We start from the raw sequence: 144179 nt of genomic DNA on the forward strand, positions 1-144179 counted from the left end.
AGCCCAAAAGGTTATAAGATAATAAAATGTGAGGCTGGATGAACACAGCAGGCCAAGCAGCATCTCAGGAGCACAAAAGCTGATGTTTCGGGCCTGGACCCTTCATCAGAGAGGGGGATGGGGAGAGGGAACTGGAATAAATAGGGAGAGAGGGGGAGGCGGACCGAAGATGGAGAGTAAAGAAGATAGGTGGAGAGAGTATAGGTGGGGAGGTAGGGAGGGGATAGGTCAGTCCAGGGAAGACAGACAGGTCAAGGAGGTGGGATGAGGTTAGTAGGTAGATGGGGGTGCGGCTTGGGATGGGAGGAAGGGATGGGTGAGAGGAAGAACCGGTTAGGGAGGCAGAGACAGGTTGGACTGGTTTTGGGATGCAGTGGGTAGGGGGGAAGAGCTGGGCTGGTTGTGTGGTGCAGTGGGGGGAGGGGACGAACTGGGCTGGTTTAGGGATGCAGTAGGGGAAGGGGAGATTTTGAAACTGGTGAAGTCCACATTTATATCATTAGGCTGCAGGGTTCCCAGGCAGAATATGAGTTGCTGTTCCTGCAACCTTCGGGTGGCATCATTGTGGCAGTGCAGGAGGCCCATGATGGACATGTCATCTAGAGAATGGGAGGGGGAGTGGAAATGGTTTGCGACTGGGAGGTGCAGTTGTTTGTTGCGAACTGAGCGGAGGTGTTCTGCAAAGCAGTCTCCAAGCCTCCGCTTGTTTTCCCCAATGTAGAGGAAGCCGCACCGGGTACAGTGGATGCAGTATACCACATTGGCAGATGTGCAGGTGAACCTCTGCTTAATATGGAATGTCATCTTGTGGCCTGGGATAGGGGTGAGGGAGGAGGTGTGGGGGCAAGTGTAGCATTTCCTGCGGTTGCAGGGGAAGGTGCCGGGTGTGGTGGGGTTGGAGGTCAGTGTGGAGCGAACAAGGGAGTCATGGAGAGAGTGGTCTCTCCGGAAAGCAGACAGGGGTGGGGATGGAAAAATGTCTTGGGTGGTGGGGTCGGATTGTAAATGGCGAAAATGTTGGAGGATGATGCGTTGTATCTGGAGGTTGGTAGGGTGGTGTGTGAGAACGAGGGGGATCCTCTTAGGGCGGTTGTGGTGGGGGCGGGGTGTGAGGGATGTGTTGCGGGAAATACGGGAGACGCGGTCAAGGGCGTTCTCGATCACTGTGGGGGGAAAGTTGCGGTCCTTAAAGAACTTGGACATCTGGGATGTGCGGGAGTGGAATGTCTTATCGTGGGAGCAGATGCAGCGGAGGCGGTGGAATTGGGATTAGGGGATGGAATTTTTGCAGGAGGTTGGGTGGGAGGAGGTGCATTCTAGGTAGCTGTGGGAGTTGGTGGGCTTGAAATGGACATCAGTTACAAGCTGGTTGCCTGAGATGGAGACTGAGAGGTTCAGGAATGTGAGGGGTGTACTGGAGATGGCCCAGGTGAACTGAAAGTTGGGGTGGAAGGTGTTGGTGAAGTGGATGAACTGTTCGAGCTCCTCTGGGGAGCAAGAGGCGGCGCCGATACAGTCATCAATGTACCAGAGGAAGAAGTGGGGTTTGGGGCCTGTGTAGGTGCGGAAGAGGGACTGTTCCACGTAACCTACAAAGAGGCAGGCATAGCTGGGGCCCATTCGGGTGCCCATGGCCACCCCCTTAGTCTGTAGGAAGTGGGAGGAGTGAAAAGAGAAGTTGTTGAGGATAAGGACGAGTTCAGCTAGGCGGATGAGAGTGTCGGTGGAGGGGGACTGGTCGGGCCTGTGGGACAGGAAGAAGCGGAGGGCCTTGAGGCCATCTGCATGCGGAATGCAGGTGTATAGGGACCACCTCTAGACCAAAAGGTTGTTTGTTTGCAGCCCAACTCAGTCTCCACTGGCTGAGCTTCACTTGCCAAGTATGGTGTGACCACAAACTCAGGGAAAATTCCAGACAGTTTCTCCTGTTCGGTCTTCCTGATCACACAGGGCTTCCTGAAGATCACTCAGGATGCTATTGTTTTTGATCTGGCGGATCATTGCCAAGGAGCAGTGCGACTCAGTCCACATGCAAATCAGAGATGTCTCCCACAGTCATTGGTCTCAGTACAAAATCACACTCCAGATACACTCAGTGAAGGAGAATGGGCATGCACCCCCTTCAATCTCTTTTACCAGTGCCTTGGTACTTACTTCACTCTCTGGTGTGAAGTTTGTGTCTCTTCCCAGCAGTACGGTCTGGTTGGCCCTGATATGCACTCAGTATCCCTACAGGTTTACCTGTCTTTCTCTGGGGAAATGGGGATGTAAGTGCTCAGTTTCCCATCACTTTGCCCATCTCTATCCTTTGACTAAGGAAGGGTATTTTTTCTTGAACAGTGGTTCGTGGATTAGCCCATTACCGTAAATACTATTGCAGTTTGCCTGGTCCCAGTTTTTCTCTGTTCCTCTAGCTATATTCTTGTGGTTAAGGTGACAGAATTTTGAAACTCCTCAAGGAGAATTATTTCACAAAAGTTTCCAGAAGTGGCGGTGGACAAAGGGAAGCTGTGGAAGCCTTCAAAATTTCAAGTATATTTCATCAGGCAATGTCCTGAAGGTATGGAATTTTTGATGTTACACATCCAACGCTGACTGCTGTGCACTTTTGTGCAACAGCCTTTTGTACTGACTTATAGTCAATGATATTTTCCTCATGGAAGAGGGAGTAAACTTCCTAAGCTTTCCCTGAAAGCTTACTCAGCAGTAATAAAGGCTATTGTTAGACTGGCTACTTTAACTGCAATGTTACTCACTCGAAGGAGATAAAGAAGGTTTCCAAGTCTACCTTAATGAACATAGGAAGTAAGTGAGCAGACTGAGTTTCCTTCTCCCTTTAGCTGTTGGAATCTTCAGGGGACATGATAAGATTCCAGCCCCACAGTTGGAGTTGTCTCCATTCAAACTAACTTTCTTGTTAGTTTTCCTGAACTTCTTTCATTTCTCCCCTTGATCGTTCCTCACTTTCCCAACACTCTTTTCTCTCCTTCTCCAGCTCTTTTCTTGAAATTTGATCTCTGTACTGTTACTCTATACATTTCATTGTCCTCAGTTTCCACCTCCACGTCATTGGCCATTCCTTTGTAAATTTTGGATTTTATGGCTTTTGGGTGAAATTCAAATCCAAGTCCGTCACTAAATTTTTTTTAACAGCTTGAGAAAAAGAACTTTTAAATCTTAAATATAACTTCCCCACAGTCTCCTGGAACCACATTGGAATTGAGTATGAATATTTCAATTCTGTATTCATACAAACCTAAAAGAAGCTTTTTGCAGAATTTTTAAAGATTGGTCTCAATGATAAAACATAACCACTCTAATTCTTGTGTTTGTGTGTTCAAATCACGGATGTGAAACCCTTATTTGTGCTGACCAGTTTCGGGGTGAGGTTCCTAAATTTATTGCAGCTTCTGATGGTATCTGCCAAACTGTCAAATTCCCAGGCAAGGAGGGGTGAACTGATTTCATTCTTTATTCACCTGTCCCCTCCATTGGTACCAACGAGGTTCATTTATATGGGATCCCTTCCCTTCCTCCCAGACCAAATGTTTTAAAAGGACCCAATTTAACCAGACTTTCTTGAGTTGGCAAAAGAATGCATTTATTAGCTACTACACAATGAAGAAATAATGATGCAATGTGCATTTGAAATAAGAGGTGAGCCCAAAAAAATATGCAAGTTAAAAAAAAGGCATACAGACCAATGTCTGAGTTCCTTGAAGAGTGAGTGATAATGTTGTGGAAGTACATTGCATCGTAATGGTAGCACTGATGTTGGTACTTACAGGTTAATTTTGAGATGATCAGTTTAGCAGGACCGCTGAAAGGCCTTTGACCTGTTTCCATTATTCTGCATTTTTGCTTGCTTTCCTGGTTTCAGCAGAGAGAAAGAATGTGAAAGACACTTTCCTTTTTACCTGTTTTCTCATCTGTGAGCCTGACAGCACACACCTTTGTCCACAAGCACACAAACACCAGAGTTGCAATTGCCTTTTAACCACTGTTCTTGTTTATTCTTGAAAAGGGAAAACATAAACAAGTCTCTTTTCTCCCATCGTATCCACAGCCTGACAAAATTCATAGGCGATTACAATTCAGTTTGCAGTGCATTTCTGCTTTTGAAGTCCTTCTCTTTCACATTTCTTGGCCCCAGTCAAGTATGACTATCCATGATTTTCATTAAGGCTGGGTGTAATCCATTTAGTTCTTCCAGATGCTCACTGAATCATATTGCTCAGAATTTACATATATATATATATATATTTATATATGACTATATATGCAGTCATATTTTGGCTGCATGCCCTTTTTTTTCTAAAAAAAGAATTTCTTGGAATTAAAATTTCAATATGTCCAGAGGTGATCCAGGGTTTTGATCTGTCTTCAAGACAATAAATATTATATTGTCCAATTAATATTTTAATTGATTATGGGGCTTAGAGAATCCTGTTATGCCTTACATCCCCGTTCCATCTCTCTCTCATTAAATCTCTTGGAACTTGAGTATAATCTTTTGAATTTCAAGTGTTGAACTGTCAGCATACCTCCAGATGAATTATGGACAGCCGAACAAAAATAATGTATCTTGTTTCATTCACAGGACTGAGTTCTACACAAAATGCACAGCATTTTCACAATTAAAGTTAGAGTCCAAAGAGCTGTAGTTCAAAATTGTGATGCCTATCTAAAGGATAACGGGTGCTTTTGTGATGAAAAACATGGCAGCAGGGACAAAATTCAATAAGTTAATTCAGGATCTATTGGATGTCTCTCTGGAAAGCAGCTAATCATGTAACAGCTCAAAGAGATATATTGGGGAATGATCTTTTCACAGATGCGACAGAACCTCAAAGTAAAGTTATTAGCTCAGGTTTCAGGCAGAGGAATGCCCATCTGATGTTTACAGTTTGGCATTTTCCCAGTGTCAATAGTCATGTGGAAAGAAATATCCAAAAACACTTCATACCTTTTGTATAAATTTTGTCCATTAGTTGCAACTGTGCTTCAAAAATCCCAACAGTCTAGCCTTCAGCCCTTTGCTTGCCACAACACTCCTGCAGCAGTTGATTCGGTAATGGTACACACGCTTCCACCATTGATCCCAGAGTTCCCAATAAAACCATCATTCTCTGCCACTTTGTCCACCCTTGCTTGTTTAAGCACAAGCAATGCAGAAATCTGAAAAGAAAAGATGGAAGCAACACAACAGTGTAACAATGCAGGTAAGTAGGACAGGAAGGAGCAGAAGATTTAACTGTAATTGGTCATCAGTGACTAAGGTCCATGTAAGGACTAATAGTAAAGATAATAATTTAAAGGTTCTTTATCTGACCACATTAGAATGTAAATGATTTAGTCATACAATAGAGCTAGATTGTTTGGGTTATAATAACAGAGGAAACAGTGCTGAATCCACTCCCCTTTTTGAACTCCCTTGGTCAGCTGCAGCAAAGATTTCAAATACTTTTCAGACAACAATCATATCACACTTGAATTAAATGTAGTTTGCTAGATCAAAACTAAGTAGCCAAATATCAGATCTTCTTGAGTGAATGAGAAAGAGATTTCATCACTTAAAATCCTCAAGAAAAATAGTAAGATGTGACGTCAAACACACAAAAACACAGGAGTAGAGTTTGACAAAGGGAGATAGTATCTCATTCAAAATAGAAAGTCAAGAATGGGCACTTTAGAAGCTCTCAGAGTGTTCGATATGTTAGATTTTAACCTGAAACCGTGATTGTTTACTTCCATCCTAAGCAGGAATGCAATGTATAGATACCTTTGAGTTCTCAGAGAGCGATTATTTCTCCAATTTGCTTTTCACTAGGTATTGTCTTCTCAGAGGCTGAGTGGACAGGGAGAGAAAGGCTTCCAATTCTGCTTTTATCAATCCATTTTCCTCCTATCTCTACGCAAAAGCTGTTTACCTAAAACACAGTTCACTTGTGTACTCCCGTGTCTGTTCTTTTATTCAACATTGATAATGATATAAGACTTCCATCTCAATACGTGAAACTTTCAGAAAGGTGTGAATTAACCCAGAGATACAGGTGGCAGTATCAATGCCTTCTGATACTGATGTTATTTTTTGGCTCAAGCTGATTCGTGTTTACTATTGCCTCCATGAGCTTCACTCAACTTGGTCAGGTGACCAGTATAACCATCTTAAGTTTGTGTTTCTCCTTACTTAGGTCCATGTAAGGTCTCAGGTATGAAAATCAGACAACAGAAGTCAAATATTGACAATCCATTTTTAATGTTGTCATAATAAGATATAATTGCCATTGCAGAGAAAAGGTCATATGGTGATAAAAGTTGGGAAATAAATGTAACAGGATATAAAATATTTTGAAAAGAAAGACAGATTAGCAAAGGAGAAGTGATAGCCCTGACAACAAAGGATGATGAAAGGACATTATTAAAGAAGGAGAGATAATAGGAACTGCAGATGCTGGAGAATCCGAGGTAACAAAGTGTGGAGCTTCTTAAGAGCTGCTTGGCCTGCTGTGTTCATCCAGCTACACACTTTGCTTACTAAGGAAGGGTCTTGATTTCCAAGATTATGAAGTGTAAAAATTATGAATGACGTTGTGGAATAGCAAGCATTAGTGAGAACCATTTATTGGATCATTAACAGTTGTTGTAGATATTTTCTTACCAACTTTTGCAGAGATATGATTACATAACTCTCAAGCAAGTGTGACTTGAAAACAGGCCAGCAGGACCGGAGGTTGGGGCACTACCACTGCACAACTGCCCCACATGGTAGTTCTGCCCAGTTTTGAACAGAGGACCTTTTGTGTGTGTGTTAGGTGAATGTGACGATCACTATGCTGCAGAAACATATCATAACAGTTGTTAAACCATTAAACTGAGAATTAAACAAGAAATCTTTGTATCATACACTGAATGCAATGTAATAATTTGTGTGAGTCTTTAGTTTTCATATAGACTGGACCAACCAAATTGGCAAGGGTGTTCTAGAGAATAGGTTTGTAGAATGTTCTTGTTACAATTTCATGAAACAATGTTGTGGAGGCAACTATAGCAAAACAATTTTATGACTTTTACTGTGCCATGAAACAGGGTTATTTAATGACTTCAGAATAAAAGATCCAATGGGAACTAATAATCATTATACATCGAATTCCACGCTTGATTTGATAGTGGGATACTTCAATTACAAACAAAAATCTGAAACAGAAACAAAATCATTTCACAGGTATTAGAGAGTTGACAAAAGTTAAATGAATTAATAGACGGGGTATCTCAGTAAATAAACAGTGGAAATCATTCAAAGAAACAGTTCAAAATGTTCAACAAAAACACATGCCATAGAAAACAAAAGAAAACTGGCAAGGAAGATCTTCTGTGGTTTACTCAGGAAGTGAAGGACAGCATTTAATTAAAAGGAAAAGCTTCTAATGTAAAACTTACAAGCAAGCCTGGGAATTGAGATGTTTCATTAACCAGCAAAGGGTAATCAAAAAGTTGATGAAAGAGAAAATAATATAGAATGAGAGTAAACTAGCTAGGAATATAAAAACAGATTGCAAAGCCTTTTACAAGTGTATAATGTTTAACAGACTGACATCTATATTTTGAATTAAGCAGTGGATGGCTGTCAGAGATTACAAGAGATTTTTTTGAAAATCTATGGTTTAGCACAAAGACCAAATCTGACCTTTCCCTTTAAGATGCCATGGCCAGAAATTAATTGCCTACTGGGAAAGAATCCAGTGCTCTTTTTCTTTGAAAAGCCACACCAAACCACCTAAGTAAACAGATCACCAGGACTGCCAACTGGGGTAGTGAGACTGTAACAAAAATGAAGGAAGAGGTAAAGGAAGATATATGGGTATAATAAGAGGGAGGGGCCTAATTAAAATGAGGCTGGAAGGGACAAAGAATCTAGGTATAGTTTTTAATAGATCAAGCCACTCACATAATCAGTTGGACAATAAAATGAACAAATGCTGCCCATCAGGTGCAATGGAACAGTAGTGCAAAGTAGGGGCGGGCAGGAAGAAATGGAGGTGATTGAACTAAAAAGGGAGTTGGAGGGGAGAATAATGCATGCCAGTCCCAACAGTGCCATAGGATCCAGATTTATTTTATTACGCCACTACCATTTCACCCATGTCTCTCATTAAATATTTAGAAATTGCCAGCATTTCCCATCGGGGTAGTGCAACAAGAAAAAAAAAGGGGAGAAGAAGGAGATTAAATTAAAATGGAGTTGGAAGGCGATAAAATGCACTTCAGCTGTTGCAGCGTATACCTCCCTCTAAATAGAATCTTAAAACATCTACCACCAAATTACCTATTTGACAATTGAGACAATTAAAAATTAACCAGCATAGCCACCAGGGACAGTGTAGCAAGAGCACAAAATGGGGGAGGGTGGGAAGAGAGGGGGGGGACTAAATTAAAATGGAGTTGGAGGGGGATATAATGCATACTCATCTCTACAGTTCCGTAGAAAATAGGTCCTTTTCTATAATTAAACACCACCAAGAGACCTGTGTCACTAACTAAATTAATGGATTACAAACACTGCCTATCAGTGACAGTGAAACAATAACAAAAGGGAAGGGGAGGGAAACGGGGAGAACATTAAATTAAAATGGAGTTGGAGGGAGAAAAGAAGATCTCCAAACCCCACTTTAGAACCCAGGTCCTTTTTAAAAATAAAAAGCATCAATTGACCTGCATTTCTAGCACTGACACATAAAAGGGTAGACAGCAGCTAAAATAAACTTTTCTATCTTTAAAGTAGAAGGCAGCAAATATCATACCAAGAACAGAGGGTAATCTAAGGTTTAAAAATTGTAAGAAAATTATAAGAAAATGTCGAGAGAAAACATACTGGAGGATTTAAATCGTGCAGATATCGATGATTTGATGGACTGTATCTTTGAGTTCTAAAAGAGACAGCTAAAGAGTTAGTGGGTGCACTTTTATGATATTATCCCAGAATTTCCTAGGTTCCCTAGTAAATTAGAAGTTAACAAATGTTCCACCTATGTTCAAGAGAAAAGGGAGAGAGTAACACAAAACTGTAGGCCTGTTAGCTAGACCTGTCATTGTGTAGGTTCTTGGATCTGTTGTCAAAGTCTCAGGGAATGCATTTAGAAAATTCTTGCCTGACCAAACAAAGTCAACATTCCTTTACAAAGGAAAATCATGTTGGACAAACCATTGGAGTCTTTTAGAGGGTATATCTAGTAGGTAGATAAAGACATAATATACTTAGATTTCCAAAAGTGCTTGATCAGGTGTCATGGGAAATGTTAATAAGCAAGTTAAGGGCTCCTGCAGTTGGAGCTATATATATATTAGCATAAACAGATGATTTATTAATTGGTAGAAAGCAAAGAGTCAGGATCCATAGGACACTTTCAAGTTGGTAGATGACTTTCAAGAATCAGGAGGTAAACTGCACGCTTCCTATCTTCTGACTTGCTCTTGTAGACACAGTATTTATATAGCCATTCCATTTCAGTTTCTAGTTAATGGTAATCCCCAGGATGTTGATTCAGAGATGGTAATGCCATTGAAAATTGAGGAGTGATAGATTCTCTCTTGTCAGGGATGGTCATTGCCTGGCTCTCGTGTGGCATAAATGTTACTTGCCATTTGTAAGCCCAAACTTGGATAGTGTCCAGGTTTTGCTGCATTTGGACATCAATTGCTTCAGTATCAAGTTTTAACCTTGGAATGGGTATTATGATGGAGGCTGAGTAAGTTGGGTTAATATCCTAGCAAATTTGAAAGAATAAAAGGCGATCTCATTGCATGTTTCAATGTTTTGAAGGTGTTCGATGGACAGATGCTACAAGATTGTTTCCACTGACTGGGCAATCTTAAACTTGGGATACACTCGCAGAATAAAGAGTCTATCATTTGATGAGCTAAGAAGAGGAGAAAAAAATCATAACAAGGGTTGTGAATTGTTGGAAATTTGCACTTTAGAGAAATTCGACATACCATCATTGAATACATTGGCCTGCTGTGTTCATACAGCTCTACACCTTGTTATCTCAGATTCTCCAGCATCTGCAGTTCCTGCTATCTCTGAATATATTTAAACCTGTTATAGACAGATTTTGGTCTCATAGGAAAACAAGAGATTTAGGGAGTGGATGAGAAAGTGAAGTTGAAGCCCAAAGTCAACCATAATCATATAGATTACTGAAATCAGCGCAACATATTCACTCCTACACGGACTTCTTCTGCTCTCTGACCTCTTAGGCATCCTGAGTTTTAATTTGCTGCATCATTGGTGGCTGTGCCTTCAGCTGCATATGCCCTGAGATCTCGGATTCCCTCCCAAATCTCTGTATCATTAGAGACAGAATTCTACAGCTTGGGAACAGACTCTTGTCCAACTTGTCCATGCAGACCAGATATCCTAAATTAACCTAGTCCCATTTGCCAGCATTTGGCTTATATCCCTCTAAACCCTTCCTATTCATATACCTATCCTGGTGCCTTTTAAATGTTGTAATTGTACCAGCCTCCACCACTTCTTCTGGCAGCTCATTCCATACAAGCACCACCCTCTGTATGAAAAGATTGCCCCTTAGGTCCCCTTTAAATCTTTCCCTTCTCACCTTAGACCTATGCCCTCTATTTTTGGACTCCCCTACTCTGGGGAAAAGACCTTGACGATTCACCTTATCCATGCACCTCCTGATTCTATAAACCTCTACATGGTCACCCCTTAGCCTCTGGTGCTCCAGAGAAAACAGCAAAGTCTATTCAGCCTCTCCCTATAGTTCAAACCCTTTTCTATTTCTCCTTCTTCCCTTGATGACTCTGCTTTGAATAATCTTTAGCCATTTGCTGCAATATTGTCTAATATGGTTTGGTATCTAATTATGTGATTAACACTCCTGCCTCACAGCGTCAAGGACCCAAATTTGATTCCAGCCTCTGGTGATTTACTGTGTGGAGTTTGCATGTTCTCCAGTGTTTGTATGGGTTTCCTACAGGTGCTTCAGTTTCTTCCCACAGGCCAAAGACATGCAAGTTAGTGGATTGGCCATGCTAAATTACCCATACTGTTCAGGGATGTGTAGATTAAGTGCGTTAGTCATGGGAATATAGGGTAGGGGGATGGGATCTGGGTGGGATGCTCTTCAGTGTATTGGTGTGGACTTGTTGGGCTGAATGGTCCATTTCCATGCTGTGGGGATTCTATTTTTTAAGAAGTGTCTAAATATAGGACCGATGAAGAGCTTTAGGATACTTAATTACATCAAAAATGCTTTTTAAATGTAAGTTGTTGCATGTATTACAAAGAGGGGATGGCTAAACCCTTCTAATGGTTAAATGAAAAAACAAGCCCCAATCTGCTATGATGGAATTAGAGGGTCCGCTCTAATAATTACCCACGAAATACCCAGAGAAGCTTGTCTTTCTCCTCGTAATCTATTAAAAGAGTGGTCAAAAGAAAGAAAATCCCTGATCTTCACTTTACAAGTAACAAGAAGCAAGTTATTTATTTAACACAACAATGAACAAATGACAGAATTACTAACAAACTGACAATGCCCCCTTAGACTACTAACTACTTCCTAATTAGCCTAAATTCTACTGGAATACTGTACAAATAAACACAAGTCCCACTCTATTAATAAGAAAACAATAAATTAAAACTTAATCTCTCCAATTCGCACTTGGAATGTTCTGTTTTCTCCAGTCTCTTCAAATGCCTTTCTGCTAATCCTTCTGCCAGGGATGTTTTTTAATTCAATGATGACTTTGAGCTAAAATACCATGGTACCTTTGATTAATTAGATGGACTTTCTCTGAGAGCTAAATGGTGCTAACTCTTGGCAGGTGGCAGATGACTCTCCCCGATTTTCCAAATGCCATCGTCTTACGTACCCATAATGACAGAATCAAATTGTTATAATACGATTGATTTCAGGTTGTCAATTCAATCGAATTTAAATTTGATTTGCTTTCTTGGTTTAAATGATGCTTGAGTTAAATTAACTGGCCAAATTCAAACTGGTTGTCTTGGTAAAAATGCTGCTTGGCTGTTCTGTACAAGCTGTTTCCATTGAGGCACTCTGTGTGCATCTGCAATTATAAACTTCCAAGAACAGACAAAGTACAAGCTCTTAAAGGGACCATGGCACTCTTTATCCCACAATCATTTTTATCAACAAATTCTAAGCTCCTGTCTTCTAATTTGCGAATATGCTATCCAACTTTGTAACGCATGTTTTATGTATTGTTCTATCATTTGGTGGTACATAAAATCTAATGTACTTAAGGTGCCCATATTTACATTGTGTAATCTAATATTGCTATGGAACTGAAGACAGATCATGTCAGTGAAAGGCCTTTTGAGTCACTTTGGTTCAGCCCAGCTGAGCAAGATCTTGAGTAGGAAACAAAGCTTTTGACATTTACCAGAAATTAAATATCAAAGTGCTGAACTAGAAAGGTCCTGCACACAGATAACATTCACATTATCAGACATGCTTCCAGGAAAATTAGACATTTTTGCATCCAAAATACACTCACAACTCATTAGTCTTACCTTGATTCAACAACTAAGGTAATTCAGAATTTCAAGCAATGACCAGTCCGGTTAAAGGTTAAATTGAGTTCGAACACACTCTGAGAAATGCTGAGCATCCACTCCAATTTAATCCAGTTTTGACTGATTGAGGAAAAACATGCAACGCACCACTTTTCCTTCGTCCGGATTTTGATGCCTACTTTAACACACAAACATCCTTTATTTATACAGGTCCAGAAATTCATGCAAAGTCACTGAATAACGATGCACTAAAATGGAGTTGAGGCATTTATTTCAGGGGAGATTTGAATATAGTCTAAATTTGCCAATTTTAAACTGAGAGCGCATCATTAACCTTCTGAAATGTGTCTGCCAGAAGCCTCCACTGTTCATTTACACACATGCATCCCCATGTAAGCAATCAGTTTGCAAGGGATTCATGGATTGTCAGTAAGGTTGGGAATAGGTAGAGTGTAATTTAAAAATCCTGTTCTCAGAATGAACTTTCAGATCTCAATGCCATTGGGACTGATTGTGTGGTGTTTGCATATTTTCTGCATGTCTGCATGAGTTTCTTTCAGGTGCTCTGGGTTCTTCCCAGCCCAAAGATGTGCAGGCTAGGTGGATTAGCCAGAGGAGATGCAGGCGTACAGAGACTGGGTTGGGGGTGTTGGGTCTGGGTGGGATGCTCTTCAGCAGATCACTTGATGGGCCAAACGGACCGCTTCCAACCTGTACGGATTCTATGATTGCATGCTCCAATTCTCAAAATGAGCGAGGGAAGCGGAGGGGGAGTCAAGAATTCACTGGCCTCCAACTAGCAGTCTGTTATCATAGGAATTTGTCAAACTGACCCAGGACGAGCTGTTCCTCTGCAGGTATATCACTGGTAGGCTCACAGCCCAAAAACGTCCGGGTCATTGTGTACCAGGAGAAGAATAATCCAAATTGAATGCAAATTAGGGATCATTGAATCATGCGGTTGGACACCTGAGCGGTGCTTCAGCCAATGCCAGCATGAAAACAGCAGTGTGCAGAAATCACTCCAAATTTTTATTTTTAATTTTTGGAAAATTGACCCATGGCTGCTGTATCTAAATTAATCCTATTTTATTTCAATAAATATTTACCCTTTAATGTATTCATTGGTTCACCCATTCTACCGAGGCAAATTTACAAACACTAAGGTTTTAGAGTAGATTCGTAGCTCGGATTGTGGATGTTGTGGTTGGTTGGCTCACCGAGCTGTTAATTGTTCTGCAGACGTTCCCTTACCCTGCTGGGTAACATCATCAGTGCAGCCTCCGATGAAATGCTGTTGTGCTTTCCTGCCTGTTATTTAACGACTTCAGGAAGATGCTGCATGCCCCAACACACACATCACGCTACCTTACATCAGGAACACTTGTGAGCTGACCACAAGACTCCGATGACCACTGGGCCTCAGAGTAGCACAAAAACGCACATCAACCCGATGCTAATTGTTCACCCAAACTGAAGACTCACTATCAATTATGGACAGAACCAATGTCATTGACAAGATCCCCTGCAGAGACTGCGACAAACATTACCTTGGACAATTAAACACAAGAGTACATGAACATTAACTAGCAACAAAAAGACATGACCAATACTCATTCATCTCCATCCATATGGATAAGGAAAACCACCAATTCGATTGGGACAACAACAGGATCCTGAGACAGGCGAAGCAGGGACAAGCACAGGAAGACCTAGAAGACCCCTAAGAAAGCCATCAGTAAACACATAGAGCTAGACCCCATATATACTCCATTGCTAAAGTAAACAGGAAGTGAGGTAATTCAGCTTAATGGACACCAGAGTTTAAATGACAGGTGGGAAAACACAACAACACCTCATTGGAGGCTGCACTGATGATGTTATCCAGCAGGGTAATGAAACGTCTGCGGAACAACAAACCAGCTCGGCGAGCTAAACAACCACAAAATTTAGAGAGAGCTTCTTCAACATTGATTCCAATTCACCTCAAATATTGCGGATCTTTTGGCCAGTTCAGTCAATGCCAACAGGTAGCTCTTTGAGGGCTTCCTGATTGAGATATACAGCTTTTTTGTATTCTATCCAGGTGATAACTGTCTTGTCCATAGGTTTGAGAGCCTCCTGTCCGATGCTTTGGGGCAGGCCATCCCTGGGATCAAGAATCAACAACCAGGAATTCTGTCTCCAAGAGCTACCAATCAATCAGAGGCCAGCACTCCAGTAGGGAGTGCCACTGGAAGGGTGTGGCAGCTGCTGGCCACAAGCCCAGCAGAGATCCAGGGTCAAAAACAGAACTGAGACCAGAGTTAAGGGAAAACTGGAAATTGAATAGAAGATGGTGTTGGCCAGGGGATACAGGGGTGTTTGACTCTCGGAGAAACTCCTCGTCAGCCCTTGAACAATGGATCCTCCCTGGGAGCAAGCAAGTAATCCTCAGGCTCCCCTTGGGCTAGCTGTCCCACATTCATTAGTTACATATCAGCCCCACTGGCCTCAATAGGCATTAATCAGCCACTTAGGGGCCTCAATCAGCACCAGAACACATAATCATTCATAAGCTTTCTTGCCCGCACTCAAACAGGGCTGGGGTAGGCAAGTAGAATGGTCCCCAAGTGCACCCTTCCATTTTAATAGATATCTCTAAATATGAGTTAAAGTAGGGCATTAAATTATGGCTTTATGCTATCACATCACAAGTATTCATTTAATGAAGTGATCTCACATAATGGCATCAGGGAATTCAATATAGTATCCGAAGGGCTGCAATCCCTTCATCACTGCACTACAATTATCTTCATGGCCTCACATTTGTTGCCTGTACTTTTACAAAACTACGATCATAACCTACAATTAAAACACTATGAAGATAGCTGAAGGTGAAATCAACTTGTAAGTTACAATAATTAGGATCTTGGAAGTCTTAACTTCTGCAAATTCCCAAATTTTGTGAGGTTCCCTCCAAAACTGGCCTGGAGTCTCAAAGGAATTAAAGATATGCTTGAATGTATAGACATCTCTACAGGTTGATCTGCACTAGTTTGACCACATGGCTGTAATACTTCAATGATGGATAGCTATCAAGACAAGCAAACAGAACACTCCTCAGGATTCTTCGTTGATGTGGCTTTTTGTTAAAAGTTAATTTTGGATTTGTTGAAGATATGCCTGGGCCTGAGGTTTGTTAAGTTTATAAAAAAATTCTACTCTGCAGACTTTTATGTCCTGTTATCAGAATTATTGGTTTTCCAGACTGCAATAAAATGTTGGAGAATATCTTTACGAGGGATGATATGCACTGTTCCTTTCAAATCCTTATTTATGCTTTTGACAAGACTATGACACTAATAAAGTAATGTAACATGAAGTTTATACTAAATAGCAGAACACTTCAAGGGTCACAAATTCAACCCAAACTATCTCATAACTCATGGCTGGTTATCATCTTTTGATGTATTATCAATTGATCTACAAAGTACCGAGGAAGGGCCAGGGTTTAGTCCAGAGCCTGAGTGCCCTGGGATCTGACCTTCTCAAACTATGTTTAAGGGCCATCTTTGTGCCAAACCCTCAGCACCTCCTCCCACCAACAATGCTGTGTATTAGAGAAGGAGTGTGAAAGTTTAGGGCTTTCCTTAGCTTGCAAGTAAATATCAGCTTGTCAGCCAGGTCAACTAAAGTCCGCTGAGTGTGTTAGCTGAACAAAAGCTGGAAAATAGCATTAGACCAGTCAGCTATTTTACATAAGAACATAGCACAAGTGGGCCATTCAGCCCATCAAGGCTGCTCCACCATTCACTTAGGTCATGGCAGTTCATCAATCTCAATACCTGCATGTCTTTGAAGGCTGCATTTTTTACAACTCCTTCGTCCAAGTCCTTGACACACATGGCAACATCTCAATGTGGTAGCCACCACCTTTCCTCTCCACCCTCATTTAAGGCAATGGCAGTGAGGCCTGTGAAAGCCGTTCCACTCCACCTCCAGTCTTTTTTATTAGTTTGTTGGGTGTGGGTGTCATTGGCTGGACCAGCATTTATTGTCCATCCCTCACTGCCCTTGCGAAGGTAGTGGTGAGCTGTCTTCTTGAACCACTGCAGTCCTCATGATGTAGGTGGATCCACATTGCTGTTAGCGACGGAATTCCAGGATTTTGACTATGCAACAATGAAGGAATGCTGATATAATTCTGAGTCAGGATGGTCAGTGGTTTGGAGGGGAACTTGTGGGTGGTGATGTTCTAAAAAAGTCTTTAAGTTCCCAACTGAAATACAGCTAAAAGCCTCATTCCACTGCCTCTGGTATTAACCAGTTGCAGACAGGGCCTCACAGTGTGAGGTGCACAGTAACTAAACTCTGGCACCACTGAAAGAGAGCTCTTGCTTTTGCTGCTGACCCCCACCCCATACTCCATAACCCCTGTATCTTGGCTATCCCTTCTGCCATCATTCATTGTGCCTGCGTATCTCTGTGATCTGAGGCCTCTGATGGGTGTAGTACCAGTTGCAGCCATTATCTCTACACTGGCAGTCTTGAGAAAAGATGAACTGAGAACACCTGATAAACTAGTATCAGAGATAATGGGAACTGCAGATGCTGGAGAATTCCAAGATAATAAAATGTGAGGCTGGATGAACACAGCAGGCCAAGCAGCATCTCAGGAGCACAAAAGCTGACGTTTCGGGCCTAGACCCTTCATCAGAGAGGGGGATGGGGAGAGGGAACTGGAATAAATAGGGAGAGAGGGGGAGGCGGACCGAAGATGGAGAGTAAAGAAGATAGGTGGAGAGAGTGTAGGTGGGGAGGTAGGGAGGGGATAGGTCAGTCCAGGGAAGACGGACAGGTCAAGGAGGTGGGATGAGGTTAGTAGGTAGATGGGGGTGCGGCTTGGGGTGGGAGGAAGGGATGGGTGAGAGGAAGAACCGGTTAGGGAGGCAGAGACAGGTTGGACTGGTTTTGGGATGCAGTGGGTTGGGGGGAAGAGCTGGGCTGGTTGTGTGGTGCAGTGGGGGGAGGGGACGAACTGGGCCGGTAAACTGGCAGCTTTTGGCAAGAAGGAGTTTGAGGGAGGTTTGATCCCAAAGAAAATTTCTTCATTGGCTTGTAAAATACCTGAGTGGAGCAAGATTTCAATGGCCTTCTTAAAAAGAGGCAACTCTCCAGATGACAACCATTACCCCACAATATTCCATTCACAGTCTAATGTCTCGGCTGGACATGTAAGATCCCATGGCGCTATTTTGAAGAAGAGTAATGGTAATTGTTCTCGTGTCCTGAGCAATATTTACCCCTTGATTAACATCAGAAGAAATTGATTCTTTGTTGTTAACACATTGCTATTTGCAATCGCATTTTGGGAGTTTGCTGTGTGCAATTTGGCTGCTATGCTCCCTATATTGCAACACAACTATCTTTCAAAAGTATCAGAGATAATGGGAACTGCAGATGCTGGAGAATTCCAAGATAATAAAATGTGAGGCTGGATGAACACAGCAGGCCAAGCAGCATCTCAGGAGCACAAAAGCTGACGTTTCGGGCCTAGACCCTTCATCTTTCAAAAGTACTTCATTGTTTGCAATGTATTCTGGGGTGTCCTGTGGCCATCACAGGGTGCGGAATAAATGCAGCAGCCTTTTTAACCATGGTGGTGTCCAAGGTTATTTGATCCAGCCCTTACATGACACATATTGGATGGTGGTATTTGCTATCCTGCCATCTGAAGAGTCAAGAAATGCACCTTTAGCAATCATGGCACTCCACAGCCATCTTATGCCCCATGAAGTGTTAATTGACTGGAGATGAGACTTCTGTTCCTCACACAGGCAAAAAAAACTGAGAAAACTGTTAGCCAACCTAATTTTGTGGGAGATTTTCAGACCCTGCAACATAAATGAAAACAGCCAGGCAAACTGGGATTGCAATCCGTCCCCAGATTCAACGTCCTGAAGTCCATTACAGGGGTCTCAAAATGGGAAGGAGGTGAGGCATGAAGCAAGGTGGTTCTGAAGAGAAGGTGAGAGTATTAATGTAGAGATGGAAATGACAGAACACCCACAAGGGCCAGGCCCTGCAGGGAGGAGTCACCCAATGTGGAAAAGGGGGACTTGGGGAAGGTAACCCTAATGGACAGTAAGAGTAAAATTTAGCCCATGGACATCCATGCAAAAATTGTTCATGAAGGAACAATGACAGAAAAGCTATTGGTCCCCTTTACACTCCAAGGGCATCAGAGTCAACTGTGCCATGAGAAGTGCCTCTCCTGAGATTAACAAATGCAGCACTGACAAGCAATCAAACAATGTTCCTCGGCTGTATGAGATGGCAACTCACTTCATTAACCAACCTACACAGTCATTCACCACTGTTACATTTGCAATCGCTGTCTCAGATTTTCCTTTCTTGTGAAAAAGAGGAAAGTTTGGATTAATTTAAAACCCGCTGTTATATTCTGTTGCTACTGCTATATTCTCTAATGGCTCGAGAGCAGTGCTTGATTAATGCTTTCTTAGAAGAGGTCTCTCACAGCTTGTGTCCAGATTCGAATAAGTTTCTCATGATATTGTAAAGTTACAACAGCTAAAAATTATAGTCATAGGTCATAGAAACCCTACAGTGTGGAAACAGGCCATTCGACCCAACAGGTCCAAACCACCCCTCCGAAGAGCATCTCACCCAGACCTAACCCCCTATCCCTGCATTTCCTATGTCTAACCCACCTAAACTAAATATCCATGGGCTCTATGGGCAATCTAGCATGGCCAATCCACCTAACCTGCATATCTTTGGACCGTGGGAGGAAACCGGAGCACCCGAAGGAAACCCACGCAGACACGGGGAGAATGTGCAAACTCCACACAGACAGTCGCCCGAGGCTGGAATTGAACCCGGGTCCCTGGTGCTGTGAAGCAGCAGTGCTAACCACTGAGCCACCGTGCTACCAATGTTTCTTTTAATCACCTGACAGATCTGTTGATGTTTGGGTTATTAGAATGATTTGTATAAAATGTAGGAACATATATCATTGGCATTCCAATGAGCACATCTCTGTTAGTGAACCCACCAATAAAATGCCTCAATAAGTTATTCCTTTCACTTGCTACGTAAACCCATAATTCTTGTGTTTATCAACTTATTATATCTTTTACAATTCATTTGTTTATATATGTGTCATTGTAGGATTATTAAGTATTTCTGTGAAGAGAAGCAAATGATATACCAAGTTTGTACGTGATCTGTATCATAGCAAAAGTAAAGGTAAAACCACCATAGTCCTACTGGACTTTAGGACTGTTCTCTCATTAGAGAGAGATGATGGTGGTGGTTTAAACTGAAGGTGACATTACATCTTGCAAGGAAAGACATTGAGAAGGAGAGTCCCCATATTACTTGTATGAAGCTTTTTTTCCAAATCCAGCTAGTGTGCTGAATGACACAGTTAACGAAATTGACCCTTGGGCTCCATTTACTCAGGAAAATGATCCACTTTGCTTATTTTTGGAGTGGAACCACCAATTATTAATGCACTGAAGCTCTTGATAATCACCAATATTACTGTGTGGCCTCAGAGACAACAAATCTTTTAGCCTGTCCCGAAGAAAAGTCATACTGTTTTCGAAATGCTAACTCTGTTACTCTCTCCTCAGATGTTACCAGTCCTGCTGAGTTTCTCCACTACTCTGTATATCTGTTTCAGATTTCCAGCAAATGCAGTACTTTGCCTTTAATCATTTAGTCTTAGTTCTTTATGTACCATATCAATGGCTTTCCACTTTACACATATTTCCACATGAGAAAATCCTTAAAATGCCATGTTTTGCCTTAAAGAGAATATGCATTTGTTTGAAATCTTTATGGTCTGGAATTTGGAAAACTTTACTGACAGTCACAGTCTTTGTTTAAATCACAAAAACATTGTTCTCACATTGATTTTATTTCATTCTGAAATCTGTTATGACCCATGTGGGGTGGGGAGGCAATGGCCGAGTGGTATTATTGCTGGACTGTTCATCTAGAGATCCAGATAACATTCTGGGGACCCCAGGCTCAAATCCCCTCACAGCAAATGGTAGAATCTGAATTCAATAAAAATCTGGAATTAAGAGTCCAATGATGACTATGAATCCATTGTCAATTGTTGAGGAAAAACCCATCTGGTCTGGCCTACCTGTGGCTCCAGACACACAGCAATGTGGTTGACTCTGAACTACCCGCTAGGCAATTAGGGATGGACAATAATTGCTGTCTAGCCACTGATGTCCTCATCCCATTAACAAATAAAGGAAAAAAAATGCATATTCAGATTCTGACTCAATCTATGTTAAAGCTATAATATGGTATTTTACTTTAAGCCTAAGCATGGTTACTTCTGCAACAAACAGGAGCCAAAGTGAGCCATTCACCCCATCAAGCCTGCCCTGCCATTCAGCAAGATCCTGGTGATCTGCCCAGGCCTCTGCTTTACTTTAGCCTAGCTCAGCATAGCTGTCAACTTGCTACTCTTCCAAAAAATTATCTTCTTCTCTTTAAATACTTCCAAGTGATCTAACCTCTACAATCTCTTGAGTAGAAAATTCCAGACATTTGCTACCCTATAGAATGCCTACAGTGTGGAAGTAGGCTGAGTTCACATTGACCCTCCAAAGAGCATACCACCCAGATCCACCCCCTATCTCTGTAACCCTGCAAGCCAACAGGTCCTGGTGACTCACCTGCCTTTAGTCTCACAAATTTGTCAAATACTATGTCCCTTATGACAGAAACTGCAATAAGATCTTTTCTCCCATTAGCATTTGTCTTATCTGATATCTTCGCAATGTTTACAATGTCCTCCATTATGAAGACCAATGCAAAATGTTGATTTTAATTACCTGCCATTTCCTTATTACCCAATATCAATTTCCCAGTTGCATCCTTGCCAGGTCCTATACTTATTTTAGCTGCTCTCTGCTCTCTTTCTTTATCTGTATCTTCAGAAGCTCTTGCTGTTTGCTTTTTTATTTTCTGTAAATTTACTTTCAGACCAATTTTCTCCCTCTTTATTAGCTTTTTAGTCATCTGCTGCTAGTTCCTAACAAGTTCCCAATTCTCTGGTCTGCCACTAGTTTTCACTGTTTCACATGCCTAAGAGTTTGAGTGGAGGATACTCTCCTTCACAGCCTTTGTTAACCTTGAGAGATGCACCCTTCAATTGACTTGTTTTAACCAGAATAAATTTTTCCTGAATATTCCAAAATATTTGCGAAAATTAAATGTCTTTTGCCGCTTATCCACAGCTTTTTCCTTCTGTCTATTTTCCAAGCCTGCTTTAGAGAATACTTTCTTCATAACCCTGCAACTGTCCTTATTTTAGTTGAGGACACTGGTTTCAAATCTTGGTTGCTCTTCTTCAAACTGCATTTGAAATTCCACCATTTTGTGATTGCTATCCCCCCATGAGGATCTTTTGATTATGAGATCTACCTCATTGCACATTACTAGATCTAAAACAGTTTTTACCTGAGTGTGTAATATACTTCTGGTAGAAGCAGCTCCTCGATGCACTCTACAAACTCATCATCCATGTCAGCCTTGCCCCATTGATTGATTCAGTCAATATGTTACTTAAAATCACTTATGACAGTTGCAGTGCCCTCGTTATGCTCATCCATCATTTCCTGACTTCTGTGCTACAGTAAGATAATTCTCTGAGGCCTACAGAAAACTCCTACCGTGACATTTTTCCTTGCTATTCCTTATTTTCACCCAGACTAATTCCATGTTATGATCTATTATACTTATACCACTATCTACCACCAGCACGGATATCTTCCCTTATTAACCAAGCAATATACTTCCTTTTCCTTTTGGCCTATTCTTCTGGAATGTTTGAATACCTTTAAATACTGAGATCCCAGTTCTGGTCACACTGTAGTCACATTGCTGTAATAGCTTTCAATCCATATTCATTTCTTTAACTATTTGTGCCAGGCTTATATCTAGACTAATGCTGAAAAGTGGAAATAACATTTGCACCGCACAAAATACCAAGCAATGACCATCTCTAGTAAGAGAGGTTTCAACTGTTGTCCCATGACATTTGATGGCACTACTACCACTATATCCCACACAATAAACATTCTGGGGTTTATCATTCACCAGAAACTGAACTGGTCCAGCTATACAAGTGCAATGGCTACATGTTAGGAATCTTGCAGGACCATGACCAACAAAATTCTACATCAATGCCATTGTATTGGGGAGCCAATCTTTCAATTCTTTGACAGCAAGGAACTGGCATTTATATCCATGCTTGCTGCTGTAGTGTTTCTTTATATTATTGAAGTATGCTCTGTATTTGTAGGTCTTTTTTGTGGTAGCACAGGTCACTTCTGAGAACCATATCACTTCCCTGAATGCAAGGTCATTCTGAAAGTTGAAATGATTATTTGATGGTTGCTTTTTGTCATATATTTGTTTGAAAACTTACCCAGCTGTGGATAAACTGTGGACAGACAAATCAATGACCTTCCTCCCATTACAGAATTGGCATGTGCATCACTTCACTGTCACCAGCTCAATGTTCTGAAATTCTGACACCATTGTGGACCGCACTGTCATGAAAGAACTGCAATATTTTTAGAAGGATGTCCACCAACATCCCCAGGGCAAGTCGTGATGGACCATAAATTTACTCCTGCAAGTATTATCAACGTACTTCAACTAAATTCAAAAAAGATACAGACAGGCATATGGGACATTTTCCTTTAACAATATGATATGAATGACGATAATGATGAAAACTAATTTTTAAAAGCATTTCAAATTTCTACTGTGACCCAAAAATGCCTATTAACATTTAGTATCCTTAGTTTCTCCTTGTTTAATTTCCTCCGTGTTTGTAGCCAAACCACACTGCATTTTTCTGGCTTCTGTAACCAGAGATAATCTTTGTGGGTTATTTTGCTATGTGCCTGACACACTCACAATAAGCTGGGTGTATTCTCAGCGCAACACTCAGTTGATTTTCTTAAAGTTTTCCATACACCTTTGAAGTACAAGTCTGGATGTGAGTTATCTTTCTGTTCCTTCTGTCAGGTGATGATAGTTTATATAAGACATAAATGTCTTGCTCAACCTTTGAGGCAATGTCAACTTCAAACAGCAGCTGAGTGCAGAATAGCCTGTTTCTTTTTAAATTATGCAGATTCCCAGTTGAACAATCACACACAAAGTTCATGTGAAATGTGCATAAACCCAAATGACAAGAGACAGACACTGTGAGTAAGTCTTTTTTTTGTGATCAGGACACCAGTATCAACACCAGGGATCGAAATAATTTCTTTACAAGAGCTCATCTTTAGACTTTCTATAGAGCTATTTTCGATTATCAAGAGCTCCTTTTTCATTGCCCTCACAATTATTACATGATTCAGTCACATGCCAACAATGCCTTCTGTATTTGTGGTAACTTATTGAGGGATTTGGACTCAAACAGATGCAAAATTAGAGGGATTCATCAATAACCGTCGTTGGTTCATTTAATATTAAAGCACAACATACAAGAAAAACACTAATTTTCCTGACACCATGCTATTTTAATTGGCACAAGACAAAAGGCATAAGTTAATAACAAGTGATACTTTAAAAAATAACACACATGCACGCACAAAATTCCAGTACCTCTGACAAACTTCTTGCGGACTCAAAAGTCACACCTTCATGTTGTTTCTAATACTATGTCTGCCACGAAAGCATGTATGACACTTTCTATGGTGATAACTTGTAAATCAAAATCTTAGGAAAATGGATCAATATTAAATGATACAATTGATAAATTACCCGCGATAAATTTATACATTACAATTTTCCCCCAACCAGTCATTCCTGAATAATAAAATGTGAGGCTGGATGAACACAGCAGGCCAAGCAGCATCTCAGGAGCACAAAAGCTGACGTTTCGGGCCTAGACCCTTCATCAGAGAGGGGGATGGGGAGAGGGAACTGGAATAAATAGGGAGAGAGGGGGAGGCGGACCGAAGATGGAGAGTAAAGAAGATAGGTGGAGAGAGTATAGGTGGGGAGGTAGGGAGGGGATAGGTCAGTCCAGGGAAGACGGACAGGTCAAGGAGGTGGGATGAGGTTAGTAGGTAGATGGGGGTGCGGCTTGGGGTGGGAGGAAGGGATGAGTGAGAGGAAGAACCGGTTAGGGAGGCAGAGACAGGTTGGACTGGTTTTGGGATGTAGTGGGTAGGGGGGAAGAGCTGGGCTGGTTGTGTGGTGCAGTGGGGGGAGGGGACGAACTGGGCTGGTTTAGGGATGCAGTAGGGGAAGGGGAGATTTTGAAACTGGTGAAGTCCACATTGATACCATATGGCTGCAGGGTTCCCAGGCGGAATATGAGTTGCTGTTCCTGCAACCTTCGGGTGGCATCATTGTGGCAGTGCAGGAGGCCCATGATGGACATGTCATCTAGAGAATGGGAGGGGGAGTGGAAATGGTTTGCGACTGGGAGGTGCAGTTGTTTGTTGCGAACTGAGCGGAGGTGTTCTGCAAAGCGGTCCCCAAGCCTCCGCTTGGTTTCCCCAATGTAGAGGAAGCCGCACCGGGTACAGTGGATGCAGTATACCACATTGGCAGATGTGCAGGTGAACCTCTGCTTAATGTGGAATGTCATCTTGTGGCCTGGGATAGAGGTGAGGGAGGAGGTGTGGGGGCAAGTGTAGCATTTCCTGCGGTTGCAGGGGAAGGTGCCAGGTGTGGTGGGGTTGGAGGGCAGTGTGGAGCGAACAAGGGAGTCACGGAGAGAGTGGTCTCTCCGGAAAGCAGACAGGGGTGGGGATGGAAAAATGTCTTGGGTGGTGGGGTCGGATTGTAAATGGCGGAAGTGTCGGAGGTTGATGCATTGTATCCGGAGGTTAGTAGGGTGGTGTGTGAGGACGAGGGGGATCCTCTTAGGGCGGTTGTGGCGGGGGCGGGGTGTGAGGGATGTGTTGCGGGAAATACGGGAGACGCGGTCAAGGGCGTTCTCGATCACTGTGGGGGGAAAGTTGCGGTCCTTAAAGAACTTGGACATCTGGGATGTGCAGGAGTGGAATGTCTTATCGTGGGAGCAGATGCGGCGGAGGCGGAGGAATTGGGAATGGGGGATGGAATTTTCCTGAACTCTGGCAGCCTTAAGGGAGAAACTGCACAGTTATTTGAAAAGAATTAACTACCTCAGTTTTTCTGGTTCCCAATTGGCAGGGTATTCCCTTTTTGAAATGTTTAAACTGCTCTCTCCCCTTTCCACCCCTTTGCCTCTCTTTCGGATCCATCTCTTCTTTGCAGACATGCTCTCCTTTTCATAAACTATTTCTCCCTTTGCAGTTCCTCTCCCAAATTTACAGCCTTGCTTCACCTCCATCACCCATGCTTCCGACCTCACCCAAACCACACCAGCTTCATTGCCTGGCCCATGGCCTCACAATTCCACTTCCCATTTGTACCTTCCAACAGAATTCATCCTCCCTCCTTCCCCCAGCCTTGTCCCCTCTGACCTCATCTCCTCCAGGCCACCAACGTGTTTCAACTCTCTCCCCACATCCCGTCAGCCTTGTCCCTGCTGATCCTGTTTGCCACCCTCCCCAGGACTCTTTGCTGGTTTTGGGGTTGAGTTCACCCAAAAAAACCCCTGTGTATTTTATGTGTTGAACTCCATGTCTGATCAGTCCTGAGGCTCAAGAAAATTTGTGTACATCTGGCCAACAGATGTGTTTTACTGGATGATTCATGTTGTAAGTGGTTACCTGTGGCTGGAAGGCCTTCCAACCCGGAGTGATAGCAGCCTCTCTGTTGGAGGCAGGAACTGCTGGTGTAAGGAAGAGAGGAAGGGCACCCCAATAGGTGTTGGGGGGAAAAACACTCTGAAAGAGTTCCTTAATTTAAAGAAAAAAAAATATAGATCAGAGTTACAGACCTCCAATTTCAAGGGGAAATCCCACCATTGGGTGGCTCATAGCTATTGCTGTCCATTGGATATAGCCATTATGCAGGTTAAAAAAGGCATTTGCAATGACACTTCCCCAAGCTGCTTCACTGAGGTGGCTGGGAATCAGCTGCTGGGCCTAACTACTGCCTGGGCATTTCCCCAGTGCCCTCAATGTACAATTTAGGAGACTTCATTGGCTAGCTAGTGCTTGTGGACAGTTCACTGTCATGCCCACTGCTCCACCCTAACCATTCTCTATTTAGAAGTGTCCAGAAGCAAACAGCATACCATTCCACAGGAGATAACAAGATGTAGAGATGGATGAACACAGCAGGCCAAGCATCATCAGAGGAGCAGGAAAGCTGATGTAACAGACCTAGACCCTTCTTCAGAAATGGGGGAGGGGAAGGAGGCCCTGTAATAAATAAGGAGAGAAGGGAAGGCAGATAGAAGATGGATAAAGGAGAAGATAGGTAGAGAGGAGTCAGATTGGTCAAAGAGGCGGGGGTGGATCCAGTAGAGGTGACCGTAGGTGGGGAGGTAAGGAGGATAGGTCAGTCCAGGGAGGACGGACAGGTCAAGGGGGTGGGATGAGGTTAGTAGGTAGGAGATGGAGGTGGGGCTTGAGGTGAGAGGAGGGGATAGATGGGAGGAAGGACAGGTTAGGGAGGTGGGACAAGCTGGACTGGTTTTAAGATGTGGTTGGGGGAGGGGAGATTTTGAAGCTTGTGAAGTCCACGTCGATACCATTGGGCTGCAGGATTCCCAAGCAGAATATGAGGTGCCGTTCCTGCAACCTTCGGGTGGCATTGTTGTGGCACTGCAGGAGGCCCAGGATGGACATGTTGCCTAAGGAGTGGGCGGGGGAGTTGAAATGATTCCTGACTGGGAGGTGCAGTTCTTTGTTGAGAACTGAGCGTAGGTGTTGTACAAAGCGGTCCCTGAGCCTCTGCTTGGTTTCCTGAAGTAAAGGAGGCACATCTGGATCAGCGGATATAGTATACAATATTAACAGATGTGCAGGTGTACATGTGCTTGGTGTGGAAGGTCTTCTTGGAGCCTGTGATGGGGGTGAGGGTGGAGGTGTAGGGACAGGTGTAACACTTCCTGCGGTTGCAGGGAAAAGTGCCAGGTGTGGTGGGGCTGGAGGAGAGTATGGAGCGGACAAGGGAGTCATGGAGAGAGTGGTCCCTCCGCAAGGCAGATAAGGGTGGGGAGGGAAAGCTGTCTTTGGTGATGGGGTCGGATGGCAGATGGTGGAAGTGTCGATCTCCTCAAAAACTTCCTATTGCCCAGTCCCCAACACCTTATCTTTATCATGGATGTCCAGTCCCTATACACTTGCACTCCCCCTGCAGATGGTCGAAAGGCCCTCTGCTTCTTCCTGTCCCGCCAGCCTGACCAGTTCCCCTCCACCGACACCCTCATCCACTTCACTGAACTCGTCCTCACCCTTAACATATATCCAACGCATCATCCTCTGACATTTCTGCCATCTGCAATCTGACTCCACCACCAAAGACAACTTTCCCTCCTCACCCTCATCTGCCTTGTGGAGGGACCACTCTCTCCGTGACTCCCTTGTCCACTCCACACTCCCCTCCAGTCCCACCACACCAGACACTTTTCCCTGCAACCACAGGAAGTGCTACACCTGCCCCTACACCTCCCCCCTCACCCCCATCCCAGGCCCTAAGAAGGCCTTCCACACCAAGCAGATGGTCACTTGCAGATCTGCCAATGTGGTATATTGTATCCGCTGTGCCAGATGTGTCCTCCTCCACATTGGGGAATCCAAGCGGAGGCTTGGGGACTGCTTTGCAGAACACCTATGCTCGGTTTGCAACAAACAACTATACCTCCCAGGTGGGAACCATTTCAACTCCCCCTCCCACTCCTTAGACTACACGTGCATCCTGGGCCTCCTGCAGTGCCACACGATGCTACCCAAAGGTTACAGGAACAGCACCTCATATTTCGCTTGGGAACCGTGCAGCCCAATATGGACTTCAACAGCTTCAAAATCTCCCCTCTCCCAACCGCTTCCGAAAACCAGCTCAGTTTGTCCCCGCCTCCCTAACCTTTCCTTCCTCCCACCTATCCCCTCTTCCCACCCCATGCCCAAACCCCATCTCCTGCCTACTAGCCTCATCTTGCCCCCTTGACCTGTCCATCCTCCCTGGACTAACATATCCCCTCCCCAACTCACCACCTACACTCACCTTTACTGGCTCCACCCCGCCTCTTTGACCTGTCTGTGTCCTCTCCACTTATCTTCTTCTTTATTCATCTTTTGTCCACCTCTCCCTCTCTCCCTATTTATTTCATATCCCCCTTCCCCTCCGCCATTTCTGAAGAAGGGTCTAGGCCTGAAACGTCAGCTTTCCTGCTCCTGAGATGCTGCTGGGCCTGCTGTGTTCATCCAGCTCGACACCTTGTTATGTTGGATTCTCCAGCACCTGCAGTTCCTGCTGTCTCTGATGCCATTCTACAAGGCCAATTTTACATCCTAAGACTGCCACCCCACCCCCACTTCTGTTCTCCAAACAATCACCAGCACCATCAATTGTCTCCTAGGCAAATCAAAACTTTGGGCCATGCTGCTATCCCCTACATCCTCTATTTAAGTCTTTTTGTTTGGTTTTTACCTGTTGGAACCATTCCCTGTTAAGCACCGAACGAGCTTTCACTGTGCACTGTGAGTGAAACACTTGTGCTTCTGTTTCAATGAATAATTATTTCTATTTAAATTTGATTGAAGGTACCCAGGTTCTGTTCTTCAATCATCAGATTTGAAAAAATGGTATTATGCATTATTTGCACAACTGCAAGACTTGGCACATTGTTATTGACAGTGGAAAAATTGTAAATATTTATTGCAACTGCTTTGCAGTGAAGTAGAAAAATCTGATTTTTGCGACAGCTATATTAAACACAGTGTAGTGGAAACAATTTATACAGACTGTCTTGCTCATCAATAACAATCAGGTGAGCCTTTCAAATAAGACTGATACCATTGCTAATTACTCACGGTGCCATGAAACAAGCATTGACACACTTAAATGAGCTATTGTAGTCAAAGAACAGTTAAAGTTCATGGAAAGTTAAATGAAATTTTTTCATGCAAAGCCTGCAAATTTGCAAGTAGTTATAAAAATGTTCAAATAATGTATCTTTGTGAGCAAGAGCACACATAAAGAAGCAGGTCTTCCACTCAATGGCAAGAGAATATGTCAACAGGATGCTGTGAGGTTTAACAGCATGTTGGAACCCTCTCCTAATCTGCATTTTAATTGGAATTTAACGAGTCTAGTGTACTACTAGGTTTCAAGTGCTTCAGCCACATCTGGGTCAGATTATTATGTGCACTGTACATTTGATGTTTTGAAGACCTCAGTATCCAAAATGTAAGTCCCCAATGCCTGATGAGCGCTACAGATTGGGAAACAGGAATTTGTATCATTCATCTCTAAATTTGTTCAGGAAGAGGTGGAGTACTTTGATGGAGACCTGTAGGTTCTCTGTGCATCAACGGGAATGTATTGAACTTCCCGTCTCATCCATATCTATCTTGTATCAGGATTAGTTTTCATGTGGATGCTGATGACAGCCAGCTGCTCCGCACACCGCCTGTCTCAACACCTTCACTGTTGCTAAATTTATCAAATTGCTTATCCAAACTCCAGTGCTGTATTAAATCCCCAATTAAATGTTGATTGAAGCCTCTGTCTTGGTTTCCACTCAAAACTTCATTCCCTATCTGCTAAATTTTACCTTCTTCCTGAAATTGTCTCAGACTAAATCAGATTGTTTGCGGCCTTGACAATATTATGGACCATGACAAATGCTTTCCACTACATATTTGCCTCAACTCATCTGTTTTGGAATCATGCATTGATGCATGTGTTACTTCTTGTCTTGACTACTCCAAAGCACATCTGAGTGGTTCTCTCACATTCTACTCTCCTCATGCTTTAGGTTATCCAAAATCCTACCAGGTCCTATCTCGCACCAATTCCTGTTCCACTATGCTCAAAGACCTACATGGGCTCCTGACCAAGCAATGTTTTGATTTAAAATTCTCTTCCAGTTTGTAAATTCCTTCACAGTCTTGTTCTCTCCCATTCACTGTATCTCACAATCTCTTCCAGGCCCATAACCTGCCAAAATATCTAAATGCATTGAATTCTGATTTCTTGAGCATCCCAGATTTTAACCAGTCCACCATTGGTGCCTGTGCTTTCAGGTGCCTAGGCCCCAAACTCTCAAACTGAATCCCTACGTCTCTAAGCTTCATTAATTTCCTTTCAGACATACTTCAAGACCAACCTCTTCAAACAAGCTTTTGGTAAAATGGCATAACTATTCGTATTATAAGATAATAAAATGTGAGGCTGGATGAACACAGCAGGCCAAGCAGCATCTCAGGAGCACAAAAGCTGACGTTTCGGGCCTAGACCCTTCATCAGAGAGGGGGATGGGGGGAGGGAACTGGAATAAATAGGGAGAGAGGGGGAGGCGGACCGAAGATGGAGAGCAAAGAAGATAGGTGGAGAGGGTGTAGGTGGGGAGGTAGGGAGGGGATAGGTCAGTCCAGGGAAGACGGACAGGTCAAGGAGGTGGGATGAGGTTAGTAGGTAGCTGGGGGTGCGGCTGGGGGTGGGAGGAAGGGATGGGTGAGAGGAAGAACCGGTTAGGGAGGCAGAGACAGGTTGGACTGGTTTTGGGATGCAGTGGGTGGGGGGGAAGAGCTGGGCTGGTTGTGTGGTGCAGTGGGGGGAGGGGATGAACTGGGCTGGTTTAGGGATGCAGTGGGGGAAGGGGAGATTTTGAAACTGGTGAAGTCCACATTGATACCATATGGCTGCAGGGTTCCCAGGCGGAATATGAGTTGCTGTTCCTGCAACCTTCGGGTGGCATCATTGTGGCAGTGCAGGAGGCCCATGATGGACATGTCATCAAGAGAATGGGAGGGGGAGTGGAAATGGTTTGCGACTGGGAGGTGCAGTTGTTTGTTGCGAACTGAGCGGAGGTGTTCTGCAAAGCGGTCCCCAAGCCTCCGCTTGGTTTCCCCAAGCGGAGGCTTGGGGACCGCTTTGCAGAACACCTCCGCTCAGTTCGCAACAAACAACTGCACCTCCCAGTCGCAAACCATTTCCACTCCCCCTCCCATTCTCTTGATGACATGTCCATCATGGGCCTCCTGCACTGCCACAATGATGCCACCCGAAGGTTGCAGGAACAGCAACTCATATTCCGCCTGGGAACCCTGCAGCCATATGGTATCAATGTGGACTTCACCAGTTTCAAAATCTCCCCTTCCCCCACTGCATCCCTAAACCAGCCCAGTTCATCCCCTCCCCCCACTGCACCACACAACCAGCCCAGCTCTTCCCCCCCACCCACTGCATCCCAAAACCAGTCCAACCTGTCTCTGCCTCCCTAACCGGTTCTTCCTCTCACCCATCCCTTCCTCCCACCCCCAGCCGCACCCCCAGCTACCTACTAACCTCATCCCACCTCCTTGACCTGTCCGTCTTCCCTGGACTGACCTATCCCCTCCCTACCTCCCCACCTACACCCTCTCCACCTATCTTCTTTGCTCTCCATCTTCGGTCCGCCTCCCCCTCTCTCCCTATTTATTCCAGTTCCCTCCCCCCATCCCCCTCTCTGATGAAGGGTCTAGGCCCGAAACGTCAGCTTTTGTGCTCCTGAGATGCTGCTTGGCCTGCTGTGTTCATCCAGCCTCACATTTTATTATCTTGGAATCTCCAGCATCTGCAGTTCCCATTATCTCTAACTATTCGTATTGTTCAGTGTCATATTTTATTTGTAATGCATAGGTGAATCACCTTGCAATAACAAGGTGTGGAGCTGGATGAACACAGAAGGCCAAGCAGCATCAGAGGAGCAGGAAGGCTGATGTTTTGGGCCTATATGTTGCATTAAGGATGCTATACAAATATTAATTGTTTTGATCATGAAATATCATTGCTTATTTGAAACAAAAAAATGTTAACGTTAATGCAGCAATGCTGAACATCAACTCTTTCACTAATTTTCTGTGCAAAGCACTGTCATTGTCTTACCATTAAAGTGTATCAGGATGTCATTGTGTGAAATGAGTAAAGAACAACCTAAGCTGAAGACAGTTTGTGGTAAACAAGTCAGCCTCAAGGACGGTTTCTCCAATGGTTAAGTCTGAGCGCACCGGTGTTAGGTGTTTAATTATCTTTTTAAATATATTCACTCAACAAGGGGCGCACAAAGCATACACAACAAAGGCTTCCATAGATCTGATTTGCATTTCCTAATACTCTTGGCCTCTTTATTGTTAGGTCTCCACAGGTAGGATTCCCAAGGCAAAGTGAAAAATTAAATAAATCACAGGCTTCTTTTCAGTATCATTAAACATTCCACTGTGTTTGCGCAATTAACTGATTAAGCTTCTAAAGCTTGGATGAAAAGACACAAAGTCTTGCACTGAGATCTTAATCTGCCGAAAGAAGTGACTGAATACTTACAGCTTGTGTACAGTTGGATGACCCTCTGCTCAGCTGCTGCTGCCCTGAAAGGGAGATAGGAGGAGGGGAGGAAAGGGAAAAAAAAACAAAAGAGGCAATTAAAAAGGCACAAAGCTGATTTTCTTTCTAATTCCCTTAAATTGGCAAATAAATGGTCTTCAGAAAAACACTACCAACCAGGCTGCTGTACTATCTGTCTCATCAGTGATGTGGTTGACAGGGCTCTTAGCTGAGTCTGGCGCATCTCCCTCACTTCTGCTCTCACCCCTTCCCTTCCATTCCACAACAGTGATAGGGTCACCTGGTCTCACTTACCATTCCACGAGCATCCACATGCAAAGGATCATTAGCTGCCATTTCTGTCACATTGAACAATTTGCCATGAGCAGGAACATATTCCCCTTCTCTCCCTTGTCTGAATTCTACAGAGACTGTTCCCTCTGGGACACCCTGGATAATTGCTCCTCCATTCCCGAAAGTCCCCACACTCCCACAGCATCTTTCCATGCGACTGGCAGTTTGCTTCCCCCTCCTCAGTATCCAAGGCCCTAGACACACCTTCTATGTAAAGCAGCCATCTATTCACACTTCATTCAATCTACTGTATTCAGTGCTCACAATGTGGTCTTCTCTTTACTGAGGAGGTAAAATGCAGACTTGGTGAGTGGTTTATGGAACACCTATGTTCTATGTGTAAAAATGGCTCTGAGCTTGCAGTTACCTCCCCACTTAAGCACACCACAGTGTTCCCATTTTTGTTGCAGGTCTGCTGCAGTGTTCCAGCGAGCATCAGCATAAGCTTGAGGAATAATATTTCCTTTTCCACTTGGGGACCCTGCAGCCTCTAACACTCCCAACACTGAGTTCAGAAACTTTAGAGCCTGTTTCCATCCTTCCACATTTTTTTACCCTCTTTTTTCCCTCCACTCAGTTCAGTCATGCCATAGATTACTTACAGAACAGCCAGCCCATTCTCACTCAATCTCAGCTCTTATTGTCACTTACTCAGCTTCTTATCCATCCTGGCTTACTGTCAATAGTCCCCTCATCTGCCTATACCTTTCATAGCTCTCTCTTTTTGAACTCTGTCTCCACGTATCCATTCATCTCTCCCCTCACACTCCTTGAACCTTCCTTCAGCATAAACAAGGCTATGCCATCACACTGGCCCTCCTCTCCAACTTCCTCACTGCAATGCTGCATGTCATTTCCCACAGATCCCCCACAGGCACAGTTCTTTCTTCAAAGCATATTAGAAAATAAGCCTTCTGTAAGCTCCAAAGACACAAAGTTCGTCTTCCATCTAGCTCCCATAGCACAACATCTCCCCTCTTAGAATCCCTACAGGCCCTTCAACCCAACAAATTCACACTGCCCCTCGGAGCATCCCACCCAGGCCTATCCCTAAACACACATCTTTGGACTGAGGGAGGAAATCAGAGCATCCAGAGGAAACCCACGCAGACACAGAGGAAAATGTGCCAACTCCACACAGACAGTCACCTGAGGGTGGAATCGAACCCGGGTTCCTGGCACTATGAGACAGCAGTGCTAACCTCTGAGCTACTTTGCCATCTCATGAATTAAAATCAGCAACGAGACCCTGGAAAAGGTGGGACATTTTTCTATATTTGGAGTGTTTCTACTCAATTAAGGCAGACTGGACAACAAAATTGGATTTGCCTCTAACACGTCAGCTCAGACTTTGATCAAAAGGGAAAGACAGCATTAAACGATCAGTATCTGAAACTCAATGCTAAGATCATGGTTCACTAGGCTATAGTTACCACCGTATTTATTAAGTGCTTATAGATGTGGACACTCTGCAGCAGGCATGTCATTGTCCTAGAGAAACACCTTCAACAGTGTCTTCAGAAGATCCTTCAAACTTGCTGGCATGAAAGAGGACTTTTTTTTAAGGCAACACCATGAACTAATTACTCAGTACCTACTCCACAGGGTAGACATATCATTCCCAAAACAACTGTTTTGTACAAAACTCAGTTACAGCAGGAGACTCTCAGGAAAATGGCGAAAATATTTTAGGGGTGAGCTCAAGTATCCGTGAAGAAGCCAAACATGCTCACCAACTCATAGGTGTCCCTGGCTTGTACCAAATCGATACAGAGAAGTTTCATTTAGAAAGGCACTGAACCCAAGGAGGAAAGGCAAAGGTGAAATTGACATGTCAGAGATTGACCAAACTTTCTGGTTTGCCCAGATTTCTGGTTGCAGCAGTGGCGTGAGCGGGAGCCTGGACCAGTGGCCTGTCGGGAAGCCGGTGAGTCACTGTTTTTGAATCTATAAAAAGCTGATCTTGAGTGTCGGTGCCTTCCATTTCTGGTTGAGCAGTGGCGCGAGCGGGAGCTTGGATCAGGGGCCTGTTGGGAAGCCGGTGAGTCACTGTTTTTGAGTCTATAAAAAGCTTACCTCGATCAGCAGCACCTCGGAGCAGAGGTTTCTGGGAAGGGAGTGACCTTTTTTTCATCCCTCAGCTATATAACTGATTGCTGTGTAAACCCGAGACCCTACCCTTGTAGGGCCTCCCAGCCATCCACCTCCTCTAAACTTATACACCAGGGACAAATCAAGGTAAGCTTTTTTTAAATTTCTGTTTAGGGGATTAGCAGGGATGGCAGTGCAGGTAGAGGAATGTTCCTCCTGCACGATGTATGAGGTGAGGGACGCCATTAGTGTCCCATCCAAATACGTCTGCAGGAAGTGCACCCAACTCTTGCTCCTCCAAGGCCGCATTGGGGAACTGGACCAGGAGCTGGATGAACTTCAGACCATTCAGGAGGCAGAGTCAGTGATAGACAAGAGTTTCAGGGAAGTAGTACCTCCAAAGCGTGAAGAAAGCTGGGTAACGGTTAGAAGGGGGAAGAAGCAGTCAGTGCAGGGAGCCCCTGTGGTCGTTCCCCTGAAAAACAAGTGTACTGTTTTGGATACTGTGGGCGGGGGGGGGTGGGGGTGGGGTGCAGGCCTCTGGCACAGAGTCTGTCCCTCTTGCACAGAAGGGAAGGGGGGACAGGAAGAGAGTGATAGTCACTGGGGACTCAATAGTTAGAGAAACTGATAGAAGGTTTGCCGGGAACGAAAGAGACTCACGGTCGGTGTGTTGCCTCCCAGGTGCCAGGGTCCATGATGTCTCGGATCGTGTCTTTGGGGTCCTGAGGGGAGAGGGTGACCAGCCCCAAGTCGTGGTCCACGTAGGAACCAACAACATAGGTAGTAAGAGGGATAGGGATGTCAGGCAGGATTTCAGGGAGCCAGGGTGGAAGTTGAGAGCTAGAATAAACAGAGTGGTTATCTCTGGTTTGTTACTCGTGCCACGTGATAGCGAGGCAAAGAACAGGAAGAGATTTCAGCTGAACACACGGCTGCAGGGATGGTGCAGGAGGGAGGGCTTTAGGTACATGGACAATTGGGGCTCATTCTGGGGAAGGTGGGTCCTCTACAAACAGGACGGTCTCCACTTGAACCAGAGGGGCACTAAGATCCTGGGAGGGAAATTCACTAGTGCTATTCGGGTGGATTTAAACTAGCTCAGAAGTGGGATGGGAAACTGAGGTGTAGTCCTAGTACACAGGAGAATGAGCGTAGGGAGAACATGGTCAGGACCTCACTGTCGCAGGAGTGTGCTGGCAGACAGCAAGCTGGATTGAAGTGTGTCTACTTTAATGCCAGGAGTATCTGGAATAAGGTAGGTGAGCTTGCAGCTTGGATAGGTACCTGGGACTTCGATGTTGTGGCCATTTCGGAGACATGGATAGAGCAGGGTCAGGAATGGATGTTGCAGGTTCCAGAGTTTAGATCTTTCATTAAGGTCAGGGAAGGTGGGAAAAGAGGGGGAGGTGTGGCTTTGTTGGTCAAGGACAGTATAACGGTGGCTGAAAGAACCTTTGATGAGGACTAGTCTACTGAGGTGGCATGGGCTGAGGTTGCTGAGGGAGGTTTGTCGACTGAGTCAGTATGGGTGGAAGTTAGGAACAGCAAGGGAGTAGTCACCTCACTGGGGGTTTTCTACAGACCCCCAAATAGCAGTAGGGAGATCGAAGAACTCATTGGCCGGCAAATTGTTGAAAAGTGCAAACATAGCAGGGTTGTTGTTATGGGTGACTTCAACTTTCGCAGTGAAGACTGGAACCTCCTTCGTGCAGATGGTTTGGATGGAGCCGTTTTTGTCAGGTGTGTTCAGGAGGGTTTCCTTACTCAGTATGTGGACAGGCCGACGAGGGGAAGGGGGCATTTTGGATTTGGTGCTCGGCAATGAGCCAGGACAGGTGTCATATTTCGTGGTGGGAGAACACTTTGGCGACAGTGACCACAACAGCCTCATATTTACCATAGCCATGGAAAGGGAAAGGAGCAGTTACCAGGGGAAGATATTTCACTGGGGTAAAGGAAACTATGATGCTATCAAACAGGAGTTGGAAAGTACAGATTGGGAGCAATTGTTCCACAGAAAGGGCACAGCAGACATGTGGAGGCTGTTTAAGGAGCAGTTGTTGCGAGTGATGTATAAATTTGTTCCTCTGAGACAGGTAAGAAGGGGTAAGATTAAGGAGCCTTGGATGACGGGTACAGAGGTGTTTCTTGTCAAAAAGAAAAAGACAGCGTACGTAAGGTGGAGGAAGCAAGGGTCTAGCACAGCTTTTGAGGATTACAGGCTTGCTCAGAAGGAGCTCAAAAGTGGAATGAGGAGGGCCAGGAGGGGGCACGAAAAAGGCTTGGCAGGAAGGATTAGGGAGAACCCGAAGGCATTTTACTCATACGTGAGGAATAAGGGAATGATCAGGGAGAAGGTAGGGCCGATCAGGGATAGCATAGGGAACTTCTGCGTGGAGTCTGAACAGATAGGGGAAGCCCTAAATGAGTTTTTTGCTTCGGTTTTCACTAAGGAAAGGGACCTTGTTGTGAATGAGAACTTTGAGGAGCAGGAAAACAGGCATTAACAGATCAAGATTGAGGAAGTTGATGTGCTGGAAATTTTGGCAAACATTAAGATTGATAAGTCCCCAGGGCCAGACCAGATTTATCCTAGGTTGCTCCGGGAAGTGAGAAAGGAGGTTGCTAAGCCGCTGGCGAAGATCTTTGCTTCCTCACTCTCCACGGGAGTCGTACCGGAAGATTGGAGGGAGGCAAATGTTGTTCCTCTTTTCAAGAAAGGGAATAGAGAAATCCCTGGAAATTACAGACCAGTCAGTCTTATGTCTGTGGTCAGCAAGGTTTTGGAAAGAATTCTGAGGGTTAGGATTTATGACTATTTGGAAAAGCATGGAGTGATTAAAGGGAGTCAGCATGGCTTTGTGAGGGGCAGGTCATGCCTTACAAATCTTACTGAGTTCTTTGAGGAAGTCACGAGACAGGTTGATGAGGGTCGAGCAGTGGATGTGGTGTACATGGACTTCAGCAAGGCATTTGATAAGGTTCCCCACGGCAGGCTCATTCATAAAGTCAGGAAGTATGGGATACAGGGTGATTTAGCTGTCTGGATTCAGAATTGGTTGGCTGACAGGAGGCAGAGAGTGGTTGTGGATGGTAAGTATTCTGCCTGGAGATCAGTGCTGAGTGGTGTCCCGCAGGGCTCTGTTTTGGGCCTCTGCTCTTTGTAGTTTTTATAAATGACTTCGATGAGGAGGTTGAGGGGTGGGTTAGTATGTTCGCTGATGACACAAAGGTTGGAGGTGCCGTTGATAGTATCGAGGGCTATTGCAGGCTTCACTGAGAAACTGACAGAATGCAGATTTGGGCTGAGAAATGGCAGATGGAGTTCAACCTGGATAAATGCGAAGTGATGCATTTTGGAAGGTCGAACTTAAATGCTGAATATAGGATTAAAGGCCGGATTCTCGGCAGTGTGGAGGAACAGCGGGATCTTGGTGTTCAAGTGCATAGCTCCCTCAAAGTTGCCACCCAAGTGGATAAGGTTGTTAAGAAAGCATATGGTGTTTTGGCTTTCATTAACAGGGGGATTGAGTTTAAGAGCCGTGAGGTTATGCTGCAGCTCTACAAAACTCTGGTGAGACCACACTTGGAATATTGTGTCCAGTTCTGGTTGCCCTATTACAGGAAAGATGTGGAGGCTTTGGAGAGGGTGCAAAGGAGGTTTGCCAGGATGCTGCCTGGACTGGAGGGCTTGTCTTACGAGGAGAGGTTGACTGAGCTCGGACTTTTCTCTCTGGAGAGAAGGAGGAAGACAGGTGACCTGATCGAGGTGTACAAGGTAATGAGAGGCATTGATAGAGTCGATAGCCAGAGACTTTTCCCCAGGGCAGGATTGACTGCCACGAGGGGTCATAGTTTTAAGGAGTTAGGAGGAAGGTATACAGGAGACGTCAGAGGGAGGTTCTTCACCCAGAGAGTTGTGAGCGCATGGAATAGTTTACCAGTGGTAGTCGGGGAAACTGAGTCATTAGTGACATTTAAGCGACTGCTGGACATGTACATGGACAGCAGTGAATTGAGGGGAATGTAGGTTAGGTTATTTTATTTTTGGATTAGGATTATTCCGTGGCAGAACATCATGGGCCGAAGGGCCTGTACTGTGCTGTACTTTTCTATGTTCTATGTTCTAACTTCCATAAAACTCATCTGCCAGACCCTCTAGCATGAAATGCCCTGCTTGTGTCAGAGTTCGAAAATTGCCCATTGCACTTATCAGCTATCTAAGTACACACCAAACCAGAGTGGAAGTAAGTCTTCCTCAATTCCAAGGAACCAGAAGCTGGGAATACTGCGGGGAGTAATTCACCTCCTGACTCCTCAAAGCCTGTAAGACAAGCCCTCCAGTCCAGGCAGCATCCTGGTAAACCTCCATTGTACCCTCTCCAAAGCCTCCACATCTTTCCTGTAATAGGGCAACCAGGACTGGACACAATATTCCAAGTGTGGTCTCACCAGGGTTTTGTAGAGCTGCAGCATAACCTTGTGGCTCTTAAACTCGATCCCCCTGTTAATGAACGCCAAAACACCATATGCTTTCTTAACAACCTTGTGCCATCTACAAGGCACAAGTCAGGTGTGATGGAATGCTCCCCACTTGCCTGGATGAGTGTAACCCCAACAACACAGAAGACGCTTGACAGAATCCAGGACAAAGCAGCCCAGTTGATTGGCACCACATCCACGAACATTCACTCCTTCCAGCAACGACATACAGTAGCAGCAGTGAGTACTATCTACAAGATGCACTGCAGAAATTCACCAAAGATCCCCAGACAGCACCTTCCAAACCCTCAAACACTTCCATCTAGAAGGACTAGGACAGCAGATATATGTGAACACCACCACCTCCAAATCACTCACCATCCTGACTTGGAAATATATCGCTATTCCTTTGCTGTCGCTGGGTCAAAATTCTGGAATTCCCTCCCTAAAGCATTGTGGGTCAACCCACAGCAGGAGGACTGCAGCAGTTCAAGGAGGCAGCTCACCACCACCTTCTGAAGGGCAACTAGGAATGGGCAAGAAATGCTGGCCAGCCAGTGATGCCCACATCCCACAACTGAATAGAAAAAAAAACTGCCTTCGAAAGAAAACGAATATCTCTAAATACCTCCAATCAAGTATTTACTTTAGCCACATGCATTCTTGGCAAATACCTTGTATTGTATTGCTTGTGCCTCTCTTCCAGCACATAACTCACATTATCATTACACTTTTGTTTTCTCTACAATATATCAATCACCTTTGCTCACATTTTATCTCAGATTTTTTGCCTTTCTTTTTCTTATCATTTAGTTACATTGCTCAGTTGATAAAAGTTAATTTTCTCTTCCTTCTTTTAACCTTCACCACTCTTCGTCTCCAATCTTTTTGCCTTTTAAAATAAATTGCAATAAGATTTTCTACTTTGCTTTGAATAATAAAATGGCATTAAGATAAGTATAACGTGGAGGTGCTGGTGTTGGACTGGGATAGACAAAGTCAGAAGTCACTTGACACCAGTTATAGTTTAACAGGTTTATTTACAGTCACAACCTTTCCATGCATTACTCCTGCATTGGGCGAAGTGGAGAGGGGCATTCAGGTGCAGAATATATAGCGGAGAGAGAAATACTCATGCTATTTGTACTTATCTGTTGACACACGTAATGACCTGTAATCATCTTATTATCTCTCTGCCTATATATTCTGTGCCTGTGTGCCCCTCTCCAGCTCAACTGACAAAGGAGCAATGCTATGAAAGCTTGGGTTGGGCAATAACCTGGTGTCAGATGCTGGAGAATCCGAGATAACAAAGTTTTAGAGCTGGATGAACACAGCAGGCCAAGCAGCATCTCAGGAGCACAAAAGCTGACGTTTCGGGCTTAGACCCTTCATCAGAAAAGGAGGATGGGGAGAGGGCTCTGAAATAAATAGGGAGAGAGTGGGAGGCGGATCGAAGATGGATAGAGGAGAAGATAAGTGGAGAGGAGACAGACAGGTCAAAGAGGCAGGGATGGAGCCAGTAGAGGTGAGTATAGGTGGGGAGGTGGGGAGGGATAATGGGAGCTGCAGATGCTGGGGAATCCGAGATAACAAAGTGTGGAGCTGGATGAACACAGCAGGCCAAGCAGCATCTTAGGAGCACAAAAGCTGACGTTTTGGGCCAAGACCCTTCATCAGAAAAGCTAGGGGCTGCACCCCCATTTTCTTCCTACTAACCTCATCCCGCCCCCTTGACCTGTCTGTCCTCCCCGGACTGACCTATCTCCTCCCTACCTCCCCACCTACAGTCACCTGTACAGGCTCCATCCCTGCCTCTTTGACCTGTCTGTCTCCTCTCCACCTATCTTCTCCTCTGTTCACTTTCGATCCGCCTACTCCTCTCTCCCTGTTTACTTCAGAACCCTCTTCCCGTCCCCCATTTCTGATGAAGGGTTTAGGCCTGAAACTTCAGCTTTCCTGCTCCTAAGATGCTGCTGGGCCTGCTGTGTTCGTCCAGCTCAACACTTTGTTAACCTGGTGTCATGTGACTTCTGATTAAGATAAGTAAAGAAAGTGTGACATTTTGTATGGCATTTTGGCCATACACTAGGGTTGAACAACCTTTTACTCTCTGATGTAGATTGTATTGTTATAACATCTCACTATACTTGATTATTTTATATATGCCAAACATTGTTGTAATATTCAAAAATGTGTTTTAGTTTTAACAACAAGTTCTTAAATTTTTAAAGTTTTAAAAATTGAATTAATGAAACTGACATAATTGAAATTTGTAATTTTCGGAGGAGACTGGGCTGGGTGAATGTCAATACCATCTTGGGGTATCAATGTAAAACTAGGGGTCATAGTTTCAAAATAAATGATGGCCATGTAAAAAAGAAATGAGTTTTTATTAACTCAGATGATTGTGAATTTTCAGAATTCCCCACTTTAAAAAGCAGTGATGCAGAATCTTTAAGTATTTTTAAGGCAGAGGCAGATAGATTCTTGTTTACCAAGGGGGTGAAAGATTGTTGGGGATGTGCAAGGATGTATAGTGAGGATCAAATCAGAACAGCCGTGATCTTTTCGAATGGCAGAGCAGGCTGGAAAGACTGAGCAGTTTATTCCTGCTCCTTGTTCATATATTCTGTTCAAAAATGTAATGAAATATATTTACATATCTATTTACATAACATTAATTACATTTCTGTTTTAGCAGTGAGTTCAGTTATTTCCTTAAGAGCTGTACTAAGTTTCTCTGAGATCACTTCCCTTTTACATTTGTTGTACTGGTTGGCCTTAGCTAACTGATATCTTTTGAGTGAAGACTGGTTTTGTTCTATTTTTGTTCTCTGGAAACTTTCACAATTATCCATATTAGGCTAATTGGTTCAGAGTTGCCTGGTTTAACTTTACCTCCCTCAATGAACAAAGGTGTGATATTTTACTCTTCCAGTACTCAAACATAACTTCCATTTCCAGAGATGATTGAAAGATTGTGGTCAAATTCTTTGCTATTTCCTGTCTTACTTCCATTAATATTCAATGATGCTTTCCATCTGTATGTGGCACCGATTCTCTTTGATATTCAACAACCTTTTCACAAGTTTTTTTTAATCTATAGTAACCCTATTTCATTTATGTATCCTCTTGTCTTTTAAATCAGGAAATGGAAAGGAAAGGGGACCTTAAGAAAATGACATGGCACTGACAAGCCTCTGCACCCTGACGGATTTCATACTATGGTCTTCAGGAGTGGTTCATGAGATTTTGAAGCATTGGTTCACATTTTCCAAAATTCCTTTGAATCAGAGTAGGTTTTAAACAATTTAAAAATACCTAATGTAATTCCTTCAATCAAAAGGGAGGGACAAGGAAGGCAACAACATTAACTTAACATCTGTCATAGGCAGAAGCTATTGCTAAAGATGTTATAACTGCGCAATTAGATAAATTAAAGGTCATCAGACAGAGTCAACGTTATTTGGAGGTTTTGGGATTCTTTGAAGAATTAACACATGCTTACAAAAGAGAACCAGTGGATGTAGAATTTATCTACTGCCCTTGTCCATCCAGATGGAAGTGGTCGTGGATTTGGAAGGAACTGTCAAAAGAATCTGGCAAATTTCTGAAGGGCATCTTGTAGATAATACATACTAATGCCACTGAGAATCAGTGGTGTATAGAGATTTTGTTTGTGGACTTGGTGCCAGTCAAGCAGGCTGCTTTTTCACAGATGGTGTCAAGCTTCTTGAGTGTTCTTAAAGCTGGACTCAACCAGGCAAGTTGGGAGTATTCCACCACACTTCTGACTAGTGCCTTGTAGACAATAGACAGGCTTTGGGAATCATGAGGTGAATTACTTGCTGCAGTATTCCAAGCTACTGACCTGTCCTTGTTTTTATATGGCAAGTCTATTTGAATTTTTCATCAATTGTGATCTCCAGCACGTCAATAGTGGGTGATTCACTGATGGTAATACCATTGAATGTCAAGAGGCGCTGGGAGATTGTCTTTTATTGAAGATGTCATTGCCTGACAATTGTGCAAAGTGTGGTGCAAATGTTATTTGCCACTTGTAGCCCAAGCCTGGAGATTGTCCAGATCTTGTTGCATTTGGACACAGGCTGTTTCTGTACCTAAGGAATCACGAATGGTGCTGAACATTGTGCAATCATCGGTGATCTTCCTCACTTCTTACATTATCATGGAGGGAAGGTCATTGATGAAGCAGCTGAAGGCGGTTCAGTTGAGAACACTACCCTGAAAAACTCCTGCAGAGGTGTCCTGGAGCTGAGATGATTGACCTCAAACAACCACAACATCCCCCTATGTGTCAAGCATGGCTTCAACTAGTGGAGAGTTTACCCTTTGATACCCATTGATTTCAGTTTTTCTGGGGCTCCTTGATGCCACACCCAGTTGAATGCAGCCTTGGTATCAAAGGCTGTCACTCCCACTTCACCTCTGGAATCCAGCTCTTTTGTCCAAGTTTGATCCCAGGCTGTAATGAGGTCAGGAGCTGAGTTTCCTGATAGAACCCAATTTTGCATCACTGAGCAGGTTATTATGAGCAAGTGTTGCTTGATAGCATTATTGAGGACACCTTCTATCATTTTACTAATGATTGAGAGTAGACTGATGGGACGATAATTGGCTAGGTTTGATTTGTCCTGCTGTTCAGATACAGGACACACCTGGGCAATTTTCCACATTGTCAGGTAAATGCCAGGCTTCTAACTATACTGGGAGAGCTTAGCTAGGTGAGCAACAAGTTCTCGAACACATGTCTTCTGTACTATTGACAGAATTTTGTCAAGATAATAAGCTTTGTAGTATCCAGTGTCTCCAGTCACTTCTTGACATCACTTCTACTGAATTGAATGGAATGAAGACTGGTATCTGTAATATTGGGGACCACTGGAGGAAGCCAAAATGGATCATTCACTCAGCACTTCTGGCTGAAGAACGCTATAAATGCTTCAGTCTTATCTTCTGCTCTAATGTATTGAGCTCACCTATCATTGATGATGAAGTTATTTGTGGAGCCTCCTCCTCCAGTGAGTTGTTTAATTGTCCACCACCATTCATGACTGGATGTGGCCAGACTCCAGAGGTTATATCTGATCCATTGGTTGTGTGATCACTTATCTCTACCTATAACTTGCTGCTTATGCTGTTGGCATGCAAGTTGTCATCTTTTTCTTAGGTTGACACCTCATCTTCAGGTGTGTCCTGGTGCTGCTCCTGGCATGCCCTCCTGTACACTTCGTTAATGAGCATTGATCCACTGGCTTGATGGCAATAATTGAATGGGTAATATGCCAGGCCATGAGGTTGCAGATTGTGTTAGAATATGATTATATTACTGTTGATGGCCCACAGCATCTTCTAGATGTCCAGTGAAGTTGCTAAGTCTGTTCAAAGCCTGTCCTATTTAGCACAGTGATACTGCCATGCAACATGATGGAGGATATTCTCAATGTTAAGGTGGGACTCTGTCTCTTCAAGGATTGTGCAGTGGTCACTCTTACCAATAATCTTATTTTCATGGACAAACATATCTGCACCGGTAGATTGATTAGAATGTGTTCAAGTATGTTTTTCCCTCCAGTTGTTTTCCTCACCACCTGTTGCAGATTCAGTCGAGCAGCAATGTTCTTTAGAAGCTGACCAGTTCAAACGGGACTGCTGCTACAAACCAACCTTGTGTACATTTTGTGCCTTTGCCACCTCTGCTTCCTTCAAGTGTTATTCAATGTGGATGGGGTCTGATTGGAGGGAGGATGGCACATGGTACATTATAACTTGAAGCTCTGAGACATGGGGTCCAACACTGGGGTCTCTCAGGGCAACTTCATGCCAACCACATGGCTCAACGTGCCACTACCTGTGTTCTGCTGGTGTGACAGAATATATCCGGAGATGACAATGCTGGTGTCTGGGATGTTGCCTTAAGATATGAATCCGTAAGTATGACTATGTCAGGCTGATGCTTGACTAGTCTGTGAGACAGCTCTCCAAGTTTTGCCACTGGCCTCAAATGTTGGTAAGGTTGACAGAATTGTTTTTGCAGTTTCAGGTGCTCAGGTCCATCCCGTTTCATTTCTTTGTTGAGGCTGTTTAACGATTTGCTACAACTGAGGTATTTCAGAGATGAGGATGGCAGATTTCTTTCCCTAAGTGAACCAGCTGGGTTTTCCCCCTGATATTCAGTAATGGTTTTGCCAATCATTAGACTCTTTATTCCAGAAATTTGTACTGAATTCAAATTCCACAGTATCTGAGAATCTGGATTAACAATAGCGATAATACCATTGCCTCCCATAATGTTGAGCTTCGTGCAATTATCGGGGAACATCCCCAGGTCTGACCTTATGATGGAGGGAAGGTGGTGAATAAGGGGCCTGATCTTTAATCAGCCCTGATATTTGTGTCGTTGTAAGACTTGCCACACCTTTTTCTTGCAGTGCATCCTTTCCACTTCCTCACTGAAATGATAAACATCTTTTCGCTGACGGTCAAATGTCTGCTTCTCACGAGGGCCTGTCTGCTTGCCTCGAGTTTTAATCTTTTTGCTTTGCATTTGACTTGGGATCTGTTACTTTAAGTAGTATTCTCCTGCAACGTTATATAGACCTTGGAGTTAAATCTCCATATCATCCATCCCCACCATCTTTCTGAGGCCACACATACAAACCCCAGCTTTCCCAACCAGCAGGCCAATGTGCTGAGCATTTTCAGCATTGTTTACTGTTTGGCGTTTCAGATTGTCTAGGTCTGCAGCGTTTTTGTTTTGCAACTGTATGTGAATGTTCCCTCACTGCAGAAATCGTAACGAAAGCTGCAAACGTGTCTAAACAGAGTCAATTGGTATTTGCCCACTGTTTGGAAACCAGTAACCCAACCGACGGGACTGGCCAATCTTAGGAAACTCCCCTGAGCAAAGACCTTCCAGTGATTTTCAATCCATTGCCACACAGGAAGGGTGTGAGGAATGGTTTCGAAGGGACAGGCCAACAGATTGGTGAAATACCACAGGGATCTTCAGATCTCCGATTATCCATGAAGAACCGGCTGCTCGTATAAATTATTTGGGGTCGGATATATTTTGTACCCTAACCTCAGGCAGAAATATTTTTTAAAAATCCTGCACACAGTATTGTACAAAGCGACACTTGTGAAAAATGTAAGGCTAGGGCAAATCCTAATCGAGCTACAGAGTGCTAATGGGATTAGGGCTGGAGCACAGGAAAAAATTGCACACGCACAGTTGATGGCTTCAAACACAATCCACAAGGCTGCGGATGGAAAAACTGAAAAGCGATGAAAAACATGAGTATTATGAGAATAGTGATAATGGGAACTGCAGATGCTGGAGAATCCAAGATAACAAAGTGTGAAGCTGGATGAACACAGCAGGCCCAGCAGCATCTCAGGAGCACAAAAGCTGACGTTTCGGGCCTAGACCCTTCATCAGAGAGGGGGATGAGGAGAGGGTTCTGGAATAAATAGGGAGAGAGGGGGAGGCGGACCGAAGATGGAGAGAAAACAAGATAGGTGGAGAGGAGAGTATAGGTGGGGAGGATACTTTATTTCCCAATTATACGAGATAACTAGCCAAACAAATTTGTTGGCCGTTTCTCGATACTGCATCAAGGTCTGGTGCCCTTCCCGTTTATATAATGCCGTGCAATTGCTCTTTCATTTCGACTTGAAATAATAAATATCAGATAAAGGCGGGGCAGACACAATTTTAATCAGGGCATGAAAAAGGACCACACTTCAAGTCACTACCTTGGAAATTAAATGATGTGATGTGATCATTGTGTTTATTTGACAAATACTGCACTGGCTACAAAATTCTGTTTTACTGAACGAGTCAACAAATTTGTGTTCAAACAAAGATTAAAACAATCGTGTCCCTCAAACTGTGTTTTTACAACATGCTTCGAAGGTTCAACATGACAATTGGGAGATGTGGTGTTAAAGGAACTCCGCTTCATCTTACCTCATTTTCTCCTCCCAGACTGTAACATGAAATCGCTTCCTAAAATCTCTGTGATATTTTGCAAAACGGACGTCGCAATGTCAGGAATTTTAACCGCAGTTTTATCCTGCAGTACATTAGCTTTTCGCTTGTATCTCTCACAATAACAATTTTCAATCACTGCTCCCTCATCAGATTGGTGTGGACGGCGTAACCGAATATATCTGAACCAATATTTCGAATATTTCGATGGAAACGTAAAGGCAGTCAATGTAATAGCTGGGTCTTCAGCCCTCGGACCTCGATACTGCCGCTTTTTGGCTCTAATATAATCGTCTTTAATCATTGAAAAAAAACTAATTATTTCATGCAATTATTCAGAATCGTTTTTCTCACCGAAGCCTAAAAAGAACGGGTGTGTCTTTTTGTGTTTGTCCAAGTTATGTTAACGCGTTATGTTAACGACAATTAATTAATGTGTACGTATTAAAGTTGACAAAAATAAGGTTTCGGGTGAGAAGTGGAACAATTTGCACATTATTTCACATCCTTTTTCTCTTTCACTGAATAAAGCGCTGTACGCTTGTCAGAACATTAAAACAATCTTCATTTGGGGATTCTTAATGTCCTAATATTAATTGGATGGGGACATGTGGCTATTTTAACGTGTGATGGCAGTGTAAATTTTGTTTATTTGGAATGATGCCCCTCATTTTCTCACTTGGTGGTTAGAACTATTTCCCTGTTTCGGGAAGGGAAGCAGCGGTATCGTTTTAGAATTTAGCTCTAGTCCTAGCGTGGAGACCTTCAAATGATCAGCATTCAACCGTACCTGAAATTCCAAACCAGAAATTGTTCTTCACAAGGTAAAGCATCTGCATCGCCTGACCTCAACCGCTTTCCTACAGGCGCTTGAAAGTGTATTTTTTTTGTAATGTGTAATGGATAATGAATATTTAACATAAAAGTTCTCGGAATCAAATTTAATAGTCATAACATTGAAGTATTCTTAGTTTGAAACTTGCTCTCTGGTAACACGAGTCAGTAAATTGACCTTTCTTATTGTAATTGTAACGAGGAACTTGCTCTTTAAGCGTCGACGTTTACAATCAAGCTATCACTCTGTAAAGTTGCTGAGAATGTACAATCTAACAATTTCACGCTATCGCCTTTAATGATAAACTGCGTTTGGTGACATTTAGCAAGTCCAGTTGCTTTTAAGAAACGGGAGAGCCGAGTCTCCCACTTGAAGATCTCTGGCATTAGGAGTGAAATGTGTTTATAGTCACATGTACGACCCATCTACGTTGGTCTATTAATACCCGGCAGATTAAAGACTGAAACCCAATCCAATGCTAAATTTGGTTCATTCGTAAACTGCTGTCACGCCCCATTCGTCCAATAACTCTCCGTTCTCGAGCTACCCACCGGGATACGGTTGCTTCGCACCGGTTCCACTGTCTATATGCAGAACCCAGATTACGAATCACGTTAATTCATGTTTGAAATTCGTCACATTCGGGTCCTTAGATGTGTGTGTGTTTCAGAGAGGGCTGCGTCTCGGCAAATTCCTGGAATGTTAGAAGGGAGGGTTTGTGCTGGTGTTGGAATAACACAGGCAGTCCGCTCAGGCAGGCCAGAGCGTCACCTCCGAAATGAATCATGTGAAAAATAAATCTTTGCAATTAGTCCTGAGGTGGAGGAAACATTTCAGCGAGAAAGATATAAACAAACGAAAGGGAAGTTGAGTTGGAGAATGGCTTTCCCGCCTCAGCAAAATCCCTGGAAACAATATCCACAGCGACTGATTGCAAAGCAACAAGATTAAGGCTAACCATGTTATATTCTGACACTTCAAAGCACACCGGCTTTAATATATCCCCGGTCATGTGGTTCACTGAGATCATACCCTCTGCCTCCTCCTCACCCACAGAAATTAAATTTTCCAACTGCCATGTTCATATTCGGTTTTTGTTTACTCGTTATAAAGGAATTTAAATCACGATTCTTGAACCTTTATTTCTAAAACAGTTGCTGGGAACGGGTGTGTCTTTTTGTATTTGTCCAAGTTGAACGGGGGCGCTTCAGGGGCATGTATTAAAATGAACACTTTCCTTGTCGGTCTGGGCTACAGTCCACGAGATGGTGTATATGAATTGGATTTAGTGCAAGGGTGAGAATGGTGTGGTTCGCTGGTACCACACCGCTGTGTTTTATTGCAAACGTGACCAGTGGAGGCTGACTCGGTTATATTGTAGAGAACATTGGCGCAATTTGTCTACACGACAGTTGTCTGCTGTGGGTAATTGAGCAGTGGGAATAGTTTCGCTCTGAAACGAGCTGGATTTATTACTTTCAGTGCTCTTGTCAGTATCTCAGGTCACAACGTGAAACAGTAGATGGCGTATTTCTTAATTGCCAAAGATCATTTCTGCACTTTCGGTCACCACAATGTGTTTCTTGTTCCGACAGTACCACACCAACCACAGCAAAGCAAAATGTACCATCAAAGTCGACCTATCCTCAGTAAACCGCAAACTTAAAAAGAAGGCAAGACTTCTTTTGTTTAAAATAGAAATCGCCTTAAAGCAATTTATGAATGAATAAAAATTCCATATAAATTAACAGGAAGGCCTCAAGTTTCAGACTCACAAAGGAACTGCGAGAAATATATTGTACAATGATTTGGGACTTTTGTAGCCGATATGATTCAAGCAAAAAGATTTGGAATCATGCAAGGGTTGAAGCCTAGTGAACACGCAAACTAAAACAGAGGCAGCAAACACCAGAAACTGGCAGAAAAAGAAACAGTCTGGGTGTTTGAAATGTGGACGCTTCACCAGTGTTCTTCAGCCTCCTTTACAAGATGTATCAGCGTTCATTCAACTTATTTCACACGCCCCTTTTCCACGAGGCAATGTTAGTTTTTTTCCGAAAAAAAATGGCAAATTCATATGTAGGATGCAACGGGTGTTCATTGGAATTCTGCTGTTTGGTGACGGTGAAGTCTTCCTTTAACCGCCTCCTTTAACAATCTATAATCGCCCACTTCAGATAATCAAAACACTCTTCCGAAGAAGGATCATACTGGACTCGAAAATTTCTGTTTCTTTCTCCACAAACCTGCTTAGTTTAACACTTCTCGCGTTTACTTCACCTCACGTATTTTGCAGAAAAAAGTCCTGTTAGGTTTCTCTATAAATGTTATATACTATCCACTTGTTAAACTGGGAGATGCAGGAAGGACTGCACAACGCAACATTGCGAATAGCCGTGGAGGGTTTAAAAACGCCCTATTTAAAACCAGCTTCATAACAAAATAAGTTGGTTTTAATTCCTCTCTGATGAAGGGTCTAGGCCCGAAACGTCAGCTTTTGTGCTCCTGAGATGCTGCTTGGCCTGCTGTGTTCATCCAGCCTCACATTTTATTATCTTGGTTTTAATTTATTTGGCGCTCTTCATTTCTAATGTCTCAGATTTGAGGAAGTGCGCATTATAAAATAGCATGAAAAAAAGCATCACACACTCCTTTTGCATCTTTGCTGGTTTGATTCTCAATGCACGGCGATTCTTGCTTTCCCTTTTCCTAAAACGCTATTACTTCGAGCTTCCAATAATAGCATCGACGCTCCTTCGGAGAGAAAAAAAACTCGAACAGGATTCAGCGATGGTTGCACAAGCCAAACCTTGCAGATCGCACGGTGGGCTACAAATGTTGCCGACTGGATAGGGTTTGCATGTGGTAAGTTATCCCGCATGACCCATTGACTTTAAACAGACGTTTCAGCAAGTAAACTGTAACATTTGCTGACAACACTAATGAATAACCTGGATGAAAAGCTGCCTTATGATGTCCAGGTTTGTGCGCCCTTCGTTTATTACCAGTCATCAATTATCGCACTAATCAAAACATTTGTTATGTTTTGCCTCTTTCCGGCTCCTCCAGAATTTGAAACATGATTGCATTTGTTAATTAGTCGCTAATAGCGAGGTAATGTGCGCTTGATGGATAACCGTGTCATTGCCAATCACAACGCCCATTCATATTCCCAGCGGCGTGAGGCGGGGTCTGTGTTCGTGTTGTCACGTGTGCAAGCAGACGGGGCGGGGCGAGGAGGCACCGCCTGGTCACCGCTAAATGATTGACATGGGGGATAGCCCATAAACGTGGGACATGGGCGGCGTATGCGCTTTGAATGGTTGAGATCGGCGTTGTTGGCGGGCGTACCAATCGCACGCGTCCCCTGGGCCACGAGCAGGAGCATGGCGTCGCTATGTACTTCGGGATCTGCAGTCCCGAGCAGCCTGGGCCTTCACTTGACTGAGTGAAAGGACTACAACCCCCAAGATGCCATGCTGGGGCCACACCGCCTGGCTCTTCTAAGCCTGTCAATCAGCACGCGTCATGCAGCTTTGCTTATCAAGGTTTGGTGGGTGGGGGGGCGGGTGGAATGGGGGGAACCGAAGGGGGAGCAGCCAATGTGAAGAATAGATCAGGAAAGGGAAAAAAAATCCCTCAAGTGTTATCTTGCCTGCAGGGTAGAAATTTTACTGTACAATGTGAAAACTCCAGTTTCAAACAGCCGCTTTGCATAAGGGCTTCGCACAAAGTTCTTTCTCAGATTCAGCAACGAAATGAAACGCAGAAAGATTGCCATCGCCGCTGGGTTTTGCTGTTCATTCTTCCTGGGCACTTTATTGAATTTGTTATTTATCCCTGGATTTGACCATCACCATCATCAGCAGCAGCAGCGTTTTGAGGGACCAGGGCAAGATCACCTCAGCATCGTCCCATCCACGTATTTCAATCGGGGGACCGACCAAGACCTGTTGAAGCAACTGAAAGAAAGGTACCAGGAGGTTGTCCGCTATCGGCAGCAGCCTGGCTCCACAGCGGCTGCAGGGAGGCTCGCTAGACCGCTAGAGAGGCGCCTGATGGACCTAGCACAGAACAGTTCCCCCGACCAACTGCAACCCCAGCATCAGCCGCAACCACAGAGCCACACCGGTTTCCAGAAGAACCGGCTACTGACTGCGCCCGGGGAAAGTGCCTTCGCCTCGAGCAGTCCGATTCGGTTCCATTCGCTTCCCCTGGGCTGTCGGGATATTAATAACGCGAGCAGTGTCCATTATTTAGGCTCTGGCTACACAAAGGCGGTGTACAAAGCAGTTCTGAATGAAACGCTGGCGGTGGCCTTAAAGTCGGTGGACTTTGGAGGACATGACATGGAAAACTGTGTCAAGCAGTACGGGGCACTGGAAGATTGCTACAGACTAGCATCGTACAAACTTGTCAAAGAGATGACACTATTACAACGGCTCCAGCACTCAAACATTCTAAAGGTAAGTGGCAGCACTGTCCATCAGTAACCTGTTGGAGCCATTTCTTACTGGGAGGACTGAAAAGATTCGGTTTATTTGGGGATTGATTTCTTTGCTCAGTGAGTCATTTTTGAAAAGCCATCCATCTGTCGGATCTGTGTTGGAAAATATGCAGAGGACTTCATGACAACGTTGTTAACCTGACATTCTCTTCAGTCATTCACGACTGATGTGAAAGCACAAACATTTCAGTTCATTAAATATATTTATCTCATGTCCGTGTGTCACTGGGTTGGCTTTTTCACGGTATTTGAGCTGATTCAATATTAAGACCGATCATTCGGCATCATTTCAGATGGTAATGTGACTGTGGAATTAGGTGGCAGGATTAACATGGATTCTCAACAGGAATTCACTTTTTAATTTTGCGCTGAAATTTCATTCTTTGCATGTAAATTTAAGTTTTTATAATTAAATTGAGCTATGACGTGGTTGCATTTCTTTCTGCTGTCCGGAATTTATATTGTATTATAACCTGACCTTTAGGAAATAATTCCTTCTGGAGTTTTGTAATGGCTGAGACTGAGGGGGTGGGTTTGGAATGGAGAAGAAGGAAGAGGTAAGGGCGGCAGCCTCTTACGGATGAACTACCCGGGGAGATGGGCTGAATGTTTTCCTTCCAGTTGCAGTCTGCTTGCCTCCTTTTGCTTTTAGGGTTCCTGCCCAGCACCGGAGATTGACTCCGCGTTGAAGCGCACTTTGGCTGATAATGTGGGCTGCATTGCCAGCGCTGTGTGCGGAACCCTCTTCTTTGAACCGGCTGAGTTTAAAGCGGCCGCAGTGTGGCTCAGACGGTCGCTGCCTGGATTGGGGTCGATTTTGTTTCAATCACCGCTGGTTGAAACGGCGCATCAGCTGAGCTGCAGAGGTTATTTCTCTGCCAGTGGAAATCAGTAAATCATTTGCTGCGGCATTACCCGCAGCGGGCTGCAATGCAATTGACGCTGGCTGTCTCGGCAGTACTTTAAAATAAAAATCACGCTGCATTTAGAACATCGGTCTGTTTATAAAGCCAAGCACTTCACTCAACACCACGTAGCCCATGACAGTTTTTAGAAGCACACAGACATTACGCAAATATATCCGTTCAATTTTTAATGAATTTGTCAGATTACCTGTTGTATATCCAATGCCCCTGACCAGCATATAGGATCTCCCTCCCCCGTCTCTCGGGGCTAAATTCACTTTCACACATTTGTAAAACAAACTTGCGTCCATTCAGCCCTTTTAATTCAATCCGTCGTTTCCCGCATGCTTTCAGTCAGCAGCACGGGGTTGATCTGTACCATTTTCTTCCCACGTTACTTGAATGGGGTGGGTTTCTCCAGACGTTCGTACATAGAAGGAGGACCGTACATGCAATCGGATGACAAAAAGGAGGACAGAATATTCGTACACATATACTCAAGAACTTTTTTGTGTGTGTATATGTGGGGTTGGGGGTTGAGGCAGATGTATTTGTATTCCCACTAATAAGAAGTGTCAAGTGCTGTTGATCCAGTTTCTATAGTAACCGTCTTTCCGTTCTTTATTACGGAGAGGGATTTCACGGGATGCCCAGTTTAAAGTGTAATGTGCAAGAGAATGGGGAAGTTCTGTATTGTTCAGAGCAGATCTATCCCTTAAGCCTTGTACAATCCACCCAGTGCTGAAGCCGACTTCAAATAGAAATGTGTCCCATCATCAGCAAGAAGGTTTAATCTCGAGAGGAAAGCGGGCTTTTCTGGGCAAAGCTGCTTTTACAATTGCAATTGCTCAGGGCAATAATCCATTATTTGTGTGTTTGTATGGATAGATGTTGTAATTTAAAATATACCAGCAAAATGTCCTCTAGGGCTATAACAAATCCAGTTTCCATCCCCGCTGTTCGAGGGATTGGCGAGATTATATTTAAAATGCAAATCAGGCCGAATTCTAACACCCAGTAAAACGTTGCACTCGCCCGACTCTCCAGTTCTGCCCGCCACTCCCAGATTAAGAACAGCACCAAATGTGCCCATGTGAAGGCTATCCAGCAGCCGCAGGGCTGTGAGGGTTGTCAGTCAGTTGAATTGAAAGTGGGCTTTCAAGGAAAAAAACGACCCTCAGTGAGCCAATATTTGTATTTTATTTCGGGTGAAATTACGTCCGATTATCAGATAGGTCTCAGAGTGGAGGCAAAACCTGCGAAAAACCATTCCTAAAGCTAGGTAGAAACGGATAGACTGCATTACTGGTGCAAGCCTGAGAATAGTGAAAAGGCGCGCCCCACAATATTACTAAATCATATTCTGAAGCAGCGTCACTAGAGGCGATACGTTTAACTCTGCTTTCTCTCCACAGATGCTGTCGGACCTGCTGAATTTATCCAGCAAGTTCCATTTTGTTTTAGCACTAGGTGACAGCTCCTCGTTGCTGTTAAAAATAAACCAGCCTTAGTAGCCTACGAACTACCCTTGTTTATTAGGCGAAGACTGAATTGTACAGAAATTGCCGGGAAACCTCAGCAGCAGGTGGGGAGAAAGCAGAGTTAAGTCCTGGGTGACCCGTCTTCAGAACATAGTATCACAGTGCTGTTGCGACCCATCCACCACTCTCAGGCTTGTTGTGCTGTTTGTACACTAGTAACGCAGCCCATGTTTTATTCTGTCTGGATTGTTGTGGTAAAGTCACTGGACTAGTAATCTAGACTTTGAGATTAATGTTTTGGGAAAATGAGCTCGAATCCCATTAGTACAGTTGATGAAATTTGAACTCGTTATAATAATGGAATAAAAGAACTTGTCTCATGGCGATTGTGTTGTCATAAAAAGAAATCCATCTGGTTCACTGATGCCCTTTGGGGAGGGAAATGTACTGTCCTGCTTTCATTCGGGCCTACACGTGAGTCTGGACCTGCCGCAGTGTGGTTGACTCTTAACGTCCTTCAATGGTGGCCGAATCAGTGACACCCGTGAATGAATACAATAAAACAAAACAAAATCGAGCCGATTGCATTTTGTTAAATTTCCCCTGGCGAAAAAGGCCAACACAAAACTAAACCGACAGATCAGAAACCTCAGACATGATACCGTAAATTAGTTCCAATTTGTACTTTGCCTTGACTTTTTTTTCAAAGTGTTTGTCTTTATTGAAGTACATTAGGTGGGTCGTGAAGATTGAACTGCATCTGGTTCGCTGCCCAGTGGTACGTTCATGTGCCTGATGGTCTCCCAGAAGACACTGGAGGGATCCTTTAAAACAGTCAGCGCCTGAAGTTTTGATATAGTGGATGGTGACGATATTAAACGACTGTTATTGCAAATAAACCGCAAACTTATTTATTTGGGAGGGAGGATGACGGTCCGTTCCTAAATCGTTGATTTGTTCTCACGCCCGTTCAGTAAACTAAGGAGATTTCCTTGGAAAGCAGCGGTCAGGAATGTGCATGAACTGCTGCCGTTTGGTGAAGCTGCTTCATGTTCTCTCACACTATGACCCAGGTGGCCATTTGGGAAGAAAGCTGTCCAGAAATCAGACTTACTCATAGGAGGGAAATGTCAGTTTCCCGCGAGGTGGGCTGAATTAAAAAAAAGGTTCGGGTTGAAACTGGACAGAGCGCGCTCGATGTGGCTCACTGATTTATGGTTAGACCTTTAACCAGTACAAATTACACCGGCTGTAGCACTTAAAAAGAGAATGTCCCCTGGCCTCGCAGCTTTTATCTCTCGTAATCATTAACCTCCCGTCATTCCAACTTTTGCACCTTGTCTTGGCTTGTTTTTACCCGGTAAATTAACTCCTTCATTACAACATTTTTTTTAGAAAATGCACCAATCCTGGAACTCCAAAATTCTCAGTGTCTAGACTCCCACACACCGAAGAATGCGTAATTTCCCCGTTAGTGACCTAATCTGAGGCATTTGAAGGAATGTGAAGAAGTGCAGTAACCTATTATTACATCTTACTGTTAAGTAGGGCATCGTGGAGTAATATTTCAAGAATGCAGAAAAGTAAAAAAAAATTCATTACGTTTCTGCGTGTTCGATATATGTGCCTGCACTTTTGGTTTTCAAGAAATCGAGATTTTTTTGTGTCTAACCTACCCCCTATCCAATTAAAGCAGATGTTAATCCGCTCCTGACATCCGAAGCGTGTTCATTCCTGTATTTATTGACCAGAATTTACCTCTCAGAGCTGGCAGTCTGCAATGGATGGATGAGCTGAATCGACAAACCAATTCGTGGTTGACGCCCGGCTCCCTGAGTTCGCCGACGTTACTGTGTGGAAAGTGGTATTTTAGTGAAAGATGTTATTAATGCAATCAGATCCCATCCTGTGTTATTCCTGCTGCAAGCTGCGGTACAGATGAAGCAAGCCGGTCAGATACTGAATCAGAGACAGTAGGAACTGCAGATGCTGGAGAATCCGAGATAACAAAGTGTGGAGCTGGATGAATACAGCAGGCCAAGCAGCATCTTGGGAGCAGGAAGGCTGACGTTTCGGGCGAAGACCCTGCTTGGCCTGCTGTGTTCATCCAGCTCCATACCTTGTTATCTCAGATACTGAATCAGCACGGTCTGTACAAATAGCTGATCGTTAGCAGAAATACCTTCAGACTTATAGGATGAGGGGAGAGAGACGACACATCTCGAGCACCATACAAGTTTCCCTCTGTATTTGGAATCGATATTGTTTTGATTAAGGCACAAATCTCATTTTTAACGGACTCTTTTTGGAAATGTGTTGTGACGTTATAACATGAAAACAATGTTAGAAGCAGAAATACAAAGAAAGAGAATGGGACTCGCTCTTTGCGATAACAATGCTCCTTAACCGTACTGTTTTCCATTTTGATCCTGCTATTGATTATACGGCTCACCAACTACTGAAGGTGATCACTGTCCCCGCACAGTTTTGGGAGGAGGGATTGTGGCTGGTTTGTGAAACTTAACCCTCTTCCACCCTTGGTGGGGATGAGCAGGATGCTTCATGTTGAGGCCATTCGGCCCTAAAGGCGTTGCTTTTTTAATCCATCGGCGGCGTGACGAGTGTCAAGCTTCGGTCATTTCCCCACCGTCACCGTCAGTCCCTTTCTAACGTTTGGAAAAGTTATAATGCTTTCTGCAATGCTGAACGACGGTATTCAATTCCCGAAGAATATCTGTCTGCGACCCTGAAATACAATGCCGTACAGTAGCCCTCCCGCCCAGGCCATGTGACAGGAGCATAACAGGTCGCTTGAAAATCCCCGCAGAATGAAGGCGTTGTACACAGTTCCACTCTCTTCCGCTGATCTAATGGCTAATCATTAACTTGTGATAACCCAGAGACCCAGACGAACTACATTTGCTGCCCGTGACATGTATTACAAGCTTACGTGAGCTTAATTCTAATTCTGTTTTGGTGCAGGCTCATTCATTCTGATAGGAAAGGGGAAAGCGCAGGGCGCGCCTATAATGGAACGACAGGGGTGTGTGTGTGTGTGTGAGAGAGAGAGAGAGAGAGAGACAGTGATATGGAAATAGGTGAGGCAATTCAACTCCGAAGGACGCACTCAGTGGCCACCTTAGATAAGCTGAATCCAGTCAACCAATCAATAACTAACGATTTCCCTCTCAAACATTGAAAACAAAATTGATTAATCGCATGTGGTTAGATTTTGTGGGTTTGGTGCCGGAAGAGGATAAACTCACGAGGTCACATAAAGATAGTGAAGATGCTGGCTGGCTCAGAGAATTTTTGTTCGCGATGTTTTGTTTTCCGTATGAGTGAGAGGGGAAGGTAGGTGGAAATCGAAATGAGAGCTAGAAATTCAACATGCTCCTGAATGGATAAAACAGATATTGCTGAAACTTAAATTCATCTGGCAGCATGCAGCGATGCTAAGTGGTTGCGCATGTCAGCAATGCCAGCCCCTCCAATTACTGCGTCCAATTAAATTATACGATGCGGGATCCACTCCGGCGAGGCTACCTCGTCTCATCTTTACTAGCCCAAATTTAGACGGGTGCTGTTAGATTCCGCAACACTCCAGAGCAAACCTGGTGTCAGCATTTATGTTGTTAAGGTAGTGTGCTTGCTCCGACACCACAGAAAGACAAAAAGCGTTGGGCCCACCAGGATTATTTAGTAGAGCCGATGAACCTGAAACTTGGTCTCCTGAATCCTGCAATGAACTGGAATTTTTTCCCCCCTAGGATCTCTTCCAATTTATTTAAAATTACAAACAACACGGAAAAGGTTGTTGTGCATTCAGTGCTACCTTGAATTTATTTTTAGGGAAAATGCACAAAATGCTGGACGATGACAGGAGAAAGCATCGAAACAATGTTTTACATTTTAGATGCAAAATGAGTGTGAAAGAAAATGACAATTAAGTCATGCCTTTGTTTCTAAAGGACCTGGAGAATAGTGAACATCAGAGTGGAACTTACTCTGCACCCTATAGAATCAATTCAGAGGGTGAGCATTTTGTTCAAAGTCAGGCTTGGGGTTAATAATTTGACCAATCATATGGGGGAATTGTATGAAAGACGAATTGCTCCAGAGTATGTAATAGTTAATGGAGGTATGTATCACTGCCATTGATCAGAAGCACAGAAGATTTTGGATTTCACCGAAGTAGTTTAAGAATTTGATTTCAATTACAAATATCTGGAATTAGGTTAAAATATCTGTTCTCGGTATCGGTGATCATGAAATAGTTTATCGTTTAAAAACCCAACTGGTCCAACAAAATTCTTTATGGAAAGATACTTGTTGCCTTCACTTGGTCCAACCTGAATAGGTCCAGTCATACACAAACTAATTTCCCTTTGAAGTGACTTATGAAACTATTCTGTAGTACCTAACTGCTGTAAAGAATAGATCGTAGTAGTTCACGAGGCTCACCCTCAATATTTGAGGCCAAGCACAAAGGACAAGGAGAGTCAGTGTTCCTTGTGGTGTCCACATCTTGAAAATGATATGCTGAAGCCAGGGAATATGATTCATGGCTGTTGATATTCAAGGTGGTTGACATACGTGAGTCTTGTTAAAGTGCAATATCTGAGGAGGCTCAGGCTAATTAGGAATGATTGCAATTCAGATGTTTGCTGGTCCTAACAGATCTTCAAAGATGTCAACCATTTGCAGTGCACTAACAGTGTCAATGGAAGGCACTACTGTTCTTAGATCTCATCTGATGCTATGTACTACCTCCACAATAACAACCTGCTTTTCAATCTCTGTATCTGTTTGCCCAATTTCTTGTCTCCCCTGTTAAAGGTTCAGACACATGTTTAGTTTAGGAAATATTGTTGATTCCCCTGCAACACACCCTCATGATGACTCTGCAAGTGTAAGCCTAGACACAGAGTGTCAGCAGGCTACTTGACAACAGAAAGCATCATGATCAGGCTTGATGCCTTGACACTTGCTTTTGTAAAATACTCTGACTAGAAACTAAGAGAAGAAATCCTGGTTGGCTTTCTGTCTATCCAACCAAGTGATGTAAGGGCCATTGGTGAGATCTCACTGGCAGAGATCACATAACTCATGGAGTGAACTTACACTAGTTCTGCTTTATATTATGCTGGATTGTTCACTTCTGAAGGGGAAATGAAAGATTACCAGGACAATCAATTCTCATTTCTTCCCTCATTGGTGCATCTTCACATAATGCCTTCTGTAAGTATTATTGACATGGGGAAAGAAAGAGTTGGGCAGATAAATGGCAGATGGAGTTCAATCCGGGCAAATGCGAGGTGATGCAATTTGGAAGATCAAATTCAAGGGCGAACTAAATGGAAAAGTCTGAGGGGAAAATTGATGAACAGAGAGATCTGGGTGTTCAGATCCATTGTTCCCTGATGGTGACAACGCAGGTCAATAGGGTGGTCAAGAAGGCATATGGCATGCTTTCCTTCATTGGGCGGGGTATTGAGTACAAGAGTTGGCAGGTCATGTTGCAGTTGTATAGGACTTTGGTTCAGCCACATTTGGAGTACTGTGTACAGTTCTGGTCGCCACATTACCAAAAGGATGTGGATGCTTTGGAGAGGATGCAGAGGAGGTTCACCAGGATGTTGCCTGGTATGGAGGGTGCTAACTATGAAGAGAGGTTGAGTAGATTAGGATTATTTTCATTAGAAAGATGGAGATTGAGGGGGGACCTGATTGAGGTCTACAAAATCATGAGGGGTATAGACAGGGTGGATAGCAAAAAGCTTTTTCCCAGAGTGGGGGCCTCAATTACTAGGGGTCATGAGTTCAAGGTGAGAGGAGGAAAGTTTAATGGAGATATGAGTGGAAAGCTCTTTACGCAGGGTGGTGGGTGCCTGGAATGTGTTGCCAGCGGAGATGGTAGACGCAGACACGTTAGCGTCTTTTAAGATATATTTGGACAGGTACATGGATGGGCAGGGAGCAAATGGACACAGACCCTTAGAAAATAGATGACAGGTTAGACAGAGGATCTTGATCGGTGCAGGCTTGGAGGGCTGAAGGGCCTGTTCCTGTGCTGTAGGTTTCTTTGTTCTTTGTTCTTTGAAGCACACATCCTGTGACCAATCTCAGAAAATCTGTGGATTAATCTTATCCAAATTAGCAACGATTGTTCCAACGTTCTTCACCAACAAGAAATTTTCATGGACCGTAGCATTTTCATTCCTACCACCTCCATGAAGAACCTGCTACATAGGATCAGTCCCTTTTCAGCCATCTAATCTGACATCTTGTCTTCATATTTTCTAGGCAGGCTCCTTAGTTCTATCCCAATCTATTTTGACCATTTTACCTTGATCTACTCATATCCTATTCCATTATAACTTTTAAAAGCTAGATTCCCTCCTCAGTATAAAAGATTTAAAGTTTGTTCTTGTTGCTCTCCTCTGTACCTCCTATGGACCAATATGTATCATAAGATAAATAAAATTAACAGTAACAGCATAAAATTATAACCACTAGCTTTGTTATTTATAGGCTAAAGTATTTTTAAAGCTGCCTTGTCCATTATTACCAAACCCCATTTTTATCCAGTGTACATTTTTCAGGATAAAATGTTCCTGTTCACGAACATTCAGGAAGGTGACTCTACCGAGAGCAATTATGCGGAACGCTCACTCTTGCATTAAAACCTTGATAGAGACTGGCACAAGACAGCTTTGAATTGTTCAGAAGTTCTCTCCCCAGTGATTCGGTTTGTTATTCACTTCACACAACAAAACAAGCCCATTTTTCTTGCATATTCATTCATGAAGCGATGGCGCATACTTGCTGTTAACTTACTGATGACAGCTTAATAAGGTCCTCTCTTTGTGTTCCTTCCCAATGAGCTTGTCAAGCTTTGTGCGTCAGGCTAACCTTTCTCTTTTTTTCCCTCTGGGGAAGGGGCAGTTGTGTCACTATTATTTAGAAGAATTAACGACTTTTAAGAGACCGGGCTGTGACAGATTGCATTGAGTTTGTCACATATATAAAAACTTACAAGATTTGGGTTTTCATTATTTAAACCTTTGGTAAACAATTTAGCCTCGAGTTATAAAGAAAAATTGCATTAAAGATATTTTGTAGTTAGCAAAATGCAATTTGCAAATTTCAAAGTTTTGATTTAATAGGTCAAATATTCAAATCAATGGACTGTTTTCGGAAATGAACAGAAAGGTACAGATTTATCTTTTTTAAAAGTACTGTCTGAAAAATGTAATTTTCATTGTTATCTTTGAAAATCACAAAAATACTGAACTAATTAAAGAAAATAAATTGGTTTTAAAATGATTAGCTAAAAGCAGCAAGCAATTTCCAATTTGTAATCCCAGTAGTCAGACTGAAAATAATTTGTATAGAAAGTGTCACTTTCTCTTTCAATAGTAATGGTTATACGACACAGTGTTGTACAGAAGGTCACAAGCATGTCTAAAGTTGGGGGTAAGTTAAACTGTTGTTGATAAATAAGTGATTTTGAAATGTTGGGTAAAGTAATTTCCTCAAATTGAATTTTTATTTAATAATTTGAGGCAATGTTATTAGATTGAAATCTTACTTTATGTATGCAATATAGGCAGTTCAAGAATCCCTCCTGTTCTCACTGTATCTTTTTAAACTGTTCACTTGTATTTGGTTCTGACAAGTTTGTATATTGATGCTGATGCACTATTTTTGAAGCAAACTTGAAACATTTGATTAAAATGGATCTTTCCACAAGCCATCAAAGGTCTTGTGTAAAATTTACTGTAAATCTGAGCATTTAGAAGCACGGAGATAAATTGTGTACAAATCTAGTATAATAGTCCCAGATTGCACTCCACTTTGTACAAGGATAAACTTTCGGAAATGGTAATGATAGGGGGTTGGGTGGTGAACTTGCTGTGAGTGCAAAGCACAAATTACCCATAATTTATCTAACCATCAGGCTGTCAATTTAGTATCTCAAGATCCTGCAAGAAAACTGGTGTTGATAATTGAAATGTCACACTGATGAAGCCAGCAGTTCTGAGATTGGGATTAAGGCACATGTTGGGGTTGAGAAAAGGAAGTTTTAATCAATATGTAACTTCTGTAATAACTGCCTTCATTCTTAAGTCTTGTAATGGGCGTAAACAGTGGGGGAAAATACTGTCATCCCTCAATTTGACAAAATTAAAAGTGACCATCCCTCAAAATAATTTGTTTGAGATTGTTTATATTCCTAATTCTTCAATGGAGCAACTAAATTCATGAAACAATAAAGACCAAAATCACAATTATATGAGGTCAGGTTTAACTGTTGCCATCTATTTTATAACTTATCTGATTTTCTTTTACACTGACAGCCACTGCCCCTTTTCTGCTAGTGTTAACAGTCAAGTTCACCCCTTGTGTTTTGGAAGTGAAAAATCCTTTGACCTGATTATTTTTCTACCATTAAACGTTTTACTGCAAAAGTAACCAGGCATGCCATTTGTGAAAATCATCTTTGTCATAAGACTATACAAAGACGCTGTAATTCCAAGAAATGCAGTCCTACTGCTTTGATTTAATGAAAATGTTTGGGTTCATTTAGATTTATTTTTACTGGAGTGAAAAATGTTCACATTTATCAACATTTCATAATAGAAACATGTTGACAGACAGGTTTCTGTCTCCCCAGCTAGTGGTTACAATGTGGAATTCACTCCCATAAAGCTTGGTTGAAGCAAATAGCATTGCTTTTAATAGTTGAGGGAGATAATAGCAGAGATTAGATAAAGGAAGGAGAGAACTGGCTCATGGAGCATAAACAATGGCACGTGGACAAAATGGTCTGTTTCGTGCTGTAAATTTGGTCAAATACAATATAAAAGATCCCAGGTATCATGCTTATAATGTTTTGCTAACTCATTAGTTACTTTGCAGTAATATTAGATGTAGACTGTTCTCCTGTATACATTCATTTTTTTCCGATTAAACATGCTGCTATTCTTATGTTTTCTTTCTTCCTTTGTACTTAATTCTTTTCTACAGCTATATGGTTACTGTTACCAGGACAGCAATGACATTGCAGACACATTGACCACTATCACAGAGCTTGGGTCTCCATTGGAGATGATTCAGCTTCTACAAACTTCATGGGAGGAAAGGTTCCGAGTAAGTAATGAGAGTCTCTGGAGCTTTGAGTGGGAAGCTGGTTGGGGGTGGAAGGAAAAAATGCTGGGAAACATGGAAAGAAAATACCTCGGCTGCAAAAGAATTTAATTTCAAGAACAGTTTTTGTTCCCTGGGATTAATGGTTGCTTGATAAACATGGTAGCCTTTTTAAATCTTTCTAATTAGTCAGGAATGTGTTAGCTAAACCTAACTATCTTCATCTGGCTGAGCGTAATGAGGTAATTTCTCCTGCGTTTTGTTTAGGATCTGGGACTTAACATTCCAGTTGCTTCAACATTTAAAAATAAAATAATGCCTTTCTGTACGTTTCCCATGTTCCTCATGAAGCATCAGAATATATGTTCAAACAAAAGAATGTACAAATTGGCTGCAGAAAATGGCCACTTGGCCCTTTGAGCTTGCTCTGTCATTTAATAGGGTCACGTCTGTTCTGATTACTCTACATTCCTACCCAGCCCGATAATATTTCACCCCCTGTTCCTTAGAAATATTTGAAGATTCTGCTTCCACTGTCCTTTGAAGAAAAGAGTTCCCAGTTCACGATGCCCTGTGAGGAATATAAAAATCTAACTTAAATGGAAGACCCCTTTTTAACTAGTGATGCCTTGTTCTAGACTCTTCCACACGAGAAGCTTTTTTTCCACATCCATCTCATCAAGATCTCTCAACATTTTGCATACTTCAATTAAGGTACCTCTGAATTCCAGTGGATACAATCTTACCGGTCCAAATCTTTCTCCCATTGATGTCAGTGTATTTACATCCTTCCATAAATAAGGAGGCAACACTGCACAGAGTACTTTAAATATTTCAACAATTTCCTATATAACTGAAGCGTAATCTTGCTAAATTTATATTCAGTTCTCCACAAAATGATAACATTCTAATAACTTAAATAATTACTTATATCTGCATAATATTAGGATACTCAGGTTCCCCTCTGCAATTTCTCACCATTTTGTTAATATGCTTCATTCCCATTCTTACTGTCAAAATGGACAATTTAGCATTTCCTGATATTGTACTCCATGTGCCAGAACTTTGCCGTTTACTTATCCCTTTGTGGCCTTCTAATGTCCTTGTCGCAACTTACTTTCCTACCTCTCTTCGTGCCATCGTGCGATTGAACTTCCTTGGTAGCTCAAGTCCTCGAATGTTATATAAAATCACCCTGAAAGAGACAAGTCTCAAACACAGCAAGCTGCTTGGCAAGAGAGATGTGCTTTGTATTTTCCATGAATAATGCCTATTAAATTTAATTCTTCACTCTATGACCCTAATATGATTCTTTCTCAACCGAGTTCTTGCAATTTTCAGGGCAAGAGAAAAACACACAAAGATAAGTTTCATTTGTTTTCTTATTTTTTAAAAAAACTATTCTTTAATTTCCTTTTAACGTTCTCCCCACGATAAGCCTCCTGTATTTTCAGTCAGGATGGCAAGCCTATCCAGTGAACAGACATTGCCATTGATACTGTCAGTGGTACTCTTCAGATCTCTTATGGATCGAACTATTCACTGGTTCAAGAAGCCTCAGCTGGGGAGAGATAGAGGGTTTTCTTTTTCTTTGGCATCCCAAGAAAGGTCCTTTCTATGAAACTAGATTTCCAAAAGCAAATGTTAGTTGTCTGGTTCAGTGAGCCAGTGCTTTGATGTTATTGAGTACAGACTACCCTGAATTCTCCATTCATTTATTAGTATTACTAACAACTTTGAAGAGCTGTCACTTCCTAGGACTCTGTGGATTTTCCATGTTTCTTATGTGAAGTAGGTAAATGTAAAACTCTACAGTGGTTTGTTTTCTTGTTACTTCTTCCACAGCGTATTATTTTTTCCCCAAAACTTATAAATTAACTTGAATTGCAATGAACAAATCAAAGGGCTCAGACACATGAAATTACACCACTTCTTAGATTCATTAAATGTGTCTGTTCTTTTGTGCAATGTAAATATAGTGAACCTTCCTCTGTTGTGCTGCTATACTATGCTTCATATTTAAAGGTGAGAAATGATGTAGAAAAGTGATATAAAAACACACCTTGAGGTTGTCCTCTTAACTGAGCAATATGTGTCAAGTCTAATTTTCAGCCTGTGCTAAAGTAACCAGTCTTAGCCAGAACATCACTTTAATCACACCCTAATGTAGCTAAATATGTTGCAAGTGAGGACAGAAGTCGACTCAGCTGTATGTAGCAGAATAACCTGTTGATGTTTGTATTCAAATAGTGGCTACTTGGGTGGGATGCAGACTGGTTCCGCGAAAATGCCATTTTCTGGACTCTGTATCCATTGTGCAGTGACATTGAAGGAACGGGATTGCAGCAAGAAAAATTGTTTGTAGCAACAGAGAGAAACCAAAACTGAGCATCTAGGCATGTGAAGGCATGTAAAGTCTAAGTAAAATCAGTCATGTTGACCAGCTAGTCTTTATATGTAACTCATTTCCATTGAACTTTCTCCTTATACATAATTGTTAAAGGGAGAGCAAGTGAGAGTATGTTTTACAGAGCTCTGTCTTTTTTGATCTTTTTAAAACTGAAACTAATTGAATGAAGTATGCTATTTTCATTGCAGATATGTTTGAGTTTGATACGCTTACTACACTATTTGGCCCATTCACCTCTTGGCTCAGTGACTTTGTTGGACTTTCGCCCTCGACAATTTGTCATTGTTGATGGTGAACTAAAAGTGACGGATTTGGATGATGCCAGTATCAGTGAAACACCCTGCTTAAGCAATAGTGACTGTTTTATGGAATTCCCAGCCCGAAATTTCACTTTAATATGTTCCTTGGAGGGCAGATGTCAAAGCATGAACGAGAAACGGAATCTCTACAACGCATATAGGTAATTGCTTCTTTCACTGCTGAACGTGTCAGCAGAGCTCAGATTGCAACCACTGCTATTGTCTGAAACTGCCTGTCAGTTTCATCACAATGCAAAATTGCTTTGCAACTACATTCCACTTTGTGAAGAACATGTGTAATTGACTTCGTTCTCTGGATCTCAGAAGGGATAATATGTCCAAACGTAATGCAGTCTGATATGGGCTTAGTGTTTATTATGACAAGAGAAGAAAAGCAATAAATAGTGAGAGAGTTTGCAATGATCCCAATGTTTTTATACAGTTCAGTCATAATCTTGACAAAATCAAAAAAAAGTGTTAAATCACCAAGTCATGCTAATCTTTGCAGATAGGTACAGTTTGCCCTACTCAGCACCTTTCAGAAACATACAAGCTACACAAAGCATCACTTAGCCACTAACACGAGCATTGCTGTGAGAATGTTACAGATATTTCAGGACAGAAACCTGACCTGACAAGATGTTGTCGGGTCAATACGTTGATTAGTACCATGCACAATATTGTTGAATTCACGTGGTACGTAAAACGTAGGCATGCACGTTCAATAACTAGAAACTACTATAGCAATTGCTGCTAAATATTCTGACTTCTTGAATTACCACATAACTGCTGTGGAAATGTCAAAAGGTGATTTTGAAGGGGGAATTGTGTCTGGAGTTGAAAATAATACTGATCAAAAGCCATATTACCTGGAGCATAATTCTTGAATATTTTGCGGGGATTAAAAATAAATTCAATGCTAATTTACCTAGTACTGAACTGAAGATACAATCAAACTGTAATAAATGGCTATAAGTGATTTGCTGTTGTCCCTAGTCTCTTTCATTAACAGGAAACAGTGTCATAGACTTGAGCACATAATCTTAAATTGACACTTTATTGAAGTGAGGGTGTTTCAATGGTGGAGTTGCCGACATGTTGAAACTGAAGATTGATGTAACTATGTGATTCAAGGAAGAACAGAAGTGTTCTCACAGCATCCTGTTCAACACCTTTCCCTTAACCTACACCTAAGGCAGATTATGAGTTTAATTCATCACTGTTTGTTGGAACTTATTTTCTCCAAATCTGTTGCTGTGTTACCTATGTTAAAGCAATTCTAAATTATTTACAAGGTTGATTGTACTAGTAATCTGGAATTCCCTGAGATCATGAAGGAACTGTCATTTTCTTTTGCAATTCTTCTATGAAAATCCTTGCATGGTGGTATAGTATATACTTAGTCCAAAGCAAATTGAATGTTCTGAAGCCCAATTTAAAGGCTAATGATTGTTACTGTGGTGTCGACAATTTGGTTATTCTTTCTACAAAATGTATCATATCATCATGGGTCCAATGTTCACTTCCCAACCATCTGCCCATTTCACAAGAAAAACAAGAGGATAATTGGAAATTGGAATAATGCCTTTAGCAGATACCACTTTTAGATTGAAAGTGAGCAAGCAGTTTAGCTGTCTAACCAGGTGATGACTCAGAAATTAGCTTAGGAAACTTATAATTTGGGCCAAGTGGAACAAAGTGTTTTCTAGGCCCAAAAGGAAGCTATGGTGGGCTGCCCTTAAAATTGACTGTGTGGTTTGACAGCCTGCTTTTGATTTGATTTTATTTTGTTTCCATTGATTTTAATGGAAATTGAAACTGAATTATTTTTATTGCAGTAGCTGAATCACAAAGCCAGTTTGCACCAGGTTGGCAGGCTAAACATCTACATTCGTGTTTTTACCCTGTTATATGCTCTTATGAAACATATGAGGAAAATGATACTAAAACAAAACAAAAAAAAACTGTGGATGTTGAAATAAAACTCTAAGCTATAGTAACTTGCTTTTCAATTTCATAAAACACAAAATAACTGAAAACACAAAATAACTGAAAACAAAAATAAGATTGGGCAATTTGTAATAACAGACTGCTAATTTGTTACTGTCTTTTTGTAGTTTCACCTAAGCTTGCTCTTAACTCCACTTATTTCTTATATATTAACAAGGTAATTTCTGAGTAAGGTTTATGGAACTGATCTGTAAAATAATAAAAGTAAATCTTAACTTTGTAGAGGAACTAAATGGGCCACTGTAGATCGGTTATTTGTTCTACACATTACACAATTTCCCTTTCCACTAACATAATTCCATCAATTGAGCACTTCTGCAAACATTCAATTTTACTTCCATTGACTCCAATCTCATATTTGCAAATGAGCATAAATCCTAGCTTTTAAACTAAAATTGATAATCTGTTAAGAGGATGTAAGAATTATTGGTAACAAATGCTGATTCATAGCACATGTCATTGGCAGATGTTTAGATGCAAATTGGCTGATTGGCCTTCAGACTAGAGATTCCAGGAATGGCAAGATCAGAAGTGTGCAGAGGACTAAAATGATTAAATCTCTTCTCCATTAAGGAGGACTCTAACACAGCTCAATATCTACTTACATTGCAGGTTTTTTTTTACCTACCTCTTGCCGCATAGTGCCCCATCAAGTCTGCGGTCACTGCTGGATACTGTAGTGAATGCCACAGGTATGAAATAGTAATATTCATTACACTGGCTTTATTCTGTTTGAAGGTTTCAGTTTACATAATAAAGGTTTAGAAATGGTTTGGATAAGTGTGGTTGCAAAATTCTGTAATTACAATGGATCAGGACAGAAGATATAAGTAACTGGAAAGATAAAAATAAAGCAATTTGGCTTTATAATCTTGATGAAGCATTCAAGTTTATAAATAAAGCGTTATGATTTATACGTTTTATGATCATATAAACCCTTTATTTATTAAATATACTTCTATGCACAGAACAAAGCACTTCCAGCCATGAATGTTGTTTTGTTTGCTTTCCAGCTGCTCCTTTGTATTTTATCTAATTTGATCCCCTGATTTAGCTTGCGCAATTTAGCAACAGCATGCAATGCCACTGATAACATACCTTTATTTATCTGCTGTCAGTTCAGAAAAAAAACTGTGTTTTACAGAAGACTAGGAGAAAACTAAGCAATAAGCCAATGGAGAAATTATGAAACATGACGAAAATATTTGGGCAAAGACATGCATTATAAGGAGAGTTTTAAAGAAGGCGAGATTAATGCTGGGACAAAGGTGATAAAGGTGCAGTTACATTGTGTGAGATCCAGTCTACTGCAGGCATGGTTGCTAGGAACATAATCAGACTATCATAAATCAAAGGTTACTATTGGCTAAGACCAGTACAGTTAATGATTTCTGCTCTGATAGTCACACTTGTTTTGGTCTTTTTTACAATTTACGCCAAATGAAATAATTTGTCTGCCCATTCAGTCAGTTTGTCTAAATTGACCGTCATCATTATGTTGTTGTATCATGGATTGTTCATTAATAAGTTTGAATATTAGTTTGGTACTGTGGGTAGGAGGTCCAGCGCATTGCATAGTATGGCTTGATATTACAAATCCATTTCTCAACCCGGTGCAGTTCGAGGTGGAGGCGTGGGATGGTGGGGTTTGTGTGGGTATTGAAATCAGGGTGAGCTACCATCTATTGTTGAGTCACATACAAAAGGTTCAGCAGCCAGAGTTATTGAATAAAACGTCCTTTTCTTGCACTCTCAGAATGGTATATCCTTATGTTATTCAGGTGTGAAAGAAAGGGAGGACTCAAGGGGCTGAGGTAGAGATTTAAGCAAAGAACTTGGAGAAGGGGATGGAATTGTACAGGCTGGAGGAGACCCAGAATTCAACACAATGCCACATATTTTAAATTTGAGACACTACAGCCATTTGTTAATTTTGTTTTTGTTCATTCGTGGAACATGGACATCACTGGCCAGACCAGCATTTACTGCGCTTTCCTAATTGCTCTTGAGAAGGAGATGGTGAGTTATTTTCTTGAACCACTGCCGTCCTTGGAGTGAGGGACACTGAGGGTGCTGTTAGAAATGGAGTTTCAGGATCTTGATTCAATGACAATGAAGGAATGATGATGTAGCACCATGTCAAGATGGTGTGTTGGTTGGTGGAGAACTTCCAGTGGTGATGTTTCTACGGATCAGCTGCCTTTGTTAATGAGGAAATCATTTATTGTAGAAAAAAAGCACCATAAGAACTTGAGATAACAAGGTGTGGAGCTGGATGAATACAGCAGGCCAAGCAACATCAGAGGAGCAGTAAAGCTGACATTTCGGGTCTGGAGGTGGTACCCTCTCTGATGAAGGGTCTAGGCCCAAAACGTCAGCTTTTGTGCTCCTGAGATGCTGCTTGGCCTGCTGTGTTCATCCAGCTTCATACTTTGTTCTTTTGGGTCTGGACCCTTCTTCAGAAAGAACTTGATCTGTTTCAGTGGGGTCCCATCTCATTCTTCTAAATTCCACTGAATACAGGCCTAGTCAACCAAATCCCTTCTCTTACAACAATGCTGCTATCCCAAAAATATGTCTGGTGAACCTTTGATTCACTCCCTATATGGCAAGTTTATATTTTCTTGGATTAGGAGACTAAAACAGCACATAATATTCCATCTGTGAAGAAAAGAATCAGAGTTAACATTTCGGGTATGGTGACCCTCCCTCAGAATTGTTCTGAGAACCAGTTCTGAGGAAGGGTCACCTGACCCGAAACATTAACCCTGATTTTTTTCTTCACAGATGCTGCAGACCCATTGAGATTGCCCAGCAACTTCTGTTTTTGTTCCTTATTTACAGTATCCACAGTTCTTTTGATTTATATATAATATTGCATGTGTGGTCACACTGAGGCCGTGCACAGCTGCAGTAAGATCTCCATTCTCCTACATGCAAATCCTCTTGCAATACCTTCCGAATTGTTTGCTGTAATGTGTACCTGCTGTCAGTGACCATTTTACAAGGGCACCGAGGTCTCTTTGTACATCATTTCCGGAGTTATCACTGTTTAATTGCCGTTCAACCGATGTCTTGCCATGTGAGATTCCAACAAGAATGCACCTAGTAACTCCATTGCATAATTTCTGTTTTTCGTACTTATCAAAGTGGATATCTTCTCATCTATCCATTAATACTGCCTCTGCAATGCGTTTGCCCATTCAGTTAACTTGTCTGAGTTGACCTGAACCATGTTTACATCCTCCTCTCCATTAACAATTCCACCAAATTTTGTGTTGCATTTAATTGGTATAAGTAAGACTGTCCTCACAGTGCACACATACAAAGGGCTGATCCCAGTGAGTTATATAGTTTCTCTTATGTTTGAAACCAAAAGGTAAAATAGAATTGGAGATTCAATCCCTTTCAAAGAATGAACTTGTAGATTGGGTCATGGAATAATCCAAAAGTTTTCATTTATGCTTGAAAGGAATTTGCAAGTATTATTTAGATGCAGAAGATCAGGATATCGTTGATTTCCTTCCAGCACTGCCGTAGCCACTTTTCACTCAGAATATAGCAGTGAGCCATGGAACAAATTGTTTTTGAGCTGGCTGGTCACCTTTGGTGGCCAGCAGGGAAAAGGACTGTCCTCCTATCTATGGTCACATCCACCAGAACTCTGGGCCTCTGCCCTGCATGTGGTGAGCTGACTTGACTTTCTTGTGAGACATTTTGAGGATTGAGCACACTACAGTGTCAGAAGTTGTTTCCTGTTGGCAATGTCTTTAGTGGTGTGCAGCTGGCCTTTAACTATGTCAACAGAGGTCTGGAAGATGGAAGGACTTGCCAGAGGGGAGCACTTCCCCCTTGGTTGCCACATGGATTCCAGCAAAAATCTGCCCAACAACTCAGTTGCGTGATTCCTGAGACGAAAATTGGAAATTGTCCCTGGATGATGTTAGACTGGACACCACAAAACTCACTCACCCATAACTGGAAATGGGAAAATTCAACTCCACATTCCTGTCCTGAGTACCGATTTAAATCTGCCTTTTAACACATAACGGATGAGTTACAGGCTTCACCAGCCTATAATGTTCATATCCTGTTTTAATTACAAGTTTAAAAGTAAAATGTAGCTGGAACGATTCATTCTCACTCAATGGTGGTTTTGGATCCGCACTGATTATGGAACAAAATATGCAACTTTCTACCTGTATGAAGTCCAATTCTTTGGAAATGGTCCTTTCAGTAATTGGATCCTGTGGATTAGATATAGCCTTTATAATACTTATCAGTGCGTTGGTATTTCAAACAACACTTTCTGGCTGCAAAACAGGTGCAAACTTGTTTCAGTCTTTCCTACATAACCATAAATGCGTCTTGTCACAAACATTCTGACCTTTTGTCTGTGACACCACAGTAAAAAGGAACTGTTAAACCACTCCTTTCATTGGCACATACAGTGGCACTTGAGACTGTTCTTCTCATCACATTGGAACATTAGACATTGGAGCAGATTTAGGCCGTTCACCCGACCGAGTCTGCTCAATCATGGCTGATTATGTTTCTCAACTGCATTCTCCTATCCTCTCCCCATAGCCTTTGATCGCCTTGCTAATCAAGAACCTTTCTATCTCTGACTTAAATATGCTGAATGACTTGGCCTCCGCAGCTTCTGCAGTAATGAGCTCCACAAATTCATCACCCTCTGGCTTAAGAAATTCTTCCTCATCTCAGTTCTAAAGGGTCATCCCTTCACTCTGAGGCAATGTCTTTGGGTCTGAGTCTCTCCTACTAGTGGAAACATTTTCTCCATGTCCACTCTATCCAGGCCTCAGTATTCTGTGAGTTTCAATGCAAATCCCTTATACTTCTAAACTCCATCGAGTACAGACCCAGAGTCCTCAACCGCTCCCCGTATGACAAGCCCTTCATCCTTGATCATTCTCGTAAACTCTTTTGGATCCTCACCAAGGCCAGGATTTCATCCGTAGATACAGAGACCAAAACTACACACAATATAGCAAATGTGGACTGACCAGAGTCTCGGCAGTATGTCTCAGCTCTTGTATTTTCGCCCTCCCAAAATGAATGTTAACATTGCATTTGCCTTCCTAACTACCAACTCAGCCTGCATGTTAACCTTAAGAGAATCCTGAACTAAAACTCCTAAGTCCCCTTGTGCTTCAGATTTCTGAAGTACTTCCCCATTTAGAAAATGCCTCTATGCTTCCTACCAAAGTCCATAACCTCACGTTTCCCCACGTTGTATTTCATCTGCCACTTCTTTGCCCTCTCTCCTGGCCCATCCAAGCCCTTCTACAGTATCCCTGCTTCCTCAACACTACCAGCCCCTCCACCTACCTTTGTGTCATCTGTAAACGTAGCAAGAAAGTCCTCAGTTCCTTTCTCCAGATCATTAAGGCAATATGTGAATAGCTATGGCTCTGACACTGAGCCTTACGCAACTCCATTATTTACCATCTGCCATCCTGAAAAAGACCCCTCTTACTCCATTCTTCCAATCTTCTTTCATATTATTAGTTACTGTATCCTCATATTTCATCTTCTCCCCTTCCCTCCACCCCCCCACCATTGCAGTTTTAGTTGTCCTCTGGTGGTTTTTAAAGACTTCCCACTCATCTTCACCGCTTTGTACGCTTTTTCTTTCGCTTTCATGCTGTCCCTGACTTCCCTTGTCAGCCGCAGCTCCCTTGCCCTCCCCTTCAGATGTTGCTTCTTCCTTGTGATAAATTTCTTCTGTGCCTTCTGAATTAACCCCAGAAACGCTTGCCATTGCTGCTCCACTATCTTCCCTGTGAGGCGCCCCCTTTCAATAAATTCTGGCCAGCACCTCCATCATGTCTTTGTTTTTCCTTTAACTGAATTGTGATACCGTTACATATGATTCCACCTTCTTGCTCTCACACTGCAGGCTGAATGCTATTGTATTATGGTCACTACCCCCGAGGGTTTCCTTCACATTAAACACCCTAATCAAGCCTGCCTCATTGCACATCACCAAACCCCAAATTGCCTGTTCCCTAGTGGCTTTAACACAAACTGTTCAAAAGACCATTTCATAGACATTCTACAAATTCCATTTTTTGGTTTCTCCAACCAACGTGATTTTTCTAGCCCGACTGTATATTGAAGCCCCTCATGATTATTGTAATTGTGCCTTTCTTACGTTCTTTTTCTATCTCCCAATTTACTTTCTACCCCACATCCTGACTACTGTTAGGAGGCCTGTACATAACCCCTATCAGGGTCTTTTTCCCTTTTTGGTTCTTCAACTCAATCCACACAGATTCTATGCCTTCTGACTCTATATCACACACTATCGATTTAAACCCACTTCTTGCTAACAAAGCAATCCCACTCCTTCTGCCCACCTGCCAGTCCTTGTGATGCTTCATGTCTCCTTGGATATTTAATTCCCAGCCCTGATCCCCTTGCAGCCACGTCTCTGTGATGCACACAACATTGTACCTGCCAATTTCAAGATGCACTACAAGCTTATTTACCTTATTTTGTATACTGTCTGCATGTAATTACAACACCCTCAGTCATCCATTGACTGCCACCCTTCTCATAGTTGTCCCCTTATCTTCATGACCCTTTCCATACTCTTTGTCCTTTTACTCATTCTGGAACTATTAATCACCTCTCCTGAGCCCTCCCCACCTTTATCAATTTAAAGTCCTTCGATTTACCTCAATTTGTACCATCAGTTCATCCACTTTATTCCCAGGGCTTTGTGTATTTACATACAAAGCCTTTAAGCTTGTTGTATTGTCAAGTTTCTCTGCAATTTTATTGTTTCCTGTAACATGCACATATTTTGCCCTTCCTTTTATTTACTGTTAACAATCAATCCCATCACGAACCAATAGTCCACTGTGCCCCTTCACTTTTGATTCTAAACCTCATCCCTGCAGCTACAATTTAAAACTCTATCAGGGTATGCCCGAGGTATTTGCCAGGACTCTGATTATAGTTATGCAGTGCGAATGTATTTCATTGAAAGTCATGTAAAGTGCTGAAATTTAAATCATGGCTGATGGGCATTTCAACTCCACTCCCCTGCGGTCTCCCTGTAGCCCTTGATTCCTTCTGAGATCAAGACTTTGTCGATCTCTGCCTTGAAGGCATCCAACGTCCCGGCCTCCACTGCACTCCGTGGCAATGAATTCCACAAGCCCACCACTCTCTGGCTGAAGAAATGTCATCTCATTTCAGTTTTAAATTTATCCCCTCTAATTTTAAGGCTGTGCCCTATTTTAATTCCTGTTGTCTGCTTAATTTAATGTACCTTCACTACTTAAATCAAAACTATATCAAATGCCATGTTACAGTTAAGAAAGAGCATGAATTTGCTTTCTATACTCAGTTGTTTCCTTCCTACTGTGAAGATGTGCCTGCACTTTCTTGTGCTTGGCCAAACAATGGTATAATTGAGATCAGAAGTGACAGGGTGAACGTATTTCCCAGCTTCCACCCACCAGACCCTTCCATCCCCCCAACCCATGCCATTCCATAGCCCAGAGCATCAGATGTATGTTTGATTTCTTGAATTGAAAAGCCCAGATGAAAATTTGAGGTCTACAATGCACTGATCAGAAGAATGGAAGGCAATGGAAATCAGAAAGTAGTGATTAAATAACTTGTTAGTTTGTAAGGTTCTGTGGAAGAATAGAAAAACTAGCTAGTTATTACAATGAATACAACGAGTATTGAGTTCAATACAATTTGAATGCGGGGCACAGAAGCAGGACGAGAGGAAACTAGAGCAGCATCGCCATTTTGGGAAGCTAAAATAGAAAGAAAGTCACATTGTACTCAATGATTGATGGATACAAGAAAACATTTAACAGAAACACTGTTTGTTTTGTAGGGGAGCTACACTGGGGTATAGACGAGACACTGACTCAGCTAGAGGAAGTTCTGTACCTGTTCAAGAGTGGGTTATATCTGCAGAATGTCACAAGAAGCCAAACATCTGGTAAGATAGCTTTGATTATGCTAACTACAAAACTCCAAACCTCCAGGAGTACTGTTTAAGCATCAGGTTGAAAGGAGGAGGCAAAGGAGCTTGGATTCATGCCAGATTGTATCATTGATTTAAATGTTCAATGAAGTTTGAGAAGTGGTTTGAGCTCAATGAAAGCACGGTGTACAGAGGAAAATAATTACGAAATAATGGTTACATATTTTAATCTAGGCCTGTGAATAGGTGGGAGTATATTATGTTTGTACTTAGTTAATTCTATGGATAACTTAGAAAATGAACCTTTCATTTTATTTCATAGCAATCCATGTTGAATTATTTTATTTTGATAAAGCTGTGAAATTAAGAAATGAATTTTTTGAGTTTTAACACTGATGTTTGTGTCAAAATCCATGTTGTACCCAAACACTTTTGTCAAGGAAATCTCCATTTGGGTACAGTTTTCTATGCCCCTTTTCAATGTGAGTGTAGCCTATGGGTAGGAGGAGTGGGAGCAAGGTAATAGGCCAACACTGTTTTACTGTGTGGCCATGAAAGAGCATATTGTCCACAACTTATTAAACATCGAAATGTAGGAGCAGAATCTGTCCCTTCAGAATATAAGAAGAAAAGGAAAAATGAAACAAGTATGGAGAATACTCGAGATACTCAGCAGACCTGGGAGTATCTGTGAAGACAGTAATAAAGTTAATGTTTCAGAGTCTGATATGACTTTTTTTCCAAGCTGATGAATTTTTCCCATTCTCAATGAGAGCAGGAAGCAGAACCAAAGACATTATTAATGCAGCAGAGAAAGAGTTGTGGATGGGGCCCGAATAGGACTGGAACAAATAATGTTCCACATGCCTTACAAGTAGACAGTATCCTTGTGGGTGATGAAGTGAAATATAAGTCGCCTTCTTTTGAGGTGCCAGCATTTACTCATTGGTAGCATTTTTGCCTTTGAATCAGATGCAAATGGATTCCAGTCCTAATGTAGAGGAAAAAAAACGCAAAAGAACTGCTGATGCTGTTAATCAGGAACAAAAACAAAGTTGCTGGAAAAGCTCAGCAGGTCTGGCAGCATCTGTGGAGGAGAAAACAGTTAACGTTTCAGGTCCAGTGACCCTTCCTCAGAACGGATAGTAACATACCAGATAACTGAACTGTGTGGCCTTTACAACATTTTCTCCATGTATTTTCTTCAAGCCTATCTCTGTACAATCCAGGAAGATTCCATTCCATACAACTTAGAACCCTAATGTAGAGAAATTGATGCAAAAATCCAAACTGATACATTATGCCGCACTGAGAGAGTGCTGCTGCCAAGGGTACAATTGGGTAAATGTTAAATGTTAAATCAAAGTTGTATCCTGTAATGGATATTAAAACAAAATAATGACACTATTTTGAAGAAGAGAAAAAGAATTTTCCCTAGAGTTTTGACTAATATTTAACTCACAATTATCATCACAAAAACACGTAATCTGACTGTTTTTCATTTCCGTTTTTAGACCTTGCTGTTAGCAAAGTAAAGGTGTATTTTTCCACATTAATATGGTGGCTAACACCACTTCGTAAAATAAAACCTACCAAATTAGCCACAAAGCACTTTAGGAATTGCTGTGGTTGTGAACGACATGATATAATTGCAAGCCATGTTTCCTCTAAGTTACTTGAAGCCAACCAATAATTTGAAAAGTACCGTGCAGGCAACAAGTAGGCCATGCACAACCAAAGCTCCCTTTGAGTTGTGTAATTAAATATACAATATTATTTACAAATTTCTACAAAGAACAATTTGAATTTATTTTTTGACATGAAGAATACCAGTAATGGCGAACACATTTCCTAATCAGTTCTCTTGTCAATGAAACAATAAAATGTAACATTCCATATCAGTATTCCTGCGTGTGAACATGCCTGAGTGTGTGCATGTATGCGTGGCAATGGGCTAATGTATGTGTGTGAGTCCATGCATTTGTTCATGTGTGCAGTGGGGAACCAGAGTGTAAAATAGGTAAGCAAAAAGTAGCTTTAATTAGAAAGTTGAAATAACGTGCTTATATGGAATGGAATCTTCCTGGGTTGCACAGAGATAGGCTTGAAGAAAGTACATGGAGAAAATGTTGTAAAGGCCACACAGTTCAGTTATCCGGTATGTTACGATCCGTTCTGAGGAAAGGCCACTGGACCTGAAACGTGAATTCTGATTTTTCTTCACAGATGCTGCTAGACCCGCTGAGCATTTCCAGCAATTTCTGTTTTAGTTCCTGATTTACAGCATCTGCAGTTCTTCTGGTTTTTATGTTCCTATCTATGTCTGATTCTGCTTTGGCAGCGTTCGTGGCAGCAGTGGGAAGCCTATTCAAGTAGCCCCTCATGGCAGGTAGATTCTCACTGAGGCCAAAGCCCAGGTTGTACTGGAGGTTCCTTGCTAACAGCTGGCTGCAGTGGCTCACAGGGCTTCTTCCACTTGTCCTGTCAGATCAGAGGGCTGCCTCTATGATTACAATGCATGCTGTTGCTGAGGAGAGATGGCGGGGTGGGGGGGGGGGCGGGGGGGTGTGCTTCATTCCAGAGGGCTGGTTTGGCAACCACATCACATTTGAATGTGAAAAAATCTAACACCTTCTCAGAGGGTGTCTCTGAATGGTGACGTTCTCCCACTCACTACCCTGCCGTGTCATTGCTGTCCCCTGCTGTCCAGGATTCAGGCCCTCTGGGTGGGGCTGAAGCCTCAGGAACCTATCTGCCATTTGTAATTGGATGGCCTTCACAGAACTGGCCAACTTGTAGACTGCCTCACACAACACTGCACCTGTGGATGAGTTCTTGGCAAGTTTGGTGCCTGGACCCTGTAATTGTCTGAACCCACAACTAATTTTTAATGTACGTAACATTCTATGCATATGCCGCTAATGTTACGGGTAAATTCTCATTCATAAAAACTCATCATTCTACTGAAAATATTTATAGATATTTGTAGCCCCTGACAGCTGGTCCTGAAATTATGTTGGTATCTATATATGCGACTTTTAATTACTTTGTTTTGAAGGTTCTTTATTTTCATTTTTTAAAAAAGTTGGGTGGTTAGTTAGATTTTGATATGAATAAATAGGTTTCTGTTTTCAGTTGCAAGTCTAGATGCTGTTCGATCCAGCATAGTGTTTTCTCTTGGTTGCATTGCAGGATGCTTTTTTGTCGTTGTGCACATCCTCTAGTTGGGAAGGTGTCTCTCCGAAATGCTTGTGTGTACTGTGTTGAATGGCAGTGAACATGATATGTAGATGTAGAGAAATAAATCTTTTAAAATTGCTACATCTGGCTTATATTTCCTGTAGTTTACACTTGTCTGTCGTGTTAGGGAGCCAGAAATCATGAAGGGTATAGTTAGGATTAACGGTAGGTGTCTTTTTCCTTGGATGGGGATTTTCACAACTGGGGGCATTTTTTTAAGGTGAGAGGTCAGAGATTTAAAAAAGACATGGGGACAATTTTTTTACGCAGAGGTTGGTTCGTATGTGGAATGAACTTTCTGAAGAAGTGGTGGATGTGGGTACAATTACACGTTTAAAAGATGCTTAAATAAGTACATGAATAGGAAAGGTTTGGAGGGATATGGGCAAGCACAGGCAGGTGGGACTAGTTTTGTTTGGTATTACTTTTGACACGGGCTGGTTGGACCGAAGGACCTGACTCTATGATTGTCCGAGCAAAGAAATTTCTTCTAACTCTTCGTTCTCTCTCTGTGACCATAGTGAGGGAATTTCTCATTTGACTGGAGCAAGGGAGTTTTGCTTTTTGGTGATAACACAGTGTGGAGCTGCAGGAACACAGCAGGTCAGGCAGCATCACAGGAGTAGGAAAGTTGATGTTTTGTGTCGGGACCCTTCTTCAGAACTGACCTGAAACGTCGACTTTCCTACTCCTCTGATGTTGCCTGACCTACTGTGTTCCTCCAGGTCCACACTGTGTTGTCTTTGATGCCAGAATCTGCAGTTCTTGCCAACTCCAATTTGCTTTTTGGTGGTCTGTTTATCAAAGTACTCTGAGGTAGTATTATGCTCAGGACTTAAATCCAAGTAGTTAGGTTTCATGTGTATTCTGTATCCTTGTCCTGAGTGAAAATGTTTCTGAATTGCAAACTGCACAGTTTTTGATGCAGTACTGTTTCACTAATTTATATTGTTTCATTCAAATGTTTCTTGCATGTAATCAAGACTACATAATCCACTAGTAAAATAAAATTGGTATTATTTTGGGAGAGCAATAACTTCACAATTTGATTATGTAGAATGTCTGCTTTCCTTGATTGTTAACACTTTTGTCTCAGCTGGAAGTTTTCAGGTTCAAGCCCCACACCAGCACTTGAAAACAGAATTTAAATGTAGATTCCAACATAGCACAGTGGATATGGTGCATTTTTATTAATATTTATACACACGGTCAATCTCTTATATATAAGAACATTTCTCATATTAGCTGTAAGTTTTAAAAAGGCCTGTGAATCCACTGTAATGTGAGTTTTTAAACCAAGCTTTGGTCATAAATGGAATTTAAAAATGGGTAGATGGAAAATACAACATTTTCCACTGAAGAACTTTAATGGTACAAGTCACTTCCAGCTTTCATTTTTAAAATACCCAGAGGTGGGTTTTGTTTTATGTATATGAAAGCTTAATAAATCTTATAAAAGCTTATATAAAGCTTAATTTAGTTTTGCTGATGCTAAATTAAAAAGGTGGGACTGGTTTAGTTTGGGATTATGATCAACATGGACTGGTTGGACCAAAGGGTTTGTTTCTATGCTGTATGACTCTAGGTGGTACATCGGCTACCTTTAAATTCCCTCACATCCACTCCGCAGAGTCAGAGGTGCCAAGAGGACTAAAGCTATGGCTGCCAGTCATCCCATTATTTACAACGATGGCATAGCAGCTGTGGCCACAGTTTATTTGAAGCTTTTAAGTCTCCAGAGAGAACCTGGAATCATGGGGCACCCTCCCATTCCCCATTTACAGTGGCAGAGCCCATCTCTCAATGGAGCTGCCTGTCACCCAGAACCTTGGCTTTTCCCTTTGGCTCTGCGGATGTGCAGTCTTCCCACTGTTCTAATTGGATGGGTCTCCTGTGATCTGCTTAGGTAGGGAGACATCATAAACCATTGATTTTACAGTGAAGATGGTTAAATTGCACTTAATCAGTCTGTCCTGCTTTACGAATAAAACAGCATAGCCATGACTTAACTTGAGCAGCACCACAGAAAATTTGTCCAGTTGAAATAAAAAAAGAGAAATGCTGGAAATTCATAGCTGGTCTGTCAGCACCAGTTGGACAAAAGACTGCTTAAACATTTGGGAAGGTCCCTTCATTAGAAACAAGCGTTCATGGCGTTCATGTTAACTCTCCTATGAAGAACATGCATTTAATAAAAATCAAGCACAATGAACGTTCAGATTGCATTTCCTGTGTGTCTCAGAGTCATCGCATTCTTTGGCTGTTTAATGTTGTAATGTTCAAATCTGTCACGTTCATCACCAAGTGCTGTAATAGGATCTGAATAATGAGACAAAATAAAAACACTCGGGTATTGGAAAGATGAATTCCACACAGGTTGGGGTTGTGGGCGGGCTCTAAGCTGACTGCAGTCAGGTTGTCCATTCTTTCTGGCTGGTTAGTGGTTGTTTGATTTGAAATGGGCGTCTGTCACTTACTGCTTCACTGCAGCTGTATAGCAAAGGGAGGTGAGTGATGATTGATTGTGGAGCTCAGAGCTGGGAACAGAAAGGACAGAAAAGCCATTCATTGTCAAACAACCGAAATAAACCCAGATTGTCTGTAGTTACCTTGCTTCAGAATTAGAATGAAAAGCTGCGCAGGTGTTCCAAAGGTTTGCTAATACTTTGGGAACTGTCACGCTCTCTGCTGACTGATACCTGTCACCACATTAAATTTATTCACATCACTACAATAAATATAACCAACATTCCTTTGTCAAGAAAGTGCTAGGAAGGCTGTGGTTTCTCAGGCGGTAGCTGATCCCAGTTTAAGAGGCAAATTGGAACCCATCATTGAGGTGCTGTGGATTATCTGCTGTGCACTGTTTCCATATTAAAAAAAATTGATGAGAGATGCATTACATCAAGAAAAAGAGGGGAGGAATAATAGGAATGCTGTTTGTCTCCATCCTTGTTCAGGCCTCATTCAATTCTCTCACGCTTTCTCTCTCTCTGCTTATCACGCTCACTCTCTCCCTCACTGTCGACCTGTCAACTTATACTTTTTGCCGTCTGCTTCTGCCTACATCTCGTTCTTATGCTGTTGTTTTTCTTTCTCATTCGCTTGTTGTATTGTTTCTTCTTCCTGTCCTATTTCCCTATCTGCTTTTCTCACCCCTTGTGCTTGCTTTTCAAATTGTCTTTGGGTAGTTGATGCTTGAATAATGTTTGGGTCCAACCATGAGCCTCAACTTGCTGGGACAACAAAGGGTCACAGGAAATAGGGTAGTTCATTGAGGGTGCACAGACTAAATTTAGTGCAGTGCTGGTTGACAGTGTAAATGCTCTGATTGTGCTGGAGGCCATCTCAATATCAAAGGAGCGATGCTATGCGTTTATCAGAAATAGGGAGCTATGGCTGCTGCAGAGTAAGACAGACAAATGCAGCCAAAGTGTGGCCTACAGCTGCCATTACAGAATAGAGCAGGCAGCTCCTCGGAGGGCCAGCAGCCAAACTATGCTGGTAAATGTTTTTTTTTATTATGTATGTCTGATTCTTCTCTGTTCTCTGTGCTATTTTTCAAAATTGATTGTAGCGACAGAGAGAAACAGAACTTAAAGTGAAACCATTAACGATAAGTTTTTGAGCTGAAATTTGAAGCATAGCAACATGGAACAAGAGCACAAGGAGAAATGGGAAAAGTAGGAGAAAGAGGAGCGAATTCAGACCATTATTGACCCCATTCAATATAGCCATGACTTATCTCAGCTCCATACTCCTGCCCTCTCCTCATACCTGTTGATGTTTTTGGTGTCTAAAAATCAATCTACTTCATTCTTAAACATAATTGAGTTAGAGAATTCCAGAGATTCACCACCCTGTGTGTGAAGAAATATCTCCTTTTCTCAGTTCTAAATTCAGTCTCTATACTGTAAATGGTCTACCATATTTCCTGAGATTGTGATGCCTTATTGTAGACACACTGGACTGGGGAACATTACCCTGCACTCAGTCTGTCTACTCCTGCCAGAATTTTATACATTTCAATCAGATCACCTTCTGAACTCCAGTGAATACAGGTCAAGTTGACCCAATCTCTACTGATATGACAAACATGCCATCTTAGAAATCAACCTGGTGAAAATTTGCTGAACTGTTTCAATGGCAAATGTATCTTTGCTTAGGCAAAGACTCCTGGATTTCACCTTCTGCTGACTAACCAATCCGTCATTCCCTTTTTCTCACCTTTCCTTCTTTTTTAAAACATTGGGGCTACATTTGCCACCATTCAATCTGCTGGACTGTTTCAGAATCTACAGAACCAATACATCTGTGATTCCTTTGGTCATCTCCTTTTGTACCCTCAGATGTAGACTATCTGGTCCTGGAGATTTACCAGCATTCTCGTCCCGTTAATTTATTCCGCACTTTTTTTACTGACACTTTTTTTTCCTATCAGCACTCCTTCCCAAAGACATTTGCTTTCCTAGCATTTCTGGGAAATTATTCCTTTCCCTGTAAAGCAGGTCTAAAGCAGTTGTTTAATAGCTGTGCCATTTCTTGAACTCCATTATCAATTCTCCCATTTCAGACTGTAAGAGGTGTACATTGCAAGTAAAACTTCTGCTTAGAATAGAAGCTGATGTATTTTCTGACTATATTTCTGAGGCACAAAATGCCACACTAATCATGCATGAAAGTGACTATAAAATGAGAGGTGATACCACAATTCAATAGAAGATCCCCCAGGTTCCAACATTCTCCACCACACAGAAAGGCATTTCATTTCTCCCCACATTGAGTCTGACAGTTGTGCACAAATAGGCACTAAACTGTTCAGGTTCACTGATTTCCCATTTGAAAATTCCGACCTGTTAAGAAGCTCCTTACATTATAGGTCATTAATTGGAAGTGAATGATTTCCCTGTTTCAAGTCCTCCTGCCCTCTCTTTGTATATTGGAATGCATCTGGATGTGTTGGGCTCCAGAGACATATAGAAGGCAATTTTTAGTTCACATGGACAACCGTTCCTAACTCAGCGAGCAGTTGAAAATCCAGCCCCTCAATTCTTTCTTTCTAATCTACTGTTTGCTGGCTTTACTATATTTCTCTCAGTAAGGCATTCCCTTTCTGTCTCTTCCATGCCTTTTCTATTTCTGCCTTTGTCTGCCTTTTGCTTAATTCAGCTTGCCCATCTTTCTACTGTTGTGTCTTTCACCTGCTCAGTTCTTTTTCTGAGATGCAGCATTGAGTACAAAGGTAATATGACTTTCTCTAAACTGAAAGTTGTCCAGTGTGCAAGAGCTCTGCTCCAGACTGAAAAGATTAGCTTAGGGTTCCTCCTGCCATTGGCTACTGAATTTACCAATGGGACCTATATCTGTGGACCCTTGATTGCAGCCCTTGTCAATCACAATCCCATCCCTCACCTGCTAGTCAGTGCTGCATTATTGCATAGGTCTCATGGTGTACCTTTAATACAGTGAGATGACATCTTTGTCTCACTTGTAGCACTTTCTCTGTCTCTGTGTAATAGAGACAGCGCACTCAGCAATCTTGCAGTCAGCTGTACGTCGTGTAATGTATTCATAACATCAAGAAGCATGAAACTCACACAAAATATAAATCTGAGTTGTTAGAACAATTTAAATGGCTAGAATTGTTAATAAACTTTGAGACATCCATCTCAACAAGAATCCTGGCTTTGTGATATATGTTATGTCAGCTAGCATATGGGAAAGCAGTAGAAACATATCATACTGGCAAAGGTGTTTGACCTGGCAAACCACATCAGTCAGCTGGCAGTTCTAGTTTGAGTTTGTGAATGCCCATGAACCCTGAATAATCATAATGTTACATTGCCAATGCCTGTCAATTTCCTGTTCATCCTCAGCCCAACTCCTACCAGGTGTCAAAACTAAGACTAGTTTCTAAGTGACAAGTGCATTACTGCATTCTGTAACTATATTCTTCCATCAATTGAAAGAATATCACACGTCATAGTTCTACTGCTGCTAGAGATTTTCTGTCCCTTCCTTCACCTAAGAATGAACGTCAGTTGCTAGCACCACTCTGGTATGTTCCCACAAAACAATATTTCATTGAAATGGTCCCCCTATGTTTCTGTTGGTGCAACTCTCTTGGTGTAACCGTTTCTCCCTCCTCTGAATAAGGAACTACCAGCCGTGATAGAGTAGAAGTCACAAAAGTAGATATATAAATTTAACATGTGAATTGCAAAAATTAATAATACAAGAAATTTTATGTCAAATATATCAATGGGGAGTACGCAGTTAAAGTTCATAGAGTAACACGGTGCTGCAGTAGTATGGGAGAACTGCTTATGTGTCAAAGGGGTGTATATGGATTTAGACCACAGATCAGCAATGATCATATTGAATGGTGGAAGAGATTTGAGGTGCAGAATGGCCTACTTCTGTTCTTATGTTCCTGTCTAATACAATGTGCTTGCGTAGGCATAGCTCACAGCTTGAGAAATGAATATCTATAAATCGTAAATTGTATATATATTGTCTATGAATTACATTTTAATTTCGTGCATTTGGTTGGGATTAACTTGGGAATCACTTGTCCCCAGTAAATAGGAACAAATTGAAACTGTGGTGGCTAAGTTAAGAGATGCAAGTTTATAAAAAATGTGGAAAGCTTGGGTCCATACCTATGCTTCCTCAGCTGACTTTCTGGATTACAATGGTTCCTGTATAGAAATTGAAGTCCACAGTGAATGTCTTCTATTTTAGACATTCAATCACACAATGTGTACTTTCCTCAGTGAAATATGTCAGTCATTTGATGAGAATTTATTAAATTTGGCATAACATCCATTTTGTTGCTTTGTGTTGAGAAGGAAAACACAACAATGGATTTGTACCTTCATTGCCTGAGCTGTAATCTGACATATTATGTCCCTCATCCATTACAGAATCCGCCTTTTTCTCATTCCAGTGGAAATGATTAATTTTGTAATGGTTGAGAGATGCATCCACTAGATCACCACACAGACACTGAAGCTGAAAACTGACTGTACACTTCCCACAGAGAACAGATATGAAGCATGTTGTGATTTGAACTTAAAATTTATGAAGACTTTGCAACATCACATTAATAAAAATGGCATTTAGTTAGTTCATATCTGCAAAGAATAGGAAGCTATGCTTTTTGAGCTTTCATCTTTTTGGCTTCAGAGTGTTTTTTTTGGTTTTGCCTTTTTGTGAGCACAAGTATAGATGCTGAACCTACATTTTATTTTGCTGCAGCTGTACTTCTGGAAGGATGCTGAATTTGCAGGTGATAACTTGGAAAAGTCTGGCATTTTTCCAGCCAGGATCTGCACTAAGCAATAAATCACAACCTGGCTGCTGTGGGTAGGGTAAATGGTCATTAGAGCTGATTAAATTCAGCTTCAGGGGCTCTTGAGACAAGCTGAATAAAGAGACCACAATCTATTGCATCTATTACATTGCATTTAGCTGTAAAGTGAGTTTGTTTGACCCTACAGGCTTTTGTGATATGGTCTTATTGAAAATGTGTACAAGACTGAGTTATTACTGGTGAACTGTGTCTGCTGTAATCACGTTTGTGTTTTTTAACCTATATTTACAGCAGCATGCCTAAAGGTGAAATGTAACAGATGATTTTGTACTCACCAATGCCGTTTACTTATGATGTATAGTATACATTCTTTGAAAGAAGCATGACTGTCAAGTTAAGTCAACTGAAATAACATATTAATCAGAAAAGGAAACTGTTGTTAAATTTTAAGATTTTTATCAAGAATTTTATTAGAAGAAGAAACGTCCAGTTGAGCAATGGGACTTTATTTCTATTGATACCAAAGAATTGAACTAGCATTATTGAAAACTTGCAGTCACTTTTGTAGCATTATATTCATCCTTGAAAGTATTTGATTGAAGTATTAAAGCAGGTACGGAGAATCTGCTGAAATAAAAGCTACACAACAGTGTTTATTTCTGCCCATTTGCCCCCCCCCCCCACCATGTTATTTTGAAGGTGCTGGGTTATGGTTTCTTCACAACACTCCTCTGGCACTGACCCACGTTAACTATTCTTCATGTCTGAACCTGAATTGTTTGAATGAGAAAGATCGCAGCAGAATTCAAACCCAACTTCGTCCAATGCCCACGTACACCCACGGTATCACTACAAAATGATCAGAAGCAGCAATTCAGTCGGATTATTTTCATCCTTTCAGGTCAGGGGCATTGAGGAAAGCCATGGAGGCAGCACCTGAGTTGATGTTAGCTAATGGGATCAAACCTCAGATCTTCCATGTTCTCAGGCTCAACACTGCGCTGAGGAATACCTTTATCAGTTGAGCATTTGGGTGGGACATTCTTTTCTTGGTACGTATTAATGCCTAAGGTACACTCTGACCGTCTACGGTGCTAGATTAGCAGGTTCGGGGGTCATGAAGAAATCTCTGGGTAGTTTTCCTGCTGTCGCCTTGCCCACGTGACATTTTACAAGGTGAGGATGGGGCACCCAATTGACACTCTTAAATACATACTAAACTGTTGGTCCCCTCAGGTGCCACCACTCACTCGGCAACGTATGTTTTTGCGAGAGGGCTTGGGAAAGTTGGGGTACCAAGAAGGATTATGGTGAAGCCCTGACAGAAGATTTTGCATGCATCTTAGGTGGGAAAATATCATCCTTCTTTTACCAGTACCCTTTCAAGATTGACCAAACCCCGAAGTGTTCACCCCCCGCAACCAGATACTCCATCCTCTACTCGCCTTGCCATCTCAACCTCCCTCTCCCCATCACCACTAAAGCTCCATCCAGTTCTCTACAATTACCTCCATCCTGGGATCTAGAATATACAACCTGTGGACTGCTTGCAAATTGCAGCTGTGGCCAGTGCTGGACACCACAGGAACTGCAGTGCTGCCTTTCAATCAGATTGGCCGCTCGGTCTCTGAGGCAGAACATCATCTTGAATGAGGGGCAGAAATCCTGCTCATCGAGGCATTGAATGGCTGTGGGACAGCCTGCGTCACTGGGGATGTGCTGTCTACCAAATCTTCAGGTAGCTGAGAGGGATGCCCTGCTAATTGTAAAATTTTGCTGTGTATAATTTGAGGCGCAATTAGTTGGAAGCTTCTAAAGTTGGGGTGGGGATGGGAAATCAGCTGAAAGACCTGTTTGCAGCCACATTTGTCTAGCTCCTGTTGTTTCTTCAGAGGTCAAAATGACTGGCCTAAGGAATCATTTCCTTTAAAGGAAAAGGAAGATGCTGAGAAAGGGTTTCTTGAGTCTTGGGAGAAAGAACTGTTCAATTTGTCAAAAATTAATAACTTTTAAAATGACTGCATGGCATAAAACAAAACTCTGCAACTGCAGCCAAAATCCAAAAATGCAAAATTATGAGTGAATATGTATGAGAGAAGCAAACAGTTTAGGGTCCTTACAAAGCTGCAACGTGCAAATTGCTTAAAATAAAAGCTTCAAGTACGAGAGAAATCACTGGTCTCATGCAAGAGCCCTGATCATCAAGACAGTTAAACTTTAGAAATGACAAAAACACCCAATAGTAGCTGCCAGGGAATATTACCGCAGACTACAACTTGAAACTGCTGAACTTTTGTCTGGGAACTGAGCTGTCTGAAGTGATAGAAACATCAAATGGCCTGATTAAATGGCATTTCATCCACAGTCTCAAAAAATTGCTGATACCAAGCCTAAGTTTCCAAAAAAAACTGATTTAATTTGTCTTGCCAATATTGATTATATTTTTTATAGAATTTACCACTGCATGTGTAGATTGAAGTTTAAATACATTGCAAGAAATGAAAATGTCTGATGTTATTGCTGTGCCTCTAGTGATAAACATGTGATTAATACTCTAAAAGATCATTAGGTCATAAATCAACCCTACCTAACCTTGCATTTTGTACAATGATTTAGTACTGTGAGCCTTTACATTTTATTGAATCTTTTCAGGTGAAGGGCTCTCTTGGCAGGGCACAGAACTGAGCTTGGCTCAACCTCAATAACATCTAAATTTATCAAAGGGAGTAATCGCTGTTTGAGAAGATACACGATGTCTGATCAGTTGAATTTTGTTGCATACCATTTGAAGTGAGGCTGGTCACTGCTGATGGGAAATCTGTAGTTTCTTTATCTGCTTTGAATGACTGAAAGGTATAGAAGTAGTTGTGGACCTGGGAGGACTTGGAACAGGAATGCATAGAAGCTCATAACACTGGCATACCTTTTGCATATCTGCATGAACTGTTGTAGGAAGTCCCACTTTCTTAGGAGCTTCAGCAGGTGCCTCCAACCATTGCCAACCTTCTCTTGGCGAACATCCAGAGTTGTCCATATGAAAGTATAAAGATCTTTGCAGAGTGGGTGGTGACCTTTCAGCAACACATCATTGCCACTCAGTGATAATGGGAACTGCAGATGCTGGAGATTCCAAGATAATAAAATGTGAGGCTGGATGAACACAGCAGGCCAAGCAGCATCTCAGGAGCACAAAAGCTGACGTTTCGGGCCTAGACCCATATGGTATCAATGTGGACTTCACCAGTTTCAAAATCTCCCCTTCCCCTACTGCATCCCTAAACCAGCCCAGTTCGTCCCCTCCCCCCACTGCACCACACAACCAGCCCAGCTCTTCCCCCCCACCCACTGCATCCCAAAACCAGTCCAACCTGTCTCTGCCTCCCTAACCGGTTCTTCCTCTCACCCATCCCTTCCTCCCACCCCAAGCCGCACCCCCAGCTACCTACTAACCTCATCCCACCTCCTTGACCTGTCCGTCTCCCCTGGACTGACCTATCCCCTCCCTACCTCCCCACCTACACCCTCTCCACCTATCTTCTTTACTCTCCATCTTCGGTCCGCCTCCCCCTCTCTCCCTATTTATTCCAGTTCCCTCCCCCCATCCCCCTCTCTGATGAAGGGTCTAGGCCCGAAACGTCAGCTTTTGTGCTCCTGAGATGCTGCTTGGCCTGCTGTGTTCATCCAGCCTCACATTTTATTATATTGCCACTCAGTTAATAACTCCGAATGATTGGAACAGACCTATCAATCAGAAAAAATGCTCCTTCGTATTCAAAGATAAAAAGTACATTCAGATTCATGTGGGTAATTACTGTCATTCACTTTTAGGGGTGGGCATTCTGTCATTTATTGCTTATCCGAAGTTATTTTCAGGATGCCATTAGAGGGTCTTTTTCTTGAATTGCTTCAGGCCATTTGATCTGGCTGCACTCATCCAGGTAAGTGGAGAGTATCCTATCCATAACATGGCTTGAAAAGCTGGAAATGCTTTTGAACATCAAGAGATGGTACAGAGATCGTCAGAACTGCCGATTTCTGGAGTCTGAGATAACACAGTGTGGAGCTGGAGGAACTTCAGAAAGTAGGGTCCCGACCCGAAACAACAGCTTTCTTGCTCCTCTGATGCTGCCTGGCCTGCTGTGCTCCTCCAGCTCCACACTGTGTTATCAGGAGATGGCCACAGCATCCCTGATCGACCTCATTCTGTGTCATAACTTTTCTGCTTTTTGATGCTGACGTGGTCACAGCATTTATGAGCCAGTTTCGGTTGTGCTTTTGGTCAGTGGTGCCCCTTCAGGATTCAACTGGTGTGAAACTCCGTGATGATCAACAGAATGCCAAGGAGAGGTGATTAAGCTCCCTCTTGTTGGTGATGCTAATTTCATGGTACTTTTGTGACGCAGCTTGTGCTCAGAGTCAGGGTCAGAAAGCACGAGCCTTGTTGTTTCCCCGCTCTCCTCTGGCTTCCAGTCTGAGCCCAGTGGGCCTTAGCCTCACCCTTAGCATTGTGACTGCATTCTGGTCTGAGCACAGCATACCCCTTGGAGCTTTGGGCTCTAATTATTGGGCCCTGATGTAAGCCCAAGCTCCGTTGCTTTCCTAGTGTCTGAGATGTTTCAGGCAAGTCTGAATATTATCCCAAACTTGCTGCATGGATTGCTTTGTTACTTGAGGAATTTTGCATAGGACTTTGATTTCTGTTAACTCAGCAGTGTTCAGCTCCACTTCTGACCCTATGACCGTGAGAAAATCATTGATAAATAAAGTTAGTGATCTGAGGAATTTCTACAATTATATCTTGAATCTAAGATGCTGACTTTCAATGACCTGATACAATTCTAGTCACTGTAGTAATTTATGTGAATGGGAGCAAAGAATTACAAACAGCCCTAGACAGAGTAACTGAGTGAGCAAATCTCCATCAGATCAAATTCTATTGAGGAAAAAGTGAGGTTGTCCACTTTGATTCTGAGAGGAAGAAAGGAAATATATTCTTGACAGTGAAAGCTTATAATGAGGAGCTGTCAAGAAGCAATAGGATTAACACATATATGCACTGACAACCAAGAGCTAGTACACAAATATAAAAGATAACCAACAAGGTTAATGGAATGTCACCCATCAGGTTAAGTAATGCTTCAGTTATGCAGAGCTTTGATCATATACCGTTTGCATTCACTTCTCAGCACTGGACTTCAGGATGTAGATATTGACCTTGAAAGGCATATAGTGTAAATTCAGCTAAATTACTTCAGCGTGAAAAGTTTATTTTTTTTCAATCAGCTAAAAGGTTAAATTGTGGGTACTGATTGCTTAAACCTGACTTTGATTCCCTTGAGTTTGGATGCTTGCGGGATGACTAACTTTTGGCCGTTTAAATGATAAAAGGATTTGATACGGAGAATATTGAGATATGACCTTTTAGCCCTTTGGGGGAAAGAAAATAAACTTTTCGTTCTGAAGTAATTTGGCTGAATTTACACGATATGCCTTTCAAGGTCATAGCTGCTAGACTGGGTCTGCAGCAGGTGTTATGGGAACCAACAAGTTGGAAAAACATGCTTTACCAATCTGCCAGTGCAGATGCATCTGCCCATGACAGTATCGGTAAGAGTGACCACCGCGTAATCCTTGTGGAGACGAAGTCCTACCTTCACATTGAGAATAACCTCCATCATGTTGTGTAGCACTTTACACCATGATAAATGCAACAGACTTCGAACAGATCTAGCAGCTCAAGACTGGGCATCCATGTGGCGCTGTCGGCCATCAACAGCAGCCGAATTGTACTCCAGCACAATCTGTAACGCCATGGCCCAGCATATCCCCCCTCAACCATTACCATCAAGCCAGGGGATCAACCCTGGTTCAATGGAGAGTGCAGTAGTGCATGCCAAGAGCAGCACCAGGTATACCTGAAGATGAGGTGTCAACTTGGTGAAGTCACCAAACAGGACGACTTGCACACCAAACAGCATAAACAGCTAGTGATAGACAGAGCTAAGCGATCCCACAATCAACAGATCAGATTTAAGCTCTGCCATCCTGCCACGTCCAGTCATGAAAGGTAGTGAACAGTTAAATAACTCACTGCAGGAGGACGCTGCACAAATATCTCCATCTTCAATGAGGGAAGAGCCCAGCGCATTAGTGCAAAAGGTAAGGCTGAAGCATTTGCAGCAATCTTCACCCAGAAGTGCCAAGTGGATCTCGGCCTCCATCAGTGGACCAAGATCATTGATTCCAGATTTCAGCCAGTTTGATTCACTCCATGTGATATCAAGAAATTGTTTGAGATACTAGATACTGTAAAAGCTATGGGCCTTGACAACATTCTGCCAATAGTACTGAAGATTTACACTCCAGAACTTGCTGCTCCCCTAGCCAAGCTGTTCCAGTACAGTTATAACACTGGTATCTATGTGACAATCTAGAAAATTCCCCAAGTATTTCCTCTGTATAAAAAGCTGGACAAATCCAACCCAGCTAATTACCACCCCATCAGTCTGCTCTCGATCATCAGTAAATTGATGGAAAGTGTCATCAACAGTGCTATCAAGCAGCACATGCTCAGCAATAACCTGCTCAGTGACACTCAGTTTGGGTTCTGCCAGGGCTGCTCAGCTGTATACCATTATAGCCTTGGTCAAAACATGGACAAAAGAGCTGAACTCCAGAGGCGAGGTGAAAATGACAGCCCTTGACATCAAGGCTGTACATGACTGCATGTGGCATCAAGGAGCCCTAGCAAAACTGGAATCAATGGGTGTCAGGGACAAACTCTGTCATGGTTGGAGTCATACCTCACACGCAGGAAGGTGGTTGTGGTTGTTGGAGGTCAATCATCTCAGCTCCAGGACATCACTGCAGGAGTTCCTCAGGGTAGTGTCCTTGGCCCAAACATCTTCAGCAACTTCATCAATGATCTTCCTTCCATCAGAAGGTCAGAAGTGGGGATATTCAGCACCATTCATGACTGCTCAAATACTGAAGCAGTCCATGTTCAAACGCAACAAGAACTGGACTATATCCAGGCTTGAGCTGTCAAGTGACAAGCAACATTTGGCATAAATGGCCACCTACGACCATCACAAATAAGAGACAATCTAACCACTTCCATTTGACATTCACTTGTGCTATCATCACTGAATCCCCCACTCTCAACATTCCTGGGGGTTATCATTGATCAGAAACTCAACTGGACAGACCACAAAAACAACAGCTGATCATAAGCTAGAAATACTGTGGTGAGTAACTCAGCTCCTGACTCCTTTAAAGCCTGTCCACTATCTATAAGTCAGGAGTGTGATAGAATATTCCCCGCTTGCCTGGATGAGTGCAGCCCCAACGACACTCTAGAGGCTTGACACCATCCAGGACAAAGCAGCCCACTTGATTGACACTGCATCCACAAGCATCCATTCTCTCCAACACCGACGCTCAGTCGCAGCAGCGTGTACTATCTGCAAGATGCACTGCGTAAATTCACTAAAGATTCTCAAACAGCACCTTCCAAACCCACAACCACGTCCATCCAGAAGGACAAAGGCAGCAGGTATAAGCGAACACCACCACCTTTAAGTACTTCTCGAGCCATTCGCCATCCTGACTTAGAAATACATTGCCGTTCCTTCACTGCCGCTGGATCAAAATCCTGGAATCCCCTCCCTAATGGCATTGTGGTTCAATCCACAGCAGGAGGACTGCAGCGGTTCTAGAGGGCAGTTAACCACCACTATCCCAAGGACAGCTAGGGTTGAGCAATAAATGCTGCGCAGGCAGCGACATCCACATCCTCATTGGAGAAATGGAGAATAGAAAATATCTGCTGATGGGGGCATTCAAAACAATGAAAATAAAGCAAAAACTTTAAAACTATTTAAGGACAGTTTTGCACGAGTTACTATCAAGTGATATCTTGATTTCACTAATCCTACCCCAAAAACTACAGGAGTCTGAACCAATTCAAATGTACAAAACTGGGATTGCTTAATTTGTTTTGGGAGGATGGACATCAAGACATTTAGAACAAAGGAGGGCTAATCAAACTGAGGAGTTGATCAGTATTGGTGAATTGAATTGAGAAACAGGCTTAATAACAGTGGAGGAGATTGAGACATGGCTGATAGGATTGATTCTGTGAACATCATTATGTCTGACTGTTGCTTGACTAGTCTTCAACTTTCACTAGGTGTTAGTCTGAGGACTTTGCAGAGTTAGGTAAGCTGAGTGTGGCTGGGCCCTGATTCGATGTTTAATTTGAGACCAAATAGTTCCTCTGCTTTGATACCTTTTTCTCCTACAAGCAATTTGGTATGTGGGAGCAGATTGCCAGAGCTCTTCAGAAGTTATTTAAGTAGTTAAATACTAAATAGAGGAATCAAAAATGACTGTTCATTCCACTCTTACTGGCCCATAGTACAGCCATGTATGTCATTGATCATAGCACATAAATTCCAAGGAGAGGTGAGAATACCTGAGAGTAAAACCCTGTGAATTTTCTCTACAGTTCCCCACAACAATCAAGAAAAGTTCCAAGAAATCACAATAGCTCATTAATCCTATTACAGCGATTTAATCCATGCAATTGTATTATAGTTCAATAGTACCCATTATTTGTGTAAAGGTCCCATCTAATATCTAACTTTTTATGGAAATTTTGAATCATCTTTAGATAATTAATCTGAATAGTTTGGAACAGTCTGAAGAAGAGTCATATTGGACTTGAGACATTCACTTTGTTTCTTTGTCCATTTTTGTCTCCAGCGCTTTCACCTTCCATTTCAGGTTTCCAACATCAGCAATTCTTTTCTGTTTCCCTAATTGTTTTGCCCGGTATCATTGAGGCCAATTAGTGTCCCTGCTATTTGTCGTTTGAAACAAAAAGGCCTACTTAAGGTGCAAACTTATCCTCAGCAAGTGGATTGCAATTGCCTTCTAGCAACCTGGCCAGCTTTAGTTTGAAGGACTGCAGGAAATTTATTCCTGTTGCAAAATTTGGGGAAGAAAATGAGCTGCTGCCTATGTAAATGGCACCGTAATAGTACTGAGCATTAATGGGGCGTGGCACATGTGAATGCCAGTCTAATAAAGCTGACTTCTATCAACACGAAAGCAGATGCATCAAGTGAGGTTGTGGCATCTCTTACTGATTTTAGGGGGAATTTGGACTGATATTTATACCTTTGCAGGCCTCTTGCTGGTTACCGGAGAATTCTTGAGGACTCAACAGCAGGCTATGCAAACATAATTGTCTTCACAGCCCAGTACATGTGCACTTTCAGGAGGGTTTGCTGAATTGTGATCAAGAGCAGGAACCCTGGCCAGATTTCCCTAACTGAGGAAAACTGCAATTTGTAACATTTCGGTGCCTTACTGAGGTCAGCTAACCAAACACGCAGCCTAGGGATTGTGTTGGTTTAAATATCCTCAGTGAATTATTCAGTATCATAATCACAAGAAGGATGAATTTGACTTACATAATCTCTGAGATATCTATGAAACTAAGGCTGTTTTGTTTACTGTACAAACTATAAAATATAATCATTATTCATAAATATCAGTTTTGAATGAATTAAATTCATGAATTTGTAGGTTTAAGCAGCAGACTAATAATCTGTACTGTCTTTTACCAAGGATAACTTGGCAGCTTCCATATAGCAATAGCTGCTATATTTAAACATATATAAACATTTCATCTTAGCCTTTTCTTTGTCATTTACCTGGCCAGTTGTGAGGATTCCAGCACTGCATGAAACACATGTTACCACTTTAACATGATTTGGAAGGCTAGCCTAATAGCAACCTCAAGTAGCTCCATATAAACAGTTCAATGCTAAAGGAAGGCATGCTGACTGACAATGTGCAGGGAAGTGTAATAAATGATGATGAAAGTGTTTGGGAAATTGCATTACCATGTGGTGAAGAAGTGCTTTCACACATGGGAAAGGTTGTAATAGTGGCTTCAGTTATTGCACTCAAACGCACAAATGAAAAATCAACAATGGTCTCTCTGTCTAACTTTTTTGGACGAGGTATTCGTTTCTAAAAAGAGATTTACTTCTCTGGACTCAGTAGAGACTTTCCATTTCACGTAGTGTCCAAGCCCGAAAGTCTGACTTGATGTCCAGCTTTCCAAACAGCATCAACGCTGCTCTGAAACAAGCCACAAGTTTCTTTGAACAGCAGATTCAGGAGATTCTGTTTCCAATTTCCCCTGCCTCTCACTGGGGAAAACACCTGCCTCAGCTCATTGCTTCTTTGCAGCAGTGTCAGAGCTCTGAAACATGTTCTAAAAACTATCTTGGTGATCAGATCATCAAGTGATGAAAAGCATTTTAAGAAATGGCTCGCACTGAATTATTTATAACTAGAGTTGTGCAACTGAATTCTTTGTGCCTGTTTGAACAGTCATCTATATTGAGAAACCTTGAGGAATGATAATTAAAGTAAAATTGCACTAATTGTAAATCATTTTTAACAATGGATTGGATGGCTTTATGAATAAACATAGTTATTCTTGAGTACTACATCCTATTGCCTGTTTTCTCTCCTCCATTTTCAGAGCTATTGCATTAAAATATGAGTATGACTTGAGCCAAGTGCTGGAAAATGGGAATTGAGTAGATCGGCGCTTGATCTGTGGATCATAGTGAACTGCATGTGTGAAAGTGCAGTTGCCTTCAGTCAGATCAAATTTTCATTCATGGAATATCTAAAGTATGACTTGTGCATGTTAGACCTTGTGAGGAAAGTCCAAAATACTGAAGTTCTTGGGAAATTAGGGCGTGATAACTCAAACCGTTGAATCAACTTATGTCTGAGTTTATTCATGTTTTCTTGAAGTTGCATTTTTTTGTGTAAGCCGCACGCCTGATGAAAAGTGCTATTTGTAATTTCTTTTGTTAAGTGTCTCTATTTTGAACCTGGTGCATAAAATTTCTCTAAGGTACTTTTTTTGCCTTGATAACTGAATTAGGTCACATGAATGCCTGCATCTTAAGTTTGATCCAATATTTTTAGGCACATGAAGGAATTTGCTTTCAACAGCAGTTCCTTGGGTTTTACTCACCTTGAAGGTAACTGATTCAACAGAATCCGATGGCCTACCTTCAAATGCCGTTCATAAGGTTTGAGCAGATAGCAATTTCAGCACGAACCAACAAGAAGTCTCTGGAATGTCCCTGGAACTCAAGTCAATTAATCGACTGCCCAAGTGTCATAGGGAGATTTGGCCCAGAGCAGAGCGGTAAAACCTCTAATCATTGCTAACTCTGAAGTATTGCACACAATTACTGTCAAAGCTCTGTCAATAGTTATTTGGAATAATGTGCTAGCAGATACAATTTCAAACTGCACAAACCCGGAAGATTGAGTTTCAGTCTTTGGTCCGAGTGAGGGAGCTGGTCTCAAGTTAGTTTTTGGTGGGGACATAGATGCAATTTATTGGTAAGCTGAAAAGAGACAGGAAAATTAGCTGAGGTCCCATTAATGATCACTGTGCAATTGCCACTGCCAGCAGGTGTTCGTACATGGATAGTGCAGTCATCTTCCTGGTATCTAGGGAATGGGGCGTGCCGGTTAGCTGATTCTGCCGGTCGTATGAGGAAAAATAAATGCGGTTGGGAGACCTCGACTTGTCGGTGCCACAAGATGGAAGTGTATTTTAAAAATGATTACCCAGGACCAGTCATTAATACCGTTATACCTGACTATAATTGGTGATTTCATCTTTGTTGATAAGGTAACTCTTAAACCAGCTTTGATACGGTATTTGATTCATTGCTCCATGATACAGTAAAGTCCCTGTTATCCGGCTTCGAAGCTGCTGGAATTTTTCTTTTGAATCTCGGATGCCGGTTGCATGTCAATTCTGGAAGTTTGGGATCCAGATAATGGGGTTTTCCCTGCAAGTGAATATTGGTAACTTAGATATGGTGATGAAAGTAGCTGCTAAATCATATTCCCAGCAGGTCCACACTTTCTCTAAAGGAGAATTGAGAAGGGAAAGACACAATTTTGAGCTTCCTAAAACCCAGCTCCTGTAGACTATCTTAGAGCAACAGTTGTTGCTAAACAACTTCATTAATTCCTTATCATATCTTGATTTAAAACACTCATGTGAAATACTTTGAGATGTTTCGTAATGTTCAAAGCGATGTACAAATATATTTTATTTTTGTTGTTATTCTGGGAGCAAGCTGCTACCTTCTTTTGCCTGAATTGTCCACAGGCTGTTTGATTGCTTAGTTATCTCTCTGGCCAGCAGCGAGTGAATTTTATATTTACCTACTGGTATGAATCTTCTTCGGCCACTCGGGAAATAGTCATGACTAAGTGTTATAGTTGTGATTATTTGGTGTTATTAGCACAGATACTGCAGGCTACATTATATAGAAGCTGCTAAAGTTGCCACAGAAATAACTCCAAGTGGAAGCTACTCTATAATATGAATGTGACACTATGGGGATAGTGGATGCTAAGAATGCAGTTCAGCGAAGACTTCAAACAACTGCGAAAGGTTAAAAGGTGGAGTCTACATACAGCTGCAAATAAAAAAAATTCTTCATTAGTGATTATTTTAATTTGCTGCTGCATGGCTTAGCCTAAAAGTTCTGAGGCAGCTGGAGAATTGAGAGACAGGACACGTATCTTTTCTCCTTGAACCACATAGAAAAAAGGGAGTTCACGAAGGAAAATGAGACTGAATGGCAGCCAAGGGTGCAGTACAGGGCAGGCCAGAAGAACTGGGCAAGAATCAAACCGACATGCTTCATGTAATCCTTTCTTAGAATCCCATCAAGAAACCTTTTCTGTCAAACAGAGCAAGAAACGTTTTGTTAATTAAAAGCCTCTGCACCATTCATGTTGAGAGAGAAGAAAAGCAAAATAGTTTTGCGTTTCTGATTGGAGGGGGAGGGGCAGAAGACGCCAGTCCAGCTCTAACAGCAACAATCAAACTCAGTGTTTGGGATTTGATGAAGAAATAGTTCAGTTGAATGGATGCTACTTATTAAAAGCTGCATTCTTTCTGTGAGAACTGAATAGAATAGAGACATGCTCTTCACAGCGTAATGGATATTGAATTTGCTGAACCAAATTTATCTGCAACATCTTTTTCAGAAGTATGTCAGCTTTCTTAGATTTAATAGATAGAGCTTTGTGCATTGACTCACAAAGGAACTTTTGAAGTCATGGTTAGTGCCTTTTCTTTACGTTTTATTTTGAGGTGGTTGAAGGGCTCACAAACACCTATTTCCTAAATGCTTGTGAATAATTAAAAAGTCGATGATTAGACATTTAAACACTTGACTGCTGAAGTGTCTTAAACATGTCATATTGTTTCTTTATTAAAAAAAAGTTGCTCTTGAGAAACTTGCTTTCAATCTGCTGGTTGATTTACTGAAGTGTTGTTCATTGTAGAGCAAATGGAAGTTTGAAAAAATAAATGTACAAAATACAGAAAGCACAGAACAGGTCAGTGAGACCAGAAAAAGAAAAAGTAGACGGACTCTATGGCTCCAGTGTATTTCCAACATTTCCTACTTTTATTTCAGAAGATTTCCATGGCTTTCAATTGTACACCAGAAAGTGTTGCTTGCTGTGCTGGCAGTTCAGTCAGTGATATCTTCCTGTGAGACAGAGATGGCAGACAAACATGCTGGTTTTACGTTCAAAACAGAAGTGGTTAAGGGTATTATTTGTGTTTCCGGAATTCCTTTCCATCTCTCTAAGTGTGTACCTGCCAGCTGATTCCTTCTCCGCTGATATGGGCCAAAGATAAACTCTCTGCCAGAAAGACCACTGTGTCTGAGCATATGTTCATGCTGTCCATCTTCTCTCCCACCTATCCGCCCCTCCCACCTCACTGAGTAAACCCCACCACTTCCTACCCACACTCACCTATCACCGCCCCACCTACTCTTTCCCTAGCCCCACTCATCCTGTCTCTTTTTTTTTTCTGAGCTCCCTTCCCCCTCCCCAATTCTGAAGAAGGGTCCCAACCCGAAATATCAGCTTTCCTGTTCCTCTGATAATGCTTGGCCTGCATCGTTTCTCCAGTTCCACACTGTTGTCTCTGACTCCAGCATCTGCAGTTCTTGCTATCTCTTCATGCTATGTTATACCTTTAAACGACTGTGCCACCATGCTGCTTGTAACTGAGATGCACAGAATAAAAAACAGCCGAATTTCAGTTTTCTTCCTGCGTTATGAATGCTAGGTGAAGTGGATGTGCTTAAGAATTTGATTGTTTTTATTCGTAACACCATTAAACAACAATTTAACAGGATGTTTCAGAGATAGTAGGAACTGCAGATGCTGGAGAATCTGAGAATACAAGGTGTAGAGCTGGATGAACACAGCAGGCCAAACAGCATCAGAGGAGCAGGAAAGCTGACGTTTCGGGCCTAGACCCTTCTTCACAAAAGGGGGAGGGGAAGGGGGTTCTGAGATAAATAGGAAGAGAGGCGGAGGTGGATAGAAGATGGATAAAGGAGAAGATAGGTGGGTGAGACAGACTGGTCAAAGAGGTGGGTATGGATCCAGTTAAAGTGAGTGTAGGTGGGGAGGTAGGGAGGAGATAGGTCAGTCCAGGGAGGATGGACAAGTCAAGGGATGGGATGAGATTAGTAGGTAAGAGATAGGGGTGGGGCTTGAGGTGGGCGTAGGGGATAGTGGGAGGAAGGACAGGTTAGGGAAGCGGGGACAAGCTGAGCTGGTTTTGGGATGCGGTAGGGAGAGGGGAGATTTTGAAGCTTGTGAAGTCCACATTGATACCATTGGGCTGCACTGTTCCCAAGCAAAATCTGAGATGCTGTATCTGCAACCTTCGGGTGACATCATTGTGGCACTGCAGGAGGCCCAGGATGGACATGTCATTTGCGGAATGGGAGGGGGAGTTAAAATGGCTTGCGACTGGAAGGTGCAGTTGTTTAGTGTGAACCAGCGTCAAATTTAAATGTAAGAATTGCCACAGTGTTCTCTACAATGGCATCCATTTGATCTTTCGCCATTTAGTAGCTCCTGAACATATGCAATCTTAAACTAGAGATTCCACATTATTTGCAAGGATTTCATTACCTCAGCTATTTAGCTTAACTTCCTTGGCTGTTAGTGAGTGGCATATCCCTTTTTGACAGATTTAAAATGATTCTTTCTCCTTTGCAGCCTTCCTCACCCTCCTCCTTCTTTTGCATCTTCCCTGTTACCTTTCCTTGCAGGCTTCCCACTTTCCCATTTTTGCAGCCTCCCTTTCCACCCATGTAACATCCCCTTCATCCCATCCTTGCAGCCCCTTTCTTCACTCAATCCAGCATCACAGCCTTTCTTTCTTCTTTAATGTCCTGCTTTTACCAACCCTACAGATGCCAATGACTCCTGGCTTCTGCCCTGAGCCCCAGCTGTGCAAGACATCTCCCCAACCCCTCCAAGAACAAAATGATTTAGAAACAATGCCAAGAAGTGGGACAGAGCATAAACCTTTCAGTGAGCATTTCCACTTCAACAGTCATGAAACAGGAGTTGGACAGGTCTTAGAACTCATCTCTTTGACCAAGAGTTAAGAGTTTGAAAACCCAATAGGTTTTGGGCGGTGATGGATAACAGGAAACCTCCCTATTCTTCTTCTTTAAATTTACCAGCTCACATCTCCCAGTTTTGAGCTTCATTTGCCAATTATTTGTCCATTCTTCCAGTTTACACATGTTCTCGTACAATCATTTGCAGTATTCCTTAGAAACCTATCCTCGACCTACCTGATGTAGCCAGAAGGGTCCTGACCCGAAATGTCAACTTTCCTGCTCCTCTGATGCTGCCTGGCTTGCTGTGTTGCTCCAACTCCACACTGTGTTATCTCTGACTCCATCATCTGCAGTTCTTACAGTCAGAAGTTGTGTTTTTGATACCACTTTTGAAGCTTTAACATAAATTGTGAACACCAATGGTCCCAAAGCCAATTCTTGAGAAACTCCACATGTACCCACTTCAGCCTCTAGCAATAACTAGGTTTTATAGTCACTCTCTGATTTCAAACATGAAACTAGCAATCCATTTGCCAGTTGCCCTCTGACTCTGCGTTCTATGACCTTATATATTAATCTATTATTGGACACATCATTGAAGGCCTTTTGAAAATCTAGATAAATGTTTTTGTTGCTGAATTGTTGTTGTCTCATGACATGATTGGACATGACCTGAACCTGTAATAACCACCCAAGTACAACGTAATGTTGCTTTCAAACAAGATTTTGTTGAAATATTCTTTTTCAGAATGCTGCTTTAATCTTGGTGCAGTGCTTTTGCTAATCTGATATAAAGTCAGAAGTTAAGATGAACTGCAACAAATAATTACAATTATAGTTGCATTTTTTTTACCTAGGCCTAGTTATTTTTAATTATAAGAGTTAGTACTATATTCATTCTTACATGTGATTGCGATCTCCCATCAAAATGTACCTCATTATCATAGATCACAACGTGGAAAAATTAAACATCTGTAATTACCTGCTACAACCAATGAGTCTTTGAACTAGAGGCCTGGTCTGATTTTGATTTCAAAAGAATGTTAATTGCTTTGCCTTTATCATTCAGGGAATTTTGTTCAAATTTCTTTGCTTATCCCATTCTAGAATAGAGATTAGCATTTTGGTGCACAGGAATGTGGAAATTGGAATAGACCATTTGGCCCCTTGAGTTGCCTCATGATCCTGCACATTATGGATGATCTTTATCTCAATTTCATACACCATCTCCAGATCTCTTGACACATAAGAACGGGAGTAGGCCATTCAGCCCCTTGGGCCTGCTCCACCATTCAATAAGATCATGGTTGATCTGTGGTCTCATTCCACATGTCTGCCCTGGGCCCATATCCCAAAGATACCCATGCTTAATAAAAATTTTTCTAACTCAATTTAAATTTAACAATTGGATAAGCATCGACTGCCATTTGAGAAATTGAGTTCCAAACACTCTTTGTGTATAGAAGTGCTTTCTACCATCTCTTCTGGTTCTAGAAGTTTCAACTAGTGGAAATAATTTATACAATTTGCCTGACAAAAAAAGCACTTGTAGACATTTAGTATAAATCAATCCTTGTTCTGAATGCAATTTCTTTTCACATAAACTCGAGATGATAACAACTTCAGAGCAACAGGAATTGTGGAATTCTCTTCCATTAGAGCTACAGCACACCCTACAAGGATTAAATTGAGTTTACTGATTACAAAATTCCCACGTTGGTTGTATCTTTTGGGATGATTCCTATTTTCCCATAATTTTCTTCTTTCTCAAGATAGACTAAAATTCCATGGGTCTCAGCTGTCCTTTGGCCATAGGAACTTACAGCAAAGAAGGGACACCTGCAGTACCTGTATGAGTATTTTACTCCAGTGGGCTTTTTAAATTTGTGTTTTTCACCAGTGTTTTGTTATCAAGCAGAACGTCAACTGTTCAACAAATAGAAAATCGGAGATCATCAGCTCTGAGCCATAGACTGGAGACATGAAGAGTTTCCCCGAAAAAATACACCGGGCCAAAAGTACAGACCTGCATCTGTCACCTTACCCTGCAAGAGTGTTTCAAGTGGTAGTAACCTACTTTCTTCCACCATTTCTTACTCCTTCCTGGCTCTTTTCTCTCAATACATACTCTCACCTCAGAGCAAATGGTAGTCTGTGAAACATTTCTGTTGCTCTTTGTAGTTTATTGGACAGCAAGAAAAATGTTCTGGTACACTGGCACAGCAAGTGAGTTACAATGATGTGATTTACAGGGAGTAGGCCTCAGCCCCCATGTGGGACAATATCCTACCTCTAAGAGCTCCAAAGAGATGCCTGGCACTACCACAGCAGGGACATCAGTCTGTTCCCAATGAGGAGACGTACAGGAGTTTGGACAACCAAGAAAATGGGGGCAGCATTGCCAGGGCAAGTATGGCAGGCTCTAGTGAGATGGCAGAAGGTGTCAATTGTGCCAGCAGAGGTAAGCAAGCTTGGGTGGCCCCTATCACTGACATGGAGGTGAGAGAAGAACTTCACTGGGCACAGGGTGCCCAGGTAACAAGGACCACTCACCCTTGCCAGCACTGCAGCTGGACCGCCAAAGATTGGCATCACCATATCACCTGAGCATTCACACGCCCTCACCACAGCAGAAGCAGGAAGCGTCACTTAATTGCCCACTTGAGGGTCTCAGTCAGCTCAATGTTGGATCCCTCCAATACTGACCCACCACTGGTGTAATCCCAGCAGAGTAATAAGTGATGGGTGCACTGCCCCTGACATATCAGTCTATTTGCACTGCACCATGTCACCTGGTGACACACTAGAGGTGGTTGAGGGGGTTGGGAATGTAAAATTCCAGATTTTTCTTCCAAGTCATTTAGATTGTACAGAAATCCACAACAGAGTGATCTAACTGGAAACAGATGAATTAAGATATTGTAGTGTTAATGTATTTGATGTAGACTATCCAGTTCTTTCTTTAATTATTAAGTGCATGACCTTCTTAAGCAAAGTACTGCTGACTTGGTCACATGCACCTTAAATGGTCAACTGACATATTTTAACCTCGAGGCCTGGGCCTGTCACAATTAGCATTGGCAAGCAGATACTTTGTACAGGCAATTCAATGCCATTACATGGGACTCAAAAATCTAAATGAAGAGTGTTTGAGAGGTTTGACTGAAGAAATGAGTAAGCAGTTAGCCATTTGGTCTGGAACTTCATAAAGATGGATTTCCTCTAAAAAAAACTTACAGCTGCAATATCCTTGAATAAATATACCACCTAAGAAGTTCTTGTGAAAGTTTAGTTCCTAGCAAAGTCAGTGTGTGACAGCAATTGAAATGATATAAAGATGAAGTTTGATATATCTTTTGTTTGGCTATGTGATTTCTATATTTACTTCCCAATTTGTCACAATCTCCAAAGACTGTGAATCTTACTGCTTCACGTAGATTGCTCGGTACTCCAGTATTTTGCACAGATGACCATTCTCCACATCTGAACTGTGATAGCATGTATGAGCAGACTATGCCTCCTTATAGATTCACACCCAATATCCACACGTAGGTATTTCCTGGACAGTGACGTGAATAGTAAAGCTTAGTTGATTTTAGCCCAGTCTAACACAAGGGTACTAACTGTGAAAGCTCTAACATCGCCTAGGCTGCAACCAACAGACCAAGTATTAGACCTTGGGCCTTCCAAAGTTGGCTTGATAAATATCATTCAGTGACAAACCTGTGTGGTAAGCCACTGTTGAAGCATGTTCAAGTATTTACTTATATATGCGCACCATTGTATCTTTGATGTGCAAACATAGTTGTGTGTCTACGAGATTCTTTACATGACAACACATCCTGGTAAATTTTGAAGGTTACATGGAACAGTCCCTCTTCCATAGCTACACTGGCCCTAAACCCCACCTCTTCCTCCGTTACACTGATGACTGTATCAGCGCCTCCTTGTGCTCCCACGAGGAGCTTGAATAGTTCATCCACTTCACCAACACCTTCCACCTCAGTCTTAAGTTCACCTGGGCCATCTTCAACGCATCCTTCACCTTCCTGGGCCACCCTGTCTCCATCTCAGGCAACCACCTAGAAACCAGTATCCATCTCAAGCCCACCGACTCCCACAGCTACCTAGAATACACCTTCCTGCAAGAATGCCATCCCCTATTCCCAATTCCTTTGCCTCTGCCACATCTGCTCCCAGGATGAGGCATTCCACTCCCATATATCCCAGATGTCCTCATTTTTCAAGGACCACAACATCCCCCCCTCAGTGGTCAAGAACACCCTCGACCGTGTCTCCCGCCTTTCCCGCAACTCATCCCTCACACCCCGTCCCCGCAATAGAAACCAAAACAGAATCCCCCTCATCCTCACATAACCCCCACCAACCTCCGGATCCAATGCACCATCCTCTGACACTTCTGGCATCTGCAATCCGACCCCACCACCAAAGACATTTTTCCTTCCCCACCCTTATCTGCCTTCTGGAGGGACCACTCTCTCCATGACTCCCTTGTCTGCACCACACTCCCCTGCAGCCCCACCAGACCCGGCACTTTTCCCTGCAACCGCAGGAAGTGCTACACCTGCCCCTACACCTTCCCCCCCGCCACTGCCATCCCAGGCCCCAAGAATACTTTCCACATCAAGCAGATGTTCACCTGCACATCTGCCAATGTGGTATATTGCATCTGCTGTACCTGTTGTGGCCTCCCGTACATTGGGGAAACCAAGCGGAGGCTTGGGGACTGCTTTGCAGAACACCTACACTCGGTTCGCAATAAACAACTGCAGCTCCCAGTCGTGACCATTTCAACTCCCCCTCCCATTCCTTAGACGACATGTCCATCCTGGGCCTCCTGCAGTGCCACAACGATGCCACCCGAAGGTTGCAGGAACAGCATCTCATATTCTGCTTGGGAACCCTGCAGCCCATGGTATTGATGTGGACTTCACAAGCTTCAAAATCTCCCTTCCCCTCACCGCATACCAAAACCAGCCCAGTTCGTCCCCCCTTCCCTAACCTGTCCATCTTCCAACCTATCCCCTACTCGCACCTCAAGCCCCACCCCCATCTCCTACCTACTAGCCCCATCCCTCCCCCTTGACCTGTCCGTCCTCCCTGGACTGGCCTGTCCCCTTGCCAACTCCCCACCTATACTCACCTTTACTGGCTCCACCCCTGCCTCTTTGACCTGTCTGCCTCCTCTCCACCTATCTTCTCCTTTATCCATCTTCTATCTGCCTCCCCTTCTGTCCCTATTTATTTCAGAATCCCCTTCCCCTCCCCCATTTCTGAAGAAGGGTCCAGACCCAAAACATTAGGCTTCCTGCTCCTCTGATGCTGCTTGGCCTGCTGTGTTCATCCAGCACGATATCTTGTTATCTCAGATTTTCCAGCATCTGCAGTTCCTACTATCTCTGAATGAGTTACGAAGGGATGCGCTGTTAACAGACACTTGGCGGGGGCGGGGGGGGGGGGGGGGGGGGAGGTGGGGAATGGTCATTGGGTAGGAATCTAGTTCGTGTTCATTGTCTAATTATGCCTGATGAATCACAACCCGTTGTGCAAGGAATTGTTGCCAGTAGGTGGAAATAAGTGTACAACGATTGATAGAAAACATCAAGTAATAATATGTGGTAGTTGCAGAGTGATGTTTTCTTCTGGTTGGCGAGGGAAGGTTTGGGTAGCAAGGAAGGATGAGAAAGAAGATTGAAAATTGGCCTAGTTACAGTGACCTCAACATTACGTATTGTTGACATTGCATGATTTAAGTTCCTTGTGTAGCAGCCCTGGGCATACACTTTAAAGGGATATGGTCCACATCTGATGTGTTGCACTGCAGTGTAGTCAGAGCTGGTGTGCAAGTGTTCCAAGCCTTGAATTAATCTTTAAATTGAGTGCCTGCATTCTTAAGATGGACACTTATACCATTGCTGGAAATAGATAATATAGAAACTGGACTGAGTTTAGGACTTGTTTAGATTTCACAATGAATGAATTAAGGTGTTCTCACAGGTAATTTGTTTATAATGGCTGGACAATTTGATTATTGATTTGTAGGTTGTCAGCATTTTCCCATCTTTTCTGATGTGGACATTTACTAAGACAACCATCCTTCCTGTAGACAGTGGGAGCATCATGATGAGGATTAATGAGCTCCTCAGAATTACCAGCTCCTTAGGTGTGTGCACTTGATTTGTGGCGCTTCTGTCACTGGAGAGCACTAGAAAATAAGACATGTTGGGAAGTGAAAGTTTATAGGATTTATAGGAGTAGAGAGAGTAAGAACAAAAAACAAAAGCAAAAAAAAAATGATTTCATCTTCATGATATGTTGATGCAGCTGGAGTGGTTGCCTCAGTCACTGTTCACAGTAGAAAGTCAGGATGTGCTTCACCAGTTTTGTGCAGATCAGTTTGGTTCAGAGATCAATGATGTTAAGCTATTTGTTCGTTTGGTTTGCAGAATACAAACAGTTAGCCAATATCGCTGTCCCAGATGAAAATTATCGGTGTTGGCCATCTTACCACCATGAAGGCTGCTTGCTGTCTGTCAATGATCTCATTGAAGCCAAGGAGATATGTGATAGCCATTCTCAGTGCCATGCCTTTGTTCTGACCAACCAGACAACTTGGACAGGTAAGCCTCATTACAGTACAGACAACATCTAACATGATGACAATGCATCAGTGCAAAAACGTGTCCTACTGGGGGCAAATGTAGTGAAAATATTGGCCTGGTCAGAATTATGTTTGCCTCCCATTCACTATTTTTTTTTATTTATGTGAGATTTCGGGTCATAACCAATGTTTAATGTTCTGTTTCGCTTTCTACAAGAGACCTTGCCTTGCTCATCTCCTTCCTTGGTCTTGCTGGTGTTTTGCATTCAAAATGAAAGATAGATCTACTTGTAACAACCCTCAGGGGAATCCTCGTCCCTGCATTGACATGTCATTTCTCACACTCTGACTTTATTTCATTTAAATGTGAAATTGCACAATAACATGCCAATCTTAATTTGAAGCATGTTTCCATCGGCATGATTAACAATATTTAATGTACTTGAGGAAATCTTGGAACTTCCAAATTCAAACAGGAACTGACTGTTTTATATGTTTTTCAAAAAGAAATACAGATGTTAAGAAAACTCTTAGATTATGGGACTGTCTAGAAATATGAAAATTTCTAAAAAATAAAGTGCTGTGCCATATATTTGGTTAGCATAGAGAGGGACAAGAGTTTAGCTTAAAAAAGTCACAGCAAACCACAGTGTGCATTCTAATGGTGAACTGAATGAAGGACTGATCTATTTTTCTGTGTCATATCTTGATGAATGCTCTGGTGATCGCTGACAGCACAGGCTAGGATCGAGTCCAGCTGTTGAAAAATGTGAGTGGGAGTTCAGTTCAGCTTGCACGAGGTCAGAGTGTGAAAACACCAGGCACCGATGAAATCTGCAAGTGACACTCTACTGAAAGATGGCTTTAATTACTTCTTGAAGCTGAAGAAGGATAACCAGTGTAGCATTTACTGTAATGGGTGCTTGCCTGTCAGCATAATATGCTGCTTCTGTAATTTAACAGGAAGTTTTGAAAACAAAGTCCCGTCTAATTAAAGTGGACAGTTGAAGGAAAGTCGTCATTTGGCATTTTCTTGATGAGCTTTTCTGAAACAAGCTGGAGTGGATTCCAGCAGCTCAGGATTTCCTTTCTCACATGAGTATAATTATGACCAGATATTACTTTTCTTCCATTCACAGGTCGCCACCTTGTTTTCTTCAAAACCAGTTCGAATCGTGTAGTGCCTGCAGCAGAGAAAATAACATTTGTAAAAGTGGCAGACTGAGTGTCAAATGAGCCGAGGATACAAAAGAACTCAAGCCATCCTAGCAGGAAATAAAAAGCAAGGCCGACTGCAGGATAAAGTGCTTCAGCTCTGGCTTGTGTTTTTTCCCTATGGGGTATCTTGTAATGGGATGAAAGAAAGGGTGATCAGGATCGCCTGGAAAATGTGCAATACTGTGAGGGTAGGGGATAGTGAGCAGAAGAACAATCGACACGGGTATGTGGCTTCCTAATGCAAGGTCACTGCCATTTATTTCAGCGTTATTTCATTTGGAAATCTCCTCTACATCTCTTGTCACTGTTCAAGCACAGAAGCCACCTCAGAATGCTGAGTGCACTAAGCCAAACCATTATGTCGCTGTTTGGAGTAGATGAAGAGGGTATTTTGAAATGATAATAATGCCAACAATTCCAAAATATCAGGGTTCAGAAATAAATTTAGTCATGCTGAGCTCTCAGCATTTTCAATCTTGGAGTATAAACATTTCATTAATTACCATCATTTTTATATATTGGTGCTGTCGTTTCCTCCTGACCTGACTTGCTACACAGTAACTTCCTGCAAAGATTTGCTCCAACCTTCACTGACATTATTCCTAATAGCTGATAGGGAAATTTATGTGAACAGTTGGGGAATTGATACCCCATTCCAAATACTCCCTTTATCTATCAAAATCTCAGGGAAACTCAGGTTTGACACCTATCCCTTAAAGATAGGTCCTTGGAATATTAACATGTTCAGAAGTTCTTCTTTTCTGCTATTTTACCTTCATGCCTAATTCCAAGGCACTAAACTTTGCCATTCCCTTGACTAATTTACCATCTAATAATAAATGTGCTTCATTACTTTTACAAAACCAACATTTATCAATTCTTTGCTGTTCAGTAACATTGGCGGAAGAGAACCTAAGAATGCAGGAAAATTAAAGCATTAATGTACACCAAGAACACAATCACAAATGATGCAAGGCGTACTTTCAAATGTATTTTCTGTGATGGACAAAGTTTGTCTTGTTTATTTGCTTTCAGTGAAAGTATTGTTGATGTAACGACATCTGTCATGATCCTTTCTGGCTCCAAGAGGTAATTTTCCAACATTATATTTCAGTAAGGGAATGTTACCCATCAGATTTCATATTGAAAGTTGTGATGTGCACAGTGCGTGACTTTTTCGTTATCGTGTGGCATCATATAACTCATATCTGAATTTCTGAACTGGGTGAGGCTTTCCCCTGAGCATACAGTCAGAAAATCACCTCTTTAATATTTTTTAAAAATGTGATATACATGTTTTAGTGCACATTTTATTTATTTTTTTGTACTGAAACAGCATTAAACTCGATGAAGTGAGCATCAAGTGTAATGTCTTGAGTGTGAGTTCTTGTGTTACGCTGTGGTCTGGGAACTTTCTCGGACATAATGTTAAGCTTCTCATCAGCTTTCAAGTTCTCTAGTTGCAGTAAAGTAGGTACATCTGGGATGGTTTGCTTAATATGGTGGTGGAGCCACAGCGACTGGGGATAGGAGCAGTGGTGAGGGTATGCGGGAACTGGAAATTGCTTAGTGAAATATGGGTACATGTTGTCACACACTGGGGAAATTATTTGCCGTAGTGTGGGCATGATGCAATGGCACTTTCCCTGCATTACTTCAATTTGAATGTTCTGTGTGATTTGGCTGTAACTGGGATTGCTAGTTATATGATGTGCTGTGGATCCCATAAAGCTGAGAGTGTGACAATTTTGTTTAAGTTTGTTCAGTCTGGCAATCATGGAATCCTAATGTGGATTCAGTGTGGAAAGAGGCCATACTGACCCTCCAAAGAGCATTCCTCCTGGACGCAGCCCCCACTCTATACCCATAATCCCACATTTCCCATGGCTAATCCACCTAACCTGCACATCTCTGGATACCGCAGGGCAATTTAGCAAGGCCAATCCACCAAACCTGCACATTTTAGACGGTGGGAGGAACCCGATGGGGAGAACATGCAAATTTCACACAGTCACCTGAAGCTGGAATCGAACCCAAGCCCCAGCACTATGAAGCAGCAGTGCTAACCACTGACTCCATCAGTCAGTCGCGGGACCAGATCTACAAAAGATGTGCTTGGTGTGTAGTGAGTGCTGTGTGCAGCCTGAACAAAATAATTTTTGATTGCACACTTGATTAAACTAAAATTCACCCCAGCCCATCAAAGCCTTTTAAAATATAGAGGAAGGGAAAGAAGCAGGGTTCCAGCCTCCCAAGCTGCTCATTGAAATAGATAAATTTGTAAGACAAATAACATGTTTAAAGCAGTTAACAGATGGACTGTGCTTCTGATGAAAGTAATGTCCCTGTTGAATGGGGCAGGTGTGATGGATTGCTTGTTACGCTATTCTCACTGTGAGGTTCAAACAGGCTGACCTGCCCTTTTGCCTTTTCAAACACATCCACTCACTATCGTTCTGACTTGAGAGGAGCTCTAACCCTTGCTCTGAAAGAAGATCCAGGGATCTGTCGAAGGTTGACCCAGAGCTCAAGATAAATAAATCTGGGGGAGAAAAGCACATCTGAATGATATTTACTCAGTACAAGACCAGCAGTCATTGATGAAAAGTGACTGAAGGACAATGAGATGACTCAGTGTTGGAACACAAAATGATTTTATATACATTTCCTCAAACTTCTGAATGTTACTGCTACTTTATTTATCCATATTCCAGATTAATATATTTGTCTCAGAGAGGGAATTCTCTGATGTTTTACGATGTCTTTAGTTACAACAGTCTTGGAGTCAAAGTGCTCAATTTGCTAATAATGATTGGAACTGGATAATTGACAAATATAGCTTTGTATGGATACATGAGATGTGGCTGGCTGCTCGTTGACTTTAAAAGGACAGGACAGCACCACATGCTCACTTATCAAAATGTTAAATTAAACATATACACATGGTATTTCCTTTCTTCCCTTGTCCTCCCTGTCCTTTTCCCATCTTTGGAGACACTTTTTAACATTGCAATAGAGTTCCCAAAAAAGGACAAGAACTTTTTTCTAGTTCTTGCCCAATTACTTTTTTTTACGAGTAAAGTATATCTTTATATAAATACATAGTCACAAATGCAGTTTGGTTCTGCACAGTAGCTTATCAAGGAAACAAACAAACGCTGGAGTTTCACTCTATCTAAACGAACCAAAGACATCTCTTAACTTGAATAAGACTATATTTACATAAGTTTGAGTGACCGGGAAGGTCTGATAACTGAACCAACCCCAATTTAACTTCAGCAGAAGGACCTCAGACAGTGGTCTTTCCCCACTGTGCCTTGACAGCAGCAGCCCCAACCTATAGTACATCCTTCAGCATAGTTCTTCCCTAATTACTCCTCAAATGGGGGACAAAAACATTCCAGCTTTGGAGATAGTTGGAACTGCCGATGCTGGACAATCTGGGGTAACAAGGTGTAGAGCTGGATGAAAAAGAAATGCTCACTTATCAAAGTGTTAAATTAAGTGTATACTCAGTATTTCCTTTCTTCCCTTGTCCTCCCAGTTCATTTCCCATCTTTGGAAGATACTTATTAACATTGCAATAGAGTTTGCAAAAAGGACAAGAGCCTTTTTTAGTTCTTGCCTAATTACTATTTTTTATGAATAAAGTATATCTTTTTTTTACTGAAGAAGGGTCTAGACCTGAAACGTCAGCTTTCCTGCTCCTCTGATGCTGCTTGGCCTGCTGTGTTCATCCAGCTCTGCACCTTGTTATCCCAGATTCTTTAAAACATAAGGAATGTTTTATACCTTTAAAACATAACCTCAGGTGGTTGGATGGACCAGTACATTAGCCCCTTAGCACATTTTCACTTAAGTTTTCACTGTCATTTCTAGGACTTCAATAAAGATGTAATAACTTGTTAACATCATGCATCCCATCTTCTATCATTTACATTCAGCAGTAACTTTAAAAAAGGTCTTTAGGCCAGCACTTCCCAAATCTATTCCTGACGTGACTGCATCTTAATGCCTGAGATTTCCTTATATACCAGTGCAGAAATTGGGGATGGTTGTTTGGGGAGCCTTGGCAAGTTGCTGAACAGGGCTGAGAGTTCTTGAGCAGGTGGGATGAGAGTTTTGTGGCGGTGGTGTTGTGGGTGGTTGGTAGTCGTTGAGTGGAAAGCAAGAGAGTTGTCACCTGTTAATTTACCAAGCCATGTAAATGTCACTGAAGGCTTTATGAAATCTTTCACTTTAACGCTTTCTTATTGGCTGAAACTGAATGACTTTCACTTGTGGGAGACCTCAGCTCAACCCCTGAAAAAAATAAAGTGCATTGGACTTCTTGAATCATCATCTCTGCCTCTCTACTTTTCCTTCCTGAAGAAAGAGGAGGAACAGCATTCTCTTCTGCCTCTGATGTCTCAGCACTGGTAGTTGAAAGGGAGTGAGTGAGTGAAGGCACATATTAGGAAGTACTGGCTCAACCGGATGTAGAGGGGCCTGAATCCTTTTCTTCCATTTCTTCAAACAGATCTAGGCAAAAGAAAAAGACTGAAATGTCAAGGGACAGAGTTCACGTTTCACTTTCAGTGTTAACAAATAACTTGAGGTTTTTGTGACACTGCTTAAAGTCTAATGAAATAAGATGAGAAAGAAGAGAAGCAGATTACAATGACAAAAATGTGGCTGGCACATCTCATTCCAGCGGCATGGCGTCGCCTGCTCTGACAGCCCCAGGCACACCTGTTCCCTCTGTCACAACTCCTGAAGTCAAATCAGTCTTCCCGGCAGACAATTCAAGGAAAGTGATGGGCCCGGATGGTGTTCCCAGCCAAGCACTCAGATCCTGTGCAGACAACTGGTGGAGGTGTTCACTGACATCTTCAACCTCTCCCTCTGACAAGCTGAAGTCGCTACCTGCTTCAAGAAGACAACCATCATCCCCTTGTCCAAGAAAATACATGCAATGTGCTTTAATGACTACCGCCCAACAGCTCTGACTTCAATAATCATGAAGTGCTTTGAGCGGCTGGTCATGGCCCACATCAACCTCAGTCTCCCAACCTGCCTCTGTCCTCTACAATTTGCCTACCAACATAACAGGTCCGCAGAGGATGCCATATCCCTAGCCCTAGAACATCCCTGGAACATCTGGACAACAAAGACACCTACATCAGACCCTGCCCGTTGACCACAGTTCTGCCTTCAACACCATTATCCCCTCCAGACTGACCTCAAAACTATGTGGCCTTGGTCTCGGCTCTGCTCTCTGCAATTGGATCCTCAGCCTGCTTACCCATGGGCTGCAATCAACACCACCACAATAACACTCAATACTGGAGCGCTTCTCAAGGACGTGTCCTCATCCCCTATTGTATTCCCTGTCCACCTACAACTGTGTTGCCAAATTCCGAATGAACGCCATCTACAAGTTTGCTGACAACACCACTCTAATGGGACAGGTATCTAACAATGATGAGTCAAAATATCAAAGGAAAATAGAGGGCTTGGTGATATGGTGCTATGAAAACAATGTCTCAACTTTGTAAAAACTAAATAACTGATCATTGATTACAGAAAGAAAGGAGGAGAACAGGCCCCTTCTACATCAACGAAATGAGATTGAGAGAGTGAATAGCATCATGTTCCTCAGAATGATGATAACTGACAATCTGTCCTGAAATTCCCACATAAATGTGACAAACAAGAAAGCACAACAACACATCTCCTTCCTCAGGTGGCTCAGAAAATTTGGCACGTCCATAAGGTCCCTCACCAACTTTACAGATGCACCATTGAAAGCACACTGTCCGGGTGCATAACGGCCAGGTATGGCAACTGTACTGCCCAGGACCGTAAGAAACTACAGAAGGTGGTGTGCACAACCTAGACCATCACAGAAGCCAACATTCAATCCATGGACTCTGTTTATATGCCCTGTGGCTGCAGAAAGGCTGCCCACATCATCAAAAATCCATCACACCCTGGCAATGATCTCCTACAACCTCTTCCATCAGGTAGAAGATACAGAAGCCTGAACACACCCGCAAGTAACCTGCAATGTAACCTGTATGTTCTAAGTCTTTTTGATCTGTACATCCTTTACTTGCTGTGATCTGCCCGTACCGCTCGCAAACAAAGCTTTTCACAGTATTTTGGTACACGTGACAATAAAATGAATCGATCAGTCTTGTTGTTCCTCCATCTGGTTCTCCTCCAATGATCACTCTCCCAGGTGCTCCACTGAGCAGACAATGATTTAGGGGTCCGCTGACTGTCACCTTTTATGTCTCAGCTGTTATAAGGTGATCCTTTGTTATAAAAAATATGACAAAATGTGAGAATGACTTCTGGTTGAGATGCCATCAAAACCAGAGGTTTGCATAGATCCCTTAATGACTATTGTTAGGAATATGAAACAAGCAGTCACATGCCACTTGATTCTTTGGTGGGGTGAAATAAATGGAGGAATACTTGCAGATTAAGGCTAGATGTTGGTACGACCAGTGCCTCTTGAGGATGGTTCCCCAAATTGTTATGGGTCCAGATGAAGACTCCATGTTGTTAACCTCCTGGGAGAGGAGGGATACACTGGCTCCTCATCTTTATTTATTCATCCTCTTGATTACAACAAGGTTCATAAGAAATCAGATCCATTCATTATGGGCCCCTTACTTCAAGGCCCAGTGATAAATAACAGTCAGCAGAGAAGTGGTACTGAGTAAATTATAGGAGCTGGGAAATGCCTGGCTCCTGATGAATTTCAAACTATGGTGGTAAAATATGTGATGAGTGAGACACTTGATTATTTTGGTTTTAATCTTCTGAATCTCCTGAGATTCATGAAGTCTCCATTAAAATGGAAAATTGCAAATGTTAGAAGATATTGTTAAAGACATTATAGAAGGACATTTAGAAAAGCTCAACATGATCAGGCAGAATCAATAAGGTTTTGTGAAAGGGAAATCATATTTACCCATTTGTTGGAGCTTTTTTAAGGAAGTAACATGTTGTGGCTAAACGTAAACTACAGATGTACTATATTTAGATTTCTAGAAGGCATTTGACAAAGTGCCACATTAAAGGTCATAGGGAAAAATAAACAGTCACGGCATAGACGACAGCTTCTTGTCACTTTGACTGGCTAACAAGAAGAGAGAGTAGGCATAAATGGATCATTTTCTGGTTGGCAAGATATAGTGAGTGGTGTGCCACAGTAATTGATGTATAACATACTTGGAGGAAGGACCATTTACCAAATGGTATGTTTGCCAAATTTATTGATAATGCGAAGATTGTTAGGAAAGTAAGTTGTGAATCGGACATAAGGAGGCTGCAAAGTGTTATAGGTGGTTAAGTGAATGGACAAATATCTGGCAAATGCAAGATACTGTGAAATTGGCAATTCTTGTAGGATAAATAAAAACAGAAGGATGGTATCTAAATGGTGAGAGATTGCAGAACTCTGAGGTGCAGAAGGATCTATGTCATCTAATGCATGAATAAAACAAAACTAGTATGCAGGCACAACAAATAATTTAGTAAGCTGCTATACTTTATTGTGAAGGGAATTAAGCACAAATGTAGTGAGGTCATGCTTCAGTTGTGTACTCCAGATGTGGCTGCATCAGCAATGTGTACAGAATGTATGCAGGTTTTGTTTTATTTGAAGAAGGATGTAATGCATTGGAAACAGTTTAGAGAAGGTTTACCAGACTAATATCTTGAATAGACAGGATGCCTTATGAGGAAAGTTTGCACAGGCTATCTGCTAGAAATTAGAAGATAAGAGGTGACTGGATTGAAATTTGTACTAAGGGATCATGAGTGGGTTTTTGTGGAGAGGATGTTTCCTCATCTCGGAGACTAGGGGATACTGACTAAAAGTAATGGGTGTTCTGTTTCAAACAGAGGTGATTTTTTTCAAATCGGTGGACAAAGAGCTTTTGAATGTTTTAAGGCCTAAGGTGGGTGGATTTTTGTAGGAAAAAGGGGCAAAAGGTTATTGAGAGGAGTTGGGAAAGTAGATTTGAGGTGATAATCAGATTATCCATGACAGACCAAATGCCCTATTCATGCTCTTGTTCCTGTAGTCATTTCAGATTGTCATGAAAATCTTTCAGTTCACTAATTCCCCTCAGGGAAGGAAACCTGCTGTCTTGTCTATGTGTGACATCAGATCACATCAATGTAGCTGGTCCTTAATGGCCCTCTGAAATGGCTTAGGAAGCCACTGGCATAGAGTCCATAGAGGCATAGAGATGTACAGCATTGAATAAGACCCTTCAGCTCAACTCGTCCATGCCAACCAGGAATCCTAAATAAATCTAGTCCTGTTTGCCAGCATTTGGCCCATATCCCTTTAAACCCTTCCTATTCACATACCCATCTTGATGCCTTTTCATTGTTGTTTTTGTACCAGCCTCCACCACTTCCTCTGGCAGCTCATTCTAAACATGCACCGCCCTCTGTCTGAAAAGGTTGCCCTTACTCCCCCATTCCGGGGAAAAAGCCTTGACTACTTACCCTATCTATGCCCCTCATGATTTTGCAAACCTCTATATCATCCCTCAGCCTCTGACACGCCAGGGAGAATAGCCCAAGCCTATTCAGCCTCTCCCTCTAGGTCAAACATTCCAAATCTGTAACATCCTAATAAATCTTTTCTGAACCCTTTCAAGTTTCACAACATCCTTCCCATAGCATGGAGACCACAATTGCACACAGTATTTCAAAACTGGCCTAACCAGTATCCTGGAGGAAAACAGCAGGCCAGGCAGCATCAGAGGAGCAGGAAAGTTGATATTTCAGGTTGGGACCCTTCTTCAGAAATGGGGGAAGGGAAGAAGAGCTCTGAAATAAGAGACAGGAGGAGTGGGGCTGGGGAAGGTAGATGGGATGGTGTTAGGTGAGTGTAGGTAGGCTGTGGTGGGGATTGGTCAGTGAGGTGGGAGGAGTAGATAGGTGAGAGAGAAGATGGACAGGTTGTGTCAGGTCAAAGAAGTGGGGATGAGAGAGAGGGTTGGTAATGGGATAAGAGATAGCAAAGTGTAGAGCTGGATGAACACAGCAGGCCAGGCAGCATCAGAGGAGCAGGAAGGCTGAAGAAGGGTCTAGACCCAAGACATCAGCTTTCCTGCTCCTCTGATGCTGCTTGGCCTGCTGTATTCATCCAGCTCTGTACCTTGTTATCACAGATTCTCCAGCATCTGCTGTTCCTACTATCTCTGGTAATGGGATAAGCCTGGGGGTGGGGAGATTTTGGAACTAGTAAAGTCCACATTGAGGCCATTGGGTTGTAGGCTCCCAAGGTGGAATATGACGTGCTATTCCTTCAGTTTCTGGGTGGTGTCATTGTGACACTGTTCACCTGCACATCTGTCATTGACAGGGGTAACAAGTGCAGTTGCTCTGCAGAATCCTACTGACCACAGCTCAGCTAACCTCTTCAAAGGGCACTGTGCCCTGCATCTCATTTCAGCCTTTGTCTATCATGGATTAAAGAACGGAATTCCAGCATTGGAGTGAAGTGACTGTCCTTAGCATCAAGCAGTTTTGACAGAGTGTGTTGGTGTCATACCTAGCACAAGGGAACATCATTACAATTGTTGGAGGCCAATCATGTCGGACCCAGCAAATTTCTGCAGCAGTTCCTAGGGTTCCCTAAGCCAAACTATTTTTGGTTATATCATCAATACCTTCCTTCCATCTTGAGGTCTCAGTGGAGATGTTTGCCGATGTTGACACAGTGTTCGGAGCTGGTTATGACTCTTTAGGTACTGCATGAAGCAAGACCCTGGATGACATTCAGTCTTTGGTCATTAACTTGAAAGTGACATTCACATCATACAAATACCAGGCAATGATTGTCTTTAACAAGCATTACCATTGCTATATCCTTCAATATCAACATCCTGGAGCTACAAAGTTGTTTAGAAAATGAAGGATTCAGGGATATAGATAATGTGGCTATCCAAGAGGAGGTCAGTGGCTGGGAATGTTATGGCAAGCAGCTCACTTTCTGATTCCCAAAGCCTAACTTACTACCACACTTCAAAAGCAATTAGCGATGAACAATAAACACTGGCCTTACCAACAGTGCTTACATGAATGGGCAAAATAAAGGGAAAAATCTGGATTCCAATATCCACACATACATTTTCCAGCAAAATGCACTGGGTGCCAATTAATGGCAGGAATCCTGAACCACTTTTACTCTTTAGCCAGGAGCTCTGAAGCTAATTGTTGTGCCCAGTTTCACTGACCTGATATCAGAAACTCAGAACTGACACACAATCGAAACCATGAGTGTTATTGTCTTTAAAGAACAGGCTTTTCATAATAGATGCATTAGTCATAAAAATATAAATGTAGCTCTGTTATGCTAAGGATTTATGAAATGAAATACTTGATGATAACAAGAGTGCTGAATATAGGAAAATGTCAGCTTGAATTATTCGTTGTAGGTATCCAGGAGCTTAATGTTTTCAAACTCTCAGCCAAGCTGGATAGATGCCCATCAATAAAGAAAGCTAATGGTTTCATTATGTAATTTGTTGGCAATATTTAATGTAGACTTTAGTTTATATTCTCCAAATGCAGGCTTACCAGTAACAGAAATTGACGTTTACACACTAATGGCACACATGTCACTATTAGTTACATGTACAAAGTGCTAGTATCCGTCGAGTACCAAACTCTAAGAATCTTATCTTTTATTATGTAGTCAGGAACATTTCATAGTGGAGTCATCCCTCAGACTACTAGCTGATTGAAAATGTGAGCATCAGCTTTCATCTTCTCGCTTAAATCTCTGGGGGATTCCAGTGTCTGACACATAATTGAAAAATGTTCATTCCAAGCAGCTGGCAAATTCAAGAACAATTAATTGAACATTAAAAAGATGTGCCTGGCTTGTTCTTCTGAGATTTCTCCTCTCCGGACTGTTGTAGAGGGGTACAATATGATCATAATTCTTGTGGACACTCAGGCACAGTAAACACTTGGCAGCACTTGGAGAATATCACAAGCCATACGATTCTTCACTTAGCCCAATGGCTACTCACAAGCTCTTGTATTAGGGTTCACTGGATGGTGCAGGAGCAGGAACCAGGCACCAGGCACAAAGCTCAATATGGTGCTTATATGAAATCAAGTAATTCAGCACAAACTGACATTGAACATTGGTTCCCTTAATGCCATGTCATGTGGTAGATGTGTTCACTGGTGATTTTCTGATGTTATTTCAGATTTCCAAGGAATTTCCGTAGCAGCAAAATGACAAATATAACTGACTTCTTTCTCTGAAACCTCTGGCGGAGGTATACTTAACTATTAGCACCGAAACCTTATTCATTCATGAGCTTCCAAGATTTTCAAGCAAGTATTAAATACCCATGTCTGCCTGGAGAAGTGAGAAAGGCCAACTGTGTAGGTGGTCAAAATTCAGAATACCGGCAATAAGATAATTCTTTGCAATTAAGTTCTCAGAAATGTAAAGGTAGATCCAGCTTCCTGACAACAAACTTCAGAGCCACTTTGCTTGCAATTGCATCTCATACAAACTCAATAAAGTGCCAGCTCGTGGAAACAAGATCCCTTTCCCATAAATTAAGTTCCTCACAACCAAACAATACTTGGATTCAGATTCACAACAGCATAACAGAGGCAAGCAGAAACAAGGTAGTCACTGACCAAAGCTTTGGATGGGTAGAAACTGCTGTGTCCAGTGTGGGGGCTGGTTGACTGTGCCATTTTTGAGGCTGGGCGTCAGTAGTTTAAGTTGCACGATAGACTGGGAGTTCCAGAGTCAAAGGCGTGATGATCACACAGGGGGAGGTCTCTAATGTGAGGAAGCCTCACTAATGAGAAAACTAAGGATCAGGGTGGCCTGGGATAATACTGGGTATGCACTCAGGAAGGAGTGCAAGCATGTGATCAACTATTTTAATGGGGCCCAGTGTAAAGGAAGGAGGCTTAAGGATAATAGACAGGACATGGGAATAATCAAGAAAATGGGGGAGAAGGTTATGAATCTTCCTCTAAAAGTGACATGCATCAGTTTACCTTTCATTAGCTCCGAACACAGTTCCTCATTAGTGAAGATAATAAAATGTGAGGCTGGATGAACACAGCAGGCCAAGCAGCATCTCAGGAGCACAAAAGCTGACATTTCGGGCCGAGACCCTTCATCCTCATTAGTGAACATTTGATTTGGGAAGAGGGTCTTTGCAGGTGGAAAAGAGTTACTGTAGTGCTCCGTGAGCCAACTAAAGGCACGTGACAACCATCCTCAGATGTGTTCTCCTCTCCACGGAGAACCTCAAAAGTCAAAGCATCTGCTTCATCACTCAGAGTTTGCAATCCTGGAAAGATGCAGTGAAATTTGCGATGAAGGCCATCTGCTGTAGCCTGAGGCAGGGATGGGAAACAGCTGCAAAGAAAGGGGTGGAATGGTGGCTGAGTGGTTAGCCCTTCAGCCTCACAGCACCAAAGACCCAAGTTTGACTCCACCCTTGAGCAACTGTCTGTGTAGAGTTTGCATATTCTCCCCATGTCTGCATCTTTCCTCCGAGTGCTCCAGCTTCTCCCACAGTCCGAAGATGTGCAGCTTAGGTGGACTGGCCATGCTAAATTGTCCCATTGTGTCCAGGGATATGCAGACTAGATGGATTAGGTATGGGATATATAGGGCTACAAGGATAAGGTAGGTGAATGGGTCTGGGTGCAATGCTCTTCGGAGGTTTGGTCAGGACCTGTTGGGCTGAATGGCCTGTTTCCATTCCACTGTGATAATGTTCTTAACCAATCAATCCCTGCCATTTATTAAAATCCATCTCCTCATGGATACATGAGCTAGGTTGAGTGAACCCAGCACTTTTACAAGCTATGGTACAGTAAGATGGTGCTAACTCATGTGGCCACTTTCAGTTGTGCCTGAGACACCTATAGTTGTTGAATTGGCCAGGATATGGGGGCAGACAATGTCAATTCAAATGATGCTCCTGCCTAGGTTCCCCTTAAATGTGTGCCAGGCCTTTAATCCCAAAAGTTAATGGTGAGACAAGAGCTCGCTGCCCACCTGCTTCATAAGATCTACTGATTTTCATGTAGACGGCCTGGAAATCCAAGACACAGAGGTTAAAATAGGTCAAATTGCTTTCTGAATGAGCTCTTCATTACTTATCCATGCTTTCTTTCAATCCTGATCCAGAGAAAGGTGAAAAGGAGTTGAGATACTCACTCAACACCAATTTCCAATGTTCCTAAGTGTGTTAGAACCCATGTCTGCAGGCTGGAAAAATTCTGTTTACTCTTCCAGTCCCAGAGTACCTTGTGACATTTTATCCTCCCCAAAGCAAGCAACTGACCTGAATTTAACCGACAGGGAGTTAACAATGGGAAACTGCATTAGTCAGTTACCTCTTTGGATATGAATCTAGTGAACTCATTTAAATCTCACCAAATAGCGCTCTACCCATTCCATGCAGGATTTTAATAGAATGGTGACAGCCCTTGAAAGCAAGTAAAAGTCATGGGAACTGTTCCAAGATCACTCGTTAAGAGTCCTATGATTAGGACGTTCAGCGTTCATGGGAACGGAGGTCTATTTTAAACCTTGAATCTTGGATTTCACCATTGTAGGACTTGTTTCCTGAGCTCACTGTACCTTGCAAGGTTTCACTAAACAAAATTGGAAATTGATGGAAAAACTCAGCAGGCCTGGCAGCATCTCTGAAGACAAATCAGAGTTAACATTTCAGGTCCGGCGACCCTTCTTCAGAATTGACGGTGGTTAGGAAAATTTTGGTTTTTATGCAGAAGATAGAATGGGGTTGGGGATGGGTTGTGGTGGGAGGGGGAAAGGGTGAGAGTAAATGATAAGTGGAGATAGACCCCAAAGAGAGAGAAGAACAATTAGACAGACAGAACAAGTACATCCTTCTAGATTGACCTAGAAGAATGAATACCTGCTAATGGCGACTGTTAGTAGCTAATAATGGGTTGTGTGTAATAGCAGACCATGTGATAACAAGGTTGGTGTGTGGGGTTTGGGGTAAGGATGTGGAAAAAAGTGCCTCAAACCATAAAATTGTTAAACTCAATATTGACTTCAGAAAGCTGACGAGTTCCCAAAAAGAAAATGGAGTGCTGTTATTCCAGCTTGTGCTGAGTTTCACTGGAGCACTGCGGCAAGCCTGAAATAAAGGTGTTGGCCGGGGAACAGGGTGGTGTGTTGAAGTGGCAGGCAACTGAATTCTCAGAGGTGTTTTTTTTGTGGACAGAACGTAGGAGTTCTGTGAAGTGGTCACCGAGACTATGCTTTGTTTTCCCAATGTAGAGGAGACTACATTGTGAGCAGTGAATACAGTGGAGTGATTGTGGGAAGTGCAGGTAAAGCACTGCTTCACCTGGAAGGTATGTTTGGGCCCTTGGATACTGAGGAGGGAGGAAACAAATGTTCAAGTGTTACACCTTCTGCAGTTGCAGGGGAAGGTGTTGTTGGGCTGTGGGAGTGTGATGGTGTAAAGGATGAGTGGACCAGGGTGCCCAGAAGGAATGGTCCTAGTGAAAGACTGACAAGGGAGGGGAGCATATGTCTGCTGGTGGCATCCAGCTGGAGCTGGCATAAATGGCAGCTAATGATTCTTTGGATGTTGATGCTACTAGTAAGATGGTAGGTGAGGACAAAGCAGACACTATTTCTGTTGTGGGAGGGAAGAGAGGGGGCGAGGACTGAAGTCCAGGCAGTGTGTTGGACCCGGCTGAGGGCCCTGTCAACTATGATGCTGCGGAATCCTTAGTTGAGGAAGAAGGTGGACATTTCGGATGCCCCCTTGACAAAGTTGGCATCATCAGAACAGATGTGATGGAGTCAGAGGAACTGGGAGGATGAAATAGAGTTTTTAGTGAAACAGGGTGTGAAGATGTATAGTTAAGGTAACTGTAGGATTCACTTGATTTGTTGTGGATTTTGGTGACCAGCCTGTCTCCAGAAATGGAAACAGGTATGAGAAAAGGAAGGTAAGAGTCAAAAATGGACCAGGTGAAGGTGAAAGTGTGTTGGAAAATGCAAGTGAAATTGATAAACTTTTCCCATTCCGGATGAGAGAGGGAAGCAGCACTGATGATATCATTGATATACTGGAGAAAGAGTTGTGGGTGATGGCTGGAAAAGGACTGAAACAAGGAATGTTCCATATACACCACAAAGGGACAGGTATAATTGGGACCCATACAGGTACCCACTGCTTCCCGTCTGACTTGAAGAAGGTAGACGAGTTAAAAGAGAAGTTGTTCAGAGTGAGGATGAGCTCGGCCAGGTAGAGGAGGGTAGAGGTGGATGATGGTGGCATAGGCCTTTTTCGCAGAAAGAAACGGAGAGCCCTGAGACTATCCTGATGGAGGATGGATGTGTAAAGGGATTGGTAATGAGTCCATAGTAAAGAGGAGGCAGCTGGAGCCCGCAAACTGGAAATTTTGAAACTGATGTAATGTGTCAGAGGAATTGCAGATGTAAATGAGGAGGAACTGGAGCAGGGAAAGAAACAGAAAAGTTTCACTAGAGTAAGTTTACAGTGAGAGGAGCTTCTTCAGTGAAACGGACAAGCTCAGAAGGCTTTGAGAAGTTACACTTAATAGATCCAACCATGGTGTGTTGTTCAAAACACTTAATGTCTCAGAGGGTGCTTGAGAAGTGATCAACAATTTCTTGGAAAGAACTTCACCTGCCTAGCATCTCACTAACCTTCAGGTGCATTTTTACATGACCATTTCTCCAGGTGATTGCTCATTATTTGCAAAAAATATTGCAATCAATTTCACAATTTGGTATAACAAGGTGTGGAGCTGGATGAACACAGCAGGCCAAGCAGCATCAGAGGAGCAGGAAGGCTGATGTTTTAGGCCTAGACCCTACTTCAGAAAATTTGGTATGATAAAATTTGAACTCGCCACTTCTAAATTACTGACCTGAACAATTATTACTACATATAAGACATTTGTCTGGGTTCCTTCTTGCAGTTATTTCTTTTAAGAGAAAGTTGTTTCTTTTTGGGAGAAAGAAACATACTGGACAGATCTCGTACAATTAGCAGCTTTTCTACATTGCAATCACTGCACAAGCAGGTTATTTATGGAACAAGCATTTTTGAAGGGGAAGGAGAATATTCTGCTTCTGGCTTCTACTCTGAGTATGATGCTCACTGGTTAAAAATGGGTGCAGTGAGGATAAACTGATGGTCTTATATAAGTGTGCTTTTTAAAGCCAGTTTGCAGATGTTATTTGAGTATTGAATCACAACTTCCTTTCTCAGTTCATAATTTTTTGGCGTATGCATTCGGTGTCAAACATTTTGTTTCCTTCATATCTGTGACTTCAATTTTGCAATTACTTACTTTGCACAGGTATATTTTCTTGGAGTTGAGGAAATTGCTGCTTCAGTGCAGGTTGCAGCTAATTAAGTTGGCAGGATGGGAATCTAATTCAGTATCTACTTGGCTCTGCATAAACGGGATGAAGGAAAATGATTTGTAAGGACCGAAGATAACAAAGTGTGAAGCTGGATGAACACAGCAGGCCAAGCAGTATCTCAGGAGCACAAAAGCTGATGTTTCGGGCCTAGACCCTTCATCACAGAGGGAGATGGGAAGAGGGTTCTGAAATAAATAGGGAGAGAGGGGGAGGTGGACTGAAGATGGATAGAGGAGAAGATAGGTAGAGAGTAGAGCACAGGTGGGGAGGTGGGGAGGGGATAAGTCAGTCTTGGGAGGGCGGACAGGTCAAGGAGGCGGGATGAGGTTAGCAGGTTGGAAATGGAGGTGTGGCTTGAGGTGGGAGGAGGGGATAGGTGAGAGGAAGAACAGGTTAGGGAGGCAGGGACGAGCTGGGCTGGTTTTGGGATGCAGTGGGGGAGGGGGGGATTTTGAAGCTTGTGAAGTTCACATTGATACCATTGGGCTGCAGGGTTCCCAAGCAGAATATGAGTTGCTGTTCCTGCAACCTTCAGGTGGCATCATTGTGGCACTGCAGGAGGCCCATGATGGACACATCGTATGAGGAATGGGAGGGGGAGTTAAAATGGATTGCGACTGGGAGGTGCAGTTGTTTATTGCGAACCGAGCGGAGGTGTTCTGCAAAGCGGTCCCCAAGCCTCCGCTTGGTTTCCCCAGTGTAGAGGAAACCACACCGGGTACAGTGGATACAGTATACTACATTGGCAGATGTGCAGGTGAACATCTACTTAATATGGAAAGTCATCTTGGGGCCTGGGATGAGGGTAGGGAGGAGGTGTGGGGGCAGGTGTAGCACTTCCTGCGGGTTGCAGGGGAAGGTGCCGGGTGTGGTGGGATTGGAGGGGAGTGTGGAGTGGACAAGGGAGTCATGGAGAGAATGGTCTCAACAGCTTCAGGTTCAAATGAATGTCATTGCGGGTTTGGTGTGGTCAGGCCAAAGGGTTTATCCTTGCAAATCATATCCCTATTGTCTTGGTAAGTGAAAGCAGTCCTGTCTCCAGTGACTCCACTTCACATGAGAGGAAGTCACTGCATTGTGTTTTCTTCGATAAACTGATTTACAAATATCTGAGAAGCTCATCCTAGAATTGCTATCATCACTGCTGTGCTTAGTTTCTATGCCACAAGATCAAGCCGCAAAGATATATTGTAATTGATCGAAGAGTTGGGGATACATGAAGAAGAAAATGTCCTGCAGCCAGTTGTTATGAGCTGGACTGTTAATGTCTGCATGGATGCTGGAAGCAGATTTGATAGTAGCTGTCAAACAGAACATGAAAACATACTTGAAAATAAAACGCTTACAACGATGAAAGAAGAAAGCGTGTGATGAATGGGTTTTTGAACAACATAATTCATGGAATTTGGGTATCGCTGGCTGAGACGATATTTATTATCCATCTGCAAATTTTAGCCAAAGCATCACCAAAAGTGGCAGCAGAGAAATGATGGGCTGAAAGTTGCTCCCCTGTGATGTACCATTTCAATGATTCTACGACAGAAAGGAGAAGTAACAGATTTCTGGTTATTAGTGCTAATGGGTTTCTCAACATTGGGGCTGCATAAATTGTCCTTATCCTAAGCCGTGATTGAAACCTGCTTATGTTAGAGCTTCCCAAAGCTGGGGTTGGGATGGGGATGAAGTCTCCAAGTGGAGATTTGAACTGAAAGGTTGGAGTCCTGAGCTTGGAGGCAGCAATGACCACCACACAGCTCTGATTAAGTTATAACAGTGGTGCTCTGGCTCGAACAAGCTGCAGCTCTCACCTTTCCACTCTCCTTTCACAGTCCTCACTGAGGGCTTGTGACAACTTTCAAGCCTTGATACAAGGTTTCAGCTGGAAATATTTCAGGAAGCACTCATTTAAATACTTGCTGAATCAGAAGATAAACCATGGCGGGAGCATGTGGTTGGTGCGATGGCCATGATTGTTAGTACAATGTAGAAGAGACTTCATCCAGCTTTAACTTACTCAGACTCAGAAATTAAGGAATATTTGCATGAAATTACATCATAATGACTCTTTGTAAAAGCTAATGCTTTCAGTGAAAACTGCCAATTCAGAACAGGCTTCATTATCAATGCAATGGCTATGAAGATCCTTTTGTTTCTTTCTGAATATTTCAGTCGATTTAAAAAGAATATCTTTTTGTCTTGAAAGAGATTGCCGCTGATTTTATCAGTGAAACTGGCTTGAGGCAGTTACTGGATTGGCTCTGTACTGAATGGGAGGGAGTTCATTTAGTTTCACTTAATATGCTAGTCTTTAGCACAGGGGTGATATAAGCACAGTCATTTTAAGTACTCCTGCTGTCTCATCTGCCTTGCAGTATCAGGCCCAGTGTGACTCTTCCTATCCCTAATGATGTTACCCCATTACTCATTATAACACCCAATGACAGGGGGGAACTGTCTACTATTCTCTGGGATGTCTTTCAGTTTAACCGGGGCTGCAATATTGGACCAGCCTGGGTCCAAATCTGATCTACCCAATCAAGGAAAATACATTACCAGGAAAGTATGTAATTCACTCAACATGTAGCATGTTTTACCAGGGGCCAGGCATTCTCAGGCACACCTAAAAAAAAAGTTCCCTCCCCTTAAGTGTTTGAAGTTGTTCCAGGGTACAGCAGAGTTCTCCCTATCATAGTCACATCTGAACACCCGAAGTCGTGAAAGAGACCTAAAGTAGCAAAATAATAAAAAGCAATATTGGTCTGTTGATAATATGACCATTTGCTACTTTGTTATTCAGAAAGACATTGCTGCGAATACAATAAACAAATGCACCCCACTCCCAGGCTTTCATCTCAACCATGAAACAAAAGTTCCAAATAATTTACCACACCTATATTTGGAACCTCAGGGGCATTGGCTCCAGTTGAAAAAGGTTTTGTGAGAATTCCTCAGCAGCACTGTTTTACACCATCATTTACCTTTTTTTAGCTACTGTTACTCTCCCTGTCCCAAAGCATAAGTCAGCATTTCAGTTTTGTTTTTGTAAATTCTGCTAACCTTTTCCCTTCCCTTTTGGTGTGGTCCATTCACCACCATAACATCAGTCTCCCTAATCTCATCTGAACTGGCAGAGACTCCGACTGTAATCTTTCAAATCTCTCTGTATCCGCAGTACATTACTGCTTTGTGACACATGCCTGCCATTGGAATGTGCAGGTTAAATTGTCCTAAAAAGGGAATGTAAACAGCAGCCCACCAGCTGTCTGAAACCTTGAGAAACTATGACAATTTAAAGAGCAGAAGTGTGAGTGATACTACTGTTGAACATTTCAGATTTGCATGGAGGTACAACATAATTCTGTTGCAAAGTTAACCCAATCAAAATGAAGGTAAAAAGATTGCAAGCAGTCATTGTCATGTTGCTTTAACTGCTCATAAGGTGCATTAAAACTGCAACCAGAGAAAAATAATGTTTTTCTAAAGCATTCTAACTTAACCAGCATTTAGATGGCAGTGAGCACTGTTCTCAGCATGCACCTTGTGTGTATTTGCAGGGTTGGTTTGCTGGCACAATGCCAGCAATTGTACCAGTTAAGTAACCCATTAACCAGATGCTGGATTCAAACTAACCCATCAGTATAAGTGTTCAGCTATTGTAGAAAGACACTTCCTGATTTCTCCCCCGAACATCCAAAGTTGGACTTGGTAGCTGCAAATTGAGCGAAGCGACCAGCATAAAACATGGCATGATGATGTATTGGGTCAGCAAGATAGTGTCATCACACAGGCGTCACATACTACGCGAGACGAGCAGACACTCTCCACGGAAGCCTGTCTGCCATTTTCAAATCATCAATCAACAGGCTTTTGAGCTTTTTAAAGAACCAATTGTGTGCAATTTCTTTATCAACGACTGAAACATTTTGGGCAGCAGATGGAAAAAAATGTTGGGAAGCAGGTACAATGGAAGAAGAAGGGGCCTGCCACCAGAACCAGCACCAGCAGTGGATTCTGATGGTGAAAGTGGCAATGCCTGTATGTTCCTTCAGCGTGGCTGGGTCAAAATCTGGGAAGCCTCTCTCTAACAGCACTGTGAGTCTACCTACAGCACATTGACTGGAGGGGTTCATGAAGGCAGCTCACTGCCATCTTTTCAAGGGTCACTAAGAATGAGAATAAGAATGCTGGCCCAAGCAACGACGCCCATAGTCCATGAATGAATAAATAAAATACTCCATAGAAATATTAGGAAGGGAATTCCAGATTCACGTTGCCGACAATTCTTACGCTTTGTGTGATTACATTTTTAGTTCCCTAAACAAATAAATCTTTAATAATGTAGTGCCTCAGAACCAGTCACACATACAGCCAGTCCCCAGGTTAGGAATGGGTTCCACTCTTGAGCCTGTTTGCAAGTGAATTTGTACGCAAGTTGGAATACAATGCTGGACAATATAAAATAACTGTTTGTAAGTATGATGAAACATTCACATGTCAGATCTTTGACATTATTATTAGTACAACCTTGAGTGGGATTGCTTTTGTAAGTCAAACATTTGTAAATTGGGATCCCCCAACATAACTTGCCCATATTTTGCCTTTTATCCTCTGAGCTGATGCATTCATTGCATTTGAATGTTCTACTTCTTTATATTCAGAAGCTTTTATTTTCATGGCCAAGTGGAGCACTGCAGACCTGACTGGGAAGAGCTACAAAACTCTGATCAATGATCAGAGAATAATGGTTGCTAAATACTAGGAAATCATTTCCCCAGTTCACAGAATTGCATGCTTCTTCCATTCCTCCATACAATGCAGCTGAAAGCTGTGTTTCATGGATTTTCACTTGGAGCTGCACTGAATGACACCAAACCACAGTGACAAGAAAGAGTCATGTGGATGTGTTGTGACCATTCAATGATTTTATGAATTTATGCTTCATAGAAAATTCTGTCCTTCCACTATGATATGGGCAAGAATTTAACAGCAACCAGCTATGACAGAAATAGGAGAATGTTCACAGATTCATAGCTGCAAAAACTTGTATTTCATCCAAATAATTGTGATGGGGTCCATCACATTTAAGCAGTACAGAGGCACTAAACAGCTGTTGAACTTAAAAATCCATTTGACTTAATGTTTGGGAACGTGGTTATTTAACAAAGGCAGAAATTATAGAAATTCAGAAAAGGTAAATATCTTTTTTCACAATAAGGAAAATTAAAATCAAAGATAGTTACAGAGAACTGCATAAAGAACACTGCAGAGAAACAGCTCATTAGCCCTAATTAGTACTTGAATTGTGTGAAGGCAGAGAGACAGACAGCCTTGGCAATCAGTGGCAGCAGTGAAGCCTCAGGGCTCAACGAGTTCAATGACCTCACATGAATGGTCAAGTTCGTGAATTTTCCCCATCTGGTTTGCACCAGTCATGGTTCTTCATAACAGCCCCTCCCATCCATCTTTGTCTAATGTTATCAGCATATCTTTCAATTCCTTTCTCTCTCATATGTTTATTTAAATTCCCCTTAAATGTATACACCAATGTGTTATGTCATTCCATTGCAACTCAAGATCCAAATGTCTGCATAAGTAGCCAGACTTCCACTTCACCCACTACCACATTACAGTCTTGGTATTGAGCTATCAATATGTCAGCACACAGTATGTGGTCTAATCAAGTGACCAGGCTTTGGTGCTAGGTCTACTTTTGCTTGTCATTTACATAAATGATTTGGATGAGAATATGGAAGACATGGTTAGTAAGTTTGTAGATGACACCAAGATTGGTGACAAAGTGGATAGTGAAGAAGGTTATCTATGATTATAAAGAGATCTTAATCAATTGGGTCAATGGGCAGAGAAGTGGCAGATAGAGTTTAATTTGGACAAGTGTAAGGCAGTACATTTTGGTAAAACAAACAAGGACAGGACAGACACAATTAACGGTGGGGCCTTGGGTGATGTTGTAGAACAGAGAGACCTATGCATTCAGGTGTAGGATTTTTTGAAGTTTACTTCGCATGTAGCTCAGGTGGTTAAGAAGTCGTTTAGTGTGCTTGCCTTCAATGGAGTTAGGATATTATGTTGAAGTTGTACCGGACACTGCTGTGGCCTCTTCTGGAATACTGTGTCCAGTTTTGGTTACCCTGTTATAGGAGGGATATTATTAAGTTGGAGAAGATTCAGAAGAGATTTACCAGGATGTTGCCAGGAATAGAGGATTTGAGTTATGGGGAGTGGCTGGAACTTATTTTTTACTGCAGCCTAGTGAAAAGGTCTCTTTCCATGCTGTCTGACCCTACGACCCTATATATGTGTTCAATGACGCTCCAGTATTGAGTATTCAATTTAATTTTGCGTTAGATTTAGAAGAATCAACCTGAATTAGCACCATAGTGGGAGATTAAAAACGGAGGCAATTGTACAAATCAAAATAGCTATCGTCTTATCACTGAACACATAGCTCCAGCCCAAGATAAATTGAAAAGCTGGTCGTGCAGTACTGAAGGTTAAATAAAAACTCATATCGACTTTCAGTAATTTTCTGAAAGGCACCAGTAAAGATGAAACGGTCAGTTACATTCTTTTCTGGGCAGATTGGAAAGGCTACTGGGTGTTTAATAGCTCTGAGATCAATGAGGATGACAGTAAAATAAACTATGTAACAAATTTGAGAACATTAGTACACATTTTCCATTAAAGTTCAGAAATCAGATCCACTGACATAAGTTTCAAAGCCTGAGGTAGAAATAAAATGAGTCTGCTGGCGGTTTCTTAAAAAGATCAGAACTAGACCCAACAAAAGGAAATGAAAGAAACAGCTGCAAGGCTGGTAGATCAGGTACTTTGGGACTCGGTTTCCTGATGGGAAAGGACAAGCCCATGATATGAGTGGCTACAGACATTGTCAGAGCCGATAAAGTCACAAGGAGACAGATGAAGGCATTGACTACCCAGATGGTTAGTCTTCATTGGAGTGAAGACAAAGGCAGCAGGACTGATATGATGGAACAGCAACAAAGGGATACATACCAGCAAGAAAGATATGTAAGACATACAAGCGACCACATGAGCTCACAGACCAAAGGAAATACCCTGCATTCAAACCAAACTGCAGAGTTCATGCAAAGTCCAATCTTTGGGAAAAGTTATGCAGAAAAAAAAGAAAATATTAGAAAAGTTATCGGGGGCCGAGCAACAAGGTCAGCTGGAGGGAGAGAAAACAACAAAACATCTAAATTGTGGAAGATGATAGTGGGTTTGAAGCTATTTTAAACATAGTAACCATGAACTATTTCAAACATCAGATGTGATAGTTCCCAGAAAAAAAGTAATTCACACCACAATGCAGATTAAAAGAGGGTGATATATAAGCCCACAACAACAAATACAAAATTGATGCTCAAAACCACCAAAACATAGCAAATAGGAGCAGGAGTGGGCGAGTCGGATCTTCAAGTCTGCTCAGTCACTTAATATGATCTTGGCTGATCCTCAAATGCAGGACCTGGATTTTGCTTTAGCCCATACCCTTTGATTCCTAACTCCTAAGAACAGTATCTAACTCCTCCTTGATTCCAGAAACCAGAGTAATATTGCCCTGCTCAAATTGCGTCTGAAAATTTGAAAGCAATTGGACATCCCAAAGAAAAATGCCCTGAAATTGAATTTTGTCGTGTTGATCGCCTAAGCAGGAACCGAGATTTGACAGCTCAGACCAACTCAAATGAGAAGAAGACACATGAAAGAAAACATGTAAACTGTCTGTTCTATCTCACTGAAACAGATGGCCCTGCTATCCTCATACTGAATTATCTCAGCAAACAATGACATAAAGAGATGACAGTGAAAGTTGAAAATAATAAATCCATTGAAAATAGCCCTCAATCTGAAACCAGAAAATGATTCCTCAAGTCGCAAAGTTTTCAGATTGGGGGCTTTCCATCAGTAAGAGAGACAACATACAAAATTAAATGTTTTAAATTTTGATATTGAAATTCTCAATGCCAATTTGAAAGACATTGAGATCTCATGATGAAAAAAGAAAGAGTTAATTTCAAAAGCTCAGGCAGCTACAAAGAAAGATTTCCAGCAATGTACAACAATAATATTGTTGCTCATCTTAGATTATATCAGGATCCTGTTGCCCTTCTAAGATGGTTATGAAAGATTATATTGCACTTTTTGAAAGAGAAATAGGGAATTTTCTTGGTAACCTGACAACTGTTACTCAACATCTGTTATCAGTAAACATGTAATACCTGGTCATTTTTATCACTGTTTTATCAACTGCTTTTTTCACTGAATTTGAAAATATAAAAAGTACTCCAGTGGAAATGAAATGCTGTGGAATATCCTGAGGTTTTGAACGGTGCTCTATGAAAACAATAATTTTCTTTACCCATATCCAAATCTCTAAAAGAAAGTGTAATATTAATGAATAAATGTTAAAATATAGCATGGACTTATAGGCTAAATGAATTATAAATTTATCTGATTATGCAGATGTCAGATGTTAAGATTGTAGCTGCAGCCAAAAAAACAAGCTTATCTAATAGTAGGACAGCAGAGATCTGCAGCAGATCAAGCCGTAGATAGCCTCTAACTCCTGATTCACATCTATGAAACTTAAACCCTGTAGGTAATGAGAGGATTCCATCAGTAGTGTTCATTTACGCTGTGGATGGATTATTTCAATTTAAGTACATTTAGATAGAGGATGTTAATTGGATGGTTACATGAGCACATATGAAGCAAAAACTATGATCACAGAGTGGAGTAAGGATACATATACCCGCAATGTTTGACTGTGTGGATAAATCTATTCCAAATGAAGACTAGCTCCGCTTTCTTATGTAACCAATTGGCCATCAGATGTTTAACACTGCACACTTTAGGAAATGTTTGAAGAATGCAGAATCTTTTAGTGCAGCCTGGGCTCATTCATATCCATCAAGGGGTATCTGCACCATGCAAACAAAATTGCACCAGTCTTGTTTATTTCCATTATTTTGCATTGAACTATCCTTTCAAAATGAAGTGAGCAAGCTCCTCATAATTTCCAAAACCTGCATAGGCTGAAAGAGAGCCTTTTGAAACAGATTAGTTTATTCTTCTCCCTCCATTTATGTTGCATTTAGAAAAATGGTTTTACTTTCTTCAATTTGCATTAACTCTTCGCAGTGCTTTTACTTGCTATCATACTACTATTTGAAAATATGCTTTTGAATATTACCAGGAAAGTTGCCAGATGTCTGTGGTACATGAAAGAGGCTGTTGTGCAGTTGGAACTTGTAATAATTTTTGAGTGCAGCATGTGTGGACTTAATGATGAATATTTTTTACAAACCACATTAATGGAGTTAGATCAAAGATGTTATTAGTTATGAGATTTCTAAAGAAGTTTTTAGTTATTTTAGCATTCAGTACAGGATAATCCTTTAAGCTTCCAGCAGAATATCACGTTAAAATAGCAATCTATTTCCACTGCTTCCTTATTAAAAGAACATTTTTATATTTCTGTTGTAGTAAAAGAAATCTTATATGGGTAAAAATTCCTTGTATTTGTCTATCTTCATTTATCAAAATTCTTGACCAAATTATGTTCTCTTCTTTCAAATGGAATTTCCCTTTAAAACAACATCTAAGAACATTTTTTTCTTTCCTCTTTACTATAAACCAGATCTTTTTCTTCAAAAACTGTCAATTCTGTAGAAAGTACATATGTCAATATATGATAATAAAATGTGAGGCTGGATGAACACAGCAGGCCCAGCAGCATTTCAGGAGCACAAAAGCTGACGTTTCGGGCCTAGACCCTTCATCAGAGAGGGGGATGGGGTGAGGGTTCTGGAATAAATAGGGAGAGAGGGGAAGGCAGACCGAAGATGGAGAGAAAAGAAGATACGTGGAGAGGAGAGTATAGGTGGGGAGGTAGGGAGGGGATAGGTCAGTCCAGGGACCTGACCTGTCCGTCTTCCCTGGACTGACCTATCCCCTCCCTACCTCCCCACCTATACTCTCCTCTCCACCTATCTTCTTTTCTCTCCATCTTCAGTCCGCCTTCCCCTCTCTCCCTATTTATTCCAGAACCCTCACCCTACCCCCCTCTCTGATGAAGGGTCTAGGCCCGAAACATCAGCTTTTGTGCTCCTGAGATGCTGCTGGGCCTGCTGTGTTCATCCAGCCTCACATTTTATTATCTTGGATTCTCCAGCATCTGCAGTTCTCATTATCACTGTCAATATATAATGTTGCTTTTATGGATGTCACCAATTTGTCCCCTCATATTTCTGGATGGGGTACAAGAAGACTAATAATGGAGTTCTTTCTACCGCTAACCTCAAAACATTTTTCTCTAAATCAGAATCTATCCTATCTGAGTCGATAAAACATGGAGCTGGAAGTGCTCAGCAGGTCAGACAGCAACCGAGGAGCAGGAAAATCGACATTTCAGGCTGGGATCCTACATGAAAGACTTTCCTGATCCTCTAATGCTGTCTGACCTGCTGTACTCCTCCAGTTCCACATTTTATTGACTCTTAATTCCAGCATCTGCAGTCCTTGCTATTTTCTATCTTATCTCATTTCGTGCCATTGAACCTTTTATCATGAATGCTTCTCTGAATTTTTGCCTCCTGTTCTTTCTCTGCTCAAAAATATCATGGGTGAAAAGTTGTGATGAGGCTGTGGAGTTATATTCAAGTTCATATGCAGGTTCTGACAAATCAGAACAATATGAAAATATGTGAAGCCCTGACTACTTGATGACAAAGGAGGAAAAACACAATATGCCATGAGAAATAGGAAAACGTCACATTCTTAATTTGTTACACACTATCATCCAGATCTCAGCAGGAAGCTAGTTGCTTCCTGCAGAAAAAACAGAAAAGATTCTAAAGTGAGCAAATGACCACAAGATTACAACTTCAATGTTGACTCTAGAGCAATGATCAAAAAGATCCTGAGAGCCCGTGTATCATCAATGCATGGCAAGAATGCTCAAGCTCTTGTCTTTGGGATCACATATAAAATTGAAGTCCATGTTCTGATTTAGAGGCATACATTTCAGTTGCTGGTATTAAATTGGTCTGCTTGTTTTGATTGAAGATTTAGCTACCATTGAAACAACAGAACTGAAAACTGTCCAAGCCAAGATCACAAAATTCACAAATAACGTCAATGAAAATAAATGCAACAAGAAACCTAGGTTGCTTGAACTTTCAGGGTCAATTATCAAGGAGGCAATGTACAAATATTGTTTGAGGGTCACATTGTAGATACGACTATTGTGTAGCACAAGACAAACCTAAAAACAAGTTGTGGAAAGTATAAAATAGAACTGAAAGTATGTAATTGCACTGTTTTCCACTTTTTCCTATCAGTGAAATTTTCACCACCACATGACATATGGACAAAATCAAAAATTACATGGCTAATCTTGCATATTGACAGGGCCAGTGTTGTACTTTGGAATATTACATCCTGCGGTTCCAGGATGTTTGCTGTCCTGTACATATTACATTTACATTAAGCACTTGTTTTGAACATTGGATTCTTTGTTCAGAATGTCATATTCTTATCTTCCACTGTACAATAATTTAGCAACTCTATAATAGTAACTTTGTTCCCAATAATTAAATATTCGAAGGTCAGCATGCTTGTGAGGAGGAAGTCATTAATATAAAGCTGTCTCGGTGCTGCATTGCATTCACCCTTCCAATCTCATAACCTTCATTCAACTAGGAAATAGGGACAGTACAGGGCCAACATGTTCTAATAAAGATAAAAGCCCTGTGAACCCTGAATTTCAAGGAATATGTGGGATAGGATAATCAGAAAAAGAGAGGTTTAGGCGTGATGACGAGGAGAACTCAAAACAGCAAAAGGCCTCGAGAAGCACAGAATGCGCAAGAGGAAACTTAGAAAGGAAATTAGGACAGTAAAAAGGGGACGTGAAAGCGTAATGGCTGGTCAAATAAAGGAAAATCCTAAGTCATTTTACAAGCACGTGAAGGACAAGAAGATAATAGTGAAAGAGTAGGGCCAATTATAGACCAAAACAGTGCATCTGGTATATTCTACTTGGACTTTCTGCAAGGATTTTCATAGAGGTTTACAGCATGAAAACAGTTTCCTTGGCCTAACTTGTCCATTCCGCCTAGTTTTTACAATTAAACCAGTCATACTGACTTGTGTTTAGCCCATTACCTTCCATACCTATCCCATCTGTTTAACTGTCAAAATGTTGCTTAAATGACAAAATTGTACTCACCTCCACCACCACCACTGGAAGGCATTCCAGACGCTCACTTCCGGTTTTGATAAGGTTCTGGACTGGAAATTGACAGTGAAGGTAAGAGCTCATGGGATCCAAGGAAACCTTGTTAAATAGCCAGAACTGGCTGAATGGCAGCAAGAGAGGGTAACGGTCAATGGGTGTTTTATTGATCGGAAGACTATGTACAGTAGAGTTCTGCAGGGATCAATTCTGAACCCTTGCTGCTTGTGGCCTATATAAATAATTCAAATTTGAGTATTGATGAGCTGATCAGGGCATTTGCAGATGACATTAAGATTGTTGGGGTTGTAAAAATTGAAGATGTAGACGGGCTGGTCAGGTGGGCCGATCAGCAGCAAATAGGATTCAGTCTGGATGAGTCTGATCTAATGAACTTGGGCAGGTAAACAAGACAAGGAAATACATGATGAAAAATAGGGAGGCATCAAGAATCAAAGGAATCTTGGTGTGCATTTCCACTGCTCGTTAAGCTAGCATTATAGGAAGATAAAATCGTTGAGAGGTTATTAATCGGAGCATAGGATTTAAGAGCATGGAAGTTAAACTGGATATGTGCAAAAATTCATTGGGCTACAGCAACAGTATTGTATGCAGTTCTGGGATCCACACTACAAGTCGGCTGCGATAATACTGGAGAGGGTGCAAAAGAGATTTACCAGGATGTTGCCTGACCCAGTGTGTTAGTTATGAAGAGAGATTGGGCAGAGTGGGGTTAAAATTGTATCAGATAATAGGAACTGTAGATGCTGGAGAATTCGAGATAACAAAGTGTGGAGCTGGATGAACACAGCAGGCCAAGCAGCATCTTAGGAGCACAAAAGCTGACGTTTTGGGCCTAGACACTTCATCAAAAATGGGTGAGGGGGAGAGGGTTCTGAAATAAATAGGGAGGGGGGGAGGCAGATCGAAGATGGATAGAGGAGAAGATAGGTGGAGAGGAGACAGACAAGTTAAAGAGGCAGGGATGGAGCCAGTAGAGGTGAGTGTAGGGGGTGAGGTGGGGAGGAGATAGGTCAGTCCGGGGAGGATGGACAGGTCAAGTGGGCGGGATTAAGTTAGTGGGAACGAAATGGGGGTGCGTCTTGAGGTGGGAGGACGGGATAGGTGAGAGGAAGAACAGGTTCAGGAGGCAGGGAGGAGTTGGGCTGGTTTTGGGATGCAGTGGGGGGAGGGGAGATTTTGAAGCTTGTGAAATCTACATTGATACCATTGGGCTGCAGGGTTCCCAAGCGGAATATGAGTTGCTGTTCTGCAACCTTCAGGTGGCATCATTGTGGCACTGCAGGAAACACAGGATGGACATGTTGTCTGAGGAATAGGAGGCGGAGTTGAAATGGTTCACGTCTGGGAGCTGCAGTTGTTTATTGCGAACTGAGCGTAGGTGTTCTGCAAAGCGGTCCCCAAGCCTCCACTTGGTTTTCCCAATGTAGAGGAGGCTATAACAGGAACAGCGGATGCAGTACACCACATTGGCAGATGTGCATGTGAACATTTGCTTGATGTGGAAAATCATCTTGGGGCCTGGGATGGGGGTGAGGGACGAGGTGTGGGGGCAGGTTTAGCACTTCCTGCGGTTGCAGGGGAAAGTGCCGGGTGTGGTGGGGTTGGAGGGTAGTGTGGAGCGGACAAGGGAGTCACGGAGAGAGTGGTCCCTCCAGAAAGCAGACAAGGTTGGGGATGGAAAAATGTCTTTGGTGTTGGGGTCGGATTGCAGATGGCGGAAGTGTCGGAGGATAATGCATTGGATCCGGAGGTTGGTGGGGTGGTATGTGAGGACGAGAGAGATTCTTTTTTGGCGGATATTGTGGGGACGGGGTGTGAGGGATGAATTACGGGAAATGCAGGAGACATGGTTGAGGGCATTCTCGACCACTGCGGGAGAGAAGTTGTGGTCGTTGAAAAATGAGGACACCTGAGATGTACGGGAGTGGAATGCCACGTCCTGGGAGCAGATGCAGTGGAGGCGAAGGAATTGGGAATAGGGGATGCCATTTTTGCAGGAAGGTGGGTGGGAGGAGGTGTATTCTAGGTGGCTGTAGGAGTTGTTGGGCTTGAAATGGATTTCGGTTTCTAGGTGACTGCCTGAGATGGAGACTGAGAGGTCCAGGAAGGTGAAGGAGGTGTTAGAGATAGTCCAGGTGAATTCACAAGCTTCAAAATCTCCCCTCCCCCCACTGCATCCCAAAACCAGCCCAACTCCTCCCTGCCTCCTGAGCTTGTTCTTCCTCTCACCTAGCCCCTCCTCCCACCTCGAGCCGCACCCCCATTTCCTTCCCACTAACCTAATCCCGCCTCCTTGACCTGCCTGTACTCTCTGGACTGACCTACCCCCTCCCTACCTCCCCACCTATACTCACCCTTACTGGTTCCATCCCCACCGCTTTAACTTGTCTGTCTCCTCTCCACCTATCTTCTCCTGTATCCATCTTTGATCCGCCTCCCACTCTCTCCCTATTTATTTCAGAACCCTCTCCCCCTCCCCATTTCTGATGAAGTGTGTAGGCCCAAAACATCAGCTTTTGTGCTCCTAAGATGCTGCTTGGCCTGCTGTGTTCATCCAGCTCCACACTTTGCTACCTTGGACAGAATGGGTTGTTTTTCTTTGAGCAGAGAAGACTGAGGGGGAACTTGACTGAGATGAATAAAATTACGAAGGACATAGATCGGGTGGACCAGAAGGAACATTTCCCCTGGGCAGAGGGAACATAACTGGGGGGCATAGATTTAAAGTAAGGGTCAGGAGGTTGTGAAGGGATGTGAGAAAATTTTTTTTGTTAGTGGTGGGAATCTAGAACTCACTGGTAATAAGGGTGGTGAAGGCAGAAACCTTCATAATTTTGAAAATGTATTTAGTTGTGTACTTTAGATGCCAAGAGGCACAAACGATACCCAAGTGCTGTAAAATTGGAATAGAATAATTAGGTGATTGTTTTTGACCAGCTTAGACTTGATGGATGGGAGGGTCTTTCTTCTGTGCTTTAGGTCACCATGACTCTATATTAAGTGCTCAAATTAGCATGTTCAGAGGTACGGAATGTACAGCAAAGAATAGATAGCTGGATAGAAACAATTGTCTACCTTAAAATGTATTATATCACATGATTCATAAGGAGTGTTTGCTATGCTGTGCAGCCAACATGAATGCATTTATAATTTGATACTTATATTCTTTGAGCTACTTGACCAAGAATCTCCCTTTGGTCTAGAAGGTAAGTGAATAACCTTAAATGGTACTTTATCGGGCTGTCAATGTATTCCAAATGACATTTTTCAAAATTCATACATGGGATATGGGCTTACCTGGCAAAGTTAGCATTTATCGTCCATCCTTAATCATCTGAGTGAAGGTGGTAATGAACTGCCTTCTTGAACTGCTACAGTCCTTGAAATCAAGGTCACTTGGCGTGCAGTTTCAGAGGGAGTTCTGGGATCTTGATCCATGGACTGCAAAGGATTTGTATAGTTCCAGGTACAGTTCCAAGTCAGGATGGTTTGTGACTTGGAGGGCATTTTGCAGATGCTGGTGTTCTCATGGATCTGCTGCCCTTGTCCCGATTCCCTTTCTCTCCAGTTCTCATCATGTTCCTTGATGCTGTGCAGGGACAGTGACTCTCAACTCACCACTGGAGTTCAGGTTTTCTGTTCATGTTTGGACCAAAGCTATAATGAGCTCAGGAGCTGAGTGACTCTGGCAGAAGCCAAACTGAGCATCACTTTTTACTACCAATGATGGCCCTTTCCATCATAATTCTGATGATTGAAAGTAGACTGATTGGATGGCAACTGGCCAGATTGGATTTGTTCTGCGGAATGGACATACCGAGGCAATTTTCCACATTTCCAGACTGATACCAATATGGTATGAATGAATGAATAAATCAATCAATAAATAAATTATCCTTTGAAGTACAATTAGTACATAAGCAAAAAATGTTATTCTC

The 144179-nt window shown here is 42.3% G+C and overlaps 1 protein-coding gene across 2 annotated transcripts; it reads left to right on the plus strand.

Annotated features, from left to right (window-relative positions):
- Positions 1 to 52397: 52397 nt before the first annotated feature.
- Positions 52398 to 112835, plus strand: pkdcca (protein kinase domain containing, cytoplasmic a). 2 transcript variants are annotated; one of them, XM_048536656.2, is made up of 7 exons: positions 52398 to 53279; positions 64740 to 64862; positions 67458 to 67729; positions 70191 to 70270; positions 77464 to 77571; positions 110100 to 110273; positions 111394 to 112835. In XM_048536656.2, exons 1-7 carry the CDS (start codon positions 52572 to 52574, stop codon positions 111477 to 111479), a joined length of 1551 nt encoding a protein of 516 aa, XP_048392613.2. In that variant the 5' UTR covers positions 52398 to 52571; the 3' UTR covers positions 111480 to 112835. The 2 variants fall into 2 exon arrangements, with proteins under 2 accessions (XP_048392613.2, XP_048392614.2); XM_048536657.2 differs by lacking the exon at positions 77464 to 77571.
- The last annotated feature ends 31344 nt before the right edge of the window (positions 112836 to 144179 follow it).

This window comes from Stegostoma tigrinum, chromosome 9, assembly GCF_030684315.1.
Source record: "Stegostoma tigrinum isolate sSteTig4 chromosome 9, sSteTig4.hap1, whole genome shotgun sequence".
Taxonomy (NCBI): Eukaryota; Metazoa; Chordata; class Chondrichthyes; order Orectolobiformes; family Stegostomatidae; genus Stegostoma; species Stegostoma tigrinum.

Excerpts from the sequence above, each read along its gene's own strand:
- pkdcca (XM_048536656.2), top strand. The coding sequence starts at position 52,572 with ATGAAACGCAGAAAGATTGCCATCGCCGCTGGGTTTTGCTGTTCATTC. Across the intron at positions 53,280-64,739 it reads AGCACTCAAACATTCTAAAG|CTATATGGTTACTGTTACCA; the intron begins GTAAGTGGCAGC and ends TCTTTTCTACAG. Across the intron at positions 64,863-67,457 it reads CATGGGAGGAAAGGTTCCGA|ATATGTTTGAGTTTGATACG; the intron begins GTAAGTAATGAG and ends TTTTCATTGCAG.